At 38.7% G+C, this 144,179-nt stretch overlaps 1 pseudogene; it reads left to right on the top strand.

Moving 5' to 3' along the window:
* The first annotated feature begins 56,970 nt into the window (after positions 1-56,970).
* LOC100353910 (olfactory receptor 7D4-like) lies at positions 56,971-106,563 on the top strand (annotated as a pseudogene).
* The last annotated feature ends 37,616 nt before the right edge of the window (positions 106,564-144,179 follow it).

Consider the following 144,179-nt stretch of genomic DNA (forward strand, 5'->3'; position numbering starts at 1 on the left):
TATTTAGATTGTTTTCTTTCCCCAAATAGAATACAAAATTTTCCATAAATTCATCAAGACCTTTTCAGGAAGTAGAACAATATCTGGTCAAATAAGGAATGTGGGAATCTAAAGTATAATTTTAAGACTCTGGGCACATAGTTAATCTTATGAAAGAATACTGCCTCCTCTCAAAATGACCCAGAGGTTTTCTCTTTGGGAAGTGGCTGATACCACACACTCTGTTAACCTTTTAAATTTTCTCAGTCCTTTGGGATACAAACCTTTTTTCTATTTTTTGTACCCCTTGATTCTATTCAACAATAACTGAAAACACTAAGCTAGGAAGCATGTCAGACAGTGGAGACAAAACTAAACTCCAAATTTACCAGGTTCTAGTGGTGTGTATGATATATATATTTTAAACATAAAATATTTAGGTTTCCTATTCTTGCGTCAGTCCATTCACACAGGGCCTTAGCTCTCTGTGCTTCCATGATTCCAAAGTCCTCCTGCAAGGAATGTGCTGTCTCTCCATGATGCCCGTACCTCCCGCATCTGAAGGACTACATCACTTCATTGAAAACCAAGGCCAAATAGCTTCTGTTTGAGAAGGTTTCCATTCCCCTAAACACTACGTATCTCTTGTCCCCACTTTGGGCAATGTCTTCCTTTGGGCACTTCATCACCCTCTTCTGCAATTATTTCCTTACTTGAGGAGCAGGCACAATAATCACATTTGCATCTTAAGAGCCTAACATAGTGTCTATCACAGGATAGGCACTCAGTAACTCCTTACTGAATACTGAGGGAAGGGGGAAAGGCAATCTGTGAGCATTCTTGTCCTCGCTTGCCTAATGCCTCCTAAAATTCTCCTAAGAAAACAGCAGGCTATAAGAGCGAGACAATTTTCACTTGGAAAGGAATGAAATTACACTGCTCCATTAGCATACAGATGAATTTGGTCTATCCAAAGGCATGAGCTGGAAAAGTGAAGGTGGCCTTGAGAGCAGAGGACAGTCTCCTCGCTGGTCATCAAACAGGTTCAGAGAGTTCTGAGCTTCCAGAAGGATCTATGTAGATAACGCCTGACAAGCAGGGACCAGTGAAAAGCAAGCAGACACCAGTTGGGCTGATACTGATCAAAGCCCAACCTTCAAGTTGTGTTGTAACCCTCATCTTGTCCATCTTGCCTATAATAATGTAAGAAGCTGGAGGGGTAGGACCATGAAACTGATTTATCTTTTTATTCTCAGTGTTTTGCATCTAGATTAGATCCCTATTTAATGGTCACTGAGTGCCAGAACGGGCTCTGTTTCCCCACAGGAATTTTCCATGGCCGTTCTGGGACTGGAGTAATAACTTTCTTAGACTCTTGAGATGCCTTCGAGAGAGAAGGGTCATTATCTGCAGTCATCCCAGAATTTTCAAAAAATGACCTAGTTCTGGTGGGCTGCAGCTGGCACAGGTTGTCCTGTAACAATCAAGTGTTAAATATCCCAGAATTCAGTGAACCACTTATAAAACCTAACAACTCGAGACTCTCCATAGAGAGAGCACTTAAACTACAGAATGTGGCAAACATTGTAACTCAGGGTCTTTCCCTCCACCTTCCAAAGAGTTTGTTTCCCATGATGCCATTGCCTAATTCTTAGTCCCAGGATACAGCTCTAGTTTTTAAATCTGGTTTCAGATCCTTTAGCAGCTTCAGCTAAGAAAGCTGATACAGGAAATGTCCAACATTTCAGGGTAAGAGAAAAGAGAGAAAATTACGTCTAAAGTTAGGATAAACTTAGAAAATTATGTCTATATAGGTTTATACACAGGTTTCATATGGCATTTATCAATCTAAGAGATACAAATAAGGAGGATTAGATCTAGCTATCTGTCCTTAGGAACTTATGTGGAACTCCATTTTCCACATAAGCTATTGGGGTTATATAACTGACCACCACAGATGAATCGAACTGATGAGTATCAAACAAGATATTGTCTACCTAATAAGATTAATAACTATAATCTATTGAGCATACTCTCTGTGCATGTACAAAGCTTGTTTTAGTCCCCAAACTCCCTATGCTCAGAAAGACAAATTTATTTTGAATTCACAGATTTTTTTTTTTTTTGACAGGCAGAGTTAGACAGTGAGAGAGAAAGAAAGAGAGAGAAAGGTCTTCCTTTTCTGTTGGTTCACCCCCCAAATGGCCACTACGGCCAGCGCGCTTTGCCGATCCGAAGCCAGGAGCTAAGTGCCACCTCCTGGTCCCCCATGCAGGTGCAGGGACCAAGCACTTGGGCCATCCTCAACTGCCTTCCAGGGCCACAGCAGAGAGCTGGACTGGAAGAGGGGCAACCAGGACAGAATCCAGCAGCCCAACCAGGACTAGAACCCAGGGTGCCGGTGCCGCAGGCAGAGCATTAGCCAAGTGAGCCACGGCGCTGGCAAATTCATAGATCTTTAATCCTTAGAAAGGAAATGGGGCCAGCACTATGGTGCAGGAGGTTAATCCTTTGCCTGTGGCGCCAGAATCCCATATGAGCACTGGTTCTAGTCCCAGCTGCTCTTCCAATCCATCTCTCTGATGTGGCCTGGAAAAGCAGTAGATGATGGCCCAAGTCTTTGGGTCCCTGAACCCATGTGAGAGACTCAGAAGAAGCTCCTGGCTCCTGGCTTCTGATCGACCCAGCTCCAACCATCACTGCCATTTGGGGAGTGAACCAGTGGATGGAAAACCTTTCTCTCTGTCTCTCCTTCTCACTGTCTGTAACTCTACCTGTCAAACAAATACCATAAAATCTTTTTTAAAGAAAGGTAATAAAAATTAAACATTTGGAGGGAGGTGTAGTAACTTCCAAGAGGGGCCTGTGGCAGCCCTCTGTGACTAAATATATGAATATTTCTGCATGAAGATAAATACAAAATTTAAAAAGAGTGACTGAGAATGATGATAAAGAATCACAAGTGCATTCAGGCCAGATTTGGTCATCAAATGAATCTGAATTACAAATACACCTTCAGTTTTCCCAGTCATTTTGATGTTGAATTGTTCTTGGGGATTTGGACTTGTGTTATCAATATTGTCATTAGTAGAATATGCTCCTTTGGAATTATTTCATGAACAGTATTTTAAAGAGAATTTTGACATGTAAGAGTCAAACATATTTTCCCTTAAGTCATCACTGTGTTTCAGATACTTTAGTTCTGTATTTCACACAGCCTTTCTCATCTAGAAGTAATGCAGATATACCTTGTAGGATTCAGAAAGCAAAGATAGTCACTCTTAGCAGACATCTGGTGCTTCAAACGCCGCTGTTGTGATATGCATTGACAGCTTGTGCAATAGAGTACTTAGAAAAGTCATCGTCAGCCCAAACTTACTCCTGAGAAATTTCTCTTCTCTTTAAAATCCTTTTTCATGAAAGAACCAGCCTTTACCAATGTGGGCTTCCCCTATTCTCCAAAAATTCTTTTAAGTATGAATCTGCCTTTATATTTTAATTGCTCCAAACATGCTACATGTTTCCATGACAGAATATTTCACTGCTAGTCAAGAGCTGAAATGAATTATTATTTTTTTTTTTACTAAAGAGACAGCAGCCCAAATGTGTAAGCTCTGGCTCTGCAAGCATGATATTGCTGATAGTTTCTTAACAGGATGATGGCTTTGGCATATCTGGAGAGGATACGATTATATTTTTTGATTGGTTTTGTTAACAATGCACTGAGTTTTGACCTCTGCTAACATGAGCATGATGTACATTGCATACATTAGTGATTCCAGATAGTCTGCCCATTAGGACATTAAAAAGCAGATCTGATTAAAGAAATGTGAACTCTACTTTCCATGTTAACTCTACTTCTTGGAATCAACTGAATGCTAAAACTACAGACATAAAGCTCTTCTAAGTAGAATGTGTTCCCCAGTAATTCTCTAGAGCAATAACCAGGACAAGGGCAAAAAGGAAAACTAAGTATGTAATTGCTCTTACTACAGGGACTTTGGTTGTGCTCTGTTGATGTGCCAGGCTTACAGCTAAGCGTTTTACACACTGGTCTCTTTGATTGGCTATTATTAGATTTTGCATAGATAAGGAAGGTTTGGAGAATAAATATCTAAAAACAGTAGAGCCCAAAAAGTTAGGAAGTGCTTACTTAAATGGATTAGTTAGAGCAAAAGAAACTAACATTTAATTAGTACAAACTGTACTAATGAAATTCTAGATATTTTATAGAGATTGTGTCAATCTCAGCAATTATATGGCCTTATTCCACAGGTGAGAAACAGGAAGTTTAAAAAGATTAAGTCAATCAAAGTCACAAATTGAATAAATGACAAAGATGTGATTCAAATCCTTGACTCTGACTCTGGAGTCAAATGCTTCTCGTTGCATAAGGCTGTCTACAGTCAGGTACCAAGCTGTGGTGCACTGAATAATCAATAATCTCCACCTTCTAGAAGCCCCTGATGTATGTTGGGACACAATTTCTATGCACATAGCTAACACCAGAATAGAAACAGGATTACTTATAGTATGTTCCAAATGCATATTTGAGAATGTTGGAAATAGATGCATCCCCTTTCTTTATATATATATATATATATATATATATATATATGTATATATCTGTTTTGTATGTATTTGTGTATGTTATGCATGCTGTATATAAATATTTGTATTAAAAACAGTTCATGTAAATATAAAAAGTGCTGTATACACAAATTCCTGCAACACAGAACCAACTATCATATTTCAACACAATGTATTTCTTTTTTTAATAAACTCCTTGAAGTTATTTATTTATTTGAAAGGCAGGTTGATGGGGGGCAGAGGAGGAGGGAGAGAGAGACAGAGAGAGAGAGGGAGATCTTTCATCTGCTGGTTCACTCCTTAGGTCGCCACAATGGCTGGGAGTTGGGATAAGCTGAAGCCTGAAACCTAGAACTCTACCCTGGTCTCCCAAAGTGTGGGTACAGACCCAAGTACCTAGACCATCATCCGCTGCCTCCCAGGGTGCACATTAACAGGAAGCTGGATCAGAAGAAGGGCAGGACTTGATCCCACACATTCATACAGGGAATTGGGGCATCCCAAGCAATGGCCTAACCCACTGCATCACAATATCCACTCTGAATTATAACTTTAGAATAGTTTTAGATTTATAGAAAAATCACAGAGATTGTACAGAATTCCTATATACTTCTCACCCAGTTTTTCCCACTATATTCTTGCCTCACCTCACTGTTAACATTTCTCAAATCTAGGCAATGATGCTGTTACATTACTCTTTACTGAATTCCATGCTTTAGAGTTCATATTTTTCCTTAACATTATCTTTCTGTTCATGGATCCAATCCAGAGTACCATATTACACTTAGTTGTCAGATCTCTAATTCTCCTGCAGTCTGTAAATTTCTCAGTCTTTCTTTGGTTTTCATGATCTTTTCAGTCTTGAAGAGTTTTTCCTCCTTTTTAAGAGGCACTACTTAGTAGTTATTACAAGCAGAAAATTTTGGAGTTGGACTAAGGCATCTATTATGATACTTTCACTTCCAATTTGTGTGGCCAAGGAACTAACTTGACTCATCTTGACCTCAATTTTGTCAATTGTGAAATGAGAATATTTATCTCACAGTGTTGTAAGGATGCAAAATACTAGGATACTCCTGAAAAATGAAACTAATAGGCTGTATCTACAGAGAGAGTAAGATTTATTTTAAGGAATTGACTCATGGAATGATGGAGACTGTCAAGTCCCGTGATGTTCGGGATAATCAACAAGACCCAGAGACTCAGGAGACTTCATATCATTTTAGTCCAAGTACTGGCAGAATGAAGACCCAGGAAGGGCTGATACTTAACTTCAAGTTCGAAAGCAGGAAAAAAGCCCATGTTCCAATTCAAATCCAGGCATGCAGGAGAACTCCTCTCTTTGTCTGGGGAGAGTCAACCTCTTTGTTTTGTTTGGGCTTTCAATCTATTGGGTGGGGCCCCCACAATGAGAAGAAGTATCTGCTTCTGGTACTATTCCTATTTGAATGCTCATCGTATTCAAAAAAACTCACAGAAACACCAAGAAAAGTGTTTTACCAAGTATCTATGCCCAATGTGACCAAGTTAAGTTGACACTTAAAACTAATCATCAATTAAATAGGACACTTCATGTCCACTGGACATTCCAGAAACAATAGCTATTACAATTACTATGCTTAGATGACTGTCAGAGGTAGCAGGGATTTTCTGCCTTTTTTTTATATAAACCTCCAGTCACAGGGATGAAATGAAGCTTTGGGTATTGTTGAGCAGGCTGCCATTTTCAAAAAGATATTAATCCAGAAGTACAGCGTAAGAAGCAAACAAAAAGTAAGAGGCACCAAAGGTTACTTGCCAGGGTGATATTCTATCTGTCCAAGAACTCTAAGAACTGATTTCTTCTGATCCCTTCCTGAGAAGGATTTGAATTTACTACTGGGCTGGTAAGAATCAGGCCTGATGAGAGACTGATAATGTCCCACAGAGCTGCAGTTGTATTTATTTGTATTCACATTTAAAAATATCCATCTTGTCTCCCTCAAAAGACTGTTAATTCCTTAAGCACAAGGATCCACGCTTAATTATTTTCTTCCTATCATCTAGCCCAGGGTCTGTTTCATAGTAAGTGTCAAATTAATATTTATTGAATCAATAAATGAAGAAAAGAGGGATGAATGAACATATACCAGGTATTCATTATTATGGCGCAGTACTTAGGCAAGCACTAAGAACTCAGCAGGATTCTTTCTGCACATGTGGGTCCAAGTAAGTCACTTCATGAGTTGTATAGATTGTTCTCTAAGTACGACCCAAATAATGTTCCTTTGAAACAGAATCTCTAGTCTTTTGCTTCTCTCAATGGCTGGGTCACATCATGTCTTCACTGCATCTATTCACCAATAAACCAAAGCCCAAATCTCTGGACAAAGCCTTTCTAGTTTTAGGAGAGTTTAAGGTACATGACTGGTCTGAGTGGTGTCCACTACTCTCACCGCCATTTGTCTTTCTTGTTAATCAAGGACATATGTCTTCTGACTTCAGGGAAGCCCCCTGTGCTCCATGAGTTACAAGCATGAGAGAAAGTCAGTGTTTGAATAGTCAAAGAAAAATGGGGCAGAAGGATTGTGAAATGTTAATTGAAATAAAGCATGTGCAAAAGGACATAAGGTCACACATGGGAGGAGCAGTAAATAGAGAAGGTTTGTCCTGGGGTATTTTACACCATGTGCTCTCGCAGGCTGGAATCTACAGGGTGCCCAAAGAGGCTCCCTACAGAAAGTGCCCCTTCTGGAAAGAATGTAGTCAGTACTGAGATGGAAATGTCGGCCAGTTTGTCTTTTGACTTGATTCCCTTTTAATGCATAATTAAGAGGGAGCTTTCTTTAAAAATAAAATTGTCCTGTAGAAGACACAGAGAGAACTCTGTAGGCCTGAGTTGATAATCCAAAAACCATGGCAGCATTTTTTTTTCCCACTTGTAAACTCTGATTATCAACCTCCACTAATACCTAAGTGTTTGCATGGTTGCTTGAAAATTTTAAAGAGACTGACAAATGTTTTCTCCTGTCAATCCCCATGCCATAATGCTGATAGTGTGACTGGTTTTATGCAAATATTACAGGGGGCTAGGATAAAAGACTTGGCCAACATCATGCTGCTATTAAATGGAAGACTTAGGAATAGAACTCAGAACTTCTACTGTAAACCCCAGTGTTTTGTTTGTTTTTCCCTATGATCCTTTAATACTTGCCCATTAGTGTGAATGGTTCGTGGGTGCTCAGAAGCTGAGCAGTTCTCTCCAAGATTTTTAGTTATGCTTGCAACTTAGAGGGAATGAGAGCAATGCTCATTTGTGAACAGGGACCTGAGGACTGACTGAAGAACCACACTGCAGATCTCACCTCCATGATTTAGCCGGTCTTCACTGAGGCCTCCAGCATGTGGTATCAGGACGACCGCAAACATTCCACCCAGTAGCCCTGCCTCTGTTGTCACCTCCCTCACCTCTGCCAACCTGAGGTCAGAACGACTTTTCCTTAAATACAATTTGAATTACATCATCGCTCTCCTTAAGTCTCGGGTGGTTCCTCATTTCCTCAAAGATAAGGTCCAAACTCCTTAGCAGGGCAATTAAAGAGTTCATGACTTGCCTGTTTCCCACATTCTTCCTTTCTTCACTAAACTGTTATTTACTGAATGCCTATGGGCCTGGTGTGTAGCACTGGGAAATGCATGTGCCTGTCTCCTATCCTTAAAGATTTCCAACCAGAAAGGGATTTCATATAGCCTAGATTTTATATTGCAGCTACCATGATGTTCTTGTCCCCTACTGTATATATTTTCTTTCCAAATCTCTGTGTGCTCTTCTCACTCCCTACAAGGTCTACTACACATCCATTATCTCTACTGCCAATAGCCAACCACCTGTGCGTTCCAATTTTCTGCCTAGTGAATGCATCTTGAAAGGCAAATTCAAAGTGTTATCTTCTTGACTCCAACATGCCTGCTACTACTCCCAAGAGGACGATTCACTGCACTTTCTTTACCTTAATTACAGTATGCATCACCTTCTATTATAGCAATTTTGCAAACTCCTGTGCCTCCAAAACCACTCTGGAGGGGAGGATCCAACTATCTTTTGTTCTGAATGCCTGGCACAGAGCAAACACCAGCTACAGGGCTTTCAGCTCCTGAAGAAGACTTACCCACACTCTTGCACTGGGATTCAGGCATTGTTCTGGCTGCACTGGCTGCCAATTACCCCATCCCATTTCCCAGATTGCTTTTCTGCCTTCTTCTGCATGCCTGACACCTAGGGTTATGTTCCAGAACAATCTGTGGCCATCTGTCCGTCCTCATTCTTCAGAGGCCGTCTTTCTATGGTTGCTTCACTCTGTGTGGTATTCCCTGGCACTCAGCCCACTGCCAGGTCCACAGTGATTATTCAAGGAACAGCTGTTGCTTTTGGAAGATGAGGAGGGCTTGTTAAAAACTGCTGGGAGTACACAACTATTACCCTTTGTAATATGTGTGCATGCCTTCATTTTTAAAGCCCATCACAATTAGAAAAATATCTCATTCTTGCATATTTGTATTTCAGCTTTGAGCAGACACATTGTCATTAGTCATTGCTTAATAAATACATTGTGGCAGTGAATGAATAACCATGATGTTTCATTTACTGAAAGTATGCCATTTGCAAGGCAGTAAGATAAGTATTGTGCATCTTTGTTATTTAATCTGTGAAACAACCTGTGGAGTATGTTTGCCTTATAGAGGAGGAATCTAAGGCTCAGAAAGCTTACATAAATTAGCCCTGGTCACATTTCTGGTAAGGGTACAATGGAATTCCAAAACAGACTGCGGCATCTGCAGATTTCCAAGCTCTTATTCTCAGTGTTGTGGTTAAAAGGACAGCACCTCCACCATAAAAATGGAACTTCCAGATAGAATTTGGCATATTATTTTCCCCTCTGTTAAAAGAAACAGAAATCACAGATCTGTGGCACTTCCTTTGATATGGCTCAGGTTCAGTGTCCCTGTTCTGCAGTCTATCACCAAGTAATCCCGATAGGGAGTTGCACCAACTCAGTTTATACAAGACTGGGGTGTTTCCTGGAATGTGGAACTTCCAGTGTTAAAAACAGGAAAGCCCGAAGCAAATCAAAATGAATTGCTTATCCTAAATTCAGGGCTGATATAAAAGTCTTGAAATGCTGAAGAAAAAGTTTATTTGGTCACTTGCTTTATAGCAAAGAGCACATAGCATATAGTCTCTGTGTGTGTATGTGTGTGTATACACATGGTATACAAACAACACATAATGCTGTTAGAAGCAAATCAAACATATTTTCCAGTGTCCTTTACCCAAAATCCCAAAGAGAAGCCAGGATAGTCCAAAATAGGAACAGCTTCACTTCTAAGCTGATGGTTCCTAGTCTCATCTTGTGTGGGAGAGGGACTCCATAAGCGCAGCAATGGACACATCCTTCAATTATTGTGCAGATCCACACACAGTCTCATGTTTCCCAAGTTGGACATACACTCCATAATTTCAACCTGCTCAGGGATATAGCCATTCATGCAGTCATACATTCCACACTTGATCTTACCCAAAAGGCTGAGAAGCGATAGTCATAAATTCCAAGGAAACATATTCATTCATCAGCCATAGCATACATACACATACCCAAGTATGTTGGATTCATAGGATATCACACACTTGCACACAGAAACAATGACTTTGAAAGTTCCATACACACCTGTACATACATTCAGCAAAGATACTACATGCATGTGCACAAGATACAAGTTGTCATTCATGTTCAAATAAAACAACACATGCAAAGTGCAACATATCACCACAAAGACACTGATAGATACATGTGAGGATATTTCAAAAAGTTCTTGGGAAACGGAATTAAAAATATTTTTAGTGAAAAAATCTATTTTGAAACTTAAGTCGTTTTTTCAAAATATGCATTTTCCATGAAGTATTTGGAGACCTCTCATTTGCATGGGTTTCACAATTTTAGAGCAGAATGAGCTTATGTCCTAATCCCATTTCCATGAACTTTTTGAAGTACTCTCATATATGTGCACACGTTCAGAATTCTCAACAGTACAAGCTCATATGCACAGAGCTGACCACTACCCACTGTGGTAGTCTCACTTTCGGGACCATTTTCCTGGACATGAACATATTCTACCAGATACATACAGTCAGTCACACGCAGAATGTGTATGTGCACATCTGTATATTACATGCACTCACACTCAAGCATATTCATAGGAGCACATACATTCAGGTACATGTGTGTTGTACGCACAGCACATATCCTGGGCAATCTGCTTGAATGCCTGTCTGGCAAGGGAGGGTATAAGGATGCACTTTAAGAAAACAACATAGGGACCGGCACTGTGGCATAGCAGGTATAGCTGCCACCTGGCGCGCCAGCATCCCATATGGGTGCCAGCTCGAGTCCCAGCTACTCCTCTTCTGATCCAGCTCTCTGCTATGGTCTATGAAAGCAGCAGAAAATGGCTCAAGTTCTTGGGCCCCTGCACCCACATGGGAGACCCAGAGGAAGCTCCTAGCTCCTGACTCCAGATTGGCCTGGCTCTGGCCGTTGCGGCCATTTAGGGAGTAAACTAGCAGATGGAAGACATTTCTGTCTCTTCCTTTTCTCTCTGTAACTCTACCTCTCAAATAAATAAATAAATAAATCTTTAAAAACGGAAATAAAACAATATAAATAAAGCAGGAACACACACACAGAGTATTTGAACTCTCTCTTGGATATATCCATGCATGCGGCCATAATATGCATTTTTCTAATCTATGGTCCTACAATTGAATACACATTCCTTGATCCACAAACAAAAGGAATCCTGGGTCAAACAGTTCTTTCTTTGCCACATTATCCCACATTGTCCCAAGTTCCAAATACAGCCTGTGGGTCTACTGGTTTTTTTTTTTTTTTTTTTTTTTTTTTTGAGTCATCCTGAAGGAAAATAGGGGCTTTCTGTCGAGGCCACTTTCACATGATGCCCTGTAAGGCACCACTGCCAGTAAGGTCCCCAGAATTGGTTCAAGAGGAAACTGACCACAGAGGAATGTTTTTCTACTTAGCCAAAAAGATCCGGCTCCTTTGAACACAGACTTTCTGCTCAGATGTCCTAATGCATTCCACATTTGACCATTAAATCCTAATTGGAGGCCTGCTGGGGAAGGTATGGGGGCCCGGCCTGCCAGCATTTCCTGGGTCACATCCCTGCAAGGCCCAGCCTGGCCCCCTGCCCTTAAATGACCTGCCCTTTTGAACTCTTAATCCTACTACTGGTCACAAAGAATTAGGAGCTCAATTTACTCCTGCAACCACAGGAATGCCCGCTTTGGTCTCTCTGTTCTCATCTGCCACGTCTTCCCCACCCCCACTGTCCTGCACACACATACACACTTTGCTATTCTTCCCTTCCTCCACCTCCGTGTGGAGGCTTAATTGAAAGGCTCCAAAAAGCCCGAGACTTTTATGATGAAAACAATTGTCCTTGGTGAATGTCAGGCCTTGTATTTGGTGATATTTATGACCTTTTTTTCATTAGTCCACCATTTTCCTAAGAAGTTATGACCCCGGTTCTGTCAGCCAGCTTTATATATAGTAAGTGCTGTGTGTTTGTGAGAGAGGAAACTCTTCCGCTGCAGCAGCCCAAATGACTTTATATCACGTCAGACTCAGCATATCCCGCCAGGTACCAATAAGCAACCACGGAGATAAGATAAGGATGAAAAAGCCTTGAAACCGCCCCTGTAGAAAGCATGGATGGTTTTGGGATTAGAGCGAGCCATAGCTCTGCTGTGCTACCTTATATAAGCCATTGCGTGTCTTGCTTCTGCACCACTCTGCTCCAGAAAGTGCTGATGCAAACAAACGCCTGCTCTCTCCAAAAGTTGAAGTAAGAATCAGATAAATGAATGCGGGTGAAAGTCCTTTGAACAATTGAGACATTAATCAAATATCATTAGCACTGAAATGATAAAGGCACTCTCCCTTCATCAATAGGAACTTCAAAGTGGACTAAGACATAGGGATAATGATTGCCTTGAAATCTGAGCAAAACCACTTATCATGGCCAATGGCCTTAAAACATAGGAAGACAAGTTCCAACTCTCTAAGAAATCGTTTCCTAAGGGTCGGGACTGTGGGAGGATGGATGCGATGCCTTGGAGGCAGTACTTTCTCCGTCCTTGGGGCACTTCCCTGCTGCCTCTGGAGAGGGTCGGGCTCTGCCCTGTGTCTGCTGCTATGGGAAGTCATTCCTACTTTCTCACAGGTGCACGTGCTCCTGTGGACCAAATCATCTCCAGGTACTGCGCCAATCAAAACACAGTCAGGATATAAATCAGAAGTTCACAATTGCCCTGTCTAGGGGGACTTAGAATTAAAGCACAGGGTGAGACCTGGTTCATCGTGATCACTAAGCATGACTTGTATTACAGAAAGTACAGCAATTAAAAACATGAGGGCTGGCATCAGACTTAAAGTTCCAAACCCTTGCTGCACCCAGCACTAGATTTATGGCACTGAGTAGCTTACTTAAATTCTCCAGTTCTCCCTCTCTCCATCTTTAAAATGGGAATGCAGATAATAAGAATTTTATAAGATCACTGTGGAATTAAATAAACTAAACCATTTAATGTGTGCAGTTCATCTTAGGCACAGAGAAAGCTTTCTATAGTATCTCACTTTTGGTCATTTTATGATTATAGTGCCAACAGTGGAATTAATGAAGATGTTCTAAAATGGAATTTTCCTGGATTCAAAATAGACACAGGAGCAAATGTTCCAATGAAAGAACTCATTTTATACCTGTAGCCTGGGATCAACACACTTGAGGCCAATGCTGGCTCTGTGTGCAAGACCAATCTCCAGCCGAGTTACCGCTTCTTATTTCAGTTCCCCTGAGTCCTAGGATCTTGCTAGTCTCCGTTCCCCTGAAAACTGGATCTTGCCCTTCTATACTCATCCAAGAAGTTCTGATTACTTTGGATAGAATAGGACTCCTTTTTATTTTTTTTAAAGATTTATTTATTTGAAAGAATTACAGAGAGGCAGAGGTAGAGAGAGAGAGAGAGAGGTCTTCCATCCGATGGTTCACTCCCCAGGTGGCCGCAACAGCTGGAGCTATGCTGATCTGAAGCCAGAAGCCAGGAGATTCCTCCGGATCTCCCATGTGGGTGCAGGGGCCTAAGGACTTGGGCCATCTTCCACTGCTTTTCCAGGCCATAGCAGAGAGCTGGATTGGAAGTGGAGCAGCCAGGACTTGAACTGGTGCCAATATGGGATGCCCACACTAGGCACCAGCTTTACCTGCTATGCCCCAGCGCCAGCCCCAAGGCGCATTTTGATTTAAAAAAAAAAATCCCTACTACATGTCTTTGAATCCATTTAAATCCACTTAAAGATTTAGAACTGAAATTGTCAGGAATAAACACAGGAATAAACTAGGAGAATAATAAAATTTAAACGAAGTGGCAGAAGCTAGAGGCACATGACTCTGAGTCCTGGCTACAGGGTTATGAACAAATCATACAAGATCCCTATTCATTTCAAGTTTTAAGTCTAGAAATTGAGACATTTAAACATTTTTTAAAACTTATTTGAGGTGGGGGCGACACCATGGCTCATTTGGTTGATTTTCCGCCTGCGGCGCCGGCATCCCATATGGGCGCCAGGTTCTATTCCCAGTTGCTCCTCTTGCAGTCCAGCTCTCTGCTGTGGCCCAGGAGGGCAGTGGAGGGTGGCCCAAGTGCTTGGGCTCCTACATCCTCATGGGAGACCGGGAAGAAGCACCTGGCTCCTGGCTTCGGGTTGGCGCAGCGCCAGCCGTAGCGGCCATTTGGAGAGTGAACCAATGGAAGGAAGACCTTTCTCTCTGTCTCTCTCTCTCACTGTCTAACTCTATCTGTCAAATAAAAAAAATTATTTGAGGGGTAGAATAAGAGGAAGATCAATCCAATCACCTGGTTTATTCCCCAGATGTCCACAACAGTTGTTGCTAGGCCAAAGTCAGGAGTCAAAAACACAATTCAGGTCTCCTCGTGGATGGTAGAAACCTCATTACTTGAGTTATCACCATTATCTCTCAGGGAGTACATTAGGAGGAACCTGGAACCAGGAGCCAGAGCAAGGCCTTGAACTTAGACACTTCAGTGTCAGGCTTGTGCATCTTAACCACGAGACTAACTCCTATTCCCCGAGATTTGAGAAGTACAAACATATAACTAAATGTATCTGCAAACAGTAAGGAGCCCAAGCAAGAAAAATACTGAAAGATGCTATTAGAGAATAACCAGTTGGGTCACAGCGGACAGCCCTGAAGAAATGACATTTAAGCTTAGCTCTAAAGGGTGAATACTTGTTAGCCAGGTGTAGAGTGAAGGAAAGAGCATTGTAGGCAGAAGGAAGAGTATGGGCAAAGACCCTGAAGCATGAAAAAGGTTGGCTACCAGAAGTGACTGAGGAAAGACCAGTGCACATTAAGTGGCACTGTGAGAATTTGGTCAAGGGACAGATCCTGCAGAGCCTTTATGCACCAGGGTAGAGTTGCTAAAAGGGAGGTCTTTTATCAAAAGAGTGGTGGGATCAGACTCCTACAAGGTCACAGGCTGTTTAAGTCTCAATGCAGGATTTAAACAAGCAACATCTGTCTGCAGACCAGTAGTACTACTGCCAAGTCCTTTGAGTAATTAATGAAGAAGGGAAGCTGATTGTTGCAAGATGCTTGATTCTTTCACAGAAATGTTACAAAACTGTCTAGAGGTCACACATGAGTACTAGCGCTCAACAGAGGCTATTGTCCCCTCACTAGCTATCCACAGGCCAGCTTCTTATTTAGTGTAGTGTGGTGTCACATTCCCAGAGCCTAGGAATAATACATGGCACGCAGTAGGAATTCAAAGGGATACATTAAATTATTATTAATCAGACCCAAGGACAACCTGAGCCACCATCAGGAACCAAGTGGTTTCTTCAGCTCTTGAATTCATGAGAACAAACCTGAACACTGGTCCCAAGATCCTCTTCCGCCATGACAAAGAGCTCAGGTTCCAGTAGGAACCCCTCAAAGCCATATTCCTGGCTGCTAGTTTTTGGAACATCAGGTCACAAGCTAACATTGTCCCAGGAATTATATTCTAATCTAGGCAGACATGTGAACTGTGTTCTTTCTGGACCAGCAAATGGGAGAATTTTAGGTAGGAAGGATTTGCATGCTAGCTTTGCTCAGTTTTCTCATAATATTCCAAATTGAGTGACATAATATTAACAATTTAAGCTTAATCTTCACCATCATACCTAGGTAGATGCTTTTTACGGTAAGCTGATTAAAAGGAAACATTCCAAGAACATTCCACAAATCAATAAAATAGTTTTTCATGGAAATAACAAAGTATATTTCATGCTGATTTTAATATTTTCCTGCATTTGAAGAATTTTACATGTATTCTTTATTTTAATTTGTTTTGGATGTGAAATAGGTTTGGTAAGTGATTATTTGCTTAATCTATTTATATGTCAAAATAAAATCAATTTTCAAGATTATGTAGCTAACATATTCTTAACTTAGAGAATTACAAAAACCAGGAAGCATAGACAGCAGAGGAAATGCCAGACAGATAAAGGAACTTCCTGGGAGCCATACTGGCAGCATGAAGAGGTCACTCTTGCACATGTCACACATAGTCACACAACATTAATTACAGGATTAATGCTTAAATTTTTAACTCTAATATCAGGTAGAATACATTTCCAGCCATTGCATAGGCAATAAACGAAAGAGATGGGATTCAACTCAGTTCTTCCTCAATGCAAATCACATAGTTTTAGTCACTACATGCTGTAATAGATTAAATTATTTATGAATGAGTGTTCTAAGCAGAAAGAGAATATTGATAACAGACAAATATTAATTCAAATTTTTACTTTGCCAGGTACCATTGTTGGAAGATAATACAAGCCTGTGATTACAGAGTGGATTGAAAGCACATTCTTGCAAAACTTAAAAAAAAAAAAAAAAAAAAAAAGAAGGAGAGGGATTAAAGGGGGGAGAGGGCGAAGGAGGAACCAATGGTTATCTTCTTAGAATTGTACCTATGAAATCCACAGGGACCAGCATTGTGACTTAACAGGTAAAGCCAATGCCTGCAAAGCTGGCACTCCATATAGGTGCTGGTTCGAGTCCTGGTTGCTCCATTTCCAATCCAGCTCCCTGCTAATGCACCTGAGAAAGTAACAAGGAAGACCCAAGTACTTCAGCCCCTGCACCCATGTAGGAGACCTGGAAGAAGTTCCTCAATGCTGGCTTCAGCCTAGTTCAGTGCTGGTCATTGTGGCCATTTAGGGAGTGAACCAATGGATGAAAGATTCTCCCCGCCTCTCTCTCAATCTGCCTTTCAAATAAATAAAATAAATGTTTAAAAAATGAAATCTGTTCTCTTTATATTAAGATTTTCAAAATCAAAAACAAAAAACAAAATGTAATTAAAGGTTATGCTTATTTTGGTTCAAACTTTTTTCTTTTTCTTTTTCTTTTTTTTTTTTTTTTGTTTTTTGCTATCAAACTTTTATTTCATGAATATAAATTTCCAAAGTACAGCTTATGGATTACAATCGCTTCCCCCCCATAACGTCTCTCCCACCCGCAACCCTCCCCTTTCCTACTCCCTCTCCCCTTCCATTCACATCAAGATTCATTTTCAATGATCTTTATATGCAGAAGGTTGATTTAGTATATATTAAGTAAAGATTTCAACAGTTTGCTCCCACACAGAAACATAAAGTGAAAAATACTGTTTGAGTACTAGGTATAGCATTAAATCTCAATGTACAGCACACTAAGGACAGAGATCCTACATGAGGAGTAAGTGCACAGTGACTCCTGTTGTTGACTTAACAAATTGACACTCTTGTTTATGGCCTCAGTAATCACCCTAGGCTCTTGTCATGAGCTGCCAAGGCTATGGAAGCCCCCTGAGTTCACTGACTCTGATCACATTTAGACAAGGCCATGGTCAAAGTGGAAGTTCTTTCCTCCCTTCAGAGAAAGGTACCTCCTTCTTTGATGACCCATTCTTTCCACTGGGATCTCACTCGCAGAGATCTTTCATTTAGGTTTTTTTTTTTTTCTCCCCAGAGTGTCTTGGCTTTCCATGCCTGAAATACTCTCATGGGCTTTTCAGCCAGATCCGCATGCCTTAAGGGCTGATTCTGAGGCCAGAGTGCTGTTTAGGACATCTGCCATTCTATGGGTCCGCTGTGTATCTCACTTCCCATGTTGGATCATTCTCTCCCTTTTTTATTCTATCAGCTAGTATTTGCAGACACTAGTCTTGTTTATGTGATCCCTTTGGTTCTTAGTCCTATCATTATGATCAATTGTGAACAGAAATTGATCACTGGGACTAGTGACATGGCATTGGTACATGCCACCTCGATGGGACTGAATTTGAATCCCCTGGTATGTTTCTAACTCTACCATTTGAGGTAAGTCAGCTTGAGCATGTCCTGAATTGCACATCTCTTCCCTCTCTTATTCCCACTCTTATATTTAACAGTGATGACTTTTCAGTTAAGTTTCAGCACTTAAGAAGAATTGTGTATTGATTCATTCATAGTTTTTTTTTTTTTTTCATAATACAATTTTCCATGAAATTTTTTTTGGAGAGACCTCATACTTTCTTTTCTCTAAGCGTTCACCCTAACATTCCCTCTACGGGGATTAAATGTTCTCATCTATTGGGAGGAGGGTGACAGAATGCTCCAGCAGAGACTGAGCCATCGCACCATGACTCGTGACCCCCGTTCTGAGGACAGCACACCCTTTCTAGAGTCTCTTCTTTCAGCCTGTGCTCTGCGATATGAAGAGACATGAAGCAGAGCCAAGGCTGACCCGTAAATACTAAATTCCTGTTGCTATCAACCTTTGAAACAATGCTGGCTCTTCGTGTCTGCCTCACAAACTTGAAAAAAAATCAAATTATGCAATATTCATTACAAATTAGCCACTATGCCACTTCAAGCCTTTATTTCCTCATCTGTAAAATGGGATATATCTATTTTATAAATTAAATATGAGTATTTGAAAGCAACATAGCTACACTGTGCCAGACACATAAAAAGTGCTATATCCGTCAGTCTCAAGTGTCTTCACTCATTTGAAGCGTGTGTTGTCAAAGAGCATCTGAACCAGTCACTCAGATTCGAGACAACTCCATTCATGAAATGCCTATGACGGACAATAGTCTTTGGCAGATATTTTCAAACCATGACTTCCAGCTAAAAAGCAAATGTGTGAGAAAATCAATACAGGACACGCAGCACAGGCACATAGGTTTTTGTTCTACATCAAATATCTGCCCCCAAACAGAACACTGGTTCCTATTAGTGTTTTAATTAAGGATTTTAAATATTTTATGAGTTCCCATAATCAAACCTAATTAGTGAGTCAGAGGAACCAATCCAGGTATTCAGACAATAGGACAAGATTGTAAGGAATGAGGAGTATCAATCCTCAAGTGGAAAACTGACCATCACTGTGAAACTCATTAAAAATGGTGTTAAAGATAACTCAGCAGCAAAGTGAGCAGTGGTATTTCTCGTAGAAAGTGTGGTGCTCCAAGTATTTGTGTTAGAAACACCTGGGAAGGCTTATTCCTAGGCAGATTCCTGGGCTTGGCCAACAGTTAAGTGATTAGAATCTGATCTGTAGGGTTAAAAGAGACTAAGGATGAGATTCAGAATCTCACATTTCTTTTTACAAATATTTTTATATTACTTAATTTCTGATGTTTATCATTATACTATGTATAATTTATAGAAAAGTGGAACTGTATAAAACACATACATGTATGGATGAATGTGTGTTTGTGTGCACAACTGATTTATTTATCTCACTATATGTTTTAAAAAAGATTTATTTAATTTGAAAGATTGAGTGACAGAGGGAGAGTGGAAGAGACAGAGAGCGGTATCTTCCATCCAATGATTCACTCTCCAAATGCCCTCAATGACCAGGACTGGGCCAGGCTGAAGTCAGGAACCCAGAACTCCCTTGGGGTCTCCCACATGAATGGCAAGGACCCAAGCATCTGGGCCATCTTTCACTACTTTCCTAGGTACTTTAGCAAGGGCTTGGTTTAGAGGCAGTGTAAGCAGTTACTAGACCCATTCTCCAATATGGGCTACCAGTGTCACAGGTGATGGCTTAACATGCTGCACCACAATGCAGGCACCCATATATATTTTTAAATTTATGCATGTTATAATAGATATCTGTAGCTTGTTTTTAAAATAGTATTCCATGGTATGAATATATACATTTTTTCATACACATTAGTTTTCAGTGGTCACCTCTTTTTATTTCTCATATATGTCTAGAATAAGAAGTGTTGCATCACATAGTAAACATACATTTACATATTTATCAAACATCACTATTTTTTAAAGAATATTCATTTATTTGAAAGGTAGCATTACAGAGAGAGAGGGATAGAGAGAGAGATCTTCCATCCACTGATTCACTCTTCAAATGACCACAATGGCTAGGGCTGGGCCAGGCCAAAGCCAAGAGCCTGGAACTCCTTCCAGACCTCTCACGTGGGAAAAAGGGGCCCATGGACATGGGCCATCTTCTACTGCTGTCCAGGTGCATTAGCAGGGAGCAGGACCAGAAGTGAAAAAGCCTAGAATTAAATTGGTACCCATATGGGATGCTGGCATCCCAGGCAGCAGCTTAATCCACAAAGCCACAATGCTGGCCCCAGAATAAATTTAAATTTATGTGATATTACTGAATAGCTTTATATCCCCACCATTACTTTATTAGATTTCCAGTTGCTCTATACCTTCTCCAACACTTGCTATTTATAGTCTTTTTTTTTTTTTAACAGGCAGAGTTAGTGAGAGAGAGAGAGACAGAGACAGAGAGAAAGGTCTTCCTTCCGTTGGTTCACTCCCCAAATGGCTGCTATGGCCGGCGCACTGTGGCGATCCAAAGCCAGGAGCCAAGTGCTTCTTCCTGGTCTCCCATGTGGGTTCACGGCCCAAGCACTTGGGCCATCCTCCACTGCCTTCCCAGGCCACAGCAGAGAGCTGGACTGGAAGAGGAGCAACCAGGACAGATTCTGGCGCCCCAACTGGGACTAGAACCCAGGGTGCCGGCGCCGCAGGCGGAGGATTAGCCAAGTGAGCCGTGGCGCTGGCTGCTATTTATAGTCTTTTAAAAATTTCGTTTGTCATACTAGTGAGTGATAAGTAACTTACCATAGTGGTTTTAATTTGCCTTTTCCTGGAGAGTAAAGGAGAGTAATAATATTTGCAAACAAAGTACTACACTGTGCCATACAAAAAAAAAAAAAAAAAATTGCGCCTTAATCCAGCGAGCCGCAGTGCCAATCTCAAAAGCCTTGTTTATGTATAGGCTCTGCTATGCATCAGTTACATAAATTTGGGGTTGGATTGGCTTTTTTGCTTTCTCATCTACAGAATGACGATATTAAACTAGATCATTTATTCACTTATTTCCCCTTCTGTACAACGGGAACCAAATAGAGGGGAAGAAGGAGTGAACAATCACTTCTTGGAGAAGAAGAACCAGTCCCTAAGGAGATCTGAACAAAAACGCACAGGTCAGACCTGCAGCACCTGATTTCAGTTCCTGCACTCACACCTGAAGCTTCCATGATAAAAGGCTATCTCTGAGTAACTGCAGAAACAAATATAGTGAGAATGCTGTTGAGCTACAGATTCACCTTTCTCCCTCCCTCTCCCCTACCCTAATTCAAGCAGTTACTGCTCTCCACCTTCCATGTCTGGGGAAGAAGAGTTGGAGGAAACATGTGAGAGTGCAGATTTCGCTGTTTCCTACATCCTGCCTACTTTTTGTTCATGTCTATGGTAGACAAAGATAGGTTTATGGAAGTGGAGCTGTGAAAATGTGCACTTTGCTTATCAATTGAGGCTCTAGAAGGAAGATAGAGGTGAATAGCTGTGTGTGTGTGAGTGTGTGTGTGTGTGTGTGTGTGTCCCTTGATAACCTCTTAGAGATTTTCCATAGCTCAGCCAAACAAGGAATCAGTTGATTCATTGTATACATGACCTAAGAAGGCTTGTGCACAAGACAGCAATAATGGACAGACAACTCAATGAAGAAAGTCAACCTCTGCAGGACCTGATGCTGTCCTAACACCCACCCTGGGAGGAATAAATAGGAGGTAATGCTCTAAATTAAACTTAGTTTTGTTTACCCATCTACCACTGGAAGAATTGAAATAATGTAGATATTAACTTAATATATCATAAAAGTCATATTCCATCCTAATATGATTTTGTAAACTATAATCTATGCTTCCAACACAAAAAAATGAGAAATATCCTAAAATAAGATACTCAACGCAGACTCCCACAACCACATATGTCCAGATTAGCACCACCACTTCTAATAGATCATCTTTCAAGACCATACATTCTAAATCAAATAGTTAAATATGAGAGTTTCCACGGTTCTTGATCTCACATTTCCACGGTTCTTGATCTCACAATGATTGTTCCTACTTCTCCCTACTCCTAGTGCCAGCAGCCTGTAAACTACAACTTCTCCATACCACTGTCAGCTAGCTCCTTCTTAGCTGATTGCCAGTGGGGGTCACTAACAGGAGCCTGGAAGATAGGAGGTAGAAAAATAAAGTTTTCCCCATGTTTTGAGGTTCCAACAGCACAAACATCAGTGGAGCAACAATTGCAGGCTCCAGTTATGCTGTTTGTTTTCTTCTGCTGCATTTATGGGACGGGATTATTAATTTCTTTACATCACTAACTTGTAATCTTCCCATTTTTGTGCTTCCATTCCTTCTAACACCTTTTTAAAATTTATTGTTTGCAACAGATTGCTGTTTTTGACACACAGAAAGGTGCCTGTGTCCCTAATGTAGAGCATGAAGAGTACACAAGAAGATACTTATAAGTTGTCTGCACGGATCTGTAAGCTGAAATCATTGTTATCATATCTTGAAGCCAAACCCCACAAAATTATCTCTTTTGAGTTTCACCATCATGTAAATTCTAAACATTTGATTCAAGTGTAGTAAAAGGATCAGCAAACATTTCTATTAAAGCCAGATAGCAAACATTTCTTGCTTAATGGGTCATACATATAATCTGAATTGCACTCTGTCATGATATCATAAAAGCACTCCTAAATAATATATAAACAAGTGGGCAAGTTCATGTTTCTTAAAACATTACTTATAAAAATAGGCAAATGGCTGGAACTGCCCCAGGAGTTGTACTTTAGTGACTTGTGCTCTATAAAGTAGGCATGTGAGAAGAAAAGTTAGAATGATAATCATTAAAGGAAGACAAGAATCCATTGCAATCATTCATTGTTGTTCATTCATTCAATTTTCCATTCATTCACTCATTCATCAATTATTTATCGATGGTACTCCAGGTAACTGGACTAGATGGTGAAAAAATATGCACGTTTCAATGAAGAAATATTTAGCCTCATAGATTAATATATAAGCAAATCTAATTTCCAATAACTCTGGAAATGTCCGCCTCTAAATGCCGAGGTTTTTCCTGATAGCTTTCCTCCAATCCTGCTTACCACACCACCTGCTTTTGTGTAATCCTATCAGGACCCTAACTTCTACTTAAGTCCATGCAATGAAAGGACATTCATTAGACAGATGAACATTAGCTTTCCAATCCAAGTGCAAGGCTTTAATCAGCACTGAGAAACTCTTAAAACACACAGAACCTCTAAATTGCATTATCCCCTGGAAAAATACATCCGTTCCTCCATGTACAAAGCAATTCCCTTGTTCTTATCATGGAAGAAACACAAAGATACCACGAGAATGCTTTCATGTACCCCCTAAATAATGCCTATAATTAAATGTACCATGTACATGATTGAATAAAATCTCATTTGCTTTCCTACTTCCTCCAAATAACTCAGTGATTTAGAAGATCAAAGCAAGAGGTTGTTTTCATTTTTGAGATTTTTTTCCCTAAGCACTAGCATTAATCTATGAAGAACAGAACTATCTTCCATTATTCTGAAAAGCAAAATGGTAAACTAAAGTCTTCCCACATTCACATCAAGTCTAATTTTCAGTTTAAAATCTTTTATAGTACTAGATGCCTCCATCATAATGTGAAGTGATTTCCAGCCAGAATTCAAGTTGTTTTCTTAATTTTTTAGTTTATTTAAAACTATCTCAAACTTTAAAAAGCTGTAAGATTTAGCAAAAATAAGTGTTCTATCCATTTATTTACACTGAGACCCATTTGAATTTCGCCAACTGTTTTAATAACTTTCTTTATGGCAAAAGGATTCAGTTCATTATCACATGTTACTCCAGATTACAGGAATCTCTGATCTCCTCTAACTTGGATCAGTTACTCAGCCTTCCTGGATTTGCATGAGCTTGGCATTTTTTAATATTATAGACCCACTATTTTGTACTGTGGCTTGCTGTTAAACTTACCCATTACTTGTCCATGATTAGAGACCCAGGTTATGCATAATTGGACACATTGGCAATGGTGTGTACTCATTGCCTTTTATCTGGTAGTACATGATGTCAATTTGTCCCATTAATGATGTTTTACTTTTGATAATTTGGTGTTGGTTTTTTAAAGATTTATTTATATATCTGAGAGATGGATACGCAGGGAGAAAAAGAGAGAGGAAAAGAGAGGGAGAGCTAGAGCTCTTCCATCTGCTTGTTCATTCCCCAAATAGTCACAACAGCCACTGCTGGGCCAGTTCAAAGCCAGGAATCAGGAACTCCATCTCACTCCTCCATGTGGGTTCCAGAGACCTAAGTACCTGGGTCATCATATGCTCCCTTTCCAGGTGCATTAGTAAGAAGCTGAATCAGAAGTGGAAAAGTCAGGACTTGTCCAGCACACTGATATGGGATACAGGCATCACAAGTGGTAGCTTAACACACTGTGCTATAACACCTAACCCAATTAGGTATTCTAATGCTAAAATTATTTGATCACCTTTGTAATGAACATATATTTTGTGAGATTTCTTTGTACTGTGTAAAATTTTATTTCACACTCATTTTCATCTTCCGTTTTAACACCCAGAGATATTCTTACCCAAATTAATTCTATAATGGTCATCAAATGATTTCTAACTCCACAATTTGGCTATATTTATTATATCATTGTAACATTGAGCCTGATCTTCTCTTTATGTGTGTGTGTATATATATATGTATATATTTTTCCACTGAACATACAAACATCTCCATTTTATTCTATAGCTACAATCCTTTAAGATAATCATTGATGAGGAAATTATTCCAGATTTTGCCAGTACTAGCTCTTTCAAAAAAGTTAGAATTATGTTCTAAAACCACATAGTTATTTGTAGGCAGGAACTGTATCTGCTGGCAACTTAATTTGGACTTGCAGCTTCCACAACTGTAGGAAATAAATATTGAAGCCACCCACTCTGCAGTATTTTGTAACAGAAGCAAAACCTGACTAAGATAGTATGTTAACACAATTAACATTGGTATAATAGGTTTCAGTTAGGTCATTTAAGATAATGGAAATGAACCATTACTGATTCTGTAAAAATCATTTAAAAATACCATGTACACACAAGCGATCTTCAAAACCTTCATGGAAAATTTGCAATATGTTCATTTTTCCATAAATTTTCTGAAGCTCCCTATATTTTTAGAGTCATCACAATAGTTCTTGATGTAGCACTTTGAAGGTTAAAAATTTCTTTTGGCACATGGACTGACTTTAAAAGGTAGAATTGACAGCACTGGTACATTTTCCTTGCAGTTAAGGAATTCTAGGTGTCCTGATGCAAGAAGTCATGCCAGTCAGGTAGGCAAGTATTGGGAAGCAGGACTTTGAGGATTACGACTGGAAACAGGATGAAGACAGCATGTTGCTAATTTCCCAAGTGCTATTCTTTTCTGCTACCATGTACTAATGTAATCCAACCTGCATTTAGCAAAAGCTGAATCACTATTTTGGGTAACTGGATCAGGGTGAGTGATCCCATGGGAAGCTGGGATACACTGTTGCCCCTGATTAGCAGAGGCCTCTGTGTGTGTTTGCTGCTGTCCTGGCTTGCCAACTCTCTACGTTGGCCAGCTCTACATGTCCCACATATTTGTAGGCTCAGCTCTTGTTGCTGGTCAAAAGTCTCAGATTTCTTCTTCAGTGACAGCAAGGGCAATTGAGGACATTGGTCAATGGTCACCACTCCGAAGTCTTACTGAAATGTAGAAGTAGAGAGACACACCCTGGATCAGATAAGCCAGAGTTCAGATTCAGACTCTGTCACTGCCTTGTCCTGATGTCTTACTAAGGGTTTTCACAATCAGAGATTGACTTCCTCATCATGATTTGAAAACGTGGACAATGCAGGGCACTGCAACAGTTATGACCTAATTATACACTAAATATGTTCCGATTCATATGTAATTGATGACAGATAACAGAGAGACAATTCCCTCCAGACCTCAAGCACATGAAATCTTTAGGGAAGGCAAGGTGTATGTGATGGTGCACTAAAATAGCTAGGATTAAGACCTTAATAAATAATAAGCTGGCGTAAGAATCCAGAGGAGAAGGACTGGACTGATTAGGAAAGTTTCCCAAGGCTGAGAGGTACTTATGTGTGCTTATGTGGCTGGGTGAATGGGCTTATAAGGATGGTGAATAGGGGTAGGGAAAGCAATGGAATATTCAAATGCTTACAGATTAGGCTAAATGACAATTAAACAGTCATTTGACTATCTACTGTATGCCAAGATTTAAGATGACATTGTAAATATGATATTGAATGTGTCAGTTTCTGAGACTGCTGTAACAAAAAGCCACAAAACAGTTGTGTAAAAGCAAAAGCAATGTATTTTGCTAAAGTCCCGTGGCTAGAAATTTGAAATCAGAATGTTAGCAGCAGAAACCAGGGTCTCTCTGAAGGCTCCAGGAGAACTCGCTCTTGCCTCTTTCCAGCTCTGGTGGCTGTTGGCAACCCTTACACTCTTTGTCTTATAGCTTCTTCCCTACAGTCTCTGTCCCCACTGTCACATGGACTTCACTGTGTTATTTCTTTTTTTCTAAAGACATCAGTGATATTAGATTCGGTAAGGGCCACATTGTTCCAGCGTGACCCTACCTTAATTTGTATCTTAGTTACGTCTATAAAGGCCTTATTTACAAACAATGCTATATTCACAGGCATGAAGTGTTAGAATTTCAATAAATTTGATGGTGGAGGGAGGGTGTATGATTCAAACTTCTCTAGAAGTTCATAGAAGGAGACACTAGAATAAAATGATTACAGATTCATAGGCAACATGTTATGTTAGGGATTTGTTCAGGATGGTAAAAATGACATAAGACTTTTTATTTACAACTAATGAGGGAAGGTTTAGGCAGGCTTTCCATGTCAATACATAAGCTGAAAGTCTGCAGATGAGCTGGAGTTACTAAGCTGAAGAAATGTAGAACATTCTTCTCAAGTAAAGAGAATAGCACAAATAAATTTAGGGAGGAATACAATACTTTGTATAGAGACAACTATAAAGGAAAAGACAAAGCTGGGGTCTCAGTGGAGTTAGAACATTGAGTAGAATATTTAGGCTTTCATTCAGTCTTCCATCCCGTCTTTGATCAGCATCTACTAGAACTAGAATGGTATGATTGTGTTATTGGTTTAAGTTAGTGGCATACAACTTCCCTAGTTGCAATAATTACATGGGCAAGTTCATAAATACATAGCACCATGTACAAAAAATAATTGAAAAATGATACATTACCAAAGTAAATTTCTTGGAGTTATTAGTTCTCAATTGAATTGCCAATGCATGCAGGCATTTCAAGGTTAAAGGTTCTGATTCTTAAATTCTTACTAACACACAAGAAGAGAGCAAGAAAAAGATGTGTAATAACATGAATTGCATGTGATCATAGTGTGAAAATTTAAAGTACAAGCTGTAGTAATCAATTTTTATAAGTAATGTATATACTGTTACAAACAAGACACATATGCATGTTGCTACTTTCAAGTATTTTAAAAATAGATTTGAAAAAGTATTTCATAAACCATAATATCCAGCCAACAGAAAGTACATAATAATATACAGACTTTATTACAGAACACAGTTTCTTCTTCCACCCCATTACTCTTACTTCAGAGAGAAAAGAAGACATTCCAAAGAAGGTCCAGTTAATAGTAATTCATAAAAGGCCTTCCTTCAAACAAAACTTACTGTCCCTTTGCTATTATCAGTCAGCTTCCTGTGTTGTGTCAATTGCAAATAGAGCAAGACCCTAAGGACTACAAGGACTATTGGCGGTGATTGAGTTATCAAAGCTATTTGAGATACATTCCTTTCTGCTGAGCATAATGTCAGGAAAGGACAACTCTGCTTTCCTATAGCAGGACCCTCAAGTTTCTGTGAACCTTGAACAAGGGCTGTGAAGGGCTTACAGCAAGGACTTGTAGGCACTTGAAGTGCTGAAGTCTATGTCCCCAAACACCACTTGGAGAGGGCCCTATTTTTGGCCTCATGCCCTTCTCCAGTTTCATTTCCACTGAAGAGCTGCCTGAACTCTATGACCTTTTCCATCAACACTTGCAGCTAAAATTAATTGCAGAATTCTGGTGAGGAATGATCTTAATCCCGTTCTAAAACCCACTCAGTCATTCTGGATGAGCATCCCTTATCAAGTAGGGATAGGCAGAGAAATCCCCTTAATTAGGATGCTCATGTACATGAAGTCTGCTAGATGATGGAGAATACAAAGATGAATAACTCTGACCTCAAGGGGCTTAAACTCTAGCAGAAGTCTGAGATTTACATTCTAAATTTGGCTACAAAGCATTCTATGGCAAAGCAATCTAACAAAGTGTTAAAGACAGTGATAATGACAATAGCCTTTGCTTGTCTAATTTAACATTCATGTACCAGCCGCTTTTGCAGACACTAGTTGATCCTCGTAGAATGGCTATTTTTTGTTAGACAGGGAAGCCCATTATTTTCCCATTGAAAGTTGAAAAATCTTAGGCCCAAATAGATGCATTGCCCTGGTCAAATTGGAAGTATCTGATAGCATTCCAAGATAGGGAATAAAGAGACAGTGTAAATCTGTCAATGGCTATAGTAGAGCCTGGTGGACTAGATGACAAAATCTATCACCTTGCACAAATTATCTCTATTCATCTTTCTACAGTGTAAGCAGAATACTTAGTAATAGAAGACATGCTTTACACATAATTAGATCAACTACCTTTTCTTCCATCCGCATAAATGTTTATTTCATTTTTTTATTAAAATGTTTTCCTATTTCCTATACTCATTGCTTACATCGTTCAAGATAAGTCCCAAAGCAATTAAATCATTAGGAATCCCCTTTTATCCAATTGAGAAGCTGAGCCAAGGTAAAGCAAACCCCTTGTTTGGGCTAAATCCAGAGTGCAGCAGTAAACATGACACTCCAAGATGGAAGAAATCCTTTTCTTTAGACGAATAGCTATAACTAACTTCAAACTAACTTCCTGAGAAAACATTCACAAAGTCTGTTTTAGACAGAGCCAGACATTTTATATCATTGTTTGTCATAATTCAAAATACCCCTTTGCTCAGCACTAGGTTTAAAGTAAATCCATAATTTATAAAGTCAGCTAAGAAATCCTATCAATTCCTCAACAAGAAAGTGACTGATTCATCAGTTAAACCTGCATCTCCACTCTGAGTAGGTATAACCTAATTAGAAATAATTATTTGTTGATGAAATGATCATCAAAGAATAAGTGCTTTCATTGTTTAATTCTCTTTAAATTGCCTAAAATATGAGATATGTGAGATATATGACATATAGTATGTGGAAACGCTATTGGAGATTTTTCTAATACCTGACTTGAGTTAGAAAAATCAGTGTGATAATAAATTGCAGAGGGTTGAACTAGTGGAGGCTAAAGACTGAAATGGTACATGTTCAAGCTTGGAGCAACATGGCCCTTAGGGGGAAAAATATCTTAATGTGTCTGCATATCAGTTTCCCCTTGTAAATTTTCTCTCTATAATATTTAAAAGTCAGAAGAGAAATTTCTGAGATCCCTGGTATTTTCAAATGTTTATTAACACGTAGAAAACTGACAATCTAATTTATTTTGATCAAAATTCTCAAGTGTGTGCCATTTGATACAATAACTAGTCATACCAAATAAACATTTTTTTTTAATTTTGGGGCCATAAAAGGTTCTGAAAATCACATGTATAGACAACCACCATTCTTCCTATTATAGGGAGATATACTCATGTTGACTTTCTGCTCAAAAAACAATTCAAAATCACATGCTTCTTCATGACCTGACTGTCTCCATTGGAGGTCTGAATCTTACTCAAAGAGAAGCAGTAGTGGGAATGACTGGACCTAGAAAAAGGAATATCAACTCAAAAAGTAAAAGGACATGAGCCATATAATTTCCAATTCTTCTGCTCTACAAAGTATAGAGTTGGTCTTCTGTGTACAAAGTTAATTGAAAATGAATCTTAATGGAGAATGGGACCATGAAGGGGAGAGGGAGGAAGAGAAGGAGTGGGAGTGTGGGAGGGAGGGTGGGTACGGTGGGAAGAATAACTATATTCCTAAAGTTGTACATATCAAATTTGTATTTATTAAAAAAATTAATTAATTGATTTAAAAAACTTGAATCAAATACTGCAAACATTTGTTCCTCTGATTCATGGGGTAGTTTCTTTGCACACTTATGACCAGTCACTTGACCCTTGGAACACGGAAAGGAAGATAAAGCAGTGACTTTGCCAGTTATTGCCATAAAGAATACTGAGTGTGGAAAAAGCATGTGGCACAGCAGATGTTTCTTGGAGTACCTGCATCCCATATGGAAGTGTCTAGGTTGAAGTCCCAGCTCTGTTTCCAATTCAGACTTCCTGCTAAGTCGCACTGGGAGGCAGGTGATAGGTCAAATTCTTGGGTCCCTGTCACCCATATGGGAGATCCAGAATGAGTTTCAGGCTCCCTGCTTTTGCGTGGCCTAGCCTTGACTATTACGGGCATTTAGGGAGTGAACCAGTGGCTGGAAGGGCTCTCTCTCTCTCTCTCTCTGTCTCTCTGTCTTTCAGATAAAACAATAATTAATTTTAAAAAGGAATTGTCATTGATGTCAATGAATAAGTATTGTGATTGTATGAGTTGTAATGCAAAGATTTAATTGAAATGTCATTTGTGATGCTTCATACCTGACTTTCATTTAGATGTGCTGTAGATTATAGAGGACTGAACTGGTGTTAGAACATACATGTTCAAATTTGGCTCAGCAAGACCATGGTAAAACATCTAAATTTTACATACCAATATATAGAGAGGTAGAGTGTAAAAGTAACTATTTTATGGAATATTTTTATTTCATGACCAGTGTTTATCATGCATTATCTCATTAAATCCCATCTGGAAGCCATCATAAAGGTATTGTTGTTCCATTTTACTCATAAAAAGGTAGGGCTTAGAATCAATAACTTCTCTAAGATATTACAAATGAATATAGAGATGAGCTATGGACTCTGGTGTTTCCAACTTATAGCTCTTCTTTATGTTTTTTAAGGATTTATTTTATGTACTTAAAAGGCACAGTTAGAGAGAGAGAAATTTTCCATCTGTTGGTTCACTCCCCAGATGGCCACGATGTCCATGGCTTGCCAGACCAAAAGCAGCCTGGAACTCCATCCAGGTCTCCCACATGAGTGCAAGGGCCAAGGACTTGGGCCATCTTCTATTGCTTTCCCTGGTGCATTAGCAGAGATCTGGATGAGAACTGGAGCAACCAGAACTCGAACCAGCAACCATACGGGATGTTGGTGTTGCAGGTGACTTTACCCTCTATCCTGCAATGCTGGACCATTTGTTTTTTTCTCTTATTTACTTATTTGGAAGATGGACAGAGAGATCTTCCATTTGCTGGTTTACTCCCCAAATTTCTGCAATAGTGAGGAATAGGTCAGGCTGAAACCAGGATCTTGTCTCTCAATCTGGGTCTCCCACATGCTTAGCAGGAACCAGTAATTTGAATAATCGCTTGCTGCCTCCCATGGTGTGCATTAGCAGGATGTTGGAATCAGAAGCAGAGCTGAGACTCAAACTCAGAAATTACAATACAGGATGCAGGCATCCCAAGTGGCATCTTACTTGTTGCACTAAGTGTCCACACCTGACTCCTGTCTCTTTCTATAGCAGTATGAAGTCTTACAAATTTTAAAAGGATATTTAATTTTAATTTTTGTAGCTATTGTAAATGGAATTGATATTAGAAATTCTTTCTCAGCCATGGCATTGATTTTGTGCTAATTATATATCCTATCATTTTACCAAACTCTTTTATGAGTTCTAGTAATCTCATGAGGGAGTCTTTTGGTTTCCCATTAGATAGAATCATGTAATGTGCAAATAGGGATAATTTTACTTCCTCTATTCCAATTTGTATCACTTTGATTTCTTTTTCTTGCCTAATGGTTATGGCTAAAACTTGTAGGACTGCATTAAATAGTAATGGTAACAGTGGGCAGTCCTGTCTGGTTCCAGATCTTAGTGGGAATGTTTCCAACTTTTCCCCATTCAGTGAGATTCTGGCTGTAGATTTGTCCTAGACTACCCTGATTGTGTTGAAAAATGTTTGTTCTGTATGAATATTTTGCTTAAGGTTTTCATCATGAAAGGAGGTTGCATTATATCAAGTGCTTTCTCTGTATTTATTGCACTAACCACATGGTTGTTATTTTTCAGTTTATTAATGTGATGCATCAAATTTATTGATGAATGTTAAAACCATTGAATGTTAAACCATGAATGTTAAATATTGTGAATGTTAAACCATCCCTGAATACCAGGGATAAATCTGACTTGGTCCAGGAGAATGATCTTTACGAAATGTTGTTGGATTCAAATAGCTGGTATTTTGTTAAGGATTTTTGCATCTATGTTCATCGGAGATATTGTTCTATAGTTCTCTTTTTCTGTTGTATCTATATCTACATTAGGAATCAAGGTGATGCTGGTTTCATAGATGTAGATTGGGAGAATTCCCTCCCTTTCAATTGTGTTTAATAGCTTGAGAAGTATTAGAATTAGTTCTTCTTTAAATGCCTGCTAGGATTCAGCAGTGAAGCCATCCAGTCCTGGCTTTTATCTTTTGGTAGAGTCTTTATTGCTGATTCACTCTCCATCTTGATTATTGATCTGTTTAGGTTTTTTATGTTTTCATCAGTCAGTTTTGGTAGATTGTATGTGTCAAGGAATTTATTCATTTCTTCTATATTTTCTGATATTTTGGCATGTAATTCAGTAATTCCTGATGATCATTTTTATTTTTGAAGTATCTTTTTTTTACATTTCAATTTGCATCTCTGATTCTATTGACTTGGGTCTTCTACCTTTTTGGGGGAGGTTAGTTGAGGCAATAGTTTATTAATTTTGTTTATTTTTTCAAAAACCATCTCTGCATTTCACTGATGTTTTATATTTTCACTTCAATTTTTTGTTAGTAATAAAATATTAATTAAAATAAATTTTTTATTATTGCCTTCTCCTACTAATTTGGAATTTGTTTTATTGTTGTTTTTCTAGGTCCTTGAGAAGCACTAATTGCTCATTTATTTGGTGTCTTTCCAAATTCTAGATTCCCTCTTAACACTGTTTTCATTGTATCCCATAAGTCTTGATATATTGTATTGCCATTTTCATTCATTTCCAGAAAATTTTTGATTTCTGTTTTGATTTCTTCTATGACCTATTATTCATTCAGGAGCATGTTGTTCAGTCTCTACGTGTTTGCATATCTTCTAGAGATTCTTGAGTTATTAATTCCCACATTCATTCCATTGTGGTCAGAAAAGATGCATGGTATAATTTAGATTTTTTTGAATTTTCTGAGACCTTGGTTTATGGTCTAATACATGGGCTATCCTAGAGAATGTTCCATGCACTGATGAAAGAATGTGTATTCTGCAATTGAAGGATGAAAGGTTCTGTATATGTTAGGTCCATACTGTAGATTAGTTCTGTTGTTTCTTTGTTGATTTTCTGTATGCTTGAAATGGCCACTCATGAAAGTGGGGTGTTCAGATTTTCCATTTCTACTGTATTGGAGTCTGTATCTCCCTTTAGATCAATTAAGATTATTTTAAATATCCAGGCGACGTGGCTTACGGTGTATATTTATTATAATCACATCTTCCTGTTGAATTGCTCCTTTAAGCATTACATAGTGCCCTTCTTTTTGTCTGATATTAGGATGGCTACAGATGCTCACTTCTGCTTTTTATTAGCATGGAATACCTTTTTCCATCCTTTCTCTTTCGATCTGTGTGTATCTTTGTGGATGAGGTGTGTTTATTGTAGGCAGCAAATAGATGGGTCATGTTTTTAAACCATTCAGTCAGCCTGCATCTTTTCATCGGAGAGTTAAGGCCATTTACATTCAAGCTTACTATTGATAAGTAATGACTTGGCTCTGCCATTTTACATAAATATTCCTATTGTTTCCTTTGGGTTTCCTTTGTACTTTTATTGAGAGATATTCTGCCTCTATATTCTTTTGTAATGATGACTATCTTTCAGTGCTTCTGTGGGTAGCACATTTTTAAGCATCTTTTGTAAAGCTGGATGAGTAGTGATACATTCTTTGAATTTCTTTTATGGAAGGTCTTTACTTCACCTTATTCATAAATGAGAGCTTTACAGGGTACAGTATTAAGGGTTCACAATATTTTTTCTCTTAAATGTGGACTATATCTCTCTATTCTCTCCCAGACTGTAGGGTTTCTGATGAGAAGTCAGATCCCCTGAAAATAATCTGGTATTCCTCTAGTTCACATTTTAGAATATTTTCATTTAAAAAAAAAGATTTTATTTATTTATTTGAGAGGTAGATTTACAAACAGTGAGAGGAAGAGACAGAGAGAAAAGTCTTCCTTCTGTTGGTTCACTCCCCAAATGGCCGCAATAGCTGGAGCTGCACCGACCCAAAGCCAGGAGCCAGGTGCTTCCTCCTGGTCTTCCATGCGGGTGCAGGAGCCCAAGGATTTGGGCCATCTTCTACTGCTTTCCCAGGCCATAGCAGAGAGCTGGATTGGAAGAGGGGCAGCTGGGACTATAACCGGTGCCCATATGGGATGCCAGCACCACAGGTAGAGGATTAACCTACTGTGCCATGGCTCCACCCCTAGAATATTTTCTTTATGTTTTATGGTTGAAAGTTTGACTACAATGTGTCATGGTGAAGATCGTTTCTGGTCATGTCTACAAGGAGTTCTGTGTGCCTCATGTGCTTGAACGCCCTTTTCTTTCTCCAGATTAGGGAAGTTATCTCTAATTATTTCCCCGAATGTCCTTCTAATCCATTCTCTTTTTCCTTACCTTCAGGAACTCCTAAGATCCATGTTATGTCATATCATAGTGTCCCAAATATCCCCACACTGTTCTTAATTTTTCTAATTTATTCCTCTCCTTCTTCTTCTTCTTTTTTTTTTTTTTTTTTTTTTTTTTTTGTATGATTGAAAAATTTTCAAAAGCTTGTCTCCTGTCTTGGATATTCTTTCTTCTGACTCACCACGTCTGTAGGTAAGGATTTCCATTTTTTTTTATTTGAAATATTAAATTCTTCATTTCTAACATTTTATTTTGAATTCTCTTTAAAATCTCAACTTCATGTGAGAATTTTTCATTCATGTCATGTATGGATTTCTTTAATTATTGAATTTGCTTCTGATTGCTCCTGAGTATTCTGATTTCTATCATGAAAATTACAAAACTTTAAAGAAATAAATAGCAGAACACACAAAGAAATGGCAAAATCTTCCATGTTCAGGGATTGGAAGAATTAATGTCATCAAAATGACCATACTACCAAAAGCAATTACAAATTAAATGCAATCCCAATCAAAATATCAAAGACATTCTTCTCCGATCCAAAAAAAAAAAGATGCTAAATTGCGGCTCACTAGGCTAATCCTCTGCCTGTGGTGCTGGCACCCAGGGTTCTAGTCCTGGTTGGGGCACCGGATTCTGTCCCGGTTGCCCCTCTTCCAGTCCAGCTCTCTGCTGTGGCCCAGGAGGGCAGTGGAGGGTGGTCCAAGTGCTTGGGCCCTGCACCTGCATGGGAGACCAGGAGGAAGCACCTGGCTCCAAGCTTCAGATCTGTGCAGCGCCAGCCATAGCGGCCATTTGGGGGGTGAACCAACGGAAGGAAGACTTTTCTCTCTGTCTCTTCCTCTCACTGTCTAACTCTGCCTGTCAAAAAAAATGGAAACATGAGACCCCAAATAGCTAATGCATATTATAAAATAAAACAAAGTGAGAGGCATCACAATATCTTATTTCAATACAAACTATAAGGAAGTTTTAATCAAACATCCTGATAGTGGCCAAAATACAGACATCTAGATGAACAGAATAAAACAGAAACTCCAGAAATCAATTCACACATCTACAATCAACATATCATTGACAAAGTATCTAAAATCAATCCATGAGCAAGGACAGTTTCCTCAACAAACTGTGCTGGGAAAACTGGATCTCTGAATGCAGAAGTAAGAAATAAGGTCCCTAACTTACACCTTACAAAAAAATCCACTCAAAATAGATCAAAGTCCTAAATCTATGACCAGATACCATCAAATTAGTAGAGAACATTGGGGAAACTCTGCAAGATACTGGCACAGGCAAAAACTTCATAAGAAAGTCCCAAGAAGCACAGGCAATCAAAGCCAAAATTGATAAATGTGATTACATCAAGCTAAGGAGCTTCTGAACTGCAAAAGAAATACTTAGCAAAGTAAAGAGACAACCAAGAGAATGGGAGAAAATATTTGTAAACTATGAAACTAATAAAAGATTAATAGCCAGAATCTATAAAGAGCTCAAGAAACTCAACAATAAAAAAACCAATCCAGTTACCAATGTTTTTCCAATGCTATAGTAAGTATATCTTTTTAGGTATTCATATTTATTCTTTCATCATGAGAGCTCATTTAATTTAATTGAACTGCATTGCCTCAAAATTACTGAAAAACTAGACACAGGTTAGACTACATCAGTAATAGTAGAAATGAAATAAATGTTTATTGAATTAATGAATATGTGAATACATTAATTATATAATTTGTGAAAAATGGAGAATTTAAAAACCTTAAATTAAAGTCAAGACATAGGTTGACTACCCATTGGTTTAATGTTCATCTCAAGCCACAGAATACCCAGAGATGGAGTTAATGATAAGGTCCTTGACTTTAAGGAAGTTAAACTGAAATAATTCTTCTAGGTAACAGAATAATCAATGAGCTATAAAAATGATTATAATAAACCCCGTTAGACATAAAAGATATGTAATTTAATACTATTAGGAATTCTTACACTTCTCAGCTCCAGCAAATATTAAATACTTATACATTTAAATATAAGCTTAATGAATATTACAATTAACTTTTTTTCTATTACAACGGAGGCATTGCATTTATACAACAGCCTTCTCAGAATGAGGAAGAAGTCCAAGCTTAAATTCTCTTTCAGTCTCTGGGTGGTAACATTCTCAGGAAAATTTAGTTCCCCTCCTCTGGCTCCCACATTTTTTCAGCTACTAAATGAAGAATTTGAAACATGCAACATGTTTCAAGAATTATAAGCTTGGAGTTGGAAGTCTTCTCTGTCTCCAATTTTGGCTTTTCTGCAAACTGTATCATGAAGCAACACACATTAACTAAAAATTAGATTGCTTACACTGAATCAATGATTCCCAAACCTCAGACATTTAGGCATATATTCACCATTTTTCCAGACTTACATGTCACCAAGCAACCAACTTTGTGGTCTCTACGTGACTGACTTTCTTAGTGCTGCCAACCATACATTCTCAAGCTAATATCTGCTCAATTCCTGGTTGATGGTTTAGTCATTTTTTCCCTGACAAATAAGATATATTGTACATAAAATTGGAATGTGATAACTAAAATCCTCTTGTTTATTATCAGATATTTCCAAGGTTCAAAGTCCATGCCTTAATGGTCATTAATGATGATTACTTCTAAACTTCTAAGATTTCAATATTTCTTTATACTTGGACAATTTATCATTATTGTCTCTACTCAATACCATGTAAAATCAAAGCCATCAATCTATTTATATCTACCTGTACTCTACTATTTTTTTCAATTTGTCTACTAATGTACATCTTAATGCATTATCTTCTCAGTCTCTTGGTATTTTTTAAAGACCAGGAAGATCCTGCCACTGTCTTTCTTAAGTTTATTAATGCCTTGGAATCCCTAATACTCCATCTGAACATCTTCATACAGTTTTCATTCCCTTTCAAAGTTCTATCTTTTGTACCTCTCAGAAGTGTAGTTTCCTCATTTGTTAAATAAGGGAAGTTATCAAATTAGGCATCACTTTTTCCAGTACATCTCCCCTGACCTTCATAGACTGGAGTCTGTTTATGTGGTCACGGCATCTTAAACAAATATTGTATGTTCTGGTGATACTACCTCTTTTCTTGTTTATGTCACTCATCAGGTTGTAAGCTTCTTTAAGAAAAAGAAATATATTGTGTTTATTATTGTTCCTTTGGTGAATGGCAGTCTACTGCATTTAAAATATGTGCAGGTTGAAAGAATGAATGAATGAATACAATTATCTATTTCAAAGTCACAATGATAACACAAAATCAGATGACGCATGCATAGACATGCTGTTAAAGGCATGGAGGAACAGATATTAATTAAGAAAGAAAACAATAGTTGAGAAAGAAATTTTGAAATATGAAGTATGGTAAATGAGTAGTGGAAAGAATTGGAAACCAATGACAAAAGCCTTCCCAAAAAGTTAACATGGAATTATTAGTTTTCCTTTTATTGTAATAACCTAAGTCCAAATGACTCACGTGGAGAATCATTTAGTATAACAAATTGAAATTGAAAAAAGAAAGGAGTCTTCAAGTGTTTCAAATGTGCCAGAAATGACACGTTTTATTAGTAGGTCTAGGACTACTTACTGGAACCAAGGATAACAGGCCCAGTCTGACTGTAGTAATATCTTCTTTCTATGAAAAAGAAAAGGTATATTGGTCTTCACTTTGCTATGTTTTGGACATATGCATGAGTGAACACACACATAAATACACGTGTGTACACATCCATTATTCCATTGTCATTTACTGGGATAACTGACATTAGAATGAAGGAAAGAACATTGTGTGTGTGTGTGTCTCAATACAAATCTGTGCTGTCAGCAATCAAATCTAATTGTTTTCTGAGGATAACAGCAATATTCTTCCTATCAGGTTAGCTTGTGGGGGGCCTTCACATTTTCCTAATAATTGGACTTAATAATTTAAATTTAGGCCATATATTATAGTCTTTTCTTTTGGTCTCATAGGCTGATTTCATAGCCCCCTTAGAATCAGTGATGAGAAATTAGTTTTTTCTGAGAATATTGGCTGTAAGCCTGGAAGTTACTGGAATTCACTTTATACCTGTGAGGAGTCAGCTGCAAAATGCATATGGCATACGATAGAGAGGAAGCAGAAGTGAGAATCAGAGACAAAAACTTGGAATCTATTTTTATTACTCTGTAAGAATGTTCATAACCAGATTTATCTGAAATCATTCACATGTCTGGAATTTTAATTTTAAATGTATTATTTTAGAGGTAACTTGAGTCACTTTTTAATTGTGTAGAAACAAAATGATACAAATAAGATTTTAATATGGTCTTTATCCTAAAGAGCTTATAGATTAGAAGGGAAATCAGATTTGTAAACACACAATGTCCATTTAACAGGGTAAGTGTTATATGACAGAAACCTACAGGACACATTTTTGGAAGACAAAACACATACACATATATGCAAGATTAAGGGAGGGTTATGTAAAATAACAAAGAGTGAAAGATGCTCAATCTGTCTTTTGAGAAAGGGGGAAGGCTATTGAATCAGATAAGTGCACGGAGGTGATTTCAGACAGAGGAACTAACACGCTCAAAGGCATGGAGATGTGAAGGAACCATAAGCATTTCCGTATGTGTGGATTGTGAACCAATTCTGCAGATGATTTCTGAATGGAGGGTGAAGAAACAGTTGGGACTAGTTTTTTAAACATTTATTTATTTGAAAGGGTTACAAAGAGAGATGGAGACACACAAACACACACACAGAGAGACAGAGAGAGACAGAGAGAGACAGAACTTTCATCTGTTTGTTCACTCCCCAGAAGACTGCAATGGCCAGCAGTGGGCCAGGCAAAATCCAGGAGCTTCATCTGGGTCTCCCATGTGTGTATAGGGTTCCAAGCACTTGAGCCGTCTTCTGCTGCTTTACCCAGCCATCAGCAGGGAGATGGATTGGAAGTGGAGCTGCTGGGACACAAACCAGCCCTATGGGATGCCTCTGTAGCAGATGATGGCTCTACGCTCTCTACCAAAATGATGGCCCTGTGGCCAGATCTTAAAAGCCTTGGATGGCATGATCAGGTATCTGGGCAATGTCTTGAATGTGAGAAGAAGCCATTCAAGAATTTGCAACAGTGCAGTGCCCTGGTCACCTAGAATCTACATGAAGTTCATTATTGAGAGGAAGGATTAGGAGACAGGAGTGAGTAGGGGAAAGAATCAGGACACCTTTGCACCAACCCAAAAAGGAGACAATTTGAATTTATAGAAAGGTGATAGTGGGAGGGAATAAATTCTAAGAAGATATATTAAAGATCATGATCATTTCAGAAATCTTAATCCCTCCTGTAATATCAATAACCTATTTGTTCTTGATAAATAGTCTTGGGATACACTAACATGCAAGGCTAAAATGTCAGTTTCTGGAGCTGGGCTTAGGGGTTTGTATGAAGCTCTGGCATTTAAAGCAGAGTGGTTTTTGCCATTACTTCAGCTCTATACCTCAGTTTCTTCATTTGAAAAATGGGGATGATTTGACATCCATCTTATGGTCTTGCTGTTAGAATAATGTTGATGCATGGAAAATATTCAACAAAGATGATCCTCATCATTTTACTCTGAATTCACAATCAAATCCACTCTTTACAACAAGTAGGTATCATTCACCACTACTACAGTTTGATTTCTACAGATGGAGACATCAAGGCTCAGTGAACTCATCTGATCAGCCATACACACACAAGTAGTTAGTAGCAGAGTTAGCATATAATCAAAGTCATTTGTTTGTCTCTAAAGCTACTAGTTTAAACTTTGATAATTATATCCCTGCTGATAATGATTTCCTGTGACTCTGGAAGAATTTGCTATTCCTCACTAAGAAAGGCTTACATTCTTCCCAATCTTTCTGATACAATTCTGTTGAAGACCTAGAATGAGATGTTTCCAGGCTAAGTTTATAAGCCAGGTTTTTAGCTTAGCTGAGAATAGGGGATACAAAGAAGGTCCGTAATGTGGGGAGCAACTCGGACTAGACTAAGTTACTGGAATTAAGACTTATTCTATGCATCTGCTCTCCTACAATATGGCGCTGGGAGAGGAAGAAACAGCTTCTGCACAGCTGCCTCCAGTTCAGCCAATAAACAGCAGGACCTGCTCCTGATTGGAGGAGAGCAGCGTACTCGGCGTGTGGGCAGCCGAGTTGGGATTGGCGGAAGAGGACTATAAAGGAGGAGAGAGACAACATGCACCAGGAACATCTATCTGAAGGAACACTTGTGTAGCCCCCGAGAGAGCCGGCCAGCGGTGTGCCGCTCCCCTGCAGAAGTGGGGAAAGTGGCAGGGGGAACCGCCCTTTCACGGAGGTGGAAGGGTCGGTAGCCAACCAGGGAAGAACCAGCAGCAAACCCGGGGAGGGCCGAGCAGATGAAAGAACAGCACAGGGTCCTGTGTCGTTCCTCCACGAAGAGGGGGAGCGACACGTAAGAGCTGGGAATACACAAGAAGCCCAGGTGCTAGAGATGAACAGGATTCAGGGAAGTAGCCTGGCAATGTTGGTGGTTTTACTGCGGCCTTCATTGTTGTGGTTGATGCCAATGACTCTGCTATCTGTCCATTGTTAATAATTGCCCCATTACCTAGTCAACTGGATTATAAAATAAAAAGTACAGTGGTGGGAGGTGTGATTGGGAAGGTTCTTAAGGCCAAATCATAGAACCAAACCAATCCACCGATTTTATCATTTTGTGTGCTCTGGTATGTTACCAGAAATCCCAGGCTCTGTCTGATAGATTGTCTGAAAAGAAACGAAAGTGATGGCTCTGGTTACCTGGAGGACATACATGTCCCCTCCATGTTTCCATTCCTTCACATCAGTTCAACTAGAGCTAGGGTTTACATCCTCCCATAGCCACTCTCATAGAACTTTGGCAATAGTAGGTGCCATAAATATTTGTTGATGAGAAGAATGAAGAATAAGCAAATATAATGATTACAGAGTTTCTGTTTCGGAATATGGAAAAATTTAGAAACAGATATTGATGAGGGTTGTACACAGTATGAATATAAGAATGCCACTGAACTGTAAACTGAAAAATGATTAAAATGGCACATTTTAGGATATATGTAATCAAAATTTAATAAAAGAACAAGAAAATGAGTGAATGTATCAATGTATGAATGAATGCAAGGATAAATGAGATAGCAGAACAGATGGAAACACACACAAATGAACAAGTGAACAAAGGATTGTATTTCCCAAGTGTTTTCAAGTATTAACTAGCTTTCATAGAATGCCAAGTGAGTCTGGGTCCCACACACCATAGGACTCTGGCTTACTCAAAGGAAAAGAAAAACTGCAATTTTTTTTATAGATTAACAGCTATTGATGGTGAGCTGTAAAATTTTTGCTAATGTAATGGCCATTGAGAGAAAGCCCTAGGATGTCACAGTATTTAGCAGTGCCAGTATGGCTGCAACCCCCTTGGAGCTTCATGGGGATAGCCTGTAAAGTAGTGCTGCTCAAGTGTTAGGGGAAAACCCGACCCACTGTTGCCTTAGAAATGATGGTGGCCTGCACCAAGTGCTCTCAAAAAGGCTACCCTGTTGAAATTATCTTTCCTCTTAAGAAAAAGACTTTCTCCAAATGAGACAGGAAAGGCAAGGTTAATAATTACAACTTGTTCCCACAATAATAAAGGGTAAGGTAATTTGGATTTACGGTGTACCTTCACTTTACCCTCTGGAGGTTAGTCAGGGCAATATGCTCTCAGTGAGAATACTTGGTATTTTATATTTTCCCTAAATACCCGGGTTGTCAGTGACAGTTAAATCTTGGTCAGATTTCCATTTAAGAGAGACGAGGAAAGCTTTAATTCTTCTTCTGACATCAAAAGAAGCTTGTGCCCTGAGTAGTGTTCTTAGCTGCAACCATCTTTGATAGGTACTTTCCCTTAATTAGGATGCCAGTGAGGAGCAGCCTGATGGAGTGGAAAGAACATAGAACTTGACATATACTCAGACGTGTTCAGCTGATGATTTTGCGAGCTTCAGTTTTTTTTTTTTCTCTTGCAATGTTATTGAATAAACAATCCTCATGTTCTAGAAAGGAAGTGCCGTAAAGGTTGCATGCAATACTTAGTGCATGGTAGACACAACAAATGGACTACTCTCTCCATAACTCTTCATTGACACGGAGAACTTCACCTGTCTGCATGTTACATGAACAAATGGGACCAGGTGAGTTTTAGAATCCTCCCCGTTTGTTGTGATTTTTTCTTTTTAATCTGCTCTAGCCAAGGTTAGGTATTCAGAGCGGCCTTTTGATTTCCTGGAATTGTTAATTGATTGAAGTGTTACTGCATCAACAAGGAAAGGGACCTTAATAATTTTACAAGGAGACCAAAATCTCCTTGTATATGCTGAAAGCCTACTTCATGGCAAACATTTTTCTCATGTATTCTGCCTTTAAATGAATCCTCAGTCAATGGGAGGTTGATTAGAATGATGTCCTGGATGCTCATCAGAGCACTCTTCAATTAGAAAGATGCCCTTGCCATCAAGGCCTCTGGCATGTAGATAATAATCAAGTACAAAAGGTATGAGAGCAATATAAACTAGCCAGGTAGAGATAATAGTTAGACAACCATCACATCAATTGCACGGCCCCAAAATATCTAAGAGTCATCCTGAGTCCCTCTCTTGTATTCCAAACAACTTAATTCATCACTCCACAAGTCCTATAGGATCCACAAATTTTGCAGGATCTAACTTTTAGATGTCATTGGAATCCATCAAGTTCCCTCAAACTGTGAGGAGTCAAATGGGTTAATAGGCAGTCAGGGTGGTCCCAGTGGAATTTGGGGTGTAGAGTGCTAGCATCTCCCCAAAAGGTTATCCTTAGCAAGGTCAGAAGTGCCTGCCTGCCCACTGCATAGGAGCTTCCAAATTTACCATGAAATAGTAAGGGATCAGTCATTCTATCCTCCTGAGCTCAGTTTATTGTGAAAACAAGTTACCTATCCCACCTTTCTGGATAGTCTTTTTGTCTTATCCTGTACAAGCCAGATAAGGATTGTAAATCAGGTCTTTTAATGGATTTTGTCCCTGCCTTGTAACTGAATAACAATCAAAATTGTACTTAAAAGCCCCACTACCACTAGTTCCTTTGGTTTGTCCCTCCCTTGGAGTTCCCCTCCATGCTGCTCTGGCTGGAGGTCTTTGACTCTAATAAATCTTGCTTTTTAAATCTCTCTGCTTGGAAATTCTTCTTCCACATGAGATAAAGACACAAGGTAATAATAATTTCTCCACCACCATTCTCCTGTAAGAAAATCCCCACTACCTAAACTGAAGACTAAGTTATCTTGTACTTAGATTGCTCAATACAATATGATTGAACTTTAGCTTATGGTTTTAATCCCTTTCAAATGCTTCTTCAATTTGGTGGACTACAGAGAAGACTTACATGATTGCTCATTAGTCTAAAAAGAGAACCAAACTAATTTAGGGAAAGTCCTACACTTCCAAGCCTTTATAGAATAGTTTGTCACATGTCCCACCATTACTTCTCACAACACTGAACTCCAACCATTCCAAACTTCTTTCTCGTCCTCAAGCTTTCCAGAATCTGATCTAATTTCCAATCTTCTCATGTTTGCTCTTCTCTATCTGGAATACATACTCTATCTGGAATACATACTTCTTCTCTATCTGGAATACATATACTTCTTTGTTTCCCTTGCCCAGCTCCCAACATTCTATCACCATAATTCACAAAGACTTATCTTGGCCATAGTGACTATCAAAGGTTATTTTTCCTAATCCACTCATCTCTCCACTTTCTGGACTACATTACATGATCCTCCAAGTTCTATCATTACCCTCCCCCACTTTTCTGCATTTTATGGTCATTGTCTGTTTAATTGCCTGTCTCCATTTGCTAAATTGTATACCTGGGAAAGGCAGGATCTGAGGATCTTGTACATCATAGTAGGCTAAGAGCATAACACATAAATGAAACATACCTGTATATGTGTATTTGTATGAACACATGCATGATCAAGAGGACTGAGTGTGTTTCTTGACCTTGGACAAAACACAGAAAATATTTGAACCTTATTACTTTCTACAGAAGTATAAATACAAACGCTCTGGTTTCTCTGTTGCTTGACTGAGAGGATCCTGTGAGATCAGGAATGAAAACAGTGACATGTGATCTTGACAAGCTGGTATTGATTATTGGAATTCACTATTTCCTTCCTCCTCTGAAGCATATCAATTTCAGGACCAGCAGAAAAGCAGAAAAAGAAAAATGGATGCTCTAAGTTTGTTGTTTTTTTTGTTTGTTTGTTTGTTTGTTTGTTTTTTTGCAATATATTTAGGGAAATGGCTAGCTTTCTAAGTGCTTAAAAACCAATTTCCCCAAATTTCACTTTGATTTTTGTCAGTCCTGTTAGATTGTACCTTCCAAGAAGAGCCATTTGTTTTTTGAAAACAAGTTGTGCTCTGTGTTCTGCTGCTATTGCACACACCAGTACCATCTGCTCTGCTGTTATGCCCAATTTGAGTCAGGAGGGAAAGGATTCTTTCTGCTTATGCATCCCAAGGAAAATAATAGGAACTAAGAAAATTCAAGAAAATGAAGGCTATCTGTGAGTGGTTGATTTGGTGATTTTTGTCTCTGTTCCATTTCATCAAGTCAGCATGAGGATGAGAATTGGCCTGCAGCCAGTGACTTAAGTTGTCATAATTTGAGTTCTGTTTAGACAAGCCATCCTGAGGTCACATGATGAACAGGTGAGGGCTTCGGTTGTTAGAGAAATCTTCTGGATTCCAAAGAAATAGCTACATATCTCATATCACAACTATCAGGACTAGGCAGAGCTGGCAAATTTGACACGTCTCCTGGAATTTATAAATTAATCAGAATTTCACCTGTGTCATCTTTTGTGTCTGTGCACGTGTGTGTGTATGAAAGAGAGACAGAGACACAGCGAGAATATATGTGAATTTATCTTGAGTATAACTAAGTTTGTGGATCTGGGCAATGGATGACACAGAATGGAGGGAGTAGATAAATAGTGTGAGGAGTCAGACGGGTTAATAGGCAGTCAGGGTGGTCCAGGTGAAAACTGAGGTGCAAAATGCTTACTTCCCCAGACGTTGCCTTTAGCAAGGCCAAAAGTGCCTGCCACATTCCTTATTCCTTGAGAATTTCCAGTCTTATCATGAGAATAGCAAGGGAGTGGTGATTCTATCCTTCTGAGCTCTCAGTTTACTGTAAAGCAAATTAGGTGTCCTACCATTTTGTTTTATCATGAGCAAGCCAGACAAGGGGCAAATATTATAAATCAGGTCATTTGAAGTCTTTTGTTCTTGCCTTGTAACTGAATGTCAAGCTCATAAGGTTTTCCTTCCCCCAATTTACACTTAAATACCCCAGTGCCACCAGCACCTTTGGGTTTTGCCTCTCTTGAAGCCCTCCTGCAGAACACTCTGGCTGGGGGTCTCTGACTTAAATAAATCTTGCTTTTAAGTACTTTTAAATCTTTCTCTCTGCCTTCTGCTTGTTCGCTTAGAAATTCTTCTTCCATGTGAGACAAAGAACCAAGGTAATCCTTTCTCCACTGTCATTGCACTCATAACAATGGTAAGACAGAATATATGTGTGAAATTATAAACCAATAAGACAAAGTGCCTTCCAAATATTCTTAAGCCAAACTCTTGTTGAAGCACTGTTACTTAGTTTTGGGGGAAAAAAGGATTTATTTCATGGAAACTAAAAATGTAATAAAATCTGACCCTCAATTTCCTATAACAACAAGTTTCAAATTTGGCATCCAAATCACTAGGGGGAAGTTATGCCAAGCAACCAAAGAAGCTGGAATCAGCACTCACACCGGCTATTCTCAATTCAGTCAAAGATGTTCCCCTGAAGTGACCTGAGCTCTTACCTACCAGCTTTCAACGTGACACCCATTGAGCTATCTGTGTCCTCCTATCAGCTTGTTTCCTTCTCACCTCCTCTTCTGCTGGGATCAGAGAGAAGGTGATTTCTTCCCCCAGAGATTTCCAGGGAAGACAACTCCTCTGCCAGGATCACTTTCATGTGTCTTGAGGACATGTCTTGGGATGAAAATTTACCATGCCCTTTCCAGCAGAGAGTATAATAATCTAATTATGCCTGTGCTAGTCATGACTGTGATTGGGAGACAGGGTGGAGTGACATTAGAATGGGTGACATCCTCCTCTGGCAGAGATTACTGATGACTCTTGAGAATAATTTAGGCTTTTTCTGTAAGAGAATTATTTTTATTATCAATAAAAAAACTGCTTCTTTTCCTCTGAAGAAACTAAAATTTATCAACATTTTCCTGTTTCCCCAAATTGTCATAAATATTACATAAAGAATTATAGTGGGGCAGGCCTTTGGTGTAGCAGTTAAGACATCACTTGGGATACCCACATGCCATAACAGAGTACCTAAGTTTAAGTCTCAGCTCCACTTCAGAGTCAGCTTTCTGCTAACACAAAACCTGACAGGCAGTGTCCGTGTCACCCATGTTGGGAGAGACTCAGTTTGAGTTCCCTGCTCCTGCCCTCCATCTGACACTGTGGACATTTGGGGAGTGAAGATCTCTCTCTAGCTCTCTGCCTTTCAAATGAAAAAATAAATAAATAATAACAACTGTACTAACAATAGCACCACTTACTGGTCATCTGTGTCCTATCTTGTGATTAATACTTGATGCAATTTTCTCAAAACTCTCCAAGTTGTCTCAAGGTCCTCCATGCTCACGGTCTTATTCTCATGTAATGCTGAGTAAAGGTCAGTATTCAGAGCAAGGAATAGAGGCAGCTTTGTGTTCCCTAGATGATGGGGGTATGTTTTGAGAATACAAAAGAACCAAAAATAGAAATTACAAAAACTGTATTAACAATTGATGAAGCAGGTGTCATGAGGAAATAGGAAAACGGAGTGACATCATTGTTGATCTTGTAGCTCAATGTCAAATCTTTTGGATTTGAGGAGGTGCTCCTCATCTCTGTTCCAGCCTCTTGTTCAATCATTCACAAGAAAGAATCTTTGTTGATATAGAAAGAAAGAAGGAAATAGAGGAAGGAAGGAAGGAAGGAAGGAAGGAAGGAAGGAAGGAAGGAATCCTTATTGAGTAGAGTTTTCCTCCCAGTTTTCCATATAGACCATTTTCTAGGCTATTCATAAATCTATACTGTTTTGGGGCCAGCACCGTGGCTCACTTGGTTAATCCTCTGCCTGTGGCACCGGCATCCCATAGGGCGCCGGGTTCTAACTGCAGTTGCTCCTCTTCCAGTCCAGCTCTCTGCTGTGGCCCGGGAGTGCAGTGGAGGATGGCCCAAGTGCTTGGGCCCTGCACCCCATGGGAGACCAGGAGGAAGCACCTGGCTCCTGGCTTCAGATCAGCGTAGTTCCAGCCATAGCGGCCACTTGGCGGGGTGAACCAATGGAAGGAAGACCTTTCTCTCTGTCTCTCTCTCTCTCCCTCACTGTCTAACTCTATCTGTCAAATAAAAAAAAAAATCTATATTGTTTTAAACAAGGTTATTCAGGATAACTGGCTTTCTATAGAACAAATCATGACTTATAGTTGAGTAATCTCCAACAGATGTTTGAGTTTGCCTTCTGGGGAGGTTCTTGAGAGTTTATCAAAAACTCCCAAAGTCGTTTCAGAGATAAAGAAATTACAGCCTCAGTAATTTAAATGACTCACCCAAGGCCACAACGCTAGTCAGTTGTATAATCTACATTTAAATTTAGGTCTATTGTTTTGCTAATTTTGATTTTTACCATCATGCTTTACTATCTCCTTGATTTTGCAATGGTTCTTAGTTAAACCATTTATATCATGTTTCTGATGCTTGATTCAGTAAGGATAGGTATCTTTTCCAATCAGAAGTTGATATATCACAGAAATTATAAGAAGAGAGAAAATGAAAAATATACACAAAATAGTAGAGGACTGAAGAGTATCTTGCAGAAAGAAAAGGTATCTCCTGGAACCTAGAAGTGACCTACCAGCCTGGTGGTAGAAGGAAAGAAACACATTTAGCAATGTACAGTTAGAGTAAATAATGAATTGAGCTCATGGCAGATGAGGTGACAAAATCTACCATAATGGAAATCCTCTTGTAAGAATTTCATTAAGAACACAGTTGGCTGAATAACCAAAATTTACTTTCAATGAAAAGAATCACAAAACATGATGCTTATTATCAATATAATTAATAACAAATAGTCTGCAAATTGTTATTTTTGTTTATTGAAAGCTAAAATCAAACTTGGAGATTCTTGGAAAATAAACCAGATACAGACTTTTTTATGAGAGATTATTGGCTGTTTAAAATTATTTCACTCAATCATAATTCGTTTACATAATGCAGTTGTTTTTTAAAAGAAAATTATACTAATCAAGCCTTTCTAAAGCATTCCACTTTGAAAAAGACAAGTAATCTTCTCTACATATTTCATATTTTATCATTTTATATAATATTTCATTGAAACAGCAAGGACATCTGGCATAAACAGGTTTGGGGGCAGACAAAACAGACCCTTCAAAAGTAAACAACTAGGGCAGCAGCATGCAAATATACAGTGGAAAATAGCCCAATGTGTTGATGTTATGATGACACTGGCAGCAGTCAGTAATTTACAGAGAAAATGGAGAGCATCAATTAATTTGTCAAATCAGTTGTATAAAAGTCAAGCAAAAGCTGCCAATATAGTTGACTTTATGCATTCCAAAAGAGCTAAATTCTGTGTTGGCCACAGAATGCACATCAAGAAAACATGTTGCATGACAGAAGAAAGCCAACTGGAAACAATCCCACTCACCACTCCTCCTTATGTGAGCTGCTAAACACTTACAAGGTCAAGAATTTTTGGCATGGAGAAGAACATCAATTTACCCTCTTTATATGTCAATCATCAAATTATTGATTTGTTTTCTAATTATATTATTTGATATGATTATACAGTAAGATTATCTCTCCTCCCTTTTTTTTTTTTTTAATTTTTTTTTTTGACAGGCAGAGTGGACAGTGAGAGAGAGACAGAGAGAAAGGTCTTCCTTTGCCGTTGGTTCACCCTCCAATGGCCGCCGCGGCTGGCGCGCCGCGCTGATCCAAAGCCAGGAGCCAGGTGTTTCTCCTGGTCTCCCATGGGGTGCAGGGCCCAAGGACTTGGGACCATCCTCCACTGCACTCCCTGGCCACAGCAGAGAGCTGGACTGGAAGAGGGGCAACCGGGACAGAATCCGGCGCCCCGACCAGGACTAGAACCCGGTGTGCCGGCGCCGCAGGCAAAGGATTAGCCTAGTGAGCCGCGGCACCGGCTTTCTCCTCCCTTTCTGATATTCCCTGGGATTCTTGGGGATGGTGTTGAGGACATAATATGTTGCACCAGGTAACGTTCTTTCGATTGTGAGGAAACCACAACAAACAAAATGTTTAAAAGGACACTAGGCTATTTCAACAAGTCCAGATAAGTGTTGAATTAATAGACCCCAATATGTATGCATGCTCTGTTTCTTCTCAGGAAGTGTAGGCCAGTCCTTAAGAATGTGACAAATAGCTATTTTATGATTATATTACACTATATAAAACTTGATCAGAGCAAACTGGAGGGAAATTCTCCTGCCTACTTCAAATAAGCAAACTGTCATATTGTGAATGGACAAAATGGTGTGTTTGAAGGTACACTAAAGGATGAGAGAAACCCTGCCTAACAGCTGGCCGTACAAATGAAACCAAAGTCCTGCAGCCACAAGGATGTGAATTCTGCCAACAACCTTCATGATCTTAGAGCACCCCAAGCCTCAGACGAGATTACATCTCCAGCTGCCTTATTGATTTTAGTTCTGTGAGATCTTGAGCACCGAGCCCAGAGAATATTTGCCCAGAATCCTAACACACAGAAACTTGATATAATAAACTTGTATTGCTTTAAGTTGCTATGTTTGTGGTGTTATGTTGTGCAGCAATAAAAAATACTCATTATAGGGCAGAACTCAGAGAACTTCAAAGGCTTCAATGGTGGCTGTTAAGTGTCTTCTGAGTATTGTTATCAATAACTCCTAGTTTTGACAACTCCCTTACTCTTTCCATCAATTAAACTTTTCAAGATAGAACCTAATTGATGTAGCCAAGGTCAGAGGATAACATATGGATCAATTAGCTATGGCTAGGTGTAGATTCCCATAGACAAGGTACCATTACTGATTGAGCCATATCTGTATGTTAGGAAGATCTTCAAGAAACATTTTCTACATCAAAAACTTGTATTCAAATATATTTTGATTATTAAAGCAAGACACTTAAGAACCTTGAAAATGGGAGAATTCTCTAATTTTTCTTTGAAAAGACACTGATCCCAATATTTTCCAACTTTTTTGTAACCAATTAATAGCTTTACAAGTATTTACCTGACAATACTTACCTCATTTCTCTTTAAAATAAAACAAAAATAAAATGCTGATGACCAAACTCCACTTGCTAATTCTAATATATTACTTCTCCTTTTATAATCAAATATGCATAATGATGTCAACATTTTCTTCATAATAACAACAAAAACATTTTTAGATATTATTAAATACTGACATATAACTCATAGATCCTGCACCTAACTACTTAGAACATTTTCAATTAAATAATACTAAAAACCATTAACCTAGACCAATGCCTTCATTTCACAGTTGTATAAATTATAAGAATTTTTTCCTTAATTCTGAAATAAAATCCAGACCCCCAAGTTTCCTTTCATCAAAAATGAAATGGACAAAGTAAAAATTCCATTCCCTTCAATGTTAAACAATAGAGGAAAAATCCAGCAAGACATAAGAAATCATGTTATATGCATTGGTTGGTCTTCACCTTGCATACATTCAGCTCTTGATATAAAGAAATTAACGTGATGACCACCTTAGTGTAATCATCACTCCCTAGTTAGTCCTACATGAAATGTGACAAATATCAGTTTGAAGCATCTATGTCTTAACTTGGTGATTAAATTGTTCTTTTTCTAGGTTACAAAGGTATTTCATTGGTAATTGGGAGAAAAAAGAAGTATTTGGATGGCCCAATGAAAATCTACCACCACTAATTAGAAACAGATCCAGTGTTAGTGGCATCAGCTTCACACTAAGAACAAAATGTGAGAAGATAAATCCAATTGTTCATTAACAGAACCAGCATTGGTTAGATACAGGTAAAAAATTGGGAGTTCTGATTTCAGAATAAACATCAATGTTTCAAATGCAGGATTTAATGATAAATTCCAGGATTTTAATAATATAGACTTCTAAAGGTTTATTGGACTTCAAATTTCCTTAAAATGTTTTTGATGAGCTAAGTGTAAATGAATAAAAATCAAATGCTTAAAGTTCCTTGAAACACAAGTGGCTTTAAAAATTAAGGGGAAAAAATGACCTTGGCAAACATTGGCTTTGCAACCTGCCAAAACCAAAGCATTTGGGAAAAAAAATATAGTTCAAGACATCTGGAGAATCCCAAAGGCTAGTAAGGTTTTCCCTGCACTAAAGAACAAATAAGAAACTAGATCTTAGTAAAAAAAAAAAAAAAAAAAAAAAAAAAAAAAAAAAAAAAAAAAAAAAGATAAGAATGGGAATAGAAGAGGGAGGAGGAAGCATGGTAGGAGGGTGGATTGGTGGGAGGGTAGAGTGGGAAGAATCACTATATTCTTAAATTTGTATTTATGAAATGCATGAAGTTTGTATACCTTAAATAAAAGGGTTATGGGGAAAAAGAACAAAGGAGACAGAAAACATTTAAAAGGTTTTAGAATGGACATTCTTGGTAAAATATGGAATGTTTATAAATAACTTGCTCTTTTTACATGTATACTTACATACACACACACACACACATACAGGTACACACACAAATATGTTATGGCTTAGGCTAAGTTTAAACTTCAGTGAATATCAACCTTAGCCAGTTACTTTTCACATTAATATCAAATTTAAAAAAAATACACAAACACTCAAATGTACTATAACACACAGTACAATTTTTGGTGTGGAAGGGGTATGAAAATATTAAATATTATTGCTATTCTGTTTATAAAGTCACTTCAAAGTTCATAGTTTTCTATACTTTTTTGTAAATTTCTCAGGTAAATATATTTTAATGGTTTATTTCCCAATCCTTCATGCTCCAGGAATACTATATTAATTCCCATCACATTGATTACAAACACCCATCATTTTTACCTTTCCTGTTTGTACCACACTCTCCTAAAGGTTCAAATGGAACGCCACTCCATCATTACTTTCAGATTCCCTGGTCATTCAGATTCAAAGAACATCCCCATATGATCTCTTTCATTGGCTGTGTAGGCTTGGAAAATATCACCAGATTAGGTATCTTTAAAAAAATTATTTTGTCTCTGCATTGTCCACAGTCTCTTGACATTGTGGGGGTAAGGAAACTACTAAATAATCACATCAGTTATTCCTTCTCTCTTACTGGTTCCTACCAATTTGATAAATGAACCTGAGAAACCAGGTGAAAATTGAATACATTATTAATTCCATCATCAGCTAAATCTGGGCTGGTGAACATGGCCTGATTTGTTCTATTTCCCAGACTGATTTTTAAAAGTGTAATGGGCAACAAAGTTTGCATAAAGAAAGAGAGCTCAGAAATAATGCATTTAAAAAAAACCCATAATGTACATATTAACCCAAATGCACAGGACAGAATTGAATCCTTTCTGGAAATTTTTTGGTACAATAAACCAACATCTAATAAATGGGGTACAGTAAAGAGTAGAGATAGTGCCTGGGCATATTTTCTCCAACACTTGAAGAGAATGAAGATCATCCCTTGAAAATCAAGAAACAACTAGCTGGTTTTCCCCCAACCAATTCAAAGCCACCATGCTGGGGAGCCAGACTGCCCGTCTAGGGTTTCTCTGTTGGCTCCCTTTGCAGATAGATGCTTTGACCTGCCCCCATCATATAGCCTTTTTTTTTTTTTTGTAAGACTTATTTATTTATTTGAGAGTCAGAGTTACACAGAGAGAGGAGAGGTAGAGAGAGAGAGAGGGGTCTTCCATCCGCTGGTTCACTCCCCAATTGGCTGCAATGGCCGGAGCTGCGCCCTTCTGAAGCCAGGAGCAAGGAGCTTCCTCCAGGTCTTCCCATGTAGATGCTGGGGTCTAAGGACTTGGGCCATCTTCAACTGTTTTCCCAGGTCATAGCAGAGAGCTGGATTGAAGTGGAACATCCAGATCTTGAACCAGTGCCCATATGGGGTGCTGGCACTGCTGGCAGAGTGCCTGCTACACCACAGCATTGGCCCACATACATCCTTGAATGTATCACATTTTCTCCTTTTTATGTCTCTGAAATATGTCTCTCTGTTTTGGAAGACAAGAAATTGTCTTCTAGTATTTATTCATATCTTGAGTATTCGGTTCAGAATTGCTCAAAGCTGGTTCTACTTCCAATTTGATCTCTTAGTTGCTGCATTGTTATTTTCAGTAATGCATAACATACTGCCTTACTGTAGTCTTCACCTAAAATTTTTCTCCCCCAGAAGTGTTTGCACTTCTTGGGAACAGAGACTATGCCTTATTTATTATTCTCTATCATTTAGGTTTGATAGACCCAGTTGATAATGAATATGGTCAATTATCAATAAATGATTTTAATTTAAACTGGATCAGCCAATAATCTTAACTAATAATAAATAATTATACTTTAAACATTGAATAAGTCTGCTTAAACATTAGCTTCTCTGATCAGAGCGGCACTGAGGATTAAATAATGAGACCCAACAAGGAGCCGAATTTATGTAGATCAGGGTTAGAGGTGAAGGCAAAGACAAGAAGGATATGAATGAAAGAAGTAGAACACGTAGTCCTTTCTTTCAAGAAACTTACAATCTAATTTACTCATCAATTTTTACATGCAGGACACACAGCAGATAGTGCTTACCCTGTACCTGAATAACTTTATTCAGGTAATAAAAAGGTCTTCAGCATTAATCAATGCATCCTATCCACTGAATACTAAAAACAGCAAGCATAAGTCAAAGTTACAACTATCCCATTTACTGTCTTTGGTCCACTGCAATTAAGCTTCCTGCTGCGGGAGGCCAACATGATTGATCAGTTCTCTAATTTTTGTACTTTCTGAAAACCTAAGCTTCTGACCCTGTGGAACTGGGGGGAGAGATAGAAGTGGCATAGAGTTCTTCCATGATTAACATTGGTGTGAACCGGTGTGGCAGTCTTTGGACCTGGCTGACGCTTACAGCTGATTCTTTTTACTAGGGAACTAATGTATTATTGGAAATATCCCCTCTTTTACTGCTGTGCTCCACCTGCTGCCCCTTTGCTGGCACTGATACCTTTGGTTTGGCTGGTCACATATTTTCCATTTGGACTCAGTTTTCAGTAGACCACCTCCAGCTTTATCTTATAGATAACTGAAATGTAGCAGGACAAAGTCATGGTGATTAATACTTCTAGCGCTGAAGTCAAGCTTGGGCTCAAATGCAGGCTCACCACTTCAGTGGACCTTGGAATGTTGCTAAATCTCTCTAGGAACATGGTTATTCTTCTATTAAAAGTAGAATAATTACTGTACCTGTAATGGGATGATTGTAAAGATTAAAATAATGCACCTAAAACACATTGTCAGCATTCAGAAGTTCCCTATTATTACATGTTCTTCTTAAAATCACTGTTTCTAACAGAGATGATGAGGATATTCTATTAGAAATGGAAGAAATGAGCATCCTAGTGAACTTTGACTACTTTTTTTTCACTTCTTTAACTTTTTAATTGTAGAACTAGCTTTAATCCATTTTACCTCCTTGTTATTTTTGAGTTGGTAGTCCCCAGGGATGTCCATTCTGCTATGGAGGCAGAAGTGCAAGAGGCCAAATCTAATCAGAGGAATGCATTTAAAACATCTGCCTATGTCACAACTGCTAACATTCCACTGGAGAAAGTAGCCTTTTGGCTAAGCCTAGCAGCAATGGAATGGGGAAATATCTTCTAGCAACTCTGGTGGTAAGTGCTAGAAACTCATATGGCAGGAAGCTGAGATATATCATTTCATTACAGGGAGGTTATAAAGACTTGGAAGCAATAATATAATCTACCAAATACTTATCACACTGACTTTGGAGTACTCAGTAATTAATCACTTCTTTCTGTTTTTATTTACAGGGTAATATCTTACTTTTTTCAAATAAATGCCAAAGGTCATATATACCTTCCACATTAAGATAGAGACTAGTTAGGAGCAAATAGGGTCAAGGATGGTCCTATGAAATTGTAGAAAGTGTGGGTTGTCTTGTATGAACACATGCCTGTTACAGGGTGACAGAAGAAGCCAGAAACCATATGTTGAATGAATTATTACATTAAATGTGAAGGTAATAATTTCATTATGAACCATGGATCAAAGAGGGATATGTGGGAAGCATTAAACAAAATGGGGAAACTAAATGTCCAAAAAGAGAAAACCTGGGATGATTCTGGGACAAATAAAAGGAGTCAGGGACAAATGCCATCAAAAAAATTGAGGACATGTATAAAATAAAACATTACTTACTGAACAACTACTACATATCTGGCTCTGCTCTACATAGTTTACATAGACATTATCTCCAATATCTTCTCCAGTAAAATCAGATTTTTCTGTCAATCTCAAACATGAAAAAATGATATAAATTTAACTATTTTTATTTAACTTTTTTCCATATTCTAGAGGAAACTAAGTGAAAATATATCTCTGAACAACTAAATCTATTATTTGCATTCACTTTCTGCTTTGCACGATCTACTTCATTCACAAGTAGAATATCACTATTTTTAACAAAGGGCACAAGTTAATCATGAAGAAAAGAAAGAAAAACACAAAACAGAGCATGCACTATGGTTATGAATCGCTTCCTTCAGTTCTGTCTGCATTACAGGAAAGTGGAAAAGGCGCCCGGTCCCTGTCCCTCTCCTTCACTGAGAGGAAAACTCGAGCTAGGAGAAGATAAGTAATGTCCTAGAAGTCAGACTCTAAAGAGTTCACAGTTTTCATTACATCAAACTGTCAGCTTCTCTTTTTTTTTCTTTTTTTTTTTTAACTTTTATTTAATGAACATAAATTTCGAAAGTAGAGCTTATGGATTACAATGGCTTTCCCCTCCCATAACTTCCCTCCCACCCGCAACCCTCCCCTTTCCCACTCCCTCTCCAATTCCATTCACATCAAGATTCATTTCTCTTATATACAGAAGATCAGTTTAGTATATATTAAGCAAAGATTTCAACAGTTTGCACCCACATAGAAACACAAAGTGAAATATACTGTTTGAGTACTAGTTATAGCATTAAATCACAATGTACAGCACATTAAGGACAGAGATCCTACATGAGGAGTAAGTGCACAGTAACTCCTGTTGTTGACTTAACAAATTGACACTCTTGTTTATGGCCTCACTAATCTCCCTAGGCTCCAGTCATGAGTTACCAAGGCTATGGAAACCTTTTGAGTTCACCGACTCTGATCATATTTAGACAAGTTCATAGTCAAAGTGGAAGTTCTCTCCTCCCTTCAGAGAAAGGTACCTCCTTCTTTGATGGCCCCATTCTTTCTACTGGGATCTCACTCGCAGAGATCTTTCATTTAGGTCATTTTTTTTTTTCCCCAGAGTGTCTTGGCTTTCCATGCCTGAAATACTCTCATGGGCTTTTCAGCCAGATCCGAATGCCCTAAGGGCTGATTCTGAGGCCAGAGTGCTGTTTAGGATATCCGTCATTCTATGAGTCTGCTGTGTATCCTGCTTCCCATGTTGGATCGTTCTCTCCCTTTTTTGTTCTATCAGTTAGTATTTTCAGACACTAGTCTTGTTCATGTGATCCTTTTGATTCTTAGTCCTATCATTATGATCAATTGTGAACAGAAATTTATCACTTGGACTAGTGAGATGGCATTGGTACATGCCTCCTTGTTGGGATTGAATTGGAATCCCCTGGAATGTTTCTAACTCTGCCGTTTGGGGCAAGTCACCTTGAGCATGTCCCTCTCTTATTCCCACTGTTATATTTAACAGGGATCACTTTTCAGTTAAGTTTCAACACTTAAGAATAACTGTGTATTAATCACAGTATTAAACCAATAGTATTAAGTAGAACAGACAAAAAAATACTAAGAGGGATAATGTATTAAGTTATTCATCAATAGTCAGGGCAAGGGCTGATCAAGTCACCATTTCTCATAGTGTCCATTTCACTTTAACAGGTTTCCTTTTTGGTGCTCAGTTAGTTGTCACTGATCAGGGCGAACATATGATATTTGTCCCTTTGGGACTGGCTTATTTCACTCAGCATAATGTTTTCCAGATTCCTCCATTTTGTTGCAAATGACCGGATTTCATTGTTTTTGACTGCTGTATAGTATTCTATAGAGCACATATCCCATAATTTCTTTATACAGTCTACTGTTGATGGGCATTTAGGTTGATTCCAGGTCTTGGCTATTGTGAATTGTGCTGCAATAAACAGTAAGGTGCAGACAGCTTTTTTGTTGGCCAGTTTAATTTCCTTTGGGTGAATTCCAAGGAGTGGGATGGCTGGGTTGAATGGTAGGATTATATTCAGGTTTCTGAGGAATCTCCAGACTGACTTCCATAGTGGCTTAACCAGTTTGCATTCCCACCAACAGTGGGTTAGTGTCCCTTTTTCCCCACATCCTCGCCAGCATCTGTTGTTGGTAGATTTCTGAATGTGAGCCATTCTAACCGGGGTGAGGTGAAACCTCATTGTGGTTTTGATTTGCATTTCCCTGATTGCTAGTGATCTTGAACATCTTTTCATGTGCCTGTTGGTCATTTGGATTTCCTCTTTTGAAAAATGTCTATTGAGGTCCTTGGCCCATCTCTTAAGTGGGTTGTTTGTCTTGTTGTTTTGGAGTTTCTTGATCTCTTTGTAGATTCTGGTTAATAATCCTTTATCTGTAGCATAGTTTACAAATATTTTTTCCCATTCTGTCAGTTGCCTCTTCACTCTTCTGACTGTTTCTTTTGAAGTACAGAAACTTTTCAATTTTATGTAATTCCAATAGTTAATTTTGGCTTTGACTGCCTGTGCCTCCAGGGTCTTTTCCAGGAAGTCTTTGCCAGTCCCAATATCTTGCAGGGTTTCTCCAATGTTCTCTAATAATTTGATAGTGTCGGGTCATAGATTTAGATCTTTAATCCATGCTTGTGGTGGAATGAGAAGGCCATGCCAAGGTGGCCACTGGCAAGCGAGTGTCAGGTACTCAGGAATGGCTTTGAAACCCACCGGGCAATGGAGCCTGCCTGGCAACAGGCTGTGATTGGTTGGGGCATAGACCACCCCTTGACCAGATTGGCTGGTCTTGACTATATAAGATGTGGTTCCAACTGTAATAAATGAGTCTGTGGGCTGCTCGCCTCAAGCCTGCTTTCACCCAACTCCCGGGGTCTGTGTGGTGACTCGGCGCCTCTTGCCCCCACCATGCTGCTGCTCTCAGAAACGAATCCACTGCAACATTGTTGAGAAATCAACAGCAACATCATGTTGAGTGAATTTTTGTGTAAGGTGTGAGGTAGGGCTCTTGTTTCATGTTTCAGTACAGGGAAATCCAGTTTTCCCAGCACCATTTATTGAATAGACTGTCCTTGCTCCAGGAAATGGTTTTAGATCCTTGATCGAATGTAAGTTGGCTGTAGATGTTTGGGTTGATTTCTGGTGTTTCTATTCTGTTCCATTGGTCTATCCATCTGTTTCTGTACAAGTACCATGCTGTTTTGATTACCACTGCCCTGCAGTATCCTGAAATCTGGTATTGTGATGCCTCCGGCTTTGTTTTTGTTGTACAAGATTGCTTTAGCTATTTCAGGTCTCCTGCATCTCCATATGAATTTCAGCATCCTTTTTTCTAGATCTGAGAAGAATGTCTTTGGTATCTTGATTGGTATCGCATTGAATCTATAAATAGCTTTTGGGAGAATGGACATTTTGATGATGTTGATTCTTCCATTCCATGAGCATGGAAGACTTTTCTGTTTTTTGGTATCCTCTTCTATTTCTTTCTTTAAGGTTTTGTAATTGTCATCGTAGAGATCTTTAACGTCCTTGGTTAAGCTTATTCCAAGGTAATTCATTGTTTTTGTAGCTATAGTGAATTGATCTTAGCAGTTCTTTCTCAGCCGTGGCATTGCCTGTGTATACAAAGGCTGTTGATTTTTGTGCATTGATTTTATATCCTGCTACTTTGCCAAACTCTTCTATGAGTCTCTTAGTAGAGTTCTTTGGATCCCCTAAATAAAGAATCATATCGTCTGCAAAGAGGGATAGTTTGACTTCTTCCTTCCCAATGTGTATTCCTTTAATTTCTTTTTCTTGCCTGATGGCTCTTGCTAAAACTTCCAGAACTATGTTGAATAGCAGTGGTGAGAGTGGGCATCCCTGTCTGGTACCAGATCTCAGTGGAAATGCTTCCAACTTTTCCCCATTCAATAGGATGCTGGCCGTGGGTTTTTCATAAATTGCTTTGATTGTATTGAGAAATGTTCCTTCTATACCCAGTTTGCTTAGAGTTTTCATCATGAAAAGGTGTTGAATTTTATCGAATGCTTTCTCTGCATCTATTGAGATAATCATATGGTTTTTCTTCTGCAGTCTGTTAATGTGGTGTATCACATTGATTGATTTGCAAACATTGAACCATCTCTGCATACCAGGGATAAATCCTACTAATACTGTTTCAATTTCTGTCTCAGTTATGGGTCTATTTAGGTTTTCTATGTCTTCCTGGTTCAATTTAAGTAGATTGCATGTGTCCAGGAATCTATCCATTTCTGATCGATTTCCCTGTTGCTGGTATACAACTCTTTGTAGTAATTTCTGATGATTCGTTTTATTTCTGTGGTGTCTGTTGTTACATTTCCTTTTTCATCTCTGATTTTATTGATTTGGTACTTTTCTTTTTTTAGTTAGTTGAGCCAATGGTGTGTCAATTTTATTCATTTTTTCAAAAAACCAGCTCTTTGCTTGGCTGATTTTTTGTAATTTTTTTTGGATTCAATCCTGTTGATTTCTTCTCTGATTTTAATTATTTCTCTTCTCCTACTAGATTTGGGTCTGGTTTGCTGCAGTTTTTATAGATCCTTGAGATGTGATGAAAGCTCATTTATTTGGTGCCTTTCCAATTTCTTGATGTAGGCATCTATTGCTATAAACTTTCCTCTCAACACTGCTTTTGCCATATCCCATAAGTTTTGATATGTTGTGTTGTTATCCTCATTTACTTCCAGAAAGTTTTTGATTTCTCTTTTGATTTCTTGAATGACCCATTGTTGATTCAGGAGCATGTTGTTCCGTCTCTTTGTGTTTTCATACTCTCTAGGGATTCCTGAGTTGCTAATTTCCACCTTCATTCCACTGTGGTCTGAGAAGCTGCATGGTATGATTCTAATTCTTTTGAATTTGCTGAGACTTGCTTTATGGCCTAGTATGTGCTTAATCCTAGAGAAGGTTCCATGCACTGCTTAGAAGAATGTAAAATCTTTAGATGTAGGATTGAAAGTTCTGTAGATATCTGTTAGATCCATTTGGGCAATAGTGTCAATTAAATCTGCTGTTTCCTTGTTGATCTTCTGTCCAGATGATCTGTCTATTTCTGAGAGTAGAGTATTGAAGTCCTCCAGTACTATTGTATTGGAATATAAGTCTCCCTTTAAGTCCCTTAACATATCTTTTAAATAAACTGGTGCCCTGTAATTAGGTGCATATACACTTATAATATTTACATCTTCCTGTTGAATTGAACCCTTAATCATTATATAGTGTCCCTCTTTGTCTCTCTTAACAGTTTTTGTGTTAAAGTTTATTTTGTCTGACATTAATATGGCTACACCTGCTTTTTTTGGTTTCTGTTGGCATGGAACATTTTTTTCCAACCTTTCACTTTAAGTCGGCATGCATCTATGTTGGAAAGATGTGTTTCTTATAGGCAGCAAATTTATGGGTTTTGTTCCTTAATCCATTCAGCCAGTCTGTGCCTTTTAACTGTAGAGTTAAGTCCATTAACGTTCAATGTGACTATTGATAAGTAGTAACTTTGCCCTGCCATTTTCCCGGAAATATTTTCTAGTATATGCTTTGAGCTTCCTATGATCTTTTACTGGTAGGTTTTCTTCCTTTACCTTCTTTCATACTGATGGCCATGTTTCTGTGTTTCTGAATTTAACACATCTTTCAGCATCTTTTGCAGGGCCGGACGAGTGGTGACAAATTCTTTCAATTTCTGTTTGCTATGAAAGGTCTTTATTTCACCTTCATTCACAAATGAGGGCTTTGCAGTATATAATATTCTGGGCTGGCAGTTTGTCTCTCTTAGCACATGGGCTATGTCTTGCCATTCCCTCCTAGCCTGTAGGGTTTCTGATGAGAAGTCTGCTGTGAGTCTAATTGGAGATCCTCTGAGAGTAATCTGACGTTTCTCTCTTGCACATTTTAGAATTTTTTCTTTATGTTTCACTGTGGTGAGTTTAATTGCAACGTGTTGTGGTGAGGATCTCTTTTGGTCATGTTTACTAGGGGTTCTATGAGCTTCCTGTACTAGGATGTCTCTGTCCTTCTCCAAACCCAGAAAGTTCCCTGCTAGTATCTCACTAAAATGGCCTTCTAATCCTTTCTCTCTCTCCATGCCTTCAGAAACTCCTAGAACTCGAATGCTGGTTTTTTTTTAATAGTATCCTGTAGATTCCCAACAATATTTTTTAGATTTCTAATTCCCTCTTCTTTTCTCTGGTTTGACTGCATGCTTTCCTGTGCTCTGTCTTCTAAGTCTGATATTCTCTCTTCTATTTCACTGACTCTGTTTGTAAGACTCTCTAATGTGTTTGTCATTTGATCTATGGAATTCTTCATTTCATTTTGATTTCTCTTCACTATCACACTTTCCTGTTCTACTAGTTTCTGTGTTTCATTTTGGTTCCTCCTTATGATTTCCTTTTCATGAGAGAGATTTTCTATCCTGTCCAGTAAGGATTTCTGTAGTTCAAGAATTTGCTTTTGAAAACTTCTAAATGTTCTCATTATAAATTTTTTGAAATCCGTATCTTGCATTTCTTATATCTCATCATCTTCATAATCTTGACTTGGGGTGTTTTGTTCATTTGGGGGCATCATAATGTGTTCATTAATCTTGTTCCTTCAGTTTCTGTGTTTGTTGCTTGGCATTTTAGAGGAATTCTTTGAATTCTTCTTCCCTTACTGTGGTTGGTTTTTTTTTTTTTTTTTCTTGTTATACTATGACTGTGTAAGTGTACTATCTGCCTTTGGAGGAGCCTTCAAGGCTTGAGATGTGTGTAGCCAGAGAGCTTTGCTTAGTTCTTCAGGGTTAAGGGTGTGCCAAAGGTGACACACTCAGGTTAGGCATGGTAGATCTCTCTTTTATTTATTTATTTTTTTCAAGAGGGAAGTAATACTGCACAGCTGAGCAGAATTGATGGTAGTTAGCTTCCAATCTCTGATTTCTGTGTGTATAGCATTCGTCTGCTTTTTTTTTTTCCACAGACCACCCAAAGAATCTGTCCTGCCCTCACTGTGCATTAAATTTCTCCTGCAGTCTCCCACTGGGTTGCCAAGGTTACCAAATTGTAGCATCTCTGGAGAGTACTTAGGTGACCTCTGTGATTTCTCTCACCCACCATCTCTTCCCCACCCCCCCACCCCCACCTCAGTTCATTAGCTCTACCCTTTCACTAAATCCTAACCTCCTGGTATTTCACACACACCCCCAGAGTCAGGTTTTTCTGTTTGACTGAGTTCGCACTCAGCTCTGAGTTTGCGCACAGCCCTGGGGTTGTGCACAGCTCTGACATCACGCACAGCCCTGAGGACGCGCACCTTTTACGTATATCCAGAATGGCACCTGCTCTTTGTCTCTTGCTCGCCTTTGCAAGTTGGGCGGAGAGAGAAACTCGTCCGTACTGGTCCCCCCCTCCTTTCTTTTTTCTTCTCTCCTGAAGTTAGTCTGGTGAACTTTCCCCAGCGGGGCTTCTAGCCTAGTTCCCTCTAGGCTCTGTCTGCCATTTCCCCTGCCAATGTCTCGGGTTACTGAGCTCACCTCCCCTTCCAGTGCAGATGTGTAGACTCGGAGCCGTGGGCGTCCTTGCTCTCCCTGCAGGCCGTCTGTGTCACCTCCACTAGATCCGGAAGAGTTTCCTCTACATTTTTCCCCTGAGCCTTTCCCTGTAATTACTGTAATTCCTCTTTTATCAACCTATCTTTTCCCGGACTATCAGTGTGCATCCTCACTATTCCACCATCTTGACCCACCCAGCTTCTCTTACAATAAAATATTTTGCCAGTTGACTGCATGAAGAGTCCTAGTGGTTCTTGTGTATTGACAGATGCCAAACAAAATTGGTCAACAAAGCATTCCCTCCAGTTTATAATGTGCTAGGAAAGGCTCCACTTGTCTGCGAAGTTCCCTGAGAAGTAGAGGATACTAAGATCAAAACCTAAGCCAGTTTTCTCACTGCTGCCCTCCAATGTGCATCTCAGGTCTTGAGCATCATTGTTCAATAATTTTAATAGTTGGTATTAAATAAACTCAGAGTTTTCTTTAACAGTAGATATTTCATGATTAGAATTGCATTCATACTTGGGCTGAATCAAGGATTTACTGGCGTTCAAGAAAAAGGTGTTAGAGTCCAATAATGAGTTTTAGAATTACATTTCTATTTATTTTCTATAAATTTCCGGAATATTTAATTCATCTTTAGAGGCATGGGCTTTTTGTTTATTTGTTGGGAAGCTAAATAATTTAGTGAAGGTAGACACTTTTAATGGATTATTTATTCTGGTACTAAATGGAATGCTGAGAACTAAAACAGCTAAAAACTCATTTTTGAAGTGTGTAGATATTGGGTGAATTGATTCATGATTAATTCTTTCCATAACTGAGAAATCTGTAAAAGTCCTCTTGTGCAATAGTGAATTCATTTTTCTTGATAAGTGCATTTTGATTTGAAGCCTATTGAGACAGTTTGTTATAGTGTACAAGTTTTGTATGGCTTTGGGACCAGGCAATTCTATATGAAAATTCCAGGTCCAGTTCCTGGTATCTTTTCATAAAACACTTGAAAATATCTGAGTTTGAGTTTTTTAAAATGAGAATGAGAATATTTAATTCATAAGGCTATTGTGAGGATTACATTAGAAGGACTGTGTAAAACACCTTGCAGTATAACTGGGAAAGAATTTCAAGGCAGGAGGATTGAGAGGTGATGGCCTTTGGGGAGTCCTGGAAATCACAACCTCCTGATATACATATTTATCTCTTACACGGATGGATTCCCCACATTGGAGCTATTTTGGGGATGAAATGAAGCTGTCCTTAAGTTTATATTTGACTGATGTTTTTGTGTGTTGCAGGTGTTAATTCATGTTCTTTTTTCCCCCATTGATCTGTCTCCTGGAAGGTACAAAAAGTACAGGACAGATTAGCAATTTGTGACCTCATTATCAGTTTGAGTTCCAGTAGCATTCTTATGCCAGCCCTGGAACATCTTATTTCATCAGTTTAAATGGTATTAAGATTAGATGCATGTACACTAAGATGTGTTAGTAGGACAAGGTAAAATGACAGTTGTGGTGGACACGTTGATGCCCTGCCCAGATTCTCTTTCAGGACTTCAGTGTTCATTTCTCTAACTGCCAGAGTTGAGTGGAGATGGCTCACAATGAGTCTCTTTCTGGGAATTGCTTTCTGCTGAAGGAATTCGCATTACTTAAAGTTAAGGCTACATCTAGTGACTGTTTAGCTGTGGTTACAAACACTTCCATTCTTTCTTCAACAGAGGGACATAATTGTGTCATGCAGATTCATTAACACTGATATTTATGTCATGTTTTGTTCACTTTCCTGTAATGATTCACTACAATCTTGTAATGATACATGGATGCCCCATAAAATCTTTAAAAAAGAGACTATCACCTGAGAGCAGAGACAGTGTGAGCTCAAAGGACATGTCTGGAAGGTCCTAGGATCACGAGTTGTCCAGACAGAAAAATTGATTGCAGCCGGAGGGGTACCCAGACCTCTATATCAGGAATATCAGGAACTTAAATCCATTCTTATGCATAAATTCTTCAGGTCAAGTATAATTCTCTTGCATGCCATCTTTCAGCAGTGTTCTTTCAAAGTCCTTTACCTAACAGCTTATATATATATATATATATATATATATATATATATAACATATGTTAGATATATATCTATCTAGATATATATGTAATATATATTTCGGGTTTTTAAGATTTTTATTTTATTTATTTGAAAGTGTTATACAGAGAGAGAAGGAGAGGCAGAGAGAGAGAGAAAGGTCCTCCATCACTGGTTCACTTCCCAATTGTCAGCAATGGCCTGAGCTGCGTCAATCCAAAGCCAGGAGCCAGGAGCTTCTTCTAGGTCTCCCATGGGGGTTCAAGGATTTGAGCCATCTTCTACTGTTTTCCCAGGCCATAATAGAGAGCTGGATCAGAAGTGGAGCACCTGGGACTCGAACCAGCACCCATATGGGATGCCTGCATTGCAGGTGGTGGCTTTACCTGCTACACCACAGTGCTGGCCCCTATATCTTAAAAACTCTTCTCTTGAGTCACTTCTTCCAGGGAGTCTTTCATGACTGCATTAATTTCTACAGCTTTATGGTGTTTTAGAGATGTAGTCATTTGTTTTATTTCACTATAATATCAGTCCTAATAGAAGTGAGTTCTTATATTTAGATAGGTTTATCACCCAAATCTATTGCTGACACTATACAGTAAACACTCATTCAGTATGTGTTAAATTAAACCTAAAATGCTTTTTAAAGGGCCACATGCATAAATAGACCTAGATATGTTGAAAATATATTATTTCTGGCTTTACCAAAAAACAAGTAGTTGATATTTGTTTGTAACTCACTGTAATTCTAGTTTCCATTCCAAGAGTGTAATTTAGGCAGATGAGACATAGGGTAGTAGACAGAATAAGAAAATTTTCCCCAGTGAGAAATACCCAAGGACACCAGTCTTAGTTGAGTGGCTATCACCTACAGAATTCCATAGCAAAGCACAGAATCCAAGACCCTTCTGAAAATTGTTACATCAAATCATGAGCCAATATAAGCTCAAAACTCTCTTTTTACTTATATATTACATAAGGAAAATCACCATTTTTTTCCACTGGAACATTCATTTATTCAATTCTTTAAAACATTTACATTTTGTATGTCTAAACACTCTCCGGTCATTTGGCATATTATTCATTTCAATTATGCTGTATTTTAAAAGTCTGGCCTTGGTTATACAGCTCAGGCCTTTCATCACAAGTCTCTCCCTGTGAGACTGGGTACTTTTAAATAATCTTATTAGGGAAAAGAATAGATTGAGTGGTTTGAATTACAATTTCCCAGCAGATTTCTAGTTCAAATAAAACGTCTTTGGCTTTAATGTGGTTCTTTTTGTGCCATGGCAGGAAATAAGAAAGGACACATTTCTAGAGCTAAATATGGTAGGTACAAAACCACAACATTTTGGAGAAACATACCAGTGCAACTGATTTATTCTTCAGATCAATAGACTAAAGTTAAAGCAATGAAGTAATTACTCCAAGGTCATATACACTGTTGATAGCAGAAATATGATTAGACCGTACATGTTATTATTTTATTTTAAAGAAGCTACTAGAATTAAGTAGAAACTTCAAGTTTTTTCCAAGGTCAGAAAATATTGATTCAAATTCTGTTTCTGCTGGGATATGGTATTATCATAACTTGGCAAACTCAGTTTCTCATCTACAAAGTGGAGTTGTCATATATATTTCAAGGAGCATCCTGAAGTCTCAATAAGAATTTGGTGACTAATATGAGTGTCCTTTTGCTAAAATCCAATTGTGAGACATTTTATATGTGAAGACAGTAAGAGAGATGTGAAATGTTTAAGTCACCAGATACAATTCCAGCCCTCCCCCCAGTAGCTGTTGCAAAACAGAAACCTCAAGGATTATTGGCTCTTAGAGGCTTTACTATCCAAATTTGCCTCATGAGGAAACAAATCTTGAGTTTCTCGCAAGTGCAAAGTCAATATATAGCTACATACATTCTGTCAAGCTGTGAAGTCATTTACTCATAAGCCAAGATAACTCTGAACAATGAGAATTGTTATTTGCAAGATGTTCCTAAACCCAATGTCAAGCTGTTTTTGTATCTGCCTAGGAGGTTCATAAAAATGCTACTTTCTTAAAGTAAATCCAAAAGTCTGTGAATGATTTTTATTGATTTAGTGCAGGAGTGTGTGGCTTGGGGCAGATCATGAAACACTGACTCCATTCTTGGATGCTTTTCACAATCCCATCGCCCTTAGGCCAACCAAAATTGCCTGATTGGCTGCTGACTGCACAAATGGGGGAAATCTAACCACTTAACTATTTCACGAAGAAGAAACCTGTTTCTGTTTTATATATATTCTTATTTGAGAATTCAGTGCCAACTGTGTTCCTCCACTAGTGAATCAGTCATCTATTTTATGTCATGATACTCTAAATATAGTTCAGGTAGAATCTTCTGGGAAAGTAAGGGAAATAATTTGTTTTGAGAAACAAATGCGAGGGAGAAAGAGAAAGAGAGAGAAGAAAGAATTCCTTTTTGTTGAACTAAATTTCAACAGTCTCAAGTTTACCAACACATAGTCATTGAATTATTTTGTTTTTTATTTGTTTCTTGAGGGATACAATATATACATATTTTGTACCAGTCTTAACAGTATGTATTGATGACATTCTAGTTAAGTCTAAAGTTACATAACCACTTTTAAATTCAAACAAAAGATTTCCTGAACTGACGAGGCTCTTTCCCTCATGTATTTCAGTCACCCCCACCATATACATATACACAAACATTTGCATACACACACACACACACACACACACACACACTCCTATAGCCAGGTAACTGTCTTTTGACTTTGATCACATAGGTTAATGTGCCTGTTCCTGAAATTTATATGAGTTGGATAATATAGAATGTAATTTTTTTTGTCTGAGTTACTTTTCTCAACATTATGCCTGGGAAAGTTATCCATGTCATTATTGAGTATAGTAGTAGTTTATTTATATTAATGTGCAATAAATTATTATACGAATACAGTACAATACATTTATTCTTTACCTATTTGTGTAGATTGCTTCTAGTTGGATGCCATTATTTTTCAAAAGCTACTATACATGTTTTTGTTCATGTCTTTTAGTAGACATATGCATTCCTTTTCCTTGGGAATGTCCCTGGGAATGAAATTGCTGAGTCACAGGATAGGAACAGGCAAGAGTGAGCTGTAAGACATTAGCTGTTTAAATAGCCAACCAAGTAGTATTTCAAAGTAGCTGTTCCAATTTACTCTCTCACCAGAAGTGCATGACGATGTGTGGTTTCTCTACATCATCAACCAAATTTGGAATTATCTGATTTTTAAATTACTGAGTGGACTCTAGCTTCTATTCTATTTATGCTACAAGAGGAATATTAGTAATATATTTCACATGTATTCTTTCAGCCCAGCTGCTTGAATTTTAATCCTACATCTGTTAATAGATGCTTACATAAATTTCACTATTAATTTCTTTTTGCTTCCATTTTTTCAACTACAAGATAAGTCTTACAGTGACCAAAAGGATTAAGTGAATAGGTACTGTACATCTCTTAGAATAGCACACAGCAAGCATCAATAGTGTCAGGTTTTAAAAAAGTCACTTATTCAAATTTCAAAGTTCAAAACATACTCAATTCGTCAGTTTTAAAAAATAAACATAGATACACATGGTTATTATTTGTTAGACTCTATGCTACAGGTTGTACGTGCAGGGTACAAAGATAGAGGCATAAGGCAGATGTAGTCCGATAAAGCAGCAGTGGGTAGAAAGAACTAGACATGAGGGACCTTGTTAAGTGAAGGAACCCAGACTTCACTGTGAAGATCACACTAATTTAAGCCAAGGAGTAACAAGATCATAGCGCACAATAGGGTAGAAATGGAACAAAAGAGAGAGCAGGATATTACCTATCTCTTATTTAGTATTGCCATAGGTATCAAACACTGTGCTAAGCCTCTTGCAAACATTTTCTTATTGAAGTCTATACCCCTCTCAGAATTTCATCATGATCTTCACTCTAAGTGTTGATCATGGGATTAGAGAGTTAAGTAACTTTCCTAAGGTCACAGAATTAGTAAATGGTTGAACTGGGATCTGAACCCCAAATGACTGACTCCTCATCCTGGGTAGTATTTGGGATCTGAGTCCTGTTGATGACCATGTTCAAGTCATCAAGCTAGGTGTGCTACAAACAGAATCTCTAACCCCCTTAGCAGCACTCTAAAGAGAGTGTGCTCCCTATTTACAGGTGAGAAAACTGACTCTAATGGTGAAATATGATCCAGAGAGTGATATGAAGAAAAGCGGAAGAGTTGACATTTGAAACTTGAGTCTCCTGAGTCCTTTTTTCAGGATTTCATTCTGGGATGCAGGAATTCATAGCAAACAACTTTGAAAGATGCCATTTCCCTTTTAGTCTAAAGGAAAGTCAGCAAACTTGTTCTACAAAGAGCCAGATTAAAAATATATGGGCCTTCTCCTTTCATATGTGGTCTTTATGCAGCTAATCAACGCTACCATGGTAGTTTGAAATATAAGAAGCAGGGGGACATGGCAAGGCTCCAATTAAAACTTTATTTGTAAAGATTTATCCCAGGTACCATATTGTATCAACTCTTGGTCTAAAACATCTTAAAACCCAAATCACACTTCTTTCACCAGTTATGACTTTGATACAAATATTAAATTAATGTTATCAATTATTTATTATAACCTATTTAACCACCTATTGCACTTGGAGTATTAAGTTTCTTTCATCCATGGCTTCTTCTTTCTCCCCCTTCTTTTGTATAGATTTACCATAAATAGATAACGATTTTCCAAAGCCTTTCTCTCACGGATTTTCTCCTCTATTCAAATTATGTCCCTGATATAAATTTATAGTAATAGGATTATTGGTTAAAGTTATCTTTATATGTATCTATAAAATTATAATTTCATTTGAAGAATTCAATGTATCTTCCTATGTTTTTTCATTCCTCCATGTCTCCACCATTCTAAATGCTGGTATTTATTCTATTAATCTTAGACATCCTCTTGCCAATGTTTGAGAATGTAGAACCAATGAAATATTAATCTTAATAAGAAAAATGTCACCAGCTGTACAAGAGTGAGATATATGATAGAGAAGGAAATGCTTGGGGAAGGACCTAACATTGGCATGAATACTATGAACTTGTCAGTGTCAAAGATTTGGATAATCTTGTTCACCAGGATTTATCCTATTCCCCGTGAAGGTGTTGAAAGAACTCATGTCCGCTGCCAACCTTGCCATTTTCTTGTAGCCTATGAACAGATTCAAACCCATAGGAAACAATTTAAGTGTTTATTTCATTCTCCTAACTTACTAGGATAGGAAATGGGATGGAAGAAAAATTTTTTCTCAATAAAAATAATTCATAACAAGTATGAAATGAAAACAAAAGTAAATATAACTACCAAAAGTAAGCTAAAACAATTGCTAATGAGGTTATCCCTTCCATTTTTATAACAATCTTCCAAAAGTATCCTTTTCTCTTTATTCTCACTACATTAAATAACACTTCTCTCATGAGACTATTACAGTAACATCTGAATGTCTTGGCCTTGTCCCAATTCTAGTTATTTTCTATAATCCTGCTAGCCCTGTGTCCCTAAAAATCCCATCTGAAAATGATGTTACTCTGCCTGAGAATTCTACTGGCCCTTCAATATTCACAAGACTCTCAGGACTCAGTCCCCACCTACATTATCTGTCACATCCCCAACTCTACCTCTTTGATCAACACCTTAAACAACTTCACAATAACGCATACCTGTTTTTTACTGTCTTCTGCTTTGTTTGTTTTTTTTTTTAAGATTTATTTTTTATTTAAAAGGCAGAGTTACAGAGAGAGACAGAAGGAGAGGCAGACAGAGATTTTCTATGTTCTAGTTCACACCCCAAATGGCCACAACAGCTGGGGCTAAGCCAGGGAGAAGCCAGGAGCCAGGAGCCAGGAGCCAGGAGCCTCTTCTGCGTTTGCCATGTGGGTGAAGGCGCTCAAGACTTGGGCCATCTCTGATGCTTTCCCAGGAACATTAGCAGGGAGCTGGATGGGAAATTGAGCAACTGGGACTTGAACCGGTGCCCATATGGGATGCTGGCACAGCAGATGGCAGTTTAACCTGCTATGTCACAGTGCTCATTCCATACTATCTTTTTTTTTAATAAGCAAACATGTATACAAAATGCATTCCAAAATGGCTTTCCAATGATCCATTTATAGAATCCTGGGTGCTTTTTAGAGATACAAACTCCCAGCCAATTTCTAGATCACTTAAATTAGAATTCTTAAGATGAAGATCAAGATTTTCTTTTGTAACAACTTTTCCAGATTATTTAATCATTTGGTTTGGGAACCAATGGATACACTGACCAAGTTTTGAAATTCATTTTCTCTGTTCTAGAAAATAGCAGGTCATTTTTAAAATATAAATTTTACTGCTTACTATGCATCTTAAGCAGAGAGATCTCATGTTAAATGTACTTTAAAAGGAACAAAGTGAAGGCTGGCATTGTGGTATAGTGGGTTAAGCTGCTACCTGCAACACTGGCATCCCATATAGGCACCATTCGAGTCCTGGATGCTCCACTTCTGATCCAGCTCCCTGCTAATGCATCTGGGAAAGTAGTGGAAAATGACCCAGGTACTTGGAACCTTCCACCCTCATGGGAGACCTGTATGAAACTCTTGGTTCCTGGCCTCAGCCTGGCCCCACCCTGGCCATAGCAGCCATTTGAAGAGTGAAGCACAAGTAGAAGATTCTCTCTCTCTCTCTCTCTCTCTCTCTCTTTCACTCTCTCCCCCCCAACTCTGTGTTTAAGATAAGTAAATAAATAAATAAATAAATAAATCTTTTTGTAAAAAAGCACAAAGGGACACAGAATATTTATTAAGGAGACAGACATGTGTTGTGCTATGATTCTTTCAATGTTATCATAAGTGCATGTATATGTGTAAACTCACTAATGTTTAACTTAAATAACTGCAGTGTTTATAAATCAATTATACTCCAAAAAATAGATCACTTTCACCTCCTCAAGGAAGACTCTCCTTACTACACAAAACATAAAATCATTACTTTCTTACTCTCCTCCACACATAATGTTCTGTCTTCATCATTTTATTAGCTTATTTGTTACCATTCTGTTCTTGACCTTTTCTTCTGTATGAGTGCTCTCTAAAATGTCTTCATTGTTGGGGTGGGGGTGGGGGGCAGCACTGTGGTGCAGCGGGTTAATGCCTTGACCTGAAGCACCGGCATCCCACAGGGGTGCCAATTCAAGACCTGGCTGATCCACTTCCCATCCAGTTCTCTGCTAGGGCCTGGGAAGGCAGTGGAAATGGCCCAAGTCCTCGGGCCCCTACACCCATGTGGGAGACCCGGAAGAAGCTCCTGGCTCTTGGCTTCGGATCAGCACAGCTCTGGACGTTGCAGCCATCTGAGGAGTGAATCATTGGATGGAAGACCTCTCTCTCTTTCTCTCTCTCTCTCTTGCTCTCTCTCTCTCTCCACCTCTCCTTTCTCAGTGTAACTCTGACTTTCAAATAAATAAATAAATCTTTTAAAAAAAATAAAATGCTTTCGTTGTCAGTAATAAGGTGTCCAAGAATAGTGGGATGAGTTCTGAGGAGTGACCACATAATCATCTCTGATGTAGATATGATGGAGAAATACTGAAGGCTTTTGGGTGAGGCAGTCCCTGCCCTAAGGAACTGGCAAGTTCTTTTCACAAGCAACGTTCCCTTCTTCTGGATGCCCCATCAGCCTCTGTGTTCACTTCCCACAGCACCTCATGCATGTATTCCCTTGCACCACTTCCTGACTGATTCTCCCTGTGAAGCAGTTTCTCACAGGCAGGATCTGAACCCTAGGTCACAGAAGATGTAGAGCACCTGATTCTCCTGAAGTTTTATGTGCTTCATGATCTCTGGGATCCAAGAGGTCCAAGTCAGCACAACACAGTGCTTAAGAGCGTGGCATCCGGAATTAAGAGGTTCAGGTGGTATGGTATTGAGATGATGACTTAACCAACTGTGTCTCAGCTTCCTGTTTGCTAAAATTGGAATAATAGCAACACATGCCAAGTTTTTGCCAGGATCAATTAGGTTTTGGCATACTTCTTAGCATATAGTAAACAGGGAGTAAATGTTGACTGTTACTAACATTATGATTGGTTTTCTCTTCCTGAGAGTTTCCCCCAGTCTTCTTTGAGGTCAGCCATTTGACCCCTGAATGCTGACATACAGTTTGGAGTTCCAGTGCCAAACATGCTGCTGTATTCACCCCAAGAGTCTGTCCTTTTCTGAAACATAGGAACCAGAAAACATCTCAGCACCACTCTGCTGCCCTTCTCTTCTGCTCCAATTGGTCTCTGGAATACCATTAAGTCTTGCTGAGTTAGGAGGAAAGTGCTTTGCACATAGCAAGGTGCAAACATAAGATACTGCTATTAATTCTTTCCTTGACTGGGCATTAAATTCTTTTAGCAGAGACCATTCTGCCAAGACCCTCAAACTATTCTTCATGACTTCAGGAACACAAGCAATGGACTATAAAGTGCCTGAGAAAATGTACATAGGAAGTGTTTTGCCTCAACCGGGATAAAACACTTTCTGGAATAGCATAGATCTTGCTGAGAAAATAAGAGTTAACTGGTGATGAAAGCTTAAGTGCTGCCCTTGGCTTTACCAAGGAAGTGCCCTCTACCTGTCCAATGACTTGAAGCTGTCTCTAAGCTATCTTCTTCAAAACACACACAGAATGCTCTCTACAAGATCCTGAAATTTGAACTTTTTCTCACCGAGATTCAGAAAGAGGTTTAACTTTTATCCAAATTCCTTAACTTTGCTATGAAAAGATCACCCTGTCTAAAACAAATGAGAATTAAAAAAAAAAAAATTTTATACGGATCAAGATGCAAAATTCACTTCAATGCTAACCAGAGCCTTAACTGCAAAGTTAGGGAAACAAAGATCCACAGAGCTTTAAATGAGTACAATACCTCTCTGACCAGGCATCGGAATTGAGTGTATTTCTCACATGGGATTTAATTCACTGAAGATTGTTAGCCATAGTTCTTACATTTTTGTTAGTTTGCTTGCATTTTGCAGATTTCATAAGGTGAGTGAGCATATCTCATTTACATTTTTGTCCCCTGAAAAATTCATTAGCACAGTGTCTTTCACTTCAGGAATGGTCAATAAAGATTGTTTAATGAAAGACCATGATCAAATGAAAACATAGTTGAGATGATAAAATAATAGCCATAAATAGAAGAAACTAGCTTTGGTTGTGGATCTTGAAGGTGGGCAAAGCTGTCCCTCTGCGTGTGCTTCTATGAGAACAAAATGAGCAATTGTATAAGGAAGTGTTAACAGGATTTTTTTTTTTTTGCTTTTTTGTTTGCATATAAATAAGTATTTTTCGAAATCAATGTCTTCTTTCTTTTCCCTCCCTCTCTCCCTACCCCTCTGCCTTTCTTCCCCCTTCATTAGCCAGGATTCTGCAAAGGGGTAGGATATGCATACAGATGAAAAAGGGGGATTTATTAGGGGAATTAACTGACAATCACAACAGCTGAGAGTACCATGAAAGACAGGCTGGAGGCTGGAGACCCTGAGGTGGCACGCCTCAGCCCCAGTCCAGAGGCTTCAGAAACAGTGGTGCTGAGGCTCTAACCCAGTTTGAAGTAGAAAGCCACAGTCTAGAGACCAAAAGCCAGTGAGTCTCACGTTCTGATATCCAAGGCAAGAGACTGGCAAATGGAGCGAGCTTGGGTCAACTTTCCTAGTGACAGACAAACTTGCCTTCTGTTTTTATTCTTTCTGTAACTCAGCCTGTCGATGGGCCCCTTCCACACTGAGATGAGGTCTTTCCACACATTCCACTCAAGCTCATGCCAGTCTCATCTGGAAACACCCTCACACCAAGAATAATGCCTTTCCAAGTTTCTAGATATTCCTTAATCCAGTCAAGGTGAAACCTAAAATTAACCATCACACCTATCTTTTCTTTATTTCCTTCCTTTCCCCCTTCTTCCCTCTCTCTTCTTCTTTCCTCTCCTTCCCACTTTTCCCTCATCCTTCTGAATAAATTAGCAAACTCTCAGGTAAAAGGTATATTAAGCTCCCTAGTGACAGAAAGACATCAGGAGTCTGGTTGCAAAGATGCCATTGAGGGTTCATTCAATGTGGGTGTAAAATAAGTTAGAGAGCAAGGACCCTCAAAAATGAAGAGGAGTGGATACTAAACATTTTTCCATGTCCAACACTATCTTTTCCTATGCTTCTAGTCAAAAGTAGCCCAGCTTTTGAATACTACCATGGCTGCAGGACAATAGAAAACAACAGAGATAAAGCAGTCTGCATGTCCAGTCAAAAGGTGCCACGTCTGTGGGAAACATGCATGCAACCATGCTGGCTCCCTTTCTCTTCATGCACTATAGGATTTCGGGCCATCTGTTCCCCTTTAATCATTTATTACTGTTGTGTTTGAGTATCTGAGCATCCATTCACAAATTCATTTTTTTTTTTTTTTTGGTACAAGTATTTCCTTCAGAAACATCCCAAGTGGTAAAGCATAATTTTTAGCTTTTTTTTTTTTTTTTAGCTGAAAGTAGAATTTAGAATTTAGTCTCTGTTCACCTGCTGTTCAGTCAAGGGAAAGAATAGCAGCACCCAAGATATATCTCATCACCTTCCAGACAAACTAAAAGTAAATTCTGCTTCAGGTCTTTATACCTTGTGAAACAAGGCACAAAGGTATGAGGTTAGCATTATCAATGTATATTTTTATTCTACTTTTAGAGTAAAAGAGGTAATATGAAAAAATAACAAGAACTAAGGACAGTTCAAGACTAAGGAAGATAAATCATTACATTAGGATTTACAAAAAGAACTAAGATGGGAAGAGATTTTGGGCAACTCTCAGTTTGTCATCAAGTATTTGGTAAAATTAGGTCACAGAAAGGAAGCTAAGAACATAGGCTCTGACTTCAAACTAATTCCAAATCTGTGTTATACCAGTTAATACTTATTTGTGTTTGTTGGGAATTAGCACACAACACCCCCAAAATATGGCACCTCATCATGCTGAATAGTTTCAACTGAGGGGGTTCAAAACAGTATCTTTTGGACCTTGCCCTGCCCTTCCACCCTGCTTCACCTTTCCCCCAAGCCGTAGAAACTAGAATTCCTCTTCCTCAAGTGAGCAATGGAACAGGAGCCCTCTCCCTCAGTTACAAGAGCTATAAATATTGCTCTAACCTTTCCCCATCTTTGTAAGACCTGGCCATAAGAATGTTCTCCAACCTTCCGCTTCCTGATAGTAGCACAAAGATTTCTCATTCCTGAAGGGACCAAGCCCTATATCCAGAAGGAAGGAATGCTGTAGAAAGAGATAAAAAATAAAAAACCCTGAATGTATAGGTCTTGCTGGGCTTCCTCTCTGTCTACTAGTATTAGGCCATGCCCTTTGGTGCAATCATTTAATCATTTTTCTGTGTAAGTGTCCATTCTTCATCAAACCTAAGCATAAAAGTAGACAATACTTTCAGTCTTCAAATCTTCAGGTCTGAAGGTTCCAAAGGCTCCTGTGTCACATAAAAGTTGACATAAACGTGTAATATATTACTGCTACTAATCTGTCTTTGTCATTTTTTTTGTTGTTGTTTCACGTCTAGTCAGAAACCTTAAGTAAAATCTGGAAATCCTCATGTAAAATTTAGAAATTGTCATGTAAAATTTGGAAATTATTTGTCCTATGAATAACTCTAACTTTGTACCTAAAATAGGAATGACAAAAAAATCTTGTAGATGACAAAAAATTTTTGTGGGGTCATTGGAAGCTTAAAATGTGGATGCAAAATATTTAGGACATTGCTTGCCACTCCATGCAGTATGCTAGCTGTAATATTAGTGTTACTATCAATATCTTCTACAGGTATAAAGTTAAGAACAGACATTTCATGTAAAAGGTTGTTTGGAAGATTTAAGCATTAATTTATTGGATTCCATCCTTTTACATTCTATTTATCCTTCTCTCACGACTAATGCTTTGCTACTATCTTTTAAAAAAGAAATGAGGCATTAATTTGATGATTGCTTGGGCATTTGCCAGCATTATCAACTACTATGGATATTCACCTCCCCCACCTCAGTACAGAGCCAAATATATCAAGTATTTCCTATATGACAGACATTTTTGCTCTCACATTTTTACCTCATTTAGTCTTTAAAAAAATCAAGTGAAGGAAGTACCACCTTCATCAATTTAGAGATCATGAATCTGTGTGAGAGAGGTAGAAGACCTTCTACAAGTGGATCAGCTATCAATGGCAGAATTGAAATCTTGCCTTAAGTCTCATGAATAAACTTCAAAGCTCTTGTTTTCTCTGGTATAGGGTGCCCTAAGAAAGATTCCCATAGTTCTGTCTTTCCAGGTGTGGTCTATAAAGTGAAAGTTCCAATGATCTTGAAATAGGACATCCATCAGCGGATGCTATCTTTAAGGCAGTCTCACAGTGAGCAATGCTCAGTTCTAGTTCATAAATTCTGATCTTGTAAACTCATTAGATTCTCTTTTCCAGCTTTCTCCAAACACCTAGAACTGTTTCCATAGAGCTCCATCTAGTGCCCTAGGGTAGGGTGAATCAGCAAGGGTGGGGGACTAAAAACAAAGGCCATGCTCCTATTGGTGATTCTCCTAGCAAGATCTCCAGGTGATACTCAATACCAGTCGGAAATATTGGAGGACAGAGGCAACCAGGGAAGAGGAAAAGTGTAATTCTGCATTTCCAGATGATCTTAAATTTTCTTCCATAACTGAAAGAAAAAAATCTCTCTTTGTGACTCACAAATTGTACATCTTGTTCCTCAACCTGACTTTAAAAAAATATTATTTTCATTTCCCTGACTTTTCTCATGCTGTCACTTCATCCTAGAACACCTTTCATATCTTTTCATTTGATGATTGCTCACCATTTGAGATTTATTGCACCTCAAGGTTGTGCTAAGTGGTGCTATTCCATGTTCATGGGCACATTCTGTTCCCTTTATCCCTACTTAACATCTAATCTGTCCATGTATATGTCTTTTATATATAAAGTAAATAAATTTCATGTATTTCATATATACAGATTTAGGAACATAGTGACATTTTCATGTATATGTCTTACACCTCAGACTAAACTTCCTTGAGGGCTAAGATTTGTTTTTTTTTTTTTTTTAACTTTTCATTTCTGGAAATAATCAAATCTATAGATAACTTAATAAAAATCTCATTGTTTTCATACCACCAGAAATTACCACACTACAAAGAACATATGGGAATTGGATGGGAATTATAAACTTGTAAATATCAAAGGTGACTTAGAGACACAGTGCAATTCCTTTTATCACAGAGATACAAGAACTCAGTCCTAGGTCAATTGATGATTGGTTTCCATGAAACAATATTGATCTAGAACAAATGGGGGGATTAATGGGTGAAAATATTCTCATTCCCAGATTTTCTCTGCCATAAGATTCATAAGCAAACAGAGGATGTGAAGGTCTATGTCACAGTCATATCATTATGAGGACTAGCAGACAGAAGGCATTTTGCTTCTGAACTCTACTCCTCTGAGAATCTGACATTCAACAAAAGGTATTCTATTATGTTTCTTAGCTGCTGCATAGCTTCATGTGGAAATTCATATTAGAAAGTCAGATTAGAAAACATATGTAAGAAGCTCATGAAAACACAAACATGGATGCATATATCAGCAAAATACTAGCAAGTAAAATCCAATAGTGCTAAAACTAATTACATGCCTAACCTAATGAAAAGAAAAATCATATGAGGTGTAGAAAAACATTTCATGAAATCCAACACTCATTCATGATTTAAAAAAAAAATTTAGGAAAATGGAAATAGAGGGAAACTTCCTGAACCTAACAAAGAATGAAAAAAAAGAAAAGTACAATAGCTAAGACCTGGAATCAACCTAAATGCCCATCAACAGTAGACTGGATAAAGAAATTATGGGATATGTACTCTATAGAATACTATGCAGCAGAAAAAACACACACACACACACACACACACACAATGAAGTCCTGTCATTTGCAACAAAATGGAGGAATCTGGAAAACATCATGCTGAGTGAAATAAGCCAGTCCCAAAGGGACAAATATCACATGTTCTCCCTGATTGGTAAAAAAAAAAACACTTAAACATATGATTGGAGACTTCCTGGCACAGACAATTAGGCTAGGGAGATTCCGGGAAGAGCAGGAAGAACCTAAACCTCTCACAAGAGATAATATAGATAATCAGTCACACCTGAAACCTGCATGTATCACCTAAGTGTTTTATTGTAACCTTAAGAGCCTTTTTGATATGTAAATCTTTTGTGCTCCTTCTTGTAAACAACTGGTCATGTTTAAATACTACTGGATTTATTCAATAAAGGAGCCTTGATCAGGAAAAAAAAAAAAAAAAAAACCGAGCACCTAAAAGGAAACCTGTTGAAGTGAAATGGACACTATGAGAAACAGTGACTTGATCAGTCCTTGTCCTGACTGTTGATGAACAACTTAATACTTTAGCCCTTTTAGTACTTTTTTTTGGTCCTACTTAATACTATCGGTAGAACTCTTTAATTAACACACAATTATTCTCGGGTGTTGAAATTTAACTGAAAAGTGATCTCTGTTAAATATAAGAGTGGGAATAAGGGAGGGAGGAGATGTACAATTTGGGACATACTCAAGCTGACTTGCCCCAAATGGTAGAGTTAGAAATGTGTCATGGGATTCCAATTTAATCCAATCAAAATTGCATGTATCAATGCCATCTCACTAGTCCAAGTGATCAATTTCAGTTCACAATTGATCATAATGATAGGATTAAGAGTCATAGGGATCACATAAACAAGACTAGTGTCTGCTAATACCAACTGATAGAATTAAAAAGGAGAAAACGATCCAACATGGGAAGCGGGATACACAGCAGACTGATAGAATGGCAGATGTCCTAAACAGCATTCTGGCCTCAGAATCAGTCCTTAAGGAATTCAGATCTGGCTGAAGAGCCCAAGAGAGTATTTTAGGCATTGAAAGCCAAGACATTCTGGCAAAAAAAAAAAAAAGAAAAAAAGAAAAGAAAAAACTCTATGAAAGATCTCTGTGAGTGAGATCCCAGTGGAAAGAACAGGCCATTAAAGAAGGAGGTACCTTTCTCTGAAGGGAGGAGAGAACTAACTTCCACTTTGACTATGACCTTGTCTAAATAAGATCGAAGTCGGCAAACTCAAAAGCCTTCCATAGCCTTGGCAACTCAAGACAAGAGAGCCTAGGGTAATTACTGACACCATAACCAAGAGTGTCAATTTGTTAAGTCAACAACAGGAGTCACTGTGAACTTACTCCCCATGTAGGATCTCTGTCCTTAATGTGTTGTACAATGTGAATTAATGCTATAACTAGTACTCAAACAGTATTTTACACTTTATGTTCTGTGTAGGTGCAAACTGTTGAAATCTTTATTTAATATATACTAAATTGATCATCTGTATATAAAGATAATTGAAAATGAATCTTGATGTGAATGGAATGGGAGAGGGAGCTGGAGATGGGAGGGTTGCTGGTGGGAGGGAAATTATGTGGGGGGGAAGCCATTGTAATCCATAAACTGTACTTCGGAAATTTATATTTATTAAATAAAAGTTAAAAAAAAAACAAAATGACTATAGCTAATATATTTAATGGTAATAAACTAGATAGATCTCGTTTAAACTTGGAGCAAGACACTTTCATATAATACTTTTTTTAAAAAATTTATTCATTTATTTGAAAGGTAGAGTTACAGAGAGGCAAGGCAGATGCAGAGAGAGAGAGAGAGGTCTTCCATCTGCAGGTTCATTCCCCATATGGCTGCAACAGCTGGAGCTGGGCTGATCTGAAGGCAAGAGCCAGGAGTTTCTTCTGAGTCTCTCACACAGGTGCAGGGGCCCTAGCACTTGGGCCATCTACCACTACTTTCCCAGGACGTAGTAGAGAGCTGTATCAGAAGTAGAGCAGCTAGGACTCGAACCGGTGCCCATATGGGATTCTGACACTGCAGGTGGTGGCTTTACCCACTATGCCACAGTGCTAGCCCCTCATATAACACTTTAATGGAAATCTACACTAACACAATTAGGTCATTTTTTAAAAGGAAATAAGAGGTATGCCAATTTAAAAGAATAAAATAAAACCAACTTTGTTTGCAGATTGCATGAATTTCTGCAAAAAAATTTCAAATAATCAACAACAACAAAGCAATTATAGCAAGGTTGTGGGATACAAGATTAATAGACAAAAGTTAATTGCTTTCTTACATTACAGTAATGAAAAAAATGGATTTGAAATTAAAAGCACATCAGCATTTACCTTAGCAACACCCAGTACACAGGTATAATACACAGATATGGATATAAGAAAATACATAAAAATCCATAAGAGGGAAAGTACATATTAAAATGATTTTGTGGAGACAGTGCTGTGGCGTAGCAGGTGAAACCACTGTCTGCAATGCCGGCATCCCATATGGGCGCCAGTTTGAGTCCCAGCTGCTTCTCTTCCGATCCAGCTCTCTGCTATGGCCTGGGAAAGCAGTGGAAGATGGCCCAGTGTCTCCCAAATGCGTGGGAGACAGGGAAGAAGCTCCTGGTTCCTGGCTTCGGATTGGCACAGCTCCGGCCATTGCAGCCAACTGGGAAGTGAACTAGCAGATGGAAGACCTCAATCTCTGTCAACCTCTCCATCTCTCTGTAACTCTGCCTTTCAAATAAATAAATAAATCTTTTAAAAATTTGCTTATTTATTTGAGAGGCAGATACAGACAGGTACAACTTTGATGAACAATAACAAAGAAGAATTAAATTAATCCAAAATATTAAATGTTTGTGGACAGAAAGATTCAAAGATTCAGAAGACATCAGTTCTTCCCAACTTAATATGTAGATTCGACACCAACCCAATATGTATCCCAACAGATTTCTAGATACAAGGATGCTTCATGAAAGAAAACAGTAAGTTGGACTTCATTAAAATGTAAAATTTGTTTGTAAAATGTAAACATTGTTTAGCAGAATGAAAAAAAAACCCATAGTCTGAGAGAAAATATTTGCAAATCATATATCTGATAAAAGATTGTGTTAAAAACATACAAAGAATAGCTAAAATCCATCGATCAGAAAAAAAACTCAATTAAAAATTGACAGTAATTTTGGACACCAAAATACTAAAGCTATCCAGATGATAAATATTCATAAAAATTCCAAGAACCACATGTAATTAGAGAAATGTGAATTTAAACAACAATTAGATGTCATTAAGCCACTACAAAAATAGCTAAAATCAAAAATACTGATAACACCAAATACTGTTGAGGACAGGAAACAACATAATTTACATTCACTGCTGGTGGGGATACAAAGTAGGAAAACAGTTCAGCTGCTTCTTACAAAGCTAAACATAAGCTTCCCATATGATCTGATTGCTTTCCTAGGTATTCACCTCATACCAATTGAAAACATATGTACACACCAAAACCTGAGCAAGAATGTTTAAGTAGCTTTAACAGCAACTGCTGGAAATGAAAAGAACTAATATGTTTTCCAATAAGCAAGTGGATAAACAAATTATGGTATGTCCATCCAGTTGGACATTTTTCAGGGATTAAAATACGACGTAACCTTAAATGCATACTGCCATGTCAAAGATGTTAGCCTGGAAAACCTATGTATTGTGTGACTCCAAGTATATGATATTCTTGGGAAAAAAACTGAGGAAGAGAATATGAATTTTTTCATTGCAGACTAACAACATGCTTGTTCTCAACCATACTTTATCTTTTGGTTACATAAGAAAAGCAACACCATTGTTGGCTGATCATTCTCTTAACCACTAAAATCTTCAGGGTTGGCCGCTGCTGTGGCTCACTTGGCTAATTCTCCGCCTGAAGCGCCGGCATCCCATATGGGTGCCGGATTCTTGTCCCGGTTGCCCCTCTTCCAGGCCAGGTCTCTGCTGTGGCCCCGGGGAAGGCAGTAGAGGGTGGCCCAAGTGCTTGGGCCCTGCACCCCATGGGAGACCAGGATAAGCACCTGGCTCCTGCCATCGGACTGGCGCAGCGCCGTTCGTGGCAGCCATTTGGGGGTGAACCAACAGAAAGGAGACCTTTCTCTCTGTCTCTCTCTCTCACTGTAACTCTACCTGTCTAATAAAAAAAAAGAAAGAAAGAAAAGAAAATCTTCAGGGCCTTTTACCCACTGTTGTCGTTCCTTGCACATTTGACACCTCATGGTCATTATTCTGCACTTCTGATCATTAAAACTCACGTCCACCTCACCTCTCATGGCGACATGCTACCAGTTGGACTCTATCTATTCTGAAATCCTATCACACCCATTGGCATAGTACAGCCATTATCAGGGCAGCAACCGCTCAGTGAAACCTGGCCTGCTGAGGACAACCCCCACCGAGCTTCTCAGTGATGGCCCTGACTTTCTCAGTAGTGCATTACCGTCCTTCTTGAAGAACAATTTCAGTTGATCAATTCTCTAATCTTATGCAATAAGTCCATTCTAACTGCCCTCCTGTCTGGCTTTTAAATCCCCTCCCTTAGTACTCTTGTTTAGGCCTTTCTACGACCTCATTTACTGTAGACCGCTACAAGCTTAGTATAAGTTTTATTCTGAGCTTCAAAAATCCATCCTATCAGTGTATTGAAACTGACTACAGGAATTCTTACCAGGAAAAAAAAAGCCTGAGTCATGGGAAAGTGCCTTTTTGTCACCCCATTTTGTCTCCCCATTATCCAGCCTTACATTCCACATGTCCTGCTTCAATAACCTCAAAACTCAATTTAAAGCATGCTTTTCTGGTTGCCACTGACATGTGTATCTAGGTCCTGCAGCTCCAGTGCTGAGTAATCTCTTACCATTTGAGTTAGAAGCAGTAGTTTTACAGTGTGTTATGCTAAGACTTCATCCTAATTACTGGTCTACACAAAGCAGTGAGGGAATATGGAGTCAGAACTTAAGAAAGACAAGCTCCACTTTAGACTTATTTGCTTCAGGCATGGTCTTTCCACAGTATGCAGGCAAGGGGAGTCTTCTACCCTCCAGCACTGAGGAAGGGACATTTGTGTTATGTGGAGGGTTCAGGAGAATCTAGCAATTCAAGGAGCTCAAACACATTCTTTCAGATTTTCCATTATAGGTCTCAGGGACTTATTATTTCTTTTGATATAACAGAATTTAATGTACAACACTGTGCCTTTAGAATCATCTTTCTTTGTAATGCAGCTACTCTCAAAATCATATCCTGATTTTTACGATAGTGTGCACTTGGGCTGCATGGGAGGGCCTATTCCAATACTGCTATAAAGATATTTTGGATTTTTTCATGTGCTGAGCTTGTATCTGTGGTGAGTTGAGTTCACCTGTAGCCTTACATTTTGATGTTTTTTGGAAATAAGTGTCTTTGCAGACATAATCAAGGTAAAGATCTTGGCATGAAATCATTATATATTTAAGATGAGCTCTAAATCCAATAATGGATGCTCTTATTCAAACAGGAGAAGACACAAAGATACAGAAGGAAGATGAGAACATGTGAAGTTGAAAGTCATGATTCCTAATATGCAGATTCTAAGGTTACACCTCAATAATAGTTCTTTATTTGAGACAAGGTCTCAGGAAATACTAGCTTGTCAGAAGACAAGTATAAAAAGGGAGAAAATCCAAAACAAATGTACAAAGAATTTCATACATGGGCAACTTAATGAAGTCACAGGACTCTGGGATCCAATATTGATCACGTGTCTCAGAGTCATCTCACTCAAGCATGAGAACCCTGGAGCTGACTTTGTGGTATAGAGGGTTCAGTAACTACTTGCAATAACAGCATCCAAATTCATAGTTCTGGTTCAAGTTTCAGCTGCTCTGCTTCCAATCCAGCTTCTACTAATGTACCTGGGAAGGCAGAAGAAGATGGCCCAAGTAATTGGGCCTCTGTCACACATACGGGAGACATGGGTGGAGTTCCTGGCTCTTAGCTTCAGTCTGGTACAGACAACTGTTGTGATCATCTGGTGACTGATGGATGGAACATCCATCTTTCAATCTCTCTCTCTCTCTCTGCTCCATAGGGCAGGCACACTGGTTAAGCTACTGCTTGGGATGCCTGTACCACATAGCAAAGTGCCTGGAAAATTCAGCTATAGACTAGAAGAAGAACGCTGAGAACTTCTGGTCATGTTATTGAAGATTTCTTAAGAATCTTAATAAGTAAATGTGTGTTTGTATAGTTTGGAGATGGGCATGATTATTTTTGAAATTTGAAAATATATCCATGTCAGCAGTATGAAGAACTGTTTAGAGAGGCACAAAATTAGCAGTGGAACATTGTAAATACTTAATCCTTATGGGTATTTGTTTAAAAATGAACACATATAAGACAAACATTTTTATCTTGGAAAGCATGGGTTGTCAGAAAGTACTTCCTTGTTTTGAGTCAAATCTGTGTAGGTACAGTTTTTGCTCCTCATTTTTAGTTTTATTGCTCAAATAGCAATGGGAGGCATTAAAAGGGTTTCCCACTTGGAAGCAGCATGCATGTTTGCTTCATTCTGTTACTTTTGGTTGTATAATTTTGGGCTATTTTCCTTAACATTCTGAGCCTCCAATTCCTCTTTTGAAGAATGAAGTTAACTCTGATCTCCTAGTGCCACTGAGGAAATGAACCAAATATGCAGGTTCATCACACACTCTCACACACATTGATTCCATTAATCTACTTGCTCAAACACAATGTAACTCTACTATTTGAAGGAAGTCATGATACTCTTATATAAGAGAAGGTTCTAAACTTCTATGATAACTAATAAGAAGCCTGACAAGGTTCTGCACTTTGTTCAGTGTCTAAAATTGTAGTTAGTTTTGCCAAATAGTGACCATAACAGATAGCATAATTCTACTCAATGTTTATATTTAAGAGTTATTCTTAAAATTTCAGATAAAGATACTCAAGCATAATACACATCAGTGGTTTCACATTGCTTTCAATTCCATGCTTATTTTAATGAAAATTAAACTAATTAGAAGCCAGCTCCATTTTCTATTTTTTAACCAATTAACACAGTTATTTCCTTCCTTTCAGTTTTGGCATTCTGCCAGTATTTTTGTAATTTAATGATTTCTACCCTAAAATGTTATGATAAAATCTATTTTTATTTTAAAAATAACATTAATCAAAATTATTCTTGTTTTGAGTTGTATAACACATATAGAGAAAATTTGAGATGACCCAATTGTTTGAACATAAGTGTTAATGATACACAGAAACCCCAAAGCTTATTTTCTTCCTTAAGCTCCCCTGGATTGAATAGTAATGAAGTATGAAGCTCCAAAGAGAGCAAGAATCTCTCTTCTACGCATTCCTTCTTCACCCATGACACTCAGAGAACAGGGCTTGTAAGTCTAGTGTCTGAAGAGACCTTCTCTGGTCCAAAATACACACACACACACACACACACACACACACAGCTTGAATGTCTCATCTACCATACCCACTTGTCAGTATCAGCATTATCTCTTAAATGACTTTAATCTTTTTCCTATTTATACCACTCCTTTCTTATTTTCTCTGGACAGGGTCATTACAAAAGCTTCCTTCTAGCAGGAATAGATGCTGTAATCCAACCCCTTGTCCTTAACACTACCTTTTCAGGATCAACATACCATTCCTAGCTTCTGGAGTGGCAGCTGTTGACCACTGTCTACTATGTATCTCCCAATAATTGCTCTGCATGGAAGGAATTACTTGCATAAGGTGATCTACTCTCCTCTGTGTCAGTGCACATCCAGTGCCTGATTAATTGAGGAGGTACAAGTTTCTTGTTCTCATTCCACAATTTGAGACATTGCTGCAGGATTGACCAAACTCCAGAGCACCTTCTGGGTCAACAGAGACATCTATTGCATCAGCACCAAAATTCAAAAGCCTAGGATTCCCTCTGCTATTTCAGTGTTCCTTATTCTGTCACAGATGTTATTCCTGAGCACACTTCCCAGTAAAACAGCTGGCAGCAAATACCAACTTCACAGTTGTCCCCAGTGGAACATGACCTTATTTTGTTCTGGGAGTGGTTAGAGAAGGCAGATGCTCACAAAGTACACTGGAAATGGGTTATCCATGAGCAGCTGACAGGAAGGATCCATCAATGATGATGACTGGATTACAGAAAGCCTCTGGCACATGCGCTGTTGTGAAAAGCTCTCCCTGGTGTTGCTGTGGGATAGGATTCTAGAGGCAGAAGATACACTGAGGTCTTTCATGGAAAATATGTCAGGGGGTTAAGCTAATGCATTTAAGAATGATGACCCAGTCATCCCACTCCTAGGAATTTACCCAAAGGAAATGAAATCAGCATATGAAAGAGTTATTTGTACCCCCATGTTTATTGCAACTCAATCATCAATAATTAAGATAGGGAATCAACCCAGATTTCCATCAACTGAAGATTGGATAAAGAAATTGTGGTGCATGTACACTGTGGAATACTATACAGTGGTAATAGAAACAAAATCCTGTCATTTGCAACAAAATGGATGCAACTGGAAACCATTAAACTTAGTGAAATAAGCCAGTCAAAGAAAGACAAATACTATATGTTCTCCCTGATCTGTGGTATCTAATTGATTACCTAAAATGTAATCCATAAAAGTGAAACTGACACTTTGAGATGTGATGAATTTGAACAGCCCTTGATGGACAGTTTTTATATATATATATATATATATATATGTATGTATATATATATATGTGTGTGTGTATATATATATATACATATATATATATACTATTTGCTGAACTCTTTATTTAGTGTAGGGTTAATTTTATGGGTATAAAGTTAATTGAAAATAGATTCTTAATGTGCTTTCTCAGGCACATTTTCAGGGAGCTGGATGACAAGTGGAGCAGCCAGGACTCGAACTAGGGCCCTTATGGGATGCCAGTGATGTAGGTGGCAAGTTAACAGGCTAGGCCACAGCTCAGGCTCTGAGTCCATCATTCTGTTTTTTTTTTTTTTCAAGAAACTTTGTATTTAAGGTATACAAACTTCATGCATTGCATATATGCAAATTTAGGAACATAGGAGAGGAAGGAGGAAGAAGGGTGGATATGTGGGCAGGTGGGTAGGGTAGGAAGAATCACTCTATTATCAAATATATTTCCTTACATTTTACATTCTTACATTTACATCCTGTTGATATGGTGCCATTTGACCACACAGAATCCTTGAAAATGTAGAATCCTTACAACCATAGAGCTCCATTTACCACACCTTCCTCTTCTGTGTAAATATTGTATTTACATACATAGAACTGCTACAAGAAAGTGCTGTAATATTGCTTTAAATAGCCATGAGTAAATTAAATAATTTGAAAAAGTATTCAATTTTAAATCCTTAGCCAATGAAAGTAAAGTAGACATTTTCATCTTCAAAACAAATATATTTATACTTCCAATGCCTTTCTTTCCTTTTTTTTATGAAGATATATCTATATATTCATTGATTTATTGGAGAAGCAGAGAGAGAGAGAGAGAGAGAGTTATATTCTATCCACTGCTTCACTTCTTTTTTTTTTTTTTTTTGATAGGCAGAGTGGACAGTGAGAGAGAGAGACAGAGAGAAAGGTCTTCCTTTGCCATTGGTTCACCCTCCAATGGCTGCCATGGCCGGCGCACTGCGCCGATCCGATGGCAGGAGCCAGGTACTTCTCCTGGTCTCCCATGGGGTGCAGGGCCCAAGGACTTGGGCCATCCTCCACTGCACTCCCTGGCCACAGCAGAGAGCTGGCCTGGAAGAGGGGCAACCGGGACAGAATCCAGCGCCCCAACCGGGACTAGAACCCAGTGTGCCAGCGCCGCAAGGCAGAGGATTAGCCTAGTGAGCCGTGGCACCGGCTTGCTTCACTTCTGATACCCACAACCACCAAGGAGAGAGAAACTCTAACTGGGTCTCCCATGTAGGTCCAAGGAACCAAAGAACTTGGGCTATCATCTGCTGCCCCACCAGTCACATTAGCAGAAGGTGGGTCAGAAGGAGCAGTGGGACTTGAAACCAAGTATTATGATAGAGTCCCAACCAGTGACCTAACTTGTTGTGTCACAGTACTCACCGCCTTCATTCCTTTTTGAAGACTCAAGTTTCTATGCGCTATTATTTCCCTTCAGCCTAGAGAGTTTTTCTTTAGTGTTTGTGGTAATGATGAGTTTTCTTGGGACAAATGCTATTAATTAACCTTTATCCGTAAATGCCTTTATTTTGCTATATTCTAGCATCCATTATGTTGGAGGGTAACCTGAAATAATGAAAATCATACTTTCACTGGATATAATGTTTAGTTTGTCTCTGGTCGTTTTTAAGATTTTCTATCTGTAGTTTTCAATATTTTACTATGACAGTGCTCCATCATAATGTGCAGATAGAAAGTAAAAACCAAAACCAAACAAACAGAGCATAAACAATCAACAGATGTGAGTTACTGGGGGGCAAATGTGAAGCTAGCTTTCCCAGGAATCCAGCATGACTGTGTTGAGAACATCCACCCCCTAATCCACTGGGTAAATGAGTAAGAAATGTGATTTCCCATGTGTTTGAAGTTGATCATTTCTAAGTGAGGTTATTCTCGGTATGAATTTTGTGAAAGAGGACTATCATCAATTAAGACCTAGCTCTTGCATCTCATTCCTACTCTCACATCCATTCCTGTGGGCAAGCCACACTCCCTCTGTGGGCTGCCAATTTCTATATAAATGAGAGATGCTCTAATGGGTAACTCATAAGTGCTGTTTCTATGTTTTTGAGACTCTGAATCTACCAAAGACTCAACAGTGGTAAACACGACCGCTTATGTTTGCTGACATCTCTGATAAATACACATTACTGCTTATGCTCCTTAGTAGAGGAAAGAAAATGGAGATTTTCATCTTCTAGCCAAATATAAAATTAAGTCATCTTTTCACTGAGATCCTTGACCATGTTATTCATGAAATTAAAGGGTCTATCATATCTAACCTCCCCAGATGGATCTGTGGGTTTTTTTTCCCCTTAGTAGAGTACAATCTGTCCCTAAGTTTTCTTTTAAAAAATGGTTAAATATGTGCTCCTTTTGTAAACAAAATCCCGTAGCCTTAGTAACAGGAAACTCAGTGACCCAAGCAATGATGAGCTTGGGCATGGTATCTTTTTAAATTGGATGAATACATACTTTTGTTTTTGCAGCTAGGTTTAATTTCCACAGAAACTTTGAATTCATTTTAGGAAAACATATAGTTTTATGGATCTACAGTTTATTCTTTCAAGTTCAAACATTTAAAATCAGATGAACTAAAAAGTTTATCAAAAAGTCAGACAGTAACAAATGTGGGCAATGATATAGACAGCAGCCTCTTATACACTGTTGGTAGGAATGTAAATTAGTTTAGCCACTATTGAAAACAGTATGGACATTCCCTGAAAAAGCAGAAATGGAACTGTCTTATAATCCAGAAATCCCAATACTGGGTATATATCAAAAAACATTATTATATCAAACAGATTCCTGTTCTACAATGTTTATTGCTATTCACAATAACCAAATTATGGAATCTATCAAGGTGTCCATCATAGAAAGAATGATCAAAAACTGTGGTATATATATATATATATATATATATATATATATATACACACACACAATAAAACGTTTTTCAGCCATATAAAGAATGTGATCCTGTTATTTGCAGGAAAATGAATAGTCCTATCATCTAAAGTGAAGTAAGCCAAACACAAACAAATATTGCATGTTCTCCCTCATCTGTGAAACCAAAAACAAAAACAAAAACAAAAAAACAAAAAACCCCTCCATCTGAACACAAGAGAGTGACTAGCAGAGGTTAAAAAGGGTAGGGAGGGCCGGCGCCGCAGCTCAATAGGCTAATCCGCCTATAGCGCCGGCACCTGAGGTTCTAGTCCCGGTCGGGGCACCGGATACTGTTCCGGTCGCTCCTGTTCCAGTAAAGCTCTCTGCTGTGGCCTGGGAGTTCAGTTGAGGATGGCCCAAGTGCTTGGGCCTTGCACCTGCATGGGAGACCAGGAGAAGCACCTGGCTCCTGCCATCGGATCAGTGTGGTGCACTGGCCGCAGCGGCCATTGAGGGGTGAACTAATGGGAAAAGGAAGACCTTTCTCTCTATCTTTCTCTCTCTCACTGTCCACTCTGCCTGTCAAAAAAAAAAAAAAGACAATTTAAAACTTTATCAGTTTTAGTTTTTTTTGTTGTTGTTGTTCTAGTTAATACTATTGGTTGAACTCTGTAATTAAACACAATTATTCTTATGTGTTTAAATTTAACTGAAAAGTGATCACTGTTAAATATAAGAGTGGGAATAAGAGAGGGAGGAAATGTACAATTTGGGACATGCTCAATCGGACTTGCCCCAAATGGTGTAGTTAGAAATGTGCCAGGGGATTCCAATACAATCTCATCAAGATTGCATGTACAAATGCCATCTCATTAGTCCAAGCGATCAATTTCAGTTCACAATTGATCATACTGATAGTTCTAAGAGTCAAAGGGTTCACACAAACAAGACTAGTGTCTGCTAATACCAACTGATAGAATAAAAAAGGGAGAGAACGATCCAACAGGGGAAGCAGGATACACAGTAAACTCATAGAATGGCAGATGTCCTAAACAGCACTCTGGCCTCAAAATCAGCCCTTAAGGCATTCAGATCTGGCTGAAGAGCCCAAGAAAGTATTTTAGGCATTGAAAGCCAAGACACTCTGGCAAAAACAAACAAACAAACAAACAAACAAAACTATATGAAAGATCTCTGGGAGTAAGATCCCAGTAGAAAGAACAGGCTATGAAAGAAGGAGGTACGTTTCTCTGAAGGGGGAGAGAGAACTAACTTCCACTTTGACCATGACCTTGTCTAAATAAGATCGAAGTCAGCGAACTCAAGAGGCTTCCATAGCCTTGGAAACTCATGACTAGAGCCTAGGGAGATTTCTGATACTATAAACAAGAGTGTCAAATTGTTAAGTCAACAACAGGAGTCACTGTGTACTTACTCCTCATGTGGGATCTCTGTCCTTAATGTGTTGTACAATGTGAATTAATGCTATAAATAGTACTCAAACAGTATTTTACACTTTATGTTCTGTGAGGGTGCAAACTGTTGAAATCTTTACTTAATATATACTAAATTGATCTTCTGTATATAAAGATCATTGAAAATGAATCTTGATGTGAATGGAATGGGAGAGGGAGCGGGAGATGGGAGGGTTGTCGGCTGGAGGGAAGTTATAGGGGGAGAAAAGCCATTGTAATCCATAAACTGTACTTTGGAAAATTATATTTACTAACTAAATTTTTTTTTAAAAAAAGAAATAGTCCAGACTTGTGCTGAAATAGCAGACACACAGCAAAAGACTTAGCAGCTTGGATCCACGGAGGAAGGCACCAGCTCTGGCAAAGTAGGTGAGAGCGGACTCCACAGGCCCATGGCACTGCTGATCCAGCAGGAGGGAGAGGTTAGTAATTTGCACCTTTGAGAGTTCCACCTGGATTCTCATGACAGCAGCGCAACTGCTTACCCTGAGACAGGAGAAAAAAAAAGAAACAGGGGGGAATCTCTCTCCCAACCCTCCTCTCTGCTACAACAGAGACCTGTGGCCAGCAGTGGGAAAGACTGGCACCATTTTTGGACACAAGCAGGTAGTGGCCACCCCAGCTCCTGTGCATGCACCCAGTAATTATTGGGGTGCCCTCCACCAAGTCAGCAAGGGTGACAACAGTCCAAGAGAAGGTGAGGGAGATGGCCTCCACCATGCCAGTTGCACTCACCCGGCAAGGGAGCCATCTCTGTGGAAGGGAAGTGCACCTGCCAGACTCCCCTAATATGCCAGCACTTTTATGAAGGGAGCAGGGCTGTGGCAGGTGAATATTTTGTGTGCCTGTAAACCACAGACCTGACCAGAGAGAGAGAAACCCGCATTCCCTACTGACATAGAATCTGGCTGGGAAGACCAGACTCGATGCAGCTGGCTGGAACACAGTTAGTGGCTCTAGGAACACCTTAGTTTCCTTGTGGACAGAATGGGTTAGTGGGGTGGAGTGGCCCCACTGGCACTCCTCCATGCTGAGAGTCCTGGGAGCTGAGGCTGAAAAAAGACTGTGACTGCCTGAGAGGAGGCAGAGTGTGGTTGGGTTCTGCGCAACCACAAGGTGCTTCTCCACACTCTCAGAGCTCCTTGGTTGCCTAGAGCAGCTCACAGCACAGGGAATATTGCTCACAGGAAAGACTCCACAAATCATACATGCAGTTCATACAGAGGTGCAGATGAGTGTTGAGCCCGCTGGGGACTAACACTTGGACATTCCTTAGCTTGGAAGAGAAGGGGCAGTCACACCAACAAAGGTGACCATTTTCATCCAGTAAACCAGAGGAGAGCTACTATGCCCAACTTGAGTGTTACCCTGGATACTCACCCCATCATGGACCACTGAACAGAGCTCCCTGTTCATGTCCACCACACATTGCTTGGTATTCACTGAAAGTGCAGATGTGCCACTAGGCCACAGGTGTACAGATCAAAGATAAAAGCCATTAGACAAAAAAAAAATTACAAATGCCTATAAAGGCAGAAATTTAAGAAACAAGAATAAGAAAGACATTATGAACCCCTAAAAGGGATACTAAAAAATTTCAATATTAGAATGTGAAGATGAAGAGTTTGAGGGAATGCTGGAATTGGAATTCAAAAATTTAATCATCGGATTACTCAAAAGCAATAAGAAGCAAATTCACAAGCTAAATTAACCTACATATGATATGAATGAAAATTTTCCCTATGAAATTGAAATCTTAAAGAGAAATCAAAATTAAATACAGGAAATGAAGAATTCAATGGATCAAATAAAAATCCAGTGAAGAGTCAATAACAGATATAGCAAGGCAGAAGCATAGCTGAACCTGAAGACAAATCTCTGGAAATGTTACAGTCAAACCCAAAACAAGAAGAAATCAGAAAACTTAAAAACAGTGTTGGAGATCTATGGGATACTAAAAAAAAAAAAAAAAAAAAAAACAAACAAACAAAAAAAAAAACCAGACAGATCTTAGGAGTGCCTGAAGTTGTATAAAGTGAGAAGGTACTAGAAGGGCTACTTGATGAAATAAATACAGAAAACTTCTCTAACTTGGAGAAACAAAGGAATGTCCAAGTACAGGAAGAGCATAGAATTCCAAAGATATGACCAGAAAAGATCTTTACCATAATTCACTGTAATCAAACTTTCTACAGTAAAGCATAAAGAAAAGATCCTAAAATGTGCACAAAAAATTCCAGATAACTTTCAGAGAATCTCCAGTTACACTCACAGTTGACTTTTCATCAGAAACCACACAGGCTAGAAGACAATGCAAGATATACTCTAAATCTTAAGAGAAAAAAATCTGTCAACCCGGAATACTATACCCTGCAAAGCTCTCATTTATAAATAAAGGTGAAATAAAGACCTTCCATAACAAATATAAATTGAAAGAATTTGTCAGCACTTGTCCAGCCTTACGAAAGATGCTTAAGGATGCACTATACACGGAAATACAGGAAGAAAGCCATCATCATGAAAGAATGCGAAGACAGAAAATCCCCAGTACAAGAGCATTACAAAGCAAATGATAGGAACATTTGTAGAAAAATGGCAGGGCCAAGTAGTTACTTATCAATAGTAAATGAGTGTAAATAGCCTCAAATCTCCAGGTAAATGATATAGACTGAGGACTGGCACTGTGGCGCAGTGGGTAAAGCCACTATCTGTAGTAATGGCATCCATAATCCCATATAGGTCCCAGTTAGAGTCCCAGCTGCTCCACTTCCGATCCAACTCTCTGCTATGGCCTGAGAAGAAAGTAGAAGATGGTCCAAGTCCTTAGGCCCCTTCACCCACGTGGGAGACCGAGAGGAAGCTCCTGGCTCCTGGCTTCAGATTGGCCCAGCTCTGGTCACTGCAGCAATTTTGACAGTAAACCAGTGAATGGAAGATCTCTCTCTCTCTCTCTCTCTCTCTCTCTCTGCCTCTGTCTTTCAAATAAATAAATGAATCTTTTTAAAAAAAAGGTACAGATTGGCTGAATGGATTAAAAAAACAAGACCCATCTATTTGCTGCCTACAAGAAACATACTTCACCAACAAAGATATATGTAGACTGAAATTGAAAGGATGGAAAAGATATTCCATGCTAAAGGAGAAAAAAAAGGGTATGGGTAGCCATCCTAATATTAGACAAAATAGACTTTAACACAAAAACTGTTAATAGAGACAAAAAAGGACAATATAATGATTAATGGATCAATTCAAGAGGAAGATGTGACAATAATAAATGTATATGCATTCAACAATAGGACACCTGGCTACCTAAAGATATTATTGTATCTAAAGGGAGACATAGACTCCAATCCAGTAATAATAGGGGACTTCAACATCCCACTTTCATCACTGGATAGACCAACCAAACAGAAAATCAACAATGAAACAACATAGCTAATCGACACTATGGACCAAATGGACCTAACTAATATTTGCACAAATTTTCACCACAGAGTGGCAAAATATACACTCTTCTCAGAAGTATACAGAACTTTCTCTAGGATAGACCATATACTAGCCCATAAAGCAAGTCTCAGGAAATTCAAAACAAAGTCACCATGTACCTTCTCTAATCACAATGGATTGAAGCTTGAAACCAACAACTCAAGAATCTTAAGAACATATGCAAATACATGGAGACTGAACAATGTGTTCCTGTTTTTCTAGAGGAAATAAAATGAGAAGTCAAAAAAAATTTCTGGAAACAAATGAACATGAAAACTCATATCAAAACTTATGAGATACAGCAAAAGCAGTGTTAAAGGGGAAGTTTATAGCAATTAGTGCCTAAATCAGAAATTGGAAAGTCATCAGATAAATGAGCTGTCAATGCCTCACAAAGACTTAGAAAAACAACAACAACAAACCAAACCCCAAATTAGTAGGAAGAAAGAAATAATTAAAATTGAGGCAGAAATAAACAAAATTGAAACAAAACAATACAAAAGATGAATGAAATGAAAGCTGGTTTTTTGAACAAATAAATAAAATAGACACACCATAGGCACAATTAAGCAAGAAAAAAGAGACTGAATTAACAAAATCAGAGATGAAAAAGGAAATGTAACAACAGATACCACAGAAATAAAAAAGAATCATAAGAAATTAAAGAGCAGCACGCCAACAAATTAGGAAACTTAGAAGAAATGGGTAGATTCCTGGATAGATACAAACAACCTAAATTGAATCACGAAGACACAGAACACTTAAGCAAACCAATAAACAAGACAGAGATTGAATCAATAATAAAGACTCTTCCAACAAAGAAAAGCTCAGGTCATGATGGCTTCACTGCTGAATCCTACCAGACTTCTAATGAAGCACTATTCCCAATTCTTCTCAAGCTATTCAAAACAATAGCAAATGAGGGAATCCTCCCAAACTCTTTCTATGAAGCCTGCATCACCTTAATTCCTAAACCAAAAGATATGACAGAGACAGAGAACTATACACCAATATCCCTGATGAACACAGATGTAAAAATCCTCATCAAAATACCAACCAATCTAATCCAACCACACATCAGAAAGATCACTCACATGAACCAAGTGGGATTTATCCCTGGTATGCAGGGATGGTTCAACACTCAAAAATCAATAAATGTGTTAAACCACATTAACAAACTGAAGGCTAAAACCCATATGATTACCTCAATAGATGCAGAGAAAGCACTTGATAAAATTCAATGCTCTTGGGGCTGACGCTGTGGTATAGCAGGTAAAGCCACTGCCTACAGTGCCAGAATCACATATGGGCACCTGTTCGAGTCCCAGCTACTACACTTCCAATCCACCTCTCTGCTATGGCCTGAGAAAACAGTAGAAGATGGCACAAGTCCTTGGGCCCCTGCACCCACGTGGGAGACCTGGAAGAAGCCTCTGGCTCTTGTCTTCAGATCGGTGCAGCTCTGCCCATTGAGGCCACCTGGGGAGTGAACCAGTGAATGGAAGACCTCTCTGTCTCTCCCTCTGCCTCTATGTAACTCTGCCTTTCAAATAAACAATAAATCAATCTTAAAAAAATTCAACACGCTTTTATGAAGAAAACCTTAAGCAAACTTAGTATTGAAGGAATATTCCTCAACATAATTAAAGCAATTTATGACAAACCCACAGTCAGCATCCTATTGAATGGAGAAATATTGGAGGCATTCTCATTAAGATCTGCAACCAGACAAGGATGTCTACTCTCACCACTGCTATTTAATATAGTCCTGGAAGTTTTAGCCAGAATCTTCAGGCAAGAAAAAGAAATCAAACTGATACATATAGGGAAAGAAGAAGTCAAACTATCCTTATTCACAGATGACATGATTCTATATATAGGGAACCCAAAACACTCCATGGAAAAACTCGGTAATTATAAAAAAGTTTGGTAAAGTAGCAGGATATAAAATCAACACACAAAAATCAATAGCCTTTTAATATACAGACAATGCCATAGCTGAGAAAGAATTCCTAGGATCAATCCCATTCACAATAGCTACAAAAACAATCAAATACCTTGGAATAAACTTAATCAAGGATGTCAAATATCTGTATGCTGAAAATTTCAAAATATGAAAAATGAAATAGGATAAGACATAAAAAAGTGGAAAAATCTTCCATGCTCATGGGTTGGAAGAATCAACATTTTCAAAATGTCCTAACTACCAAAAGCAATTTATAAATTAAATGTAACCCCATTTAAAATAACAATAACATTCTTCTCAGATATAGGAAAAATGATAATGAAATTCATATGGAAACACAAAGAGACCCTGAACAGCTAAAACAATGTTAAACAATGAAAACAAACCCAGAGACATCACAATAACAGATGTGAAGACATACTACAGGGCAGTTATACTCAAAACTGCCTGGTATTAGCACAAAAACAGGTGTGTAGATCAATGGAACAGTACAGAATCAGCCCTTAAGGCATGCGGATCCAGCTGAAAAGCCCATGAGAGTATTTCAGGCATGGAAAGCCAAGACACTCTGGGGAAAAAAAAAAAAAAAAAAAACACGAAATGAAAGATCTCCACAAGTGAGATCCCAGTGGAAAGAATGGGTCATCAAAGAAGGAGGTACCTTTCCACTTTGACCATGGCCTTGTCTAAAAATTATCAGAGTCAGTGAACTCAGGGAGCTTCCATAGCCTTGGCAGCTCATGACAAGAGCCTAGGGTGATTACTGATGCCATAAACAAGAGTGTCAATTGGTAAAGTCAACAACAGGAGTCACTGTGCACTTACTCCTCATGTAGGATCTTTGTCCTTAGTGTGCTGTACATTGAGATTTAATGCTATAACTAGTACTCAAACAGTATTTTTCACTTTATGTTTCTGTGTGGGAGCAAACTGTTGAAATCTTTACTTAATGTATGCTAAACTGATCTTCTGTATATAAAGAGAATCGAAAATGAATCTTGATGTGAATGGAAGGGGAGAGGGAGTGGGAAAGGGGAGGGTTGCGGGTGGGAGGGACGTTATGGGGGGGAAGCCATTGTAATCCATATTCTGTACTTTGGAAATTTATATTCATTAAATAAAAGTTTAAAAAAAAAGAAATTCCAGAAATGAATCCACACACATTTACAACCAACTTACCTTTGTCAAAAGAGCAAATGTCCACCCCTGGATCCAAGAAAGTCTCTTCAACAATTGGCACTGGGAAAGCTGGATCTTTGCATGCAGAAGCATGAAGAGACCCCTACCTTACACCTTACAAAAAAATCCACTCAAAATGTATCAGAGACCTAAATTTATGACATGAAACCATCAAATTACTAGAGAACATTGGAGAAACCCTACAAGATATTGGCATAGGGAAAGAATTCTTGGAAAAGACCCCAGAAGCATATGCAATCAAAGCCAAAATTAACAAGTGGGATTGCATCAAACTGGGAAGCTTCTGCACTACAAAAGAAACACTCAGAAAAGTGAAGAGGTAACCAACAGAATGGGAAAATATATTTGCATACTAAAAACTGACAAAGGATTAACCTCCAGAATCTATAAATAGCTAAAGAAACTAAACAACCACAAAACAAACAATCCAATTAAGAAATGAGCAAAGGAACTGAACAGACACGTCTCAAGAGAGGAAATTCAAATGGCCAAGAGACACATGAAAAAAATGCTCAGGATCACCAGCCATCAGGGAAATGCAAATCAAAACCACAATAAGGTTTCACTTCATCCCAGTTAGAATTGCTCTCATACAGAAATTAACAAACAATGGTGAGGATGCAGAGAAAAGGGTACCTTATTCCATTGTTGGTGGGCATGTAAACTGGTACAGGCACTGTGGAGCACAATATGGAGATACTCAGAAAGCTGAATATAGACCTACCATATGATCCAGCCATCCAACTCCTGAGAATGTATCCAAAGAAAATGAGATCAGCATATGAAATTGTGATCTGCACCCTCATGATCATCTCAACTCAATTTATAATAGCTAAGATCTAGAATCAACCCAGATTTCCATCAACTGAGTACGAGATAAAAGGTTTATGTTATTTTTCACTCTGTAATACTACACAGCAGTAAAAATTGAAATGTTTTCATTGCAAGAAAATGGATGCAACTGGAAATCATTATACCAAGTGAAAAAAGCCAGTCACAAAAAGACAAATACAGTGTGGTCTCTCTGGATCTGTGATAACTAATAGAGTACCTAAAATGTAATCTATAGCAGTGAAACTGACACTTTGAGATGCATTGATTTTGAACAGTCCTTGTCTTGACTGTTGAGGAACAATAAACACTTTTTTCTGTTTGTTTATTTGATTGGCTTTGTTTTTTTCTTCACACTGATCAGTGAGCTCTCTGCTTAGTGTAGGGTTAATTTTATAAGCATAAAATTTAACTGAAAAATTGATCTCTGTACAAGATCGGAGTGGGAGGGGAAGAGGGAGGGGTTGAGGGGCAGAAGTGTGAGGGGGAAGAAGATGAGGGGGGGAGAAGCATCATGTTCCCAATTCTGCATGTATTACATGCATGAAGGTATGTTCCTCAAAGAAAATAAAATATAAAAGGAGGGGGGTAGGGAGGGATAGAAGAAATTTATGTAACAGGCATTAAATCAGACTTAGATGTAAAGTTTTGTGTAGCACAGTGGGGTGTCTATTATTGACAATTGCCTATTACATGTTTTATTAGCAAATAAAACAAAGGAACTTCAGAGCTCTAATTAAAACGTAATGTTAAAGAAGGGGAAATGTTTATCATCATGGTTTGAGTAGTATATATTATATACATGTATTGAAATGTTGCATTATAACCCATAAGCATTTATTGATTTAATAATGGTAAACATTTTTAAACAATTATTGTTTTAATAAAGTGTTGAGAAAAATTGCAAATTGCTTCACAAATCGATTCTCCTAACTTAATAAGGTAACTAAAGGCGACAGTACGGAAGTGAGTACACAGACAGAAATAGAAAAGGAAGTTTTATTTCTGGAGGGCTTATTAATTTCCAAGCCTTTTTATATGTATTATTATTTTTAATCCAGATGATTGAGGTAATTATATTTATTTGCATTTTAGAGATGAAAGTAAAGACAAAGTTTATGTCACATGGTGGATATAATAAGATGATGTGAGGAGTCTACAGGCTGTATCTACAAAGTACATGCCTGTCTACTGGATCATGCTGCATCTTGCACAATCACCCTGTGAAGTTTAGATTACTCATACAGATCGTGAGTTTCATGGTCCCAAGACAAAGATGGCTTTTTAAATCATACCACTTTTCCTATGACTCTCTATTCTAAAATTTAAAATAAATTTCTTGAAAGTCCAAAAATAATGGGAAAAGACTTAATCAATTTCTAACAATAATTGTAGTTAATATTGATTGAGTGACTATTATGTGCCCAAAATAATATTATTTCTCAAATTCACATAAGTGTACTGACAGATGAGTTATCAACAATTATTCACTCATATAACCATCATGCCAATGAGAAACCAGAATACCTAGTTATCAAAAGGAGTTCCATCTTTCCTATTTGCAAACTGACATATTCTTTTAGCAGTCTTGCCTATCCTACAATTTATTATCAATGGAATTGTATGATGTATGCACTTCTAGGTATGAATACTTATCATAATGTGCTCAATAAAATGTTTAATGTATTTATTCTGTTGTTTATATCAGTAGTTCACATATTTTATTGCTGATAACTATCCCATTATGTGACTATACTATTATTTATTTACACATTCTTCTGTTTGTAGAAATCTTTGAATATCAGAAATAAAAATTTTATAAACATTCTTGGAGAAGTTGTTTTGACATAAGCATTCACTTCTTTTGGAAATTTATCTAGGAGTGAAATTTGGCAGTTATGCAGTGGGAACATTTTAATTTTATAAGAAACTGCAAGTTTTTGAAATGGTTTTTTTTATCAATTTTTACTTCCATCAAATATAGCAGAGAATTTAATTTAATTTGCCCCACTAACTTACAAAAATATTTCACTTATCTTAGCAGGTGTGAAATAGTGTTTCCATATAGTTTTATGTTTTTTTTTTTTTTTTTTTTTTTTTTTGACATGCAGAGTTAGACAGTGAGAGACAGGTTGAAAGGTCTTCCTTTTCCATTGGTTCACTCCCCAAATGGCCGCTACAGCCAGTGCGCTGCACGGATCCTAAGCCAGGAGCCAGATGCTTCCTCCTGGTCTCCCATGGGGTGCAGGGCCCAAGCACTTGGGCCATCCTCCACTACACTCCCGGGCCACAGCAGAGAGCTGGACTGGAAGAGGAGCAACTGGGACAGAACCAACGTCCCAACCGGGACTAGAACTCAGGGTGCCAGCGCCGCAGGTGGACAAATAGCCTAGTGAGCCGCGGTGCCGGCTTCAATGTAGTTTTAATGTCCATTTCCTGAAGACTAATGTTGCTGAGTATCTATTCTTGTGCCTCTTGGCCATTTGTATACATCTATCATAAAGTGGTTGTTTTGCCAATTTTTATTGTTTTATTTGTATTTTCAATTTTTTGTGAAAAATTTACTTAAATGTTCTGGAAACAAATTCTGTTTCAGATAGAAGTGTTATGAATAGCTCTTCCATTCTAATAACTTGTCTTTTTCTTAAAGGAGTTCTCTAATGAACAGAAGTCTTTCATTTTAATAAAATCCAATTTTTTCCACATATGTAGCTACTGTATTTTGTATTCTCTTTCAGAAATTTTTGCCTATGCCAAGCTGGCTATGACATTCTACTGTTTCTTACCAGAGCTTAATAATTTTAGCTTTATACTTAGGGACACAATCAGACTTGAATTAATTATTTTGTATAGATCAGAATTGATTTAGCACTCTATTTGGAAATGACATTCCTTGTGCCTTTACAGTGTATTTACAGAAATTAATGAACTTTATCAATATTTGTCTATTTCATAGCTTTCTTATTTTCCCCCATTGGTTTGCTTAACCTCATATTAGAAACATTTTCTGGTTTGTTCTTTTTATGGCTTTCTTCCTTAACCTAATCTTCGTCTCCTCGCCTCCATCCTTCCTGTCCAAATGTTCCTTTGTTCCTAATTTTCAATCTGATACTTCTGCATTTTTTGTTTGTTTAAGAATTTCTCTTTTCTTTCTTTTCTCTCTCTCTCTCTCTCTCTCTCTCTCTCTCTCTTTTTGATAGAGTTACGGAGAAAGAGGGAAAGACACACAGAGACAAAGATTTTCTATCTGCTTGTACACTCCCCAGATGGCTGAGGCTAGCTAGGCCAGGTCAAAACCAGGAGCCAGGAGCCTCTTCTGGGTCTCCTATGTTGTGGCAGGGGCCCAAGTATTTGGGCTGATTTTCTCAGGCCATTATCAGGAAGCTGGATTGGAAGTGTAGCCGGGACTTGAATTGGTGCACATATGGGATGCCAATGTTGAAGGCATGGCTTTACCTGCTATGTCACAATACTGACCCCGCCATATTTTCTTAACTATTATAGATATAAAATAAATTTTATTCAGAAAATGCCAATCTGAAAAGTATCTCCCTTTTCAAGATTGTTTTTAGATATTTAGGGACCTTTATATTTCCACCTAAATTTAAGATAATGCTTATCAATTTTTACCAAAAAAATTCTTCTGAAAATGCATGACTATTAAATATATGTCTGAGAAGCATCATATGTTAATAATTTTCCGAGTTTAAACCTATGAATATGGTATTCCTATTTATTTATTATTTTATATTGTTGCAAAAATTCTTTAAAGTTTTCAGGGTAGCAGTCTTGTACATCTTGTGTCAAAACTTTCTTAAGCATTTTATTGTTTCATACAAAGCAAATATAAATTTAAAATTTTAAAATTTCAATAGTTTATTACTAGACTACAGAAATAAAATTGCTATATTTTAAACTTTTGTCCTGAAACTTTGCTGAAGTCACTTGTAGTTCTTATAGTTATTTTGCTTTTATGGCTTTTTATATACATAGTAATGTTTGTTAAAAAAAATAATAAAGAGGAGCCTGATGAGACACCATGGAATCTGACACATGTGGGTAGCATCCACTTGGAAGAACAGAGCTTCCTGCTCCTCAGAACCAACCCCATGGAGACTCCACTGTGGCTTTGGGTGGACTGGAAGGCAGCATGAGGAAAAGAGAATGCCTACAAGGTGAATCCTTCCAGAGGAAAGGAAAAGGTATATGGACAATAAAAACAAGAGAAGAAACAAAAGCCCATAATCATGAACATCAAATACAAGGATTTCAGAAACACCTACTACATAAAAGTAGAAAACCACATAGAAGTATCAAAATTCCTGGCTGGCGACGCGGCTCACTAGGCTAATCCTCCGCCTTGCGGCGCCGGCACCCCAGGTTCTAGTCCTGGTCGGGGCGCCGGATTCTGTCCCGGTTGCCCCTCTTCCAGGCCAGCTCTCTGCTGTGGCCAGGGAGTGCAGTGGAGGATGGCCCAAGTGCTTGGGCCCTGCACCCGCATGGGAGACCAGGAGAAGCACCTAGCTCCTGGCTTTGGATCAGCGCAATGTGCCGGCCGTGGCGGCCATTGGAGGGTGAACCAACGGCAAAAAGGAAGACCTTTCTCTCTGTCTCTCTCTCTCACTGTCCACTCTTCCTGTCAAAAAAAAAAAAAAAAATTCCTTCTCCTGGGCCTTTCAAAAGAGGATCTAAATTACAGCCTTTCTTTGTTGGGCTGCTCCTGTCCATGTACCTGTTCACAGTGCCCAAGATCCTGTGCACCACCCTGACCATCAGCTCTGATTCCCACCTCCACACCCCATGTACTTCTTCCTCTGCAACTTGTCCCTTGTTGATATCTGTTTCACCTCTACTGTACTTCCAAAGATACTGGTGAACATCCAGGCACACAACAAAGATATGTCCTACAAAGGATGCCTCAGTCAGATGTACTTTTTTATGATTTTTGCTGGGATGGAGAATTTCCTACTGACCGTCAAGGCCTATGTACCAGTTTGTGGCCATCTGCCACCCACTGAACTACACAATCATCATGATACATCACCTCTGTGGGCTCCTTGTGCTGGTGTCATGGTTCATCATTTTCTGGGCCCCCTTGCTTCACCTTCTACTGATAATGCATCTGACCTTCTCTGTTGGCATTGGAATTCCCTATTTCTGTGATCTGCCTCCAGTTTTGAAGGTTGCCATTTCTGATATCTTCATCAATAGTATCATCTTGCATGTGTTAACTGCCCTGTCAGGTGTGTATCCCATCACTGAAATCCTCTTCTACTCCCAGATTGTCTTCTCCATGATGAAGAGTTCCTCCACCACAGGCAAGTATACGGTATTTTCCACCTGTGGTTCTCCCCTCTGTGTGGTCTCCTTGTACTATAGGACAAGACTTTTAGACTACCTCAGTTTTACTCTGACCCATTCTTCCCAGAGCAACTTGGTTGCCTTGGTAACCTACATTGTGGTCATCCCTATGCTGAACCCCTTCATCTACAGCCTGAAGAACAAGGATGTGAAGGGAGTCCTGGGAACACTCCTAAGTTGCGCAGTTTCTTGTCTCAGGCATCAATGGCCTCAGAACCTAAGTGGACAATGTGGCATGTAAGCCAAATGTTGTGAATTTAATGTAACCTGGCTCCTTTTCTGTCTCAAATGAAATGCTTCAGTTTTCTATTCCTAAACCACCGGTGACTTTGCTTTTATTTATTTAAATATTTATTTTATTATTTGAAAGACAGCGTTACAGAGAGAGGTAGAGACAGAGAGAGAGGTCTACCATCCGCTGGTTCATTCCCCAGATGGCTGCAACGGCCAGAGCTGAACTGATCCGAAGCCAGGAGCCAGGAGCTTTCTCCAGGGCTCCCACGTGGGAGTGGGAGCCCAAGGACTTGAGCCATTTTTCACTGCTTTCCCAGGCCACAGAAGAGAGCTGGATTGGAAGAGCAGCAGCTGGGACTAGAACAGGTGCCCATATGGGATGCCGGTGCTTCAGGCCAGGGCTTTAACCCGCTGCGCCACAGTGCTGGCACTGACTTTGCTTTTATATGCTTTTCTATTTATTTCTTCTCAACAACCCCCTCAGCAACTTCTTTTTAACATTTCTTCCCTATACCTGGTTCTTAAGGTTCCATGTGGGTCAGCTATTTGTTACAGGCGTTCCTGAGATTTCTGATTTGACATTTAAAGCACCTATGTCAAATGCTGAAAAGATTTCCCTAAAATTATGCTCTTGATGATTTAAAATATTCTTTCCACAAAGAAAAAATAAATATTTGAGGTAAGAGACATACCTTATTCTACTGAACAGTCATATTGTATCCCATAAATATATACAATTATTTTTTTCAATTACAAATAAAATTAAATTTAAAAAATTTTAAAGTTTGAAAATAGCAAGATAAAGATAGCTTTATATTTCTCTTCCAAAATTTATACATTCAATTTGAAAAAGCTTCTTTGCTTCCACAATTTAAAAATTTGTTTTAATTGACAAAATTTATGCATATACAACATAATGTTTTGATATATTAACACCATGTGGAGACAATAAATCAAGCAATTAACATATCCCTTAGATCACATAGTTATCACTTTTTGTGATGGTATTTAAAATCTATTATTTAGCAATTTTTCAAACATGCAATGTGATGCTATTAACTGTAATTGCATTATTGTACAGTAAATCAACTGAGCTCACTCAGCAGCTTATAAATAAGTTCAAGGAAACACACAGGTTTCAATTGGTCCATTTTTTTTATGAATATCACATGATTGAAATAAAGTCATGTCCTTCTACATATCTATTTTCTAAAATAATTGTCATTTGAATTATAAGGTGTATGCAGAAAATCCCCTATATCTTAAGAGTACAACTCAATGAACCTCAAATAGTAAAGACATCTGTAACCACTACTAAAATTTCACAGTATTAAAGAAGCCCCATTCACCTGATTGCCTATCATAATTATTATCTCACTATTTTTATTTCTCCTTCTATTGATAAGTTTTGTTCCATTTTTATTACATATTCTGCATCTGAACAGAATCATTTCAGCATGCATATTTTAGATCTTTGTGTTTAACCATATGTGAAATTCATTCATGTTGCTCTATGTAGGAGTAGTCTGTAAGTATTCTAGTCCACAACTTATATATCTATTATACAATTTAATCTACTTTAATATTCAATAATTTATCTATTATGTCATCAATGGATACACAATTTCTGACTATTATAATTTTTGACTATTACAGATATTGTTTTTGTGAACATTTTCATAAACATTTTCCTAAGTATATGTGCATGCTTTTTGTAAGCACACTGTAATTACCAGAAATTCTGATTTTTATTAGTATATATATTCATCTTTAGGTGATACTATCAGAGTTTTCTTCAAAACAATTTGCATCCTCAAACATAATAAAACACATTGAATTTCTTTTAAAGGATACCCTTTTTTCCACTGACTGTGGTTTTCTTCCATGAGTATCCTATTTTTCTGAGGTTCCTAAAAAAATAAACACCAGGCACTCAGATAATTCGAGCTATTCTTGCATAAGGCTCTGCTCATAAAATTGCCTGCTTTTCTGCCCTTGTCACCCTGTCTCTTCATATTGAAAATGTAACGCTCATTTACTCTCCTCTCAGCTTTATTCTTTGCTCTTAGGGATCCACTCTAAGTTCTATGTCCATTTCCCTGCTAGAGACAGCACTAAGCAGCAAGTATCCAGCTCTGAACTAAATCTTCCAATTAATTCTTATTATCTAGAAGGCCATTTCACAGGGTAACTGAGGAAAGAAATAAAAGAATGGAGGAAATTATTTTATTATCATATCAATTCTACCATGTAGTTGATTTTCCACCTCTTTGGAATATAAGTTAATTTGGAAATTGTTGACTTTCATTACATGGGAAATAATTTACCCTGTCCAAGACATGACAAAGCAATTAATCTGGAAATTTGCATACCATTCCTGATATCCTGGGAGCTGAAGGCTGGGGTAGCTGGTGTCTGAGTTGCAGCTGGAAAAACTAATTTCTTTAAATTCACCCAGAAATTTGGGAATGGGGATTGAAATTCTATCAAAGAATTAAGTACAATATGCTCAATGCTATATAATATGAAAAGTTCTCACTATGTATTAGAAAGCAGAAGCATTAAATCATGTTTAGGTCGATAAACATAGAAGATTTTCTATAGGAGATTACTTTTAACCTAGGCTTTTCAGTAATTAGTGAAACAGAGAACAAGAAAAGACATTCCTGACCAAGGGAAATTCATGAACAAGCGCACATCACACAGAATACAAGTTGCACTTGATGAATGACATACACTGAAAAATACCATTTTGACTTGCAAAGTGATTGGATCATCATGACAATGATGCCCTAGCACAAAGATTATACATTCTTGCTTTCCTGCTTCTGGATCTCTCTATGCTATTTCTTCTCTTGAATATCATTTCCCTGATTTTACCAACTTTAATTGTACTAGACCTGCTTTGACCTGAAATTCTCATTCCCGTGGAAACTCTCATATTATTCATTGTTAAGCAGATCTTTTCAGTTATTCTCTTGTATATATCTCTATTCCTGTCATTCACAGAATGTACCATAATATACACTTATGTACTTGTATTTGCTTGTATATGTACTCCTTGAGTTGTGTGACTTCCAGATAGCCAGACAGCTTCAAGATGATAGAAATCATAACAAAAAAAAAAAAAAACTATATTCCCAACACTTAGCACAGTGACTAGATAATAATAAGTATTTAATAAATATTTGATGATATTACAGTTTTCTCTGTTGTATTTTATTGTAATAGTCAATTTGTGCATAGAGCCAGCTTCTGAATAGTATAATTCACAAACATATCTGCAGAACACTGCATGGTATGGTACTAGAGCTTCAATACAGTTGAATGGGTTCTCTGCTAACCTTTTATGTCTTGTTTTTTGGGAGGTTCTATATAAATCATGTAGATTTGGTTCTCCTAGAGGGCAGAATTCGTGACTTTTGCAAGCTTTGTCATCAGAAAATCTAGCAAAATATCCTGCATCAATGTGTATCACTTACCCATGGAAATCAGGCCAGTTCTTAGTAACAAGAATAGACCTGCAAAATAACCAAGTCTGATAGAGACATAAATGAGATGGCAAATTAACCAGTGAGAAATGGAACTGGAATTGAAGAGAAGAATGTTTGTATTGTGGTGAACATAGAACACATTTTGAGACATGCATCACAAATCTCAGAAGAATTTTGCTTCAGTCTGAACTGAGGGTGGTTTAATTCAAGGCAATATGTTTATGGTTTAGAAGTGATGGCCTGCTGGTCTCCAAGGAGAGGTGGAATCTGCAGATTCTGTTTGCTAGATAAAATATCACAAATTTATCTCTGGATAGATCCTGATTGGCACCCTTTGCTCTAGGAAAACAGTCTTCAAAGTCAAGTAAGTTAAGGCTACCAAGTCTTGAGCTCTCCTACCCTTCAGTTCTGATCTAGGCTTTTTGGCAAAACTCAAGTCTGGTCCTTTCATGTCTGAATTATGCAACTCATTTTATTTCTGGCAAGTATTGCTAGGTTTAGTTCCAGATGAACTTTTATATTGAACCTATAGCTACAGGATTTACATTTGTTACATCACTTTATCCTCATGATCAGATTATGAAGTAAAGAAAATAAGACCAGCGAGTGTGAAAATTTTTCTGAGGTTTTATAGCTTTAGTGGCAGAATTGATGCTGTTTTTAATTATAGCATATTCAGGTTGTAGACACTCTCCACCATCCTAGAGTCCTGTCCAACCCCAAACTGCTTAACTGTGGCCACTTGGTATCGACACATGTTTGATGGGGCCTTGATGGTCCCAATGCTTACTGTTAGACTCACCCTGAGCTGACTTTTAAGGAAAATATATAAGTGTGAATACTTTCAGTTTGCAATAAATGTTGTAACCTAGTGGAGTGGAAACCTAGTCTGGTTCAAATATAAAGTCTTCTTCTTGGCATATTGCTATCCTGTGGAATCTTAATTAAGAGAGGGAGAAGTGAAGACTAATATGTTTTTGGAAGGCAAACCTGCTTTTGCTTTCTCGATTTCATGGACTGTATGTCTCTTTGTATAGTTCTGATCCTCAACTCTATTTCCATCCTTTATTCTTTTTTCTTCAACTTAATATTTTACTTATAATTTTTGAGATAGTTTATTTTTATTTACATTACAAAGATTTAATGGCACCACTAAATAAAGATTTCAAAAAATATAAAGCAAAAAGACCACAGTCCACCAGGAAAATAAGCCAGGGATCATTGATTATTGTCTCTAGTCTATCTTTTATTCTAATATATAATTCACTCATACTTGTTCTCACGGTGACCTCCATATGGGAGATATGAAATTTCCCAGAGACACTTGTAAGAGTGTTTAGTTGGCCTGGCCTTCCAACCCAGGTGGACATTTCAAATTCTTATTTAGCCGTATGTAATCATGATCAGGCCTTATCCTGATCACACTGTGCTTGCACTGAGATAATGGAACTTAATAAATATGATTTTATTACCAAACCTGGAGTATTTGTACTTATCTCTCTTTTGCTTTGCTTGTTTCCACTTGTTCTTTATTCAAGGAAGTCTTTTTTTTTTTATTTATTTGATAGGCAGAGTTATAGACAGTGAAAGAGAGAGACAGAGAGAAAGTTCTTCCTTCCATTGGTTCACTCCCCAAATGGCCACTACGGCTGGCACTGCACCGATCCAAAGCCAGGAGCCAGGTGCTTCCTCCTGGTCTCCTGTGTGGGTGCCGGGCCCAAGCACTTGGGCCATCCTCCACTGCCCTCTCGGGCCACAGCAGAGAGCTGGACTGGAAGAGGAGCAACCAGGACTAGAATCCGTTGCCCATATGGGATGCTGGTGCCGCAGGTGGAGGATTAACCAAGTGAGCCATGGCACTGGCCCCAAGTTTTTTCTTTTTTAAGGTGTTATTTCTGACTCACTAAAGAGTAGGTCAAAAGCACATATGGATATTTTCCTGTATTAATTCAAATGAAATAAAATAAAAAAATGGTTCTACTTGAGTTCTAGAAACATTTCAATTGTTCAATAGCCATACACAGCTTATTGCTACTTTGCTACACAGTGAGGATTTCTAGGACATTTATGTCATCACGGAGAGTTCTGTTGGAATGAACTAAGATTTATCCTTTACTCCTAGATACCCTGCATTTGAGTTTCACAGACACTAATCACACATGCAGTTGCATGCAGTCATTATCCTACAGTAGGCCTTATGATTCCTGAGAGTAGGAACCACATTCAATTAATTTGCTCTTATCACCCCCTGTAATTAGTCTTTAAGGCCTAGAAAAAATGTAGGCATGCCACCCAATTCTTTCTGAATGAATAATCAATGAATTGCTTTGTATTTTTCATAAAATGCAATACCCAAGGCAAATTAGTCCATTCTGTGAGCTTCAATTCCCTTATTAGCATATTAAAGGGTTAAACTCTACATTCAGGCCCCTCCTCCCGCCAAGGCTTTCATTTATCACCACCTCTCTCTCTTCTATTCCCTTTCCTGCTACTAGGAAACATATTAGCAAGAAGATATTAATTAAAATTACCTCAAATAAAGACATTAATGGAGTTAAGTGAGAAAGTTTGCTTTGGCCTCAAAGAAACCTCTCATGTTTCAGTATTTTAGTGATTATTTAATCACTCTTCCCAGAATAGTTTTATATATATGTGTGTGTATCCTAGAATTTCAGGTATTTCTGCAATCTCACAAAAGTTAGTCTGTCTACATTAATTTTTTTGTTTCTTTTTTTTTTTTTTGATTGCCAGAGTTAAACATTGAGAGAGACAGAGAGAAAGGTCTTCCTTCCATTGGTTCACCCCCAAAATGGCTGCTGCGGCTGGCGTGCTGCACCTATCTGAAGCCAGGAGCCAGATGCCTCTGCCTGCCAGGAGCCAGGTGCCTTCCCCTGGTTTCCCATGCAGGTGCCGAGCCCAAGGACTTGGGCCAAACTCCACTGCACTCCCAGGCCACAGCAGAGAGCTGGACTGGAAGAGGAGCAACTGGGACAGAACCGGCGCCCCAACCGGGACTAGAACCCAGGGTACCAGCGCCACAGGTGGAGGATTAGCCTATTGAGTTGCGGCGCCGGCCTGTGTCTACATTAATATTAAGAGAGGCCTCAGATTGAGCTTATGAGTTTCTCTTGAAGTAATCCAGATCAGTATGTTTATTTGTATCTATGACGGAAGATACGTTGGCCTTGGTAACAAATAAAAGATCAATCTAACATTTGTTCATAATAATTATATTGACTTGGATATATCTTTAATCTCTTCTCTCTGTTCTTTTCATTTGAAGGTTAGAGATGATATTTCCTTTGACCCATGTTTACAATGAAAATTAACAGAGGGGGTCTTTGTTAGCAGCACAGAGGATCAAATTCAATGCTGGTGCAGAATAGACATCAGCAGAAGTTTGTGAATGTGACTGCAGGTAGTTATAAAACATATCATCAGCACTCTTCAAACATCTTAGCTCTGTCTCCTTCATGGTTCACTGTTTACGTAGTATTCCCTAAAACACACTGTACTCACAGAAATACGCCATGGTGCAAATACAGAAGAGGTTTAGATCTCAGCATTGGATTGATGATGGTGACTACTGTACTCTCATATAAAGTCCTTTCATCTTCATAAGTTGATTGGTGTATATTTCATTCTGGGAATACACAGATAACATAGATGTTCCCCAAGGCCTCCAGAAAGCTAGTAGTGTCAAGGGGCATACAAATCCACAAAGATTATTAATGTAATAGGCATGTGAAAAATAGATTGTGTGTGTGTGTGTGTGTCTTCTATAGAGATGGCACCAAAATAGATGTTTAATCCATGTGAGGAGATCATATATAGAGGGAATGACTAAGTAGCGGTATAAAGGATTGCCAAAGTTCATCCAATGGATTGAGGGTGGCAGGGAGGAGGAGGGACACTTCATGCCATACAACAGAGTCATGTGAAGAGCGTATTTTGCAGGAGTAGACAAAATCTTGAAATATAAATATGTATAGGAAAGTTTATGAAAATGCTTGGGGAGTTAAAGACAGGCACTTCAGAAAGGCCATTGGTATCACTATCCAAGAGAAATACACCTGACCATTTCTCTATGTGGCTCTGACAAAAGAAACTTGAGTTAGTCCCTTGAGAGAGAAAACTCATTTTCTTATCCACCCAATGTTTCTCACAGTGACATGAATTTAATCTGCCGACTTCTGATCATCCTCTGTGACACAGATAGGTACTAGGTTTGAGCTACTAACCCAGGTTGCTTTGCTCCTAGACCAGAGCAAATCTTCATAAGTTCAGTGAAAATATATTTCTTTGTAACTCTCTAAATGTGTATGCATCCAATGGTCTGCTCTTTGTATCAGACATACTAAAGATATTCATAACATCCTCCTATCCAGGGCCTTTTGAAAGGCACATGCATAATGCTCCCATTAGGTCCAAATAACCAGACGGATAGAAGTGGAGGAAAAACGTGACCTGCTGCTGTGTTCACATTCCTGAGAGTTGTGGTCTTCTCTGTCTTCCTGCCTCACACCATGCTGCAAGAGACTGTTTATCCTTGGTGAGTTTCCATGGCAACCACTTCTCTCATGGTACTATCTTTTTATTATAGAAATGTTTAAAAGAATAAAAATATATGGAAAATAATTAGGGGTTTTTATTGCATGCTTTCTCCAGAGTGTGACAGGTACAGGAAAGTTCTAAGTCTGTAGCAGGGAATCAGAGCACCATGAGCAATTTTACTAATACAAAAGATGTAATCTCATAGCCACAGTGGAGTGCAATTTCCTGTCTCTGCTTTGGGAATATATATGTTCTCATTGTTACTCAAGAATAGTTATGAGAAGTAGGTGAAATAGGTCTTACATCTGGTATTTTAGTCTTGGACATGGTCCTGTCTGGATTAATAAAATTAGAGCATTCAAGGCATTTAGTTGTTCATGGCTGCTGAACCAAGGAAAGCCACTGCAGCCAGTGTCCACTGTTGGTCAGAAATGTACTGCTTCACTTGGGGGTTAAACCTTTAGGCAACAAAAGCTCTTTTCAATGGCCTTTCATAGAATAGGAAAGATCATTAGGTTTTTCTAACCGCAGTTCAAGAATTTAACTAGTTGCGTGATCTACAAGTCACCCAACCTCTCAACACCTCAATTTTCCCATCTTCAAATAGGCAGGTTGGATTGGATAGTTCCTGAAAAGCCCAAAAGTCTTGGAATCCAAATATTTATGAGTTCTGGAGGGCTATGTCAAGTGGGCAAGGAAAAAAATAACAAGGGAAGGTCTAAAGTGAAAAGAATGCCTACTAGTTTTGATAAAACCTAGTTTTTGTGCTTGTACATATGCCTGATAGACATGATGGTCTAATTAAATCTTCATTAAAGTGTTACCAGAGAGTGATTATATCCTCTTTTTACAGGTGAATAAGCTTAGTATTAAAGAGATGACATCAGTGCTTAAGACCACAGAGTTGGTGTGTGGCAAAGCTAGCTTTAAAATCCAGTTCTCCTTGACTCTCTTGCACACAAAGGATTATAACTTAATTTGACAATGGGAGACAAAATTATAGCTGACTCTCAAAAAAACCCTTAAGCACACACACAGAGCACTTTGGTTTGCTAATCACTAACCCAATACTTTCAAGAAAAAAATTTCCTTTTACAGAGAACACAAGACTAGAGAGAGGCATCTCAGAATTGTTTTTGTGCAAAATTAGGAAAAATATGAGTAGACACAACTTTTGAGAGCAGATGCTGTCAATTAAAGGAACAAGGTTCAGGCTTAAGTCTGAAATCCTCTGTTCCCACCAGATTTCACCAAGTACAGACAAAGAGATAGCATATCCATTATCCTCAGGGACATGGTGAAATTTCTTGATGATGGGGCTTCTGTGGCCTTAGCACCTAAGAGTTTGGCATATAGTACACCACCAGCAACATTTAAATAAAGGACTAATGTTCTGTATCTGTCATTCATGATTCAAAGTCACTGATCTTAATCCATAATTATTGGACTAACACTTGAAAAAACAATCTGTACTTGCAATGCTTATAGATTTGCCTTGGGTTGACATACCCATTCTTCTCCTTTCTGTAGCATAGGTGTAATTGTAATAATATCCCTTTCACTTTGAAAAGTATTCAGGTTTCAACAATATATCATATCACGGTCCCAATATATCTCACCATTATTACTGAAACTCAGAGTTCCATTGGAAACATAAAGGGACAGGAGAGATGTGAGAAAAAAATAACTAAGAGTTTTAATTGCTAAATTTTGAAATGTATCAGCGTCCATGATGTGGAAGCTTGTTCCCTAGAGATCTTCAGAAACTCAATTAAGCTGTGTATTAACAATATCATGGAAACATTGCTTTCTTAAAATAGCATGGTGGCAGGTAGGAATGCAATTGGAAATTTCAAGGTAATTTCCTGATCAGTAGTTCTCAATGATAGTAACACACAAATGCAAAAAGAAGGGAGTAGACCAAAGCTTGAGGCAGGTGGCATATTCACAGATGGCAGAGAAAACCAGAACTGCTTAGTTCTTATGCATCTGTTGTTTCAATCAAAGTGAATGATTTTCAAACTGAAAAGCATGGAACAGATGCAGTTAGGAGGAAAATGAAGACTGCAATATGTGAGGGAAAAGTTAGGGATCAAGTTCTTTATATTTATTTATCTTTCTACATGCAGAGAAATCACATCCCAACACACCAAAAGGTAATGCTGTTGTGAGCACAGAGGAACTTCAAGTCATCCTGTTAAACTGTGTAGACTGAAAAAGTATTTAAGAAGTAGGAATAAATAAATGTTTCTTCTTAAAGGGGGGGCATCGATTACAAAATCAACAGTTAAAATCTGTGTGAATTGCCATGAGATATTGGAACAGATTTTGAATAGATGTTGTTATAATGCATCAAACTAAGGGATGCCAGAAAGCTTGTGCAAATTCAATACAAAAAACAAGTCTTTACTTCACAGTTTGAAAATCATTAGAATATCTACGTAGAAGGGTATAGCCTGATATAACTTATATTGATATTAGCAATAAATATGATGAAGTCTCTCCTTATAGTCTTATGAACATGTTTAAAATGTATTTACTGAGACAAGCATTCAGGTTTAGTAAATTAAACAGTTGCTTGTGATGTCTGCATTCTATATAGAAGTTCCTGGTCAGGTCCCAGTTACTCTACTAGTAATCCAGCTCCCTGCTTAGGTACCCGGGAAGTACCAAGTGATGGCTCAAGTACTTGAAACCATGTCACCCACCAGGGGGACCCAGATAGAGTTCCTGATGCATCCTTTCTCTCTCTCTCTCTCTCTCTCTCTCTCCCCCCCCCTTCCTCTCTCACTCTCGCTCTCTCTCTCTCATAAATAAATCTTTTTTAAAAAAGTATATACTACACGATACAAAGTGATTCATAGCTGCTACTTATCATTGTGAGCATTCTATTTTCTTCTATTAATAGGCAAATTACTGTCTAAGGTAACATAGCAAAAATTGGAAGAGCCAGATTTTAACATAGGAAATATGTCTTCAGAATCCATGCAATAAGCCACTATGGTATAATTTCTCTCCACTCCACAATATGAGAAAGTATTTTATCAAATTTCCAAATAGAGTAATTCTAGGAGGAAGGATAAATGACGGAATCAATATTCAAACACCCCTGTACAGTCTTGGGATATTGTTCAAAGCTTCATCAAACAATGAAACAAGATCAAGTTCACTTTAGTATTTCCTAAATTCTATGTAGTGGTTTGAGACAAAGCTCATTAGTGAATGATTCTACATTCATAAAGTTTGTATATACTAAAACAATGCTCAGAGATTAAGACAACACAAGGGTCAGAGAACAATCTATTAAGAGTATGAATGTTGGAACCAGATAGAACTGTACTAAAGACTCATGCCAATCATTAAAATCATCAATGACATTAAAGTAACCACATTGTATAACTTTGGAAGCAGAGGATCACCTGTGTTCCTCCAAATACCTTAACCAGGGCCAATGGATGAAATACAGAGATAAACTTCAATCCAGCAAGTAGAACCCCACTCTTCATTTCCTTGAACATACTGATTTAATTTAAATTTAAATTTAATTTAATTTAAGAGAGAGAGAAGAGTGATAGAGGGGTTGTTGGATCATGATCGTTCCAATTTTGATTTTTTGAAGAATTTCCCTACTATTTTCTACAATGGTTGCATTAACTTATATTTCTACAAACGATGCACAAGGGTTCTCTTTTATCCACATCACCAGTAACACTTACTAATCTTTCATCTTTTTGATAAACAGGGTTAAGATGCTATCTCAATATGGTTTTAATTTTCATTTCCCTAATGATTAGTACTGTTGAACATTTTTTATATGTGTCAGTCATTTGTATGTCTTTTAAGAGATATCTATTCAGGTCCTTTGCCTGTTTTTAAAACAGTTATATATTGTCTTGCTATTGAGTAGTTGGAGTTTCTTATAAATTTTGGATATTATCCTCTTATCAGATGTAAGTTTGCAAACATTTTTCTCCCATTTCATAGGTTGCCCCTTTGTTGATTTTTTTCTTGTTCTATATAGAAACTCTTTAGTTTGATAATATCCTATTTTTCTGTATTTGCTTTTGTTTCCTGTCCTTTTATGATATATCCAAAAACTCATTTCTGCAATTGTGATGTTATCCAAGAGGTCTCCCAATTTTGCACCTAAATTTGAGGTTTTAGTATCTACAGTTGTTAGGAGATTGATGTATACTGTGGGACAAAAACAGGACTCTAAATTTCAAGAATTTCAAATTGATGTTCTGGCCATGTCTACCAGGTTATGAACACCAGAAATTTAACAAAAAACGCTTATGGAGTTCTTACTATTTGCTGGAGCACTGACCACTTGCTGAGTGCTTTATACATATATGAATTAAGCAATTCAAAGAGCAATGTATGGAATACCTACTACATGGAAACTTAACTAGGAATAAGCAAATATCTATCAACAAGGAAAGGCCAACACCTTCTAAAGATAGAGGCTTACAAGAAAATGCAAAACCATACTTTCCCAGTGTATCCCAGTAAATAGAGTGGCCAGAGCATACTCACTTCCCACAATGTCCCTTCTCTCCTGATATCCTACAAATTCTTAAGAGAAATTTCAAACCCGTGACTCTCTTTCTTTATTTTCCAAGGCAGGACTTCCATCCCCTCTCTGGCTTCAGATCTTTCACTCCTTTGGCTTATCGTTTATGATTCACTCTCAACAATACCAGCCAATTTCCTTTCTCCTTCCTTCCCACTTCCTCCATCCTACCAGAGAACTCAGTAGTATGACTTACTGAGACAGTAGAATGAGCACCGGCCTACAGCATAGTGCCTGTATTTAAATCTTATCTCTGTGCTTTATATCTTCGTGACCTTCACAAAGACCTATAACTTCTCTGAGACTCTTCTATAAAGTTATAGGGAATAGTATTTTTTTTTGACAGGCAGAGTGGACAGTGAGAGAGAGAGACAGAGAGAAAGGTCTTCCTTTGCCATTGGTTCACCCTCCAATGGCCGCCATGGCCGGTGCGCTGTGGCCGGCGCACCACGCTGATCCAAAGGCAGGAGCCAGGTGCTTCTCCTGGTCTCCCATGGGGTGCAGGGCCCAAGCACTTGGGTCATCCTCCACTGCCCTCCCGGGCCACAGCAGAGAGTTGGCCTGGAAGAGGAGCAACCAGGAAAGAATCTGGCGCCCCGACCAGGAATAGAACCCGGTGTGCTGGCGCCGCAGGTGGAGGATTAGCCTATTGAGCCACGGCGCCGGCCAGGGAATAGTATTTTATAAGCTGGTGTGACAGTACAATGGAATTTTATACTAAGAGACTGGTTTAGGAGTCACGTGGAGATTCATCCAGGAATCAAACAGATGGAGATTTGATTTTTCTGATTGTTATCAGTAAAGCTAGGTTGGAGGAAACTAAAGCTTGAGATATAGTCAGAATCAATGTTTTTAACACAATTCGTGAATAAAATAGATCTCTGTGGAACAACTGGCCTTCCCATAACAGGTCAGACTAATGTTGAAAGAACTGAGAATGAATGCATTGCAATAACAAAGTACTCTATAAAATAAAGGAACAAAAAATTCTAGATGATGAATGTATTCTTTATGTCATATCCATTCTGGAAACTTCCAAGTAGATCCTTCTCCTATGCAGAGAAATGAAAATAAGCATAGAGGTAGAGGATAACGCTACTTCTAAGAAACAATGCAGAGTCTATGTTAGGGACTCAGGCAAAATCCCAAGAAGAAAATATTTCCTCCTACACAAAAAGGCAATAAATGGAAATCCAGGCACAAAATGTTGTGATATTCCAGAATGGACGTAGAAGGCTTTGCTGGTAGATATGGTCTATAGGAAAAGAAGGGATGATCAATGCTTGATACTTTTTTTTAAATTTTATTTAATAAATATAAATTTCCAAAATACAGCCCTTTGATTACAGCAGCTTTTTCCACACATAACCTTTCTCCTACCTGCAATCATCCTATCTCCCGCTCCTTCTCCCATTCCATTCACATCAAGATTCATTTTCAACTATCTTTATATACAGAAGATCAATTTAGTATATACTAAGTAAAGATTTCAACAGTTTGCACCCACACAGAAACACAAAGTATAAAGCACTGTTTGAGTACTAGTTATACCATTTATTCACAGTACAACACACTAAGGACAGAGATCCTATATGGGGAGTAAGTGCACAGTGACTCCTGTTGTTGACTTGACAATGGACATTCTTGTTTGTGGCATCAGTAATCACCCTGGGCTCTTTTCATGAGTTGCCAAGGCTATGGAAACCTTTTGAGTTCGCCGACTTCGATCTTATTTAGACAAGGTCGTAGTCAAAGTGGAAGTTAGTTCTCTCCTCCCTTCAGAGAAAGGTACCTCCTTCTTTGATGGCCTGTTCTTTCCACTGGGATCTCACTCACAGAGATCTTTCATTTAGGTTGTTTTTTTTGTTTTGTTTTGTTTTGTTTTGTTTGTTTGTTGGTTGGTTTGTTTGTTTTTGCCACAGTGTCTTGCCTTTCCATACCTAAAATACTCTCATGGGCTCTTCAGCCAGATCTGAATGCCTTGAGCACTGATTCTGAGGCCAGAGTGTTGCTTAGGACGTCTGCCATTCTATGAGTCTGCTGTGTATCCCACTTCCCATGTTGGATGGTTCTCTCCTTTTTAATTCTATCAGTTAGTATTAATACTTGATACTTTCAACAGAACAAGCAAGCTACGAAACTCTACCTAGTGTCTGGGACTTCACTGGCATAGAGCAACAAAGGTTTAAGATCAATCACTTCCCTTTTGGGCTGATGATGTTATTGCCAGAGACTAAAAGGCTGGATACTGAAAAGATGTAATGAAGATGCCCATTTTCAACTTTTTCTGATTGTTCTACCAGTGGGAATTACTGATATAGACTACCCCTTTTTTGCAGTTTGATTCCCTGTCCACCATGAAAGTCTACTGCATCTTAAATTTTTCATTTGCCTAATAACTTCATTGCAAAACACTCAGTCAAAAGGCCTTATTCAGAAAGCAAAGCATTCAAGAGCAATTCTTCCTGCCAAACTACCCAAGTATTGTATTGTTAGATACATGTTATTATTTTAATATCATTATGCTGCTGCCTTAAATGAGATTTTGCCACAGCTGGCTCTTTTCACTTGTTTTGGGGTTATAATAGAATATAGTAGCTTCCAAGGACAAAAAAAAAAAATCAATATACACAGCTAAAAATATCTTGGTGTTATCTCAGCTTGCAGTTCTGCCAGAGTTAAAAGGGAAGGAAAGAATAGAGATAGGTTTTCAGGCTTTGGCATTTAGGATTCTGCTTGATGATTTCCAAATCAATGAGACAGAAGTATCTACCGATATCTCTCGGTAAGGACAACTATCCTGACTTGTTCTTTTTCAGTGAGTAGCGCAGAGACATATTAAAAATGATACTGATGCAGTTCTACTATACATTTTTCCGTTGTTACTCACTGCCTTCATTCCCACTTTGATTCTTGCTCATGAATTTGGGTTTGGTGAACTTCCACGGAATTGGTGCATGTATCTCTGTGTTGGAGACTGGAGGTACATTTGTATTTAGTGTTCCCAGAAGCTTGGTTTCAAAAATTAGCAAAGCTGGCAGTCATGCTCAGAAGTATGAAAAAAAAAATAGCTTCTTTCCTCAATTCTCATCTCAGCAAAGTTCCTTGGGTCAGCTCCAAACTGTTTTGTGCTTCCCAACAATTTCTCCAACTAGAGAAATTATTGTCTAGCAAATATCTTCTTCACTATTGCTGACAAAAGAAACTGGAAATTGATACAGGTTAATGTCAAATTAAATATATTTACACAAGCATTTGCTATGACCCTTCTCAGTCTCTTCCACTTGATTGGAAATTACGGTGAGCATAAAAACTCAATTCTCACTCTTCTATAAGCAATTTAACATGCAAATTGTTCATCTGAAAGTTTGAGGCTTGGGTGACTTTGTTGCAAGAATTCAAAGGAGAATCCATCATAGAGATAGATTGGATCTGTATTGGATTTTTGAAGAAAAAGTTCCTTGGAGAATGGAAAGGGTGTGAATAAAGTAGGAGCTTTGTATTCATTAAATAAAAGCTTTCTTTAAAAAAAAAAAAAAGTAGCAGCAACATGTAGGGCTTGTTGAAAGCAGAAGGTCATGGTCCTTCTGATGGATTTGTCTGGGATTCTCTAGGACCATTGCATAACTTCAGTCTGAGCCAGAATTGAGTATTGGCTTAGCAAATGAGCTCTGAAATCAGACAAGCATGGATTTTAAACCTGGATTCTTGCCTACATTCTTGGATAATTTTTTTAACCATTATAAACACTGTGTTTCTAAAGGAGGTAAATCCTACATAGTACATGAGGTGATATTCAAGACAAAATGATATAATTTATTTATTCAGTATTATTGGTCTGTCTGACTTTGTAGTAGGCATTCAGAATACTAAAGTTGTAGGCACTGAGGAATGATCAAAACAGACGGAAATGATGTTTGCCCAGCACGTGGTAAGAAATAAGTAAATGCTCACTCTTCAGTTTCGTGAGAGATGAGGTGTGGTGGTCAGAATTGTGAAGAAGGAATGCAGATCCTTCCTGCGGGAGAGGAGCGGGATGCAGTGGGGGTGAGCACTGAGTGGAAGAAGATCCTGTCTCACAGTGAGAGGGTCAGCTATCATGGAGTCATGGGTAGGAACACTGCTGAGGGAAGCACTCCAGATGACATACTCACCCAGCACTTAAAATTGTTTTAAACATTTTGATGCACCTGTAATAGCTACACATACTTACGGGGTATAGTGTGATGTTTTGATACATGTATACATTGTACAATGATCAAATTAGGGTAACTAGTTTATCTATCACCCTAAACATTTCATGGCAACATACCCAAGGGTAGTTCAGAGTTTGAAGTCCTATCATCATATAAGAACCACTTTTAGATTTCCCATTGAGTATGTATGAAGGCATCTTGACCTTTAGGTTACTTCTGAGAACAGCAGTTTTCCCAGGATCCCATTGGGAAAGAGGCTTATAAATAAACCAGCTTGCTTGTTCACTGAACTAGTCTGTCACTGGCAATGATATGCTGACTCAGGTGCTGCTGAGTGAGAATGTTATTGTGAAGGTCATTGAGAAAAAAAAAAAAAAAAAAACAGCACTGCTCCTCCTTTCAGTCAAGGGAAGCAAAACCGAGGGGCTGTGTTTTGGTTCATTAAATGATCCCTGCTGTATTCATCAAATGCCCTGTTAAGAGTTTTATTGTCAACAAAGGGATTATTTTTTTTGTCTTGAATTGTCTCTATCTTACAGCCTGGGAAATTGTCCGTTTTAAAGGTAACTAAGCCACCTGAGCCTACTCACCCTTGCAATGATAGGATTTCTTTTGATTTTTTTTAAGTCATAGCACACTTGAAGGAAGAAAGCAACAATAATAGTAATAATTAATTTTGTTGATAGAGCTCTTACCATTTGCTGGATGCATGATATACATCTGCGTGATCAATGCAATTAACAGTGTGTTGAAGGATGCCCCACCATTAGGAATCCCCAAATGTTAACAAGAATAAAACAACACCTGCCATCAACAAAAGACCAATACCATATTAAAGTAGAAGCCCAGAAGGAAAGCTAAAGTATGCTTTCCTGTAGAATCCAGATGGGAGCCCGACCAGAGCCAGTTCTTATCCACACTGTCCTCCTAATGGTAATGTCCTGGAAAGCCTCAAGGAAAATGCTAAATCCTTGACCTCTTTCCCCAACTTTCCAAGGCAGGACCTCCCTCCCCTTCCTGGCTCCATGATATTTTACTCCTAGTAGTCAGTCATTTTTGTATCAATCCTATTAAAGCCAGCTGATTTCATTCCTTCAACTTCCCACTCACTCATCCTGCCAGGTGCTCAGTAGTATAACTGGTGAAAGAGAATGAGCACATGCCTGGGGTATAGCATCTGCCTTCAAATCTGGGCTCTTTGTACTTTTGTGACCTTTCTAACCTCTCTGAGATCCACTTATAAAATGAGAGGGAAGAGCTAATGTGATCATTCAATGTAATTTTATATAGATAGTAATGATAAAGATATATATATATACTATAGTATATATACATCTATATACACATATATAGATACTTGATGACATGTAAATCATAACCTGTATGTATGTATATATATAGTACACACACACACATATATAAAAATATTCATTTCCCTCTTTACCATTCTGTTTCTTGCTATAATCTTGCAAGATGTTCTAGGACATAAAATTGATATGTCTTGCAATTCTTCCATTGTTAATAACTAGAAAAGTGTCTAGTACATAGTAGGTATTCGATAAATATTTGTGCAATGAAAGGATGGATGAATTATTGATGCTTAATAAATACTAGTTTATTTCTGAGCCTCATAAGATCATGAGAATTTTTTGCTTCTGTTTCCTAGCTGTGACCTACAGGAGTAAAACTGCAGAATCATGCTAATTGACTTCAGAGAAAATTTGATTTCCAGCCATATCCAGACTCTAAGCATTTCTTGATAATCCTTTAACATGTTTCTACTGACTTTTCTTTTATTTTTCCAAAGCAGCTGTTTCTAATGTCACCATTTCCCTTGAGTTTTCAGTCCCCAGGTACCTCTTCCTTCCACTCATCAACAGTGGAAAATGAGGGTTTCTGATTTCTTTAACCTTTTTATATTCCCACCTCCCTTTAGACCATTAGATTTAACAAGTGTCTCTTTTCTACTTTACATTTCTCATCTTCCCCTCAGTCCAACTCTAATGCCCTCTATTAATCTCCGATAGAATTCTTCTGTATTGGCTTCTCATGTGCATGGGAAAAAAGGCATATTGTGAAAAAAATCAGAATGAATGATGGTGCTTTAAGTATTAATATGAACATATAGGTGAGAAACAATGTTAGCCTAAGATTAAACACCATTCTCACCTAACAAGGCTTTTGTTGGCAGCATGGAGTCCTGGGATCTAGAAGAAACAGTGAATATATTAACTACCTGTATCTCAGATACATATAACCCATTAAAGCAATGTTTTCACATCACTGAATACCAAGATGGCCTTTAAAGGTTGAGGGGACATATTGTCATCTCCATTTCAGAAATGAATATATGAAGTTCAGAGAACTGAAATGACTTGCCCAAGGTAACAACATTTAAAACTGTGATTGCTGCATTCAGACACCAGCTTGCTTTACTCTAAATTCTAGGCTCATGCCACCAGATCATCCTGGTCCCCCATTGGTCTCAGTCCATGCCATGAAGTCACAGACTCCTATTATCTCTCACAATTTTTGCCCTAAAATATTCTTCCATAATTGAACCCCTTAAAAAACTATGATTCCAGATACACCTAGTATAATTGTTAAGCATACCATCTCAGGAGTGAGACTGCCTCCTTTCAAAGCCTATCTATTACACTATATGCCCAGTGCCTGCTAAGTTCCTTGATCAAGTAGTTTCTTGTCTGGGATAGGGTACCTGACTATCATACATTAATCTGAAGATCAGGTTATTAGCACATGGAAAGCATTTAGGACCACGTCTAGTACACAATGAGGACTCAATACATGTGAACTGTTCATATGTAACTAAGGACTGTGGGATGAGGTTGCCCTTTTCCTTCCTCTGTGTAACATTAGGAACAGCAAATGCTAAGATATGTGTTTGTCAAAAGCCTGCTGAGGGCCACGTATTTTTTCAAAATTTTTAACATGGTGGGTCATTACCAAGGTTTGCCTGGGTTGAACACTTTTAACCTTCTTTAAATCGTCCTTCTACGTTTGCCTTGTTACCATCCAGGGCAGTTGCAGGAAGGATTTCTAGGCATGACTCCCAAGGTGCCATGCCCTAACCTCTGGAGCCCACGAGTTACTCCTGTAATGGCACTGTGCTGTGTGGAACCACTGGCTGTAAAGGGAATATCCAGGAAACCCTGCTATAATCACATGAGTCCTTAAAAGAAGAAAATTTACTTGAGAGGAAGCAGAGGAATTCGAAGCATGAGCGGGCCTGACATGCTTTGAGCTACCTGAAGATGTGAGGGCCACCTGGAGGAATGCAGGCAGCTTCTAAGAGCAAGGCACAGTCCCTGGCTAACTGCCAGCGTCTGTCTTAGGCTCTTTGTGTTGCTCTAACAAAATACCTGAGACTGGGCACTTTGGAAACAAGAGAAACTTCTTTGCCATAGTTCTGGGGGCTGGTAAATTCTTTGGTCAGCTAAGGGTCCAGTCTCCGAATTGAAGATAGTGCCTTAAAAGCTATACCCTCCAGAGGGGATGAATACTGTGTCCTCACATGGTGGAAGGGATGGAAAGACAGAAGGGACCTGTCTCCTTCCAACCAGTCCTTTTATGAAAACACTTACCCATTCATGAGGGCTCTAATTGTCTCCTAGACACCATGCCTCTTGTGTTAAGATTGATTTATCCATTTATTTGAAAGCCAGAGAAATAGAGAGTGACAGAGAGAGAGATATCTGTGATTCACTCCCCAAATGACCATAATGGCCACAGTGGGACCAGCCTGAAGTCAGGAGCCAGGAATTCTATTCAGGTCTCCCACGTGGGTAGCAGAGGCCCAAGCACTTGGGGCATCTGCTGCTGCTTTCCTAGGTGCATTAGCAGGAGCTGGACCAGAAGCAGAGTAATCAGGACTCAAACTAGCACTCTGATATGGGATGCCAGTATCCCAAGTGGCAGTTTAAGCCACTGCGCCACAATGCTGGCCTCTGCACTAGGGATTAAGTTGGAGGGAACAAGGGCATCCAAACCATGGCAGTCATCAAGCGAACAGAGCACTCCTGCAGCTGCAAGGCACTAAATCCTGCTAAGGACCAGAGTGAGCTGGAAATCAGGCTGCTTCCTAAAGCATCTAAATAAGAAGCTATCCATTCCACACCTTGGTTTTCATCTTCCTGAGACCCTGAGAAGGGCCGTGGTGAGCTTGCCAGAAATTCCTGATCTACGAAACTGTGAGACAATAGGTCAGGGTTGCGTTACAAGACTAAGCTAGTAATAGAATCCTAATACAAGCAAGACCTTGCCAATTCACTCTTCAGGAAAATATCTGGTCTGCCTGAAGGGAGTCAACCCAAGTACCTTTCCTCTTTCTTAGAAATGCAAAATATTTACTCTGAGGCTGATTCTTCCACTGAGTGCCTAACAACTGGGAACGGGGAGAAAAGACAAGACAGTAATGTCTAAGACAAAGATGCTGCATAATCAATGCCTATGGGTAGGGTTTTGCACCATGGCAATAATACTGCTGCTATTTTTTTATGTGACATGTGTAGAAATATTTTAATTTATGCTTTGGAAAGATGATTTAGTAGAGAAAAGTGTTAGCAGCATTAACTTTACAGTCAGGTATCTTCTGCTACCACTGATGGGGGCAACTCTATGTAAAACGCTTTGCTTTGCCAACCCTTGTTCTTCATGTCTATGAAATGGGAGAGTAATAGCCCCTAATTCAATGGTCTGTCTAGAGAATTAAATGAGAGAATGCTTAGGCATTCTTTCTTCAATGCCTGGCACCTATTACATGCTAACTCAATAGTTAAAGTTATAATTATTCATGTATTCATTCTAAAAGTATGCATTAATCAGCTATTCTGTGCCAGGCATTTCTAGGCAATGTGAGAACACAAATACGAATAAGGAAGACCCTGTGCCTTTAAAACTCTGTAGTGGGTCCATATGTATCTTGCATTTATTCAGGAATGTAAAATTTCCCGTGTGTGTGTGTGTGTGTGTGAGTGTGTGTGTGTGTTGGGGGTGCCAGTGCTGTGAATTCTGCGTTCTCTGAAACTCCTCAAGAATAAAGTGCAGCATTGAAGCGTAAGAGGAGGGTGGGAGTTGCAGACCCAGCCATCCATCTTCTGCCTTCTCCTCAGAGGTGGGCGGCTGTTTGCTCTGGGAACACTGACGGTATGACCATTAAATCATTTCAGAGTGGTAGAGCTGGGAGGTCCCGGCAAGGCCTTCCTTCACACCCACCCTCTTCTGGCACAAAGAGGGTTGTTATGCCTCACACATATTGACAGGCAGGCCACAGGAAAAGGGCTTCTCATGCCAAATAATTTTGCCCAGTTCTCCTCAGACGAGGGAAGCAGAAAGTGATCCATCAGCCTGGTTGTCTGGGAGTCCCAGAGCTCCTCCAAACAGACCTATTAGCCAAAAGGATAAATATTTACTCTGGGCTCATCTGAATAACCCAGAAAGGAGACTCTGTTTTTTATCAGTAATAAAAAACACTCCCACCTAAGCTTGGATTTAAAGCTTTTTGTCTTTAAATCTTCCCTGCCTAGAATCACTCAAACTTCCTGTGAGAGCCTAGATCAGGATTTCCTCATGGCCTCCAAGCTGGGGCAGAGGAGGGGGCAAAGGGAGGGGGTTTCACGGGAGCACAAAGGGAACGCTCTGACAGGGGAGCCCTGTTTGCTTTGATTGCACAAAGTATGTGTGGCCTCAGCCGGGCTCCTAGTACACAGGTACCTGAAATATTTGCCCTTGGGAGAGAAGGCGTAGAATGTTCTCTTAAAATGCTCCAACTGGTGAAATAAGAGATTTTAGATAAACAGCTTTCGAGGGACCCCATTTCCTGAGCTATGCTTTGATCCCATGACAACAGTGCCAGTAAAAACACTTTTGTTATCCTTTCAAGGGAGATGTTCAAGAAAGAACTCCTGCCTGGGTCATGGAGGTGAAGATTGAGCATGATCGAGGGATGAGGGCAAGAGGGGGCCGTGCTGGGAAAAGAAAAGGAGAGGGGCTGGGGAGTGATCGCAGACAAACCTGAGGTCTTGGCCTTTTATATTCTCCAGCCCTCCTTTCCCTTTTTAAATCACTGTGCCTGTATCCTGGATGCAAGGCTGATGCGGCAGAAAGAGCTTGCATTCTAGAACTAACTCTCTCAGTACAAGTCCAGCTCAGAAACAGTCAGAAAATGCTGAATGGAGGAAACGGATCCATCCTTCTTTCCACCACACAGGCACCCCTCTGAGCTTCCTATGTCTTCATTTTCATTATAAAGATAAAGACCTCCAGAGTTGTATAAAAGTGAGTAAGCAGATATACTCTGTATGTACTTAGTGCCAAGACTGGCGCATTATGGGGGCCCAATAGGTATTAGCACAAATCTTAACACTGAAGGACTTTGGAAGCTAGAAAATGTGCAGGCATCAGATTATTTGACAATTGTCAGTCCAAAGGCTTACACAGCTCCGTCTCAGGTTTGCAGCAAAGATGGAACAAGTCTGGACCAGCTGGAGATAAACACCCTCCTCTAAGTCACTGCCTTCAGCATCTCTGTCATACTGGAGCTGGGTGGAAGCTGTTGGTGCACTCCACAGCCCTTTCACATAATGTAGACACAATCCGGGCATCATCAATGCAGTGACAGAGATACATGGAAAAGCATTTCTCTGTCCTTAGCCTAATAACAAAAATGCATTTGTCTCAACACAGCAGAAAGTGCTGTAAGAATACCCCAACATGGTTTGCATAACAGGATAGTCATTAAACATTCAATTAACTTTGTAAATGAAATTAATAGACAAAAGAATGAATGAATGAATGCAGAAGCCTCTAAGAAGCTTCTGCAATCCTGTGTTTGCAGTGTGCTAACTCTTCCCCATTCTCTCGTTTCTGTTAGCTTTCAGTTGGATGAGGAGTTTTTAGAGCTGCTTTGCCAATGTGGGGTGGGGGGGGGGGGTTGAGCTACCATGGATGCTGACAGAACAGGCATGGCCCGGTCAAAACTGAAAGGGTATTTGGGGAAAGAAGAAAGGCCTGGTTCTCCCTGTTGTTCATGTTGTTGTGTAGCAATGCAGCGCATGCCATCATTTTGTTTGTCGTGGTCCATACCCATGTTCCTCCTGGAAGCTAAGAACCAAACGCCTTATGCACCTGTGGCTCTAACACAGGACAGCCTCCCCACCTCCCTTCTTCCTGCCTCAGGGTGAAAACATTCCCCAGAGACACCACCGATCCAGCCCTGATTAGATGAGGGAGCATATTATCCGTCTAAAAGTTACATTTTTGAGTTGTTTGATGGATTGTTCCAACTAAGAGTGAGTATATTATTTAAATTTATATCATCAATAAATTTATAACATTATTTTTCTATTTTAATACATTTATATTTAATATTACTTTATTCTCGCTAAATATTTCTTGAATGTATACTTTGTTCAGACATTTTTTATAGGCACCATGAGAAAGGTCCCTGACATTATGGAATTTATATTCTAGAAGTGGACATAGATAATAAACAGATAAACACGTAACTAAATTCATATATGTTAGATGCTAAGAAAAATATACTTTGAAGAATGTAGAGCTTTCCTTAGGATTATTTTCATTTTTATTTAGTTATTCATTCATCACCGCTAAACATGCATAAACATTCTTTTTGTTGTGTGTAAAAGACAAAGTATTGAGCATAATACAGTCTTTAGCCACAGAGCATACATCTAGCTAGGGAGTCAAAATTTAAATACCAAATTGTAAAATATAATGTTTTAAAGGAGAAGTAAAGAAGAGAGTATAAAACAAGGCCTCATACCATGATTCCAAGCTATCAAGAAATGCTTCTTTGTATATTGCTGGAATAATGACCATCAGAGATTTATGCTGTACTCTGTCCACACCCTTTTGACATCCCCTTGAATTGATAATGGGCTTGGCTGCGTAAATTGTTTTGATCAGTGGAACATAAGAAATTTGAGGTTGTACAGAGGTATGAAAAGCTGTTGTGCACTGGGACTTACCATCTCTTGCTGTTGGACATGTTTCTGCTCTACATTTAGAAGCTCAGGCTGATCTGCAGGGTATATGTGACCCAGCCAGCGGCTGGCACCTATGACCAGATGTTTGCATATCTAGTCACAGTTGAGTTGCAAAGACTGCAGCTGCTAAGTGAACCAGGGGAGACCAGAAGAGGTATCCAGCAAAGCATGGCCCAAATTGCTGATCACCAGTCTCATGAGGAAAGTCAGAGTTTGGTACTTTAAGTCAATAAGCTTTGGAGTGGTTTTGCAATGCAGCAAAAGCTAATTGATAGGGAAAACAATACTTAGAAGTGGGCTGTTATACAAAAAGCTAAAATATAATTTATGACCTTAGGGAATGGGTAGGAAATGGAGTATGGAAAGCTGTGAGGGAACAGCTATCAACATCTTATAATGTTGAGAACAAAATTTTTGTGGAGTCTGTAGAAGTGCTAACGAAACTGCTTTTGGAGGTTGTAAAACCATCTACTTGTGTTGTATAGCAGTGCCAGACTGTCATATGAATTAACTGGAAAAGAGAAAATGTTCCTAATGAATTTGCAGATCTGGCTAGGGAGATTACCAGGAAGAGTGATGCAAGTGTCGATTGGCTTCCTTTAGCTGTATATGATAGGGTAGGGGAAGAGAGTTAAGCTAAAAACAGAACTGTTAACTTTGTAAGCAGAATTCAAAGGAAATATTATGTAACCAGGATTTTCTGCATTGGAAAAATAAAACTGTTTAGCAGCTTTAGTCTCTTCGGCTAGCAATAAAATTGTTCATGTAAGAAATGGCTACAGATCACAGATTAAATTAAGGGTGCATTTATACACACTTTCATTAAGATCTATAAAAGATATAAATTTATATTTAATAGATCACCTCAGCAAGACAAAATTACTTCTCAGAATCTTAATTCTACAGAAAACTAATTTGAAAACAACCATGAATGAGTGTAGTGCAAGAAGGCTATTTGAAAAAAATTGTGGATGTGGGCCGGCGCCGTGGCTCACTAGGCTAATCCTATGCCTGCGGCAACAGCACCCCGGGTTCTAGTCCCAGTTGGGGGCGCCGATTCTGTCCCGATGGCTCCTCTTCCAGTCCAGCTCTCTGCTGTGGCCCAGGAGAGCAGTGGAGGATGGTCCAAGTGCTTGGGCCCTGTGCCCGCATGGGAGACCAGGAGGAAGCACCTGGCTCCTGGCTTCGGATCAGCACGGCGCGCTGTCTGTAGCGGCCATTTGGGGGTGAACCAACGGAAGGAGGACCTTTCTTTCTATCTCTCTCCCTCTCTCACTGTCTAACTCTGCCTGTAAAAAAAAGAAAAGAAAAGAAAAGAAAAGAAAAGAAAAGAAAAGAAAAGAAAAGAAAAGAAAAGAAAAGAAAAGAAAAGAAAAGAAAAGAAAGAAAGGAAAAGGAAAAGGAAAAGGAAAGGAAAGGAAAGGAAAGGAAAGGAAAGGAAAGGAAAGGAAAAGAATTGTGGATGTGGATTTTGATAAATAGAATGGCTGTATATGATACATAGCCAACCCAAAAAAGTTTAAAGGAAGTTATAAAATCTAAGATTAAAGGAAATGGAAACTGCTCTCTGGACCTCCTTATTGTTTATTTGGTTTTTGCTTTTGTTTGTTTTTGGATAAGAAGCAGGCTGGACAAAGTCACTACACTGTTTCCTGGTGGTAAGTGGTACTGTCCTGGAGGATAGAGTAACAGATACCAAGAGTAAAACAGAGTATATATGGACAAGTAGTCTAAAGAACCAATCTCAGTAAATACAACCATAGTAGAAGGAGCTCAAATACTGGCTGTATTGATTTCTATAAGTGAGTAACTATTATTTTTTATTCCAATTTAATTCTTTTGCCTCCAATTGCTTCCCATTTTGAATGGGAATATCTATTACAGTTCTTTTGTTCCAGCTTTTAAAATGTATGTCAAGGGGGCTAGCTCCCTGTCTCACTTGGTTAATCCTCCACCTGCAGTGCCGGCATTCTATATGGGCGCCGGTTCTAGTCCCTGTTGCTCCTCCTCCATTCCAGCTCTCTACTGTGGCCCGGGAAGGCAGTGGAGGATGGCCCAGGTACTTGGGCCCTACATCCGCATGGGAGACCAGGAGAAGCACCTGGCTCCTGGCTTCGAATCGGTGCAGCGCGCCTGCCATAGCAGCCATTTGGGGGGTGAACCAACGGAAGGAAGACCTTTCTCTCTGTCTCTCTCTCTCTCTCACTGTCTATAACTCTACCTTTCAAATAAAAAAAAAGTATGTCAAGTATTAGGGAGTGCGTGTCTTATCCTTTTAGTTCTTACTTCAGCATCCACAGGAATCACAACCCAGGAGCTGTACTCAGGGGGATCCTTTTATACCTGGACTCGTTGTGATCAGGGACTGGTGGTACACTAACCTGTAATCATAAAGTAAACTGATTTTGGGACTGGTGGTACACTAACCTGTAATCATAACGCAAACTGATTTTTAAAAAATAATAAAATATGTAAGACAAAAAGAGGAATTCGGGGCTTCGAGATCAAGATTACATGACATTTTAGCGCTCTCAGTAGGAGATCAATGTGTGTATATTGCATGTTAGAGGGATGTGAATTACTAGGGCCAGAGACAAGACTGTGCAGGCCCCCTGGGTGTCATACATGTGCTTCCCTCGGGTAGTCCTCTCCCATAGGGAGTGTGAGTTTGACCATGTGACTCATTTTACCAATAGAATATGAGGAAATATGATGCAAGCAGGCATTTGAAAATAAGTATCTCTACATTAGGCCATGCTCTGTCTTGCAAATGGGAACCTGCATCCTTGTCAGCCTCCTGGAGAATATGGCTCAACTGAAAGCCAGCATATGCCAAAAAGATAAGTCTCAAACTATTGCTTTTGATATTCTAGATGATTGGTACTGTATTAGTGGCACAAACAGCCAACCTGAAAAACTGCCCATTCTACATTGTTGACCCACAGTTTCAGGTGGATAAAATTATCATTTTAAACTACAACTCTTTTAGGCATTTTGTTACTCAGCAAAGGCATATGTTTTCTCTGAAGCAAAGATATTTAAACTGAGATATGAAAGTTTAGTGGAGATTCATTAGGCAACAGACAGGAACAGAAATATTCCAGACAGAGGAATAACATGCTGGAGGAAGACTATGAGGAAGACAGGTGCACGGTGAGTCTGAGAAGCTGGGAGGATTCATTAGTGGCTAGAGAAGAGTGACAACAATGTGAAATAAATTTGGTGAACCAAGAGTAGCAAGACTAGTCATGGCTTTTGTATCCATTCACTATTGCTACAGTACCACTATATAACAAACAATGCCCCAATATTCAGTGGTTTTAAAAGGTATTACCCATCACACTCCTGCCATCAAGTTTGGGATTGGCTGCCCTAAGCTGGACTCAGCTGGGAAGCTGTGTCCAGGGTGTTGGTGATGTCAGGTTGGTCTCTTTGCTGTTGTTTAGATTCAGGTTTTGCCACGTGTTTTCATATAGAGTTCAGGTTGAAGGGGTCAGAGGTGTAAGAGAGGAACATTACCATGCAAGCACACTTCTGCTTGCCTCAAGTCTGCCAAATAATCATTGGCCAAGGCAAGTCAAATGGAGGAGCCCAAAGGGAAGGAACCAGGAGTGCATTCTGCTCACAGGGAGACACATTCCATAGTACTAATACTAGCCCCAAAGTGGAAACAATCCAAATGTCCATTAGCTGGAAGTGTATTTTAAAAATTTATAACCATTCAATGGAATACTCTATGGCAATAACAAGAAAGGAGCAAAGTGTCAATGCATGCTACAACACAAACTTAAAAATATTATGCTAAATGAAAGAAAAAAGACTAAGAAAACTCACATGAGTCAATTTATAAGAAATTTCAAAAGTGGCAGATCCATAGAGTCAAAAGGTATATCAATGGTTCTCTCTGGGTGGGGGCAAGGATTTAGTGTAAATGAGTACAAGGAAACTAGGTTGATGGAAATTTTCTAAAACTGAATTTGGTGACAGCTACCAACTATGTTCATTTATGAAAAATCATTGAACTGTTCACTTATAATAAGTGGATTTTATGGTATATAAATTATACCTTATCACAGGTATTGAAATGTGTAACTAATGGAATGAATGATACTATGGCATTATGTTAAAAATAATGAAATTTTCAAATGTACCATTAAATGATTGACTTAGTATTATTTGAAAATATTTGCAAAACTGTCTACTGTTTTACTTAAAGCAATTTCTTTTTTATATCATAACTCATGGTTTAATGCAAATAAGAGATCCTTCCAGCAAACAATACAAACTTTGTTTAGACTTTCAAAGAATAACAATGACAGCCAGAATTATTAGATAATGGTTAAGTCCCTGTAACTGGACAAAATTCATGCTGAGATTCTGAAGCAAAGAAGACAAATGTTGCTTAGGTATCTGCACAACATTCTCCTTAGTATACGAACATCAAGAACTAAAACTTGAACTCCCTTTTCCTTTCATTTATTTTGTTTGTTAATGCAATTTCAGAGGTTAATTTTTTTTAATTTGATTTATTTATTTTAGAGACAGAGAAAGTTTCATATAATGGTTTACTTTCCAAATACCCAAATTGGCAAGGGTCAGAAGATGAAACCAGGATCCAGGAACTCAACCCAGGTCTCCTATGTTGGTGGCAGGAACCCAAATACCTGAGCTATCACCAGTGCCTCCCATGGTCTGCATTAGCAGGAAGCTGGATGTGGGGGGAACTCAGGCATGTGAGCATCCTAAACAGCAAACCAACTGCTAAGCCAAATGCCCACCTAAGCTAAATATTTTTACTCATAAGCACTATGCTGAGTTTTAGAATCATTTATTTAGTTATCAGGTTTGGCTGTAAATAATAAACATTTTATGCTTTTTTTCTTTTGAACTACTGTGTTTCACATTAGTGCATATGGTTAAAAAATTACTGGCACACAGAAGAGCAGCTGCAATTAATGAAGCATGCCCTACTCATTGACTTTTCATATAATATGTACAACAGAAACATGCTTTTATAAACAGGTCAAGAACTACAAAATGTTCACTAATTGCTGGAATTTGTTCTTCTGTTTGGAATGAAAATGGATTTAACAATCAGAAAAGCCATTCAAGGGGTAATGGAAGCAGGAAAGAGAGACCTCTGTTGTAGGCTAATCTAGCAATCATCCCCAAATCAGAGCTTGTGTTCTACATGAATATCAACTGAGTTTGTTGAAGAGATACAGCTGGAGAGGTAAAAACAGCTGCCTACTCTAATGCAGAATTCTTTCTATTAAGAGAATGCACTAACATTAATCCAAGAGATCTAGAATGAACTTAATTCTCTCTGTGGAAAAACGCCTAGTTCTATCACAAGCCAACAGCAATTCCTCACATTTCGTTTCCAGCACTAAGAGACTGTGTCCACTATGACATCATATCATTTACAAGCTCCCCCACGTTATTGTTTGCACCTAAGCATCTGTACTGAAACAAGATAACTGTATCTGAGATCCTGCCCCAGAGTGAGCTAAGAAATTACTTTCTCACTATTTTCTCTTTCTCTTAAGAGACTTGGAGAAGAGTTATAAAATGAAGAATGAACAACATAATAATTGAATATCGCAGCTTACAAAACATCATAGACATTGACTCTAAATTAACATTTATTCAACAAATATTCATGAGCTCCTTTTATTCTGCAAGGAGCTGTGCTCATATAATCTCATTCAGACAACTGCCTTGGAAGAAATTCCAGTTGTAGTAAGGAGTTTATATAATCATTTGATTCTCATGTTGTTTTTTTTTTTTAAATCTGTATCACTACAATGTACACTCAGGGATTTAGAAACTTGAGGCTCATATTATGAAGTAGCTTTCTCCCGATTGCCAATGCTTTGGTGAGACAGGGAAACCTAATCAAACACTGATCCCATGGACTCAAAGTTCTTTGACTTTGGCCATGTCTCTATGGATCCTTCTCATGCAGAACAAAATCCAAAAATATTACAAGGACCTACAAGGCTTTCTTCAATCTACTTCTCTCTCTCTCTCTTTCTGACTTCACTGGAATCTTGCTGTTTATAAAACATGCCAGAAATCTACCTTCTGCTCTCTTTATAAGAAATTTAATATTGCTGTTTTCTAGGTCTTTATAGGCCCTGGTAAATAATAGTGTTCAAAAAGTACAGAATAATAAATACTATGCACTTTGAACAGTCTGTCATATACATTAAATGCTCGACAAGTGGCAGATTTTATTAGTCATCTCACACATATATTAAATCGGAAGTACATATAAATGTAGAGAAAATATTATTAAGCACACAGTAAAAATAACAGCCAGAATAACTGTCCTGGAATTCCATGATGCCTTTTCAGTTTTTATTTGCAAAATCAGTGAAGTGTGGCACTGTGTCAGGATCACGTTTTCCCTGATTCTACAAATGTGTTCTGAAAATCAGAGAAGTCTTCCAAGGCTGCCTCCAAAGGCTGTCTCACTGACACTAGCAAGAAAGGTTCCAGAGCGCTCTCTTCTGTGCAGAAGAACAACATTCCCGTGCTGCTGCTCTCATCATCTTATTCTTCGTTCCTTTCCATGTCACACTCTGAACGTTCTCCCATTCTTGCCCTTTAGTTCCTGTTCCAGTGGAAACTGTCTGTGAGTTACCTTAGCATTAGGTTGCACAGAACTACCCTTACCCACTCATCCTCATTATTTCGTTTCTCAGGCTTCTTCTGTTACTCTGGTTACTTCATCTATTTGACTCATGTCCCCAGCTTGGTCAAACTCCTGGCCTTTTCCCTCTTTCCAATTACAGTGCTTTGGGCTCACAACTTGACCAATAAATGCCAGAGTCTTCAAAAAGTTCATGGAATGTGCATATTACAGAAATATTGAGCATTGATTTCAAAACATTTTTTGAATCAAAATAAACTCTTTCAATTCTACTTCTCCACACACTTTTTTTGAATTCCCCTTGCATTTGTTGAATTAGCACAGTGCTAATGACAGCAATTGAGAAGTATAAAAATGGACTTAGAAGAAAGAGGGAAACGAATACTTACTGAGCACTAACCTTGTGACAAGAAGGCAGACTAGACAGTGATCGATTATGGTCATTCAGTCAAAGCACTTAGGGAGAGAAGCCAGCTTTCCTATTTGGCCTTGACAAGCAAGTCACTTTAACTACCAAGGTTTACATTTCCCCTAGTTTACAAGAGCTAATTGTCATGTCTTCCTTAGATATGTATTATGAAAGTAAAATGAAGTATCATAAGCAGCTAGCACAGTCCCTGGCACATGGCCATGACCTGTAAATGATGCCATTACTATTGCAAATACTGCTACAAATACTGTCATTGTATTTGCTACCCAACTCATAACTATTCTGTGTATTACAAAGGATTATTAGCTTGATTTTATGGTTGAGGCCACTAAACCACAGAGAGACAAGTATTCAAGGTCGAAACTATGTGACAGATTCAGGCAGCACATACCAGAAATCCTGTTCTCTGTCTGCAATGCAAATACTTAATGACTAGGGCCAAGTGATTCAAGACTGATACTGTTGTCATTTCCCACTGGAAACATTTCCCTTTTCTAATTTACAGGAATTCCACTGCTTTACATTCTTTTCAGATTAATGTATTAGAATATTGCTTAAATCTTTTTTAAATTTTTTTTATTTGACAGGTAGAGTCATAGAGAGAGAGACAGAGAGAAAGGTCTTCGCTCCGTTGGTTCACTCCCCAAATGGGTGCTATGGCTGGCGCTGCACTGATCTGAAGCCAGGAGCCAGGTGCCTCTTCCTGGTCTCCTTTGTGGGTTCAGGGGCCTGAGCACTTGGGCCATCCTCCACTGCCCTCCCAGGCCACAGCAGAGAGCTGGACTGGAAGAGGAGCAACCAGGACTAAAACCGGCACCCATATGGGATGCCACAGGTAGAGGATTAACCAAGTGAGCCATAGCACCAGCCCAAGAATATTGCCTAAGTCATAAGAAATGCAAAGTAAGAGACTAATGCATGGACATCTCAGGCAAAATCGCTCTGCAATGTAGATCCTAATTAATGAGTGATCAATACAGATCATGGTATAATTAATATGGCTATACCAATCATAGCAAGTTTCCACTAGTTTTTTTTTTGTGTGTGTAGTATCTAACATTATCGTTATTGGATTGGTGAACAACCAACCAACCAACCAAGAAACAAAATAACAGCTAGGTTGCAGAGGAATATATGCTAGATTTTGTGAACTGGTGGTTATATAATGCAAAGCAGAATTAACAAACACACTTGCTGTTGTTTAGTGTTCAGTTTGTCAAATAAAACTGATCATCATTGTCAGTTATGTTTCTGAACATGCATTATCTCTCACGTCTAAAACAACCATGAAAACAATGTCCTTTATTGCAGATGAGGAAACTAAAGCTCCAGAAGGTTAAGAAGCATTCACAGTATTCTCATGACTCATGTAGTTAGTGACACAGGTGAGTTTCAAGCCCTCAAATTTGGATTTATCACAGGGGAATAATGGCTCATGGGCTAGGAGGGCCATGTTTGAGACCTTGCTTATTTATAGAGCCTATGTGACTTTTAACAAAACAAGTCACCTTGCTGGGCCTACAACACATTTGTAAGTGAGAGAAAATCATGGTTATTTTTCTCTTCAATTTCTCCTAGTTCTCACAAAGGTATTCTCTTTTGAGACTTCGAATATTACTGGGAGTCAAAGATTCTCCTATCACTGCCTTGTCCACTCCTGTTAGAAGATGCAACATCTTAATTTTCAACACGATTTTTCTTTTAAGTCAACGTAACTGATGATTGCAAAGAATGAACTACATATCTCCACAGTTATGTTTCACTGATTTCCTTTCTTTTTCTGGGGAGAACTGGAGAAGGAGGCCCCTGGAACGGCCTTTACCTCTGTGGTGAACTGCTAATTTGAAACCACAGGGTGCTCTTAGAGAAACTGCAGACTTGCATATGATAACCATTTTATGGGAATGTGCCTTGGCCTTTTAGTTGTGGTTCCCCACAAAATGCCATGATGAGTGACATGGTTCCAGCAGATGAAAGCTCCATGGGGGTCTGAGCCAGAGACCTCTGACTGCATCACTTGGCACCGGCTGGTTTCTGCCCATTTTCTGTGTAAGGGAACATATCTGGGCCATGTTTGCATTTGAATCTTTTGTATTCCAATGAAATTCACATGTGGTCAAATGGAAATGCTATCTCTACAGTGATGTAAAGTGGACTGAGAGAATTACATTCTAGCACTTGAAAGGATCTAGGCAAGCTTCCCAACCATGGGCCTTCTATTTTTAGTTTTAGTTTTGGAGGGAGAGTATTATCCTAGCAATATGTCAGCACTTCCATTAGCACTGGGCTTTTACTTTTTGTACAATTAAGATAGGAAGGGAAGTAAAGTTAGAATAAACTGTGGGACACAAAATGGAATAGTAGTTGCCAAACCCCAATGTGGGGAGCAACTCGGACTAGACTGTTACTGGAATTAAGACTTATTCTATGCATCTGCTCTCCCACAATATGGCGCTGAGAAGGGAGAAACAGCTTCTACACAGCTGCCTCTTGCCAACTTGAGTGATGATCTCCAGGAGCTGATCCTGCTCCTGATTGGAGGAGAGCAGCATACTCAGCGTGTGGGCAGCCGAGTTGGGATTGGTGGAAGAGGACTATAAAGGAGGAGAGAGACAACATGCACCAGGAACATCTATCTGAAGGAACACCTGAGCAGCCCCCGAGAGAGCCAGCCGGCGGTGTGCCGCTCTCCCGCGGAAGTGGGGAAAGTGGCAGGGGGAACCGCCCTTCCACGGAGGTGGAAGGACGGCAGCCAACCTGGGAAGAACCAGCAGCAAACCCGGGGAGGGCCGAGCAGACAAAAGAACAGCGCAGGGTCCTGTGTCGTTCCTCCGCGAAGAGGGGGAGCGACATAATGGTGCCGTGACTCGGATATGAAGCCTAGGCAGGGTCCTGTGTCGTTCCTCCATGAAGAGGGGGAGCGACACCCCAAGAATACATTATGAACTTAAAAAATATCTTCTCCTTGAGAGGCAGTATGAAATGGTGAAGAGCCCTAACTCTGAAGCTTGACTGCCCAGTTCAAATAACAGATCAGCCATTTGTAGGTCCTAGGACTTGGCACATCATTTCCTACCCATGCCTCAGTTTTTGTATCCATAAAATGGGGATACTAAGGCTGCCATGTAAGATCCTTATCAAGAATATGGAAGCTTCTGAAATTATTAAATCGGTGATTTCCATGTAACACAGCACCTTCCATACTGCTAGTTCCTAAAGAACTGAAATTCTCAAACAATAGGTAAGAGATATGCTTCTTTCTACTTAGTGGATGCTTGCTCTATCACAAGTAATGTTCTGAAATGAGGATTAAATAAACACACCCCTTACACTTCAGACACTTACAGTGGGTAAAGGAAACACACACACAAGCAATAGCTATTGCAAGTCTAGTGCTTTCTTTTATTTAAAGAGGAAATCCATGAGTAGAAGAGATAGACATTCTTCTTGGTTTTACAAAAGAAATAAGATTCGGGTTCTAACTAAGAGAAACATTAGAGATTTGGCATCAAAAACAGAATGAATGACACTAACAAAATAGGAAATAGGAAAATGCATATCTCTGAGGGCATCTTTTCAAAAACAGCTAAATCTTCATATGGCTTCAGGACAATCTCACCCAGTGTGTTTTAAATGTCCTAACAGAGGGCCTGGTACTTTGGCATGGTGAGCTAAGCTTTATCTGTGGCACCAGCATCCCATCTGGATGTCAGTTTGTGTCCTGGCTTATCCTCTTCAAATCCATCTCTCTGCTGATGGGAAAGCAGCAGAAGATGGCTCAGGTGCCTGGATCCCTGCACCCATGTGGGAGACCTGCAGGAAGTTTGTAGCTCCTAGCTTGAATGGCTTAGCTCCAGCCATTGAGGCCAGCTGGGGAGTGAACCAGCAGATGGAAGACTTCTCTTTCTGCCTCGCCCTCTCTCTGCCTGTAACTCTGCCTCTCAAATAAATAAATAAGTCTTAAAAAAAAGTCCTAATAGAAAACAGCATCTCAATTTTGTACTTTTCCAGCAGAATATCTTCCTATGATACAAGTACAAGAAATATTTGATGAATCGGCTTGAAGTGAAAATATGATTTGAATGATAAATACCATAGGAATTCAGAGGAAGGAATGATTTGTTGAATTCTAAGGGTTTCCTGGAGATTTAAAATAGACTGGTTAGACTGGTGGGGGCTGGTGCTGTGGTGCAGCAGTTCCTGCAGTTCCGGCATCCCATATGGGAGCCGGTTTGAGTCCTGGCTGCTCCACTTCTGATCCAGGTCTCTGCTAAGGCCCGGGGAAGCAGTAGAGGATGACCCAAGTCCTTGGGCCCCTGCACCCACATGGGAGACCAGGAAGAAGCACCTGGCTCCTGGCCTTGGATCAGTGCAGCTCCATCCATTGCAGCCATCTGGGGAGTGAACCAGTGGATCGAATACCTCTCTCTCTCTCTGCCTCTCCTTCTCTCTCTGTGTAACTCAGACTTTCAAACAAACAAACAAACAAACTGGTAAAAGATTAGGATGTTTTTATGTTAGAGTTGGAGAAAGAAGGGTCCAATTGGAGCGAAGGGCATGAGAAAAGGCACTTATAATTCCACTCAAGTTATCCTTAGGATTTTCGAAGACACAAGATTAGAGAAGAATACACAAGTGTAGTGGTTGGATGGCATTCATTTTCTCATTAGTCACATTTCCCTTCACCTTAAAGAGATCCAGAAGGGTTCTCTGTTAAGTACACCATTTCCATTCTAAAAGAATACGTGAGAGATTCATGTTGAACGATCATGGTTTGCCATTTACTTGGCCTCACTAAGGGCTGGTAACCAAACAGGGTCAGTGAGAATCACCCCTACTCTGACATCAGTTCTGGGAGAGATTTCTTTCATTTGTATTATGTACTGTGATGTTATCCCACCCACTGGCAATAGTCTATCCAATACTGAAGCTGATAAACAAAGAATAGGAGGTCCCACAAATGTTATGTGAGACTCTGTAACCAAAATTTAGCTATTCTCCATTTACATTAAGGAAAAATCTCTCCCTCTTCCATCCCTCAATTTCTCCCTCTCTCCTACATCCATTCCCAGTGGTTTGAGTTGTTCCTGAGCTTTCAAATAAAGGATCCTACCTAATGGGAGTGGCAAGGACAGAGAAACCATCATTGAAGGAATAATTTTCTTAGGTTCAGAGATACAGGTAATACATGGAAGTAAATTAGTATAGGTGTGACTTTAAATGCAATTGAGCAAAGAAGTCAGGAAGGAAGATTTGGACTCACATGAATAACTGATTAGTCAGTGAGGTATAATCTAATGTTGCCTCTATTCTATCAAAAATGTGACCAGATGATTTCACACCAGGATTTGAAAGTCCTGTCACACAAACAATAACCTAAAGAGACTTAATATATCCTAGTCTGTAGTGACCACCTACTATTTGCAATAATTTCCACTCAGAATTCTGTCATTAATTTACTCTCAGGGCATTCATTCAACAAATGAGCACATGAACCATGTGAAGCATGTGGGAGAGACTTGGTACATTCTGGAGAACGGGAAAGCTAACTGGTTTTCAGTACTCATGCTATACATTGGATATAATTCTCTTCAATTCTGTGAAGTCCCTTGACATATATCCCCAGCCAATGTTTCTGCCAACTGGAATTCAAACGAGCATTGTCGTTGTTCAACAGTATAGTGATGGGAC

The sequence above is a fragment of the Oryctolagus cuniculus genome, chromosome 6, assembly GCF_964237555.1.
Source record: "Oryctolagus cuniculus chromosome 6, mOryCun1.1, whole genome shotgun sequence".
Lineage (NCBI taxonomy): Eukaryota > Metazoa > Chordata > Mammalia > Lagomorpha > Leporidae > Oryctolagus > Oryctolagus cuniculus.